This window comes from Amblyomma mixtum, chromosome 1 (genome assembly GCF_055824585.1).
Source record: "Amblyomma mixtum isolate Tamu chromosome 1, ASM5582458v1, whole genome shotgun sequence".
In the NCBI taxonomy this organism is placed as follows: domain Eukaryota; kingdom Metazoa; phylum Arthropoda; class Arachnida; order Ixodida; family Ixodidae; genus Amblyomma; species Amblyomma mixtum.
In genome coordinates this window covers 174,145,046-174,289,224 of record NC_143012.1, presented here as the reverse complement: position 1 = coordinate 174,289,224, position 144,179 = coordinate 174,145,046, and the positions used below count along the sequence as shown (strand labels likewise).

At 46.0% G+C, this 144,179-nt stretch overlaps 3 protein-coding genes, 1 long non-coding RNA gene and 4 pseudogenes across 4 annotated transcripts; 1 reads left to right on the top strand and 7 right to left on the bottom strand.

Annotated features, from left to right (window-relative positions):
* Positions 1 to 750: 750 nt before the first annotated feature.
* On the bottom strand, positions 751 to 12,492 carry LOC149369874 (uncharacterized; annotated as a pseudogene).
* A 15,998-nt stretch (positions 12,493 to 28,490) lies between these two features.
* Positions 28,491 to 29,493, bottom strand: LOC149369873 (uncharacterized). The gene is made up of 3 exons (XR_016290327.1): positions 29,370 to 29,493; positions 29,100 to 29,161; positions 28,491 to 28,543 (listed from the first exon to the last, which is right to left on the bottom strand). It is a non-coding gene; the product is annotated as an uncharacterized LOC149369873 (long non-coding RNA).
* Positions 29,494 to 37,937: 8,444 nt separating this feature from the next.
* LOC149369872 (uncharacterized) lies at positions 37,938 to 38,739 on the bottom strand (annotated as a pseudogene).
* Positions 38,740 to 50,028: 11,289 nt separating this feature from the next.
* On the bottom strand, positions 50,029 to 52,596 carry LOC149369871 (uncharacterized). Its single transcript, XM_089559513.1, has 4 exons — positions 52,090 to 52,596; positions 51,424 to 51,626; positions 51,297 to 51,325; positions 50,029 to 50,726 (listed from the first exon to the last, which is right to left on the bottom strand). The coding sequence occupies exons 1-4, from the start codon at positions 52,585 to 52,587 to the stop codon at positions 50,632 to 50,634; spliced, it is 825 nt and encodes a 274-aa protein (XP_089415639.1). The 5' UTR covers positions 52,588 to 52,596; the 3' UTR covers positions 50,029 to 50,631.
* An 11,105-nt stretch (positions 52,597 to 63,701) lies between these two features.
* LOC149369869 (uncharacterized) lies at positions 63,702 to 93,298 on the top strand (annotated as a pseudogene).
* LOC149369870 (BEN domain-containing protein 5-like) lies at positions 68,680 to 79,056 on the bottom strand. Its single transcript, XM_089567440.1, has 3 exons — positions 77,514 to 79,056; positions 69,627 to 69,724; positions 68,680 to 68,907 (listed from the first exon to the last, which is right to left on the bottom strand). Exons 1-3 carry the CDS (start codon positions 77,557 to 77,559, stop codon positions 68,680 to 68,682), a joined length of 372 nt encoding a protein of 123 aa, XP_089423566.1. The 5' UTR covers positions 77,560 to 79,056.
* Positions 93,299 to 121,940: 28,642 nt separating the features above from the next.
* LOC149369868 (uncharacterized) lies at positions 121,941 to 124,134 on the bottom strand (annotated as a pseudogene).
* Positions 124,135 to 130,100: 5,966 nt separating this feature from the next.
* Positions 130,101 to 131,406, bottom strand: LOC149369867 (uncharacterized). The gene is made up of 3 exons (XM_089576668.1): positions 131,316 to 131,406; positions 130,498 to 130,593; positions 130,101 to 130,241 (listed from the first exon to the last, which is right to left on the bottom strand). Exons 1-3 carry the CDS (start codon positions 131,394 to 131,396, stop codon positions 130,101 to 130,103), a joined length of 318 nt encoding a protein of 105 aa, XP_089432794.1. The 5' UTR covers positions 131,397 to 131,406.
* Between the last annotated feature and the right edge of the window lie 12,773 nt (positions 131,407 to 144,179).

Genomic DNA, 144,179 nt, shown 5'->3' with positions numbered 1-144,179 from the left:
TGTACGAATTAAAAACTTTTAATGGGCGTCCAAAATGCTGTTACACAGTCCACTTTTTCTTGGCATGTGGGCTAAGTTACGACATCCTGTTCTCGGCATGCAGAATATCACTTTCTCCCTCTCATCATTTCTTCGAAGACTTTCTTGCACTTAAGTCCTCCCAACTTGCGTAAGGCCATTTCTTAAGCGGTTTCCTCTTCGCTGACAGCATCCTCTGCTGTGCACATCCACTGCATATGTGCGGGCAAGTCTTCTGGCTAATCTGCCAGTATGTCTCCCGAGTCAATGCACAAGTTATGTAGGATGCAGCATACTGTAATAAATTTGTTCAGCCAACTGACAGTGCGAAGCTCCATATAAAATAATTGCCGGAATCGTTTTTTGAGAATTTTGAAAGAACCCCGGTTGCTGAAAATTTGGTGTTAAAATCCCTGTGCTGCTTCGAAAGTCCCCCATAATCCCGGAATGGTGTCAGCAAGTACTTATTTACCGGGTATGCTGCGTCCGCCAAAACATGATACTTGCCCGCTTGACATACTGCCGGCAGCTTTCTGAGGAGCGAAGATTTTCTGAAAACCCTTGAGCCATGTATCTTGCTCGAACAGCCTACACAAGTGTCAACAGACAGACACTTGTTGTCACAGACAGCCTGCAACGTCAGTGATAAGTGGTGGTGCCTGATGCAATAGGTTGATGCTACCTTGTTACTGGGGCACTGAATTTCGACGCACGACCCATCCAGACAGCCAACTACGCCTGGAACTCCAGAAACCTGTGCAAAAAGAAAAATGACAAAAGTTTCAACTGAAACCAAACGCACACAAATGCAAAAAGGGTTGCATGGCTAGTCATGTAGCGCCTTTTATACAATAGCACACAGGAAATACCATACCAAACAAATAACAGCTACAGAGAACAACGCAGCTGCTATCCGTGATTATGCCCCCATTCCCACTTTCTGTATCCTATAAACAGCCCTTGCCCCATTTTGTAATAATGAATTAATCCAGTTCATGCAGTATGTATAAATGACCTGCAAATAAATGACAAAGGAAGGGAAATGAGGGGCTCGTTTAATTAATCTTTTGTAAAGAAAATTAATTATATAGCAGCTCAATTACACACACACCACACACACACACAGGGCGTCCCAGCCAACTTGGACCAAGGTTTATAAAAAAATTAAGCGTTCTTCAGAACTGATAGTGCGTGGATGTTAGGGTTTATCTAAAGTTACAGTACCATTTTTTCGCTCCTCCTATTTGAATATTTAGTTGAGATATATAAATTAACTTTTTAAATATAGCTTGAAATGTTCAGGCGCCAATAGGAAAGTTGTGGAGCTCCGCAAATATTGTCCAAACCAGGAACTTCCAACCAGGTATACTTAGCGTGGCCGTTTTTATTCGGGAAAAACGAAAGCCCGCAAAGTTTAAAATATACCACATGACATCGCGCTCCATGCGCCCGAATGCGCTGCTGATCATTTCCTTCTGCCACAAGACCTTGCCGCTTCAGATGAAATGTTCACTCAGCTTGTCTCTTGTTGCATAGGCTAGCCTGAATGGAGAACACATGGAACATTGAAGCAAAAGCATTCTCTTCAGCACATCAAACCAGACAGCTTTAACTAGCAATCACAAGCACATTGGAATGAGTAATGAAAAGTTAAGTGTAATACCTAGCTGGGTGATATAACCCACGGCAGGAAGAGGTGCAAGCGCTCCGTTTACATCCACCTCCTGCCTCACGCTCCTTCAACCAGCCGTCCTTGCCAGTCCTCATGATCAATGGTGCCTGGTGGGCAATAGGCAGTGCGGGAGGCGGGTGTCTGCGTCATTAGAAAGTTTTGTAGCACCACACAAGCTGCTATCATGCGGTTGATGTTTCCCTCCTTGGCTTTAAAAGGTCGACGTAGGATACGCCACTTTCGGGCAAGAATGCCAAATGCATTTTCAATAATTCGTCGGGCCCTGTTCAATCTATAATTAAAAATCCTTTTCACTTGCTGTCTTGCAAATTGGCTTGGTGTCTGGTCTGTCTGGCGTGCTTGCCCTTCACTTGTACCTGCAAAGAGGGAGGCAGATCTACAGAATAACAAGTGCAGCTTCAGTTCATAGAAAATAAAAAATAACAGCGAGTTCACTTAAATCTAAAAGGTCATAACTTATAGTGCACTCAGTGTTTAACCATGACAGTGTGCATCAGTATTTTTGTTTTGTTCTTAGGCAAATGGCATCATGCATAGCGATTTTGGCCAGTTGAGGTAAAATCTCTTTGAAGCCTTCAATACCGTTCCTCATTTCTCATGCATTATGCTGGCTGATGGTTGTAGTCGTGAAGAGCTGATCATATTAAGAAGCCATAAAGGCTCTGTGAAATCATTGCCTGACAATTTCACCCAAAGGTGCTGCGACAGCTTCATTGCCATATAATTGTTTCTGTTGGTGTAGTGGACTGGCGTCGCCGCCGACCTTTTGCATGCTATTGTTCTGCGCCATGTTGCTGGTCTGGAGATACTGGATGAGGACAGGCAGCGGGTTGAACTGCGCACTGCTTGCGAGGAGTCGTCAGGGATGCCTTGCTGGCCTTCACCACTTTCTTAAAGAAGGGGCTTCGGCTGAAGTTGCCTCCATTGGCCTCACTGCTGTTGAGGTCCACTTCTACGAACAGGAACCTAAATGTACAAAAGTACAAAAGCATTAGATTGTTCCTAAGTTCTGGCTAAGGGCAACATGCAGGAGACATGCCTATGACACATTATGTTTTTTATTTATTTGTTTTTGTGATCTCATTTTTTCACCGTACTGGCAGGAAGGCTTCAGGGAGACGCTCTGCCTCCCTACCTCCACCTGCGGAAACAGGAGGAGGATGCCCTCGAGGCCTTCCTCCTCAAAATCATGAAACGAGCGCTGGACCTCCCGGTCTCTACCTCTACCAGCTGCCTTTTGGCATTGGGGATGGTGAACACTTTTAGGGAGCTTCGGGAGGCCCACCTCAACAACCAATACACTCGTCTCACAGACAGGGTCGGGTCGCCGCCTTTTAGCCCGACTTCACATCTAGCACCCTCAATTCACAGAGGAGAGATGCCACCTTCCCGTACACTGGAGACACGCCCTCCACGTGCGGCCTCTCCCCACCAATATGTCCAAAGAGGATCGTAATGGCAGGCGCCTGGCGCGGGCAGAAGCCTTGGACCGCCATTTTCGGAGCAAACTAGGAGTCTTCTACGTGGACGTGTCCGGCCCGGACCCCAGGGGTTGGTACACGGCCGCGGTCGTCCACGAGGTCCTTACTTTCAAGGCCGAGTCAGTAATTCACGCAAAAGAGTTGCCATCGCTTTGGCAGCCTCTCACACCTCCTCCAAATACATTATCACCGACTCGCGAGGGGCTTGTCGAAACGTCACGCAAGGGTGGGTTACTCCCCTAGCTTATTGCATTTACCAAAATTGTAGCCGAGACTCGGATCCCACGCACCGATCTCTCATTTGGGCTCCAGGTCACCAAGGCGTCCATGGAAATGAGGCAGCCGACGCCGCCGCACGCGCGCTTTCTCTCCTGGCATTTCCCACGGGACCCGACGCCGACCAGGACTTTGATTTCAATCCGATTTACACTTTTAAGGAAATATGCGATTATTACAAATCCACGCACCAAACTCTTCCCACCTCGTGCAAAGGGCTGTGGAAGGTCAACGAGCGGGTACTGCTGCGTTTGCTCACCAACACGATGTTGTGCCCGGCAGTTCTACAGCATTTCGATCCTCAATTCGACGGGCAGTGCTCTCACTGTGGGGAGGTGTCTGACACCTACCACATGGTGTGGGCCTGCCAGCAGAACCTATCCCTACCCCCTATCCCGAACCCCACACGAGAGGACTGGGAGGCAACCCTGTCCGGTTGCTGCACCCTCGAGGCCCAAAGGGCCTTAACGCAGCGCGCCCGGGCTGCGGCAAACACCAATGGAGTGCCTGACTAGGCATCACACCTAGTGGTTGTAAGGGCGTGACCCTTCAGGTCACGACCCCCAACACCTCTCCCTATGATTAAATAAATGTTTTCACCACCACCACCCACCGCTTTTTTTATCAATGGCGGAAGAAAGGACATTTTATAACAACCCTTGGATAAACCGGTAATTTCATCTGGTCCCTTGAAATTCGAAGTAATGAGAATTTGCTACTCATCACGTTACGTTTCATTGCTGTGTCATATGAATTCACTGATTTCATTTTGTTACTCATTTTATGTGATCACATCACCTGTTTATATACTGTGAAGAGATGTGAGCTGAAGAAGGGGGTTTTCATTTAAAAAAAACCAGTTGTTGCTTCTGACTATTTCAGCGTGTTTCATTCCTCCTTTTTCGATATAAAAAAATCGGAGCTGGAAATGATTGGGAAATTATTGAAAAAATTCCTTTCATGCTGTCTACTCGAGAAATATTCGTTGCTGTGCTCAGCAATTTATTTTGTATGGTGCTGAGTCATCATAGTGTTTTATATTTTGGTTGCGAATGCCGTACACTATTTCGGAAAAACTGGGCAGTGCTTAGTGCAGGCAATTAGTGCTTTGCTTTTGTCACGACAGTGGAAATCGAGCGGAGATATTATAGATGCTCGAATGAGACTGGATAATGTTGTTACACGCACATGACAATGCCCTACGTGGGCGTCGACGCAGGTTACATCAACATCAGTCAGTGCATTGCTTCCACAGGACCAGTAATAGCTGAAAGCCCCAGTCAGTATAGTGTTGGTTGAAAAGACCGCCCACTATTTTGAAAAACCTCCGGGCAGTGTTTATTTCTCTTTTTTGAAATGTTTTTTAGTCATATTCGAAATTTAAATATTCACAGACCCCCTAATAATTGGGCATCTGGGTGAATGGGAACGGCGCTCTATTGGCAGCTGCGTCGATAGCAACCACCTCCTCTGAGACGGCCTCACTCCCCATCCTTCAAAACATATATTATATAAATTTATTATATATCTGAAGATCTGAAGATTATATATCTTCTCTTTGCCAAGATAGCTTTCAAATGGGAAAGCACTGAAGGTATCCAGAGGCCCATGGTCCTTCAAGACATTGGACCTCCTTGTCTTTGATGAATGACAACAGGGGCCAGGTCATTATCTGCAAGGTAGCAGCAGTCTCCTACTTTCACATTCCTCTCTATTTGCTGCGTGCAATGATGTGGCAGCAGACTTTTCTCAGAGATTCTTCGACTCGGCTGCACCAGAGGCTTGCTGGGTGTTGCTCGTTGGAGTTTCTTCACTTTCCCAAGATAGCTTTCAAATGGGACAGCACTGAAGGTATCTAGAGGCTCATGATCCTTCAGACATTGGACCTCCTTGTCTTTGATGTATGACAACAGGGGCCAGGTCATTATCTGCAAGGTAGCAGTCTCCTACTTTCACATTCCTCTCTATTTGCTGCGTGCAATGATGTGGCAGCAGACTTTTCTCAGAGATTCTTCATCTCAGCTGCACCAGAGGCTTGCTGGGTGTTGCTCGTAGGAGCGTCTTCACTTTCCCAAGATAGCTTTCAAATGGGACAGCACTGAAGGTATCTAGAGGCTCATGATCCTTCAGACATTGGACCTCCTTGTCTTTGATGAATGACAACAGGGGCCAGGTCATTATCTGCAAGGTAGCAGTCTCCTACTTTCACATTCCTCTCTATTTGCTGCCTGCAATGATGTGGCAGCAGCCTTTTCTCCGACATTCTTCGACTCAGCTGCACCAGATGCTTGCTGGGTGTTGCTCGTAGGAGCTTCTTCACTTTCCCAAGATAGCTTTCAAGTGGGAAAGCACTGAAGGTATCTAGAGGCTCATGATCCTTCAGACATTGGACCTCCTTGTCTTTGATGTATGACAACAGGGGCCAGGTCATTATCTGCAAAGGTAGCAGTCTCCTACTTTCACATTCCTCTCTATTTGCTGCCTGCAATGATGTGGCAGCAGCCTTTTCTCCGACATTCTTCGACTCAGCTGCACCAGAGGCTTGCTGGGTGTTGCTCGTAGGAGCTTCTTCACTTTCCCAAGATAGCTTTCAAATGGGACAGCACTGAAGGTATCTAGAGGCTCATGATCCTTCAGACATTGGACCTCCTTGTCTTTGATGTATGACAACAGGGGCCAGGTCATTATCTGCAAGGTAGCAGTCTCCTACTTTCACATTCCTCTCTATTTGCTGCCTGCAATGATGTGGCAGCAGCCTTTTCTCCGACATTCTTCGACTCAGCTGCACCAGAGGCTTGCTGGGTGTTGCTTGTAGGAGCTTCTTCACTTTCCCAAGATAGCTTTCAAATGGGACAGCACTGAAGGTATCTAGAGGCTCATGATCCTTCAGACATTGGACCTCCTTGTCTTTGATGTATGACAACAGGGGCCAGGTCATTATCTGCAAGGTAGCAGTCTCCTACTTTCACATTCCTCTCTATTTGCTGCCTGCAATGATGTGGCAGCAGCCTTTTCTCCGACATTCTTCGACTCAGCTGCACCAGAGGCTTGCTGGGTGTTGCTCGTAGGAGCTTCTTCACTTTCCCAAGATAGCTTTCAAATGGGACAGCACTGAAGGTATCTAGAGGCTCATGATCCTTCAGACATTGGACCTCCTTGTCTTTGATGTATGACAACAGGGGCCAGGTCATTATCTGCAAGGTAGCAGTCTCCTACTTTCACATTCCTCTCTATTTGCTGCGTGCAATGATGTGGCAGCAGACTTTTCTCAGAGATTCTTCATCTCAGCTGCACCAGAGGCTTGCTGGGTGTTGCTCGTAGGAGCGTCTTCACTTTCCCAAGATAGCTTTCAAATGGGACAGCACTGAAGGTATCTAGAGGCTCATGATCCTTCAGACATTGGACCTCCTTGTCTTTGATGAATGACAACAGGGGCCAGGTCATTATCTGCAAGGTAGCAGTCTCCTACTTTCACATTCCTCTCTATTTGCTGCCTGCAATGATGTGGCAGCAGCCTTTTCTCCGACATTCTTCGACTCAGCTGCACCAGATGCTTGCTGGGTGTTGCTCGTAGGAGCTTCTTCACTTTCCCAAGATAGCTTTCAAGTGGGAAAGCACTGAAGGTATCCAGAGGCCCATGGTCCTTCAGACATTGGACCTCCTTGTCTTTGATGAATGACAGGGGCCAGGTCATTATCTGCAAGGTAGCAGTCTCCTACTTTCACATTCCTCTCTATTTGCTGCGTGCAATGATGTGGCAGCAGCCTTTTCTCCGACATTCTTCGACTCAGCTGCGCCAGAGGCTTGCTGGGTGTTGCTCGTAGGAGCTTCTTCACTTTCCCAAGATAGCTTTCAAGTGGGAAAGCACTGAAGGTATCTAGAGGCTCATGATCCTTCAGACATTGGACCTCCTTGTCTTTGATGTATGACAACAGGGGCCAGGTCATTATCTGCAAGGTAGCAGTCTCCTACTTCCACATTCCTCTCTATTTGCTGCGTGCAATGATGTGGCAGTAGACTTTTCTCAGAGATTCTTCGACTCAGCTGCACCAGAGGCTTGCTGGGTGTTGCTCGTAGGAGCTTCTTCACTTTCCCAAGATAGCTTTCAAGTGGGAAAGCACTGAAGGTATCCAGAGGCCCATGGTCCTTCAGACATTGGGCCTCCTTGTCTTTGATGAATGACAGGGGCCAGGTCATTATCTGCAAGGTAGCAGTCTCCTACTTTCACATTCCTCTCTATTTGCTGCCTGCAATGATGTGGCAGCAGCCTTTTCTCCGACATTCTTCGACTCAGCTGCACCAGAGGCTTGCTGGGTGTTGCTCGTAGGAGCTTCTTCACTTTCCCAAGATAGCTTTCAAATGGGAAAGCACTGAAGGTATCCAGAGGCCCATGGTCCTTCAGACATTGGACCTCCTTGTCTTTGATGAATGACAGGGGCCAGGTCATTATCTGCAAGGTAGCAGTCTCCTACTTTCACATTCCTCTCTATTTGCTGCGTGCAATGATGTGGCAGCAGACTTTTCTCAGAGATTCTTCATCTCAGCTGCACCAGAGGCTTGCTGGGTGTTGCTCGTAGGAGCGTCTTCACTTTCCCAAGATAGCTTTCAAATGGGACAGCACTGAAGGTATCTAGAGGCTCATGATCCTTCAGACATTGGACCTCCTTGTCTTTGATGTATGACAACAGGGGCCAGGTCATTATCTGCAAGGTAGCAGTCTCCTACTTCCACATTCCTCTCTATTTGCTGCGTGCAATGATGTGGCAGTAGACTTTTCTCAGAGATTCTTCGACTCAGCTGCGCCAGAGGCTTGCTGGGTGTTGCTCGTTGGAGTTTCTTCACTTTCCCAAGATAGCTTTCAAATGGGAAAGCGCTGAAGGTATCCAGAGGCTCATGGTCCAGACATTGCTATGGCAGATGAATGAGTGAATGTACATTATAGACAAGTTGCTTGGGTCCATACAGTTTGCCGAACTCTTGCACAAAATACATGAGCAAGTCCCGAGCAAACTCGTTCAGTGCTGCATAATGATCTGGAGACACAAGTGTGCGAACAGCCACGTGAAAAACTACGAAGTGCTCGTACTGCTCTTTTGTTATAATAGATTTCAGCGCGACTGGCCCCAGGTAAAGGAGAAATGACCGAAATTCTGTTGCCTTCCACCTGTCCAGTTCCTCAGTTCCCCTTGGCTTCCCCTGAAAGAAGCTGGGGAAGTCTGTGGCTGCTTCTCGTAGCCTGTTATTGAGCTCAGTCCTTTGAGCTCTGCCCAGCCTTGCTGTGTGTCCTTGGCAGGCCCAGTTTATGAGAAGGCGCCGCAGCACGCCCAGGCAGACAAGGTGCATGTATTCCATTGGGAATACATGTGAATGGCGAAATGCCAGTGTGGTGCCGCTCATCTGCCTGGAACGAAATGATTCGTTTGTGTGCTGCGGTGCCTGCAGCTCAGGAAACATGAGCCTGCCTTCAAGGTAGCACCCTTCTGATTGCAGCGTTCACATGCGTGATAGCCACTATGGCCAGGAATGGCTTTCACAAAGCTCCTATACAGGGGCATCACAGATTATTACTGCGGGGGTAGTATTTACATGAGTTTCTTTGATGGCTAGTCCATGAGAGGTCAGATGGTCGACTTCTTTGAGGAATGGAGTGAGGTAATCTTCAAGGCACGGCGGTTTCCCAGCACCACAGTATGCACGAACCATGAAAGGTGCAGATGCAGTGATGTTTATAACATAGTGCAAAATAGGCCACAGCACAGTCTGGATGCTTCTATGTAACGGCAGTCCATCAATGTTAACATGAAGCTGGACATTTTGTGGCACGGGTCCATGCCCAACTGCCTGTGCAATCCCGTCCGCAAGGCCAAAATGCACAAAAGTCCCATTGTGCTTCCAGGTTGGCTTTTTTTTCGGTTCCCATTAAGGTCCTTGCATCTTTCTGAAGACCTGCGATCCCACGCTGGTGGCAAAAATTAAGGACATCGTTAAGGCATGTGTGTGCCATATTATGCCTACTTGCAATGAGGGCCAATACTTGTGCTGGCGAATGCTCTGCTTCCACAGGCTCAATATTGCTGCCCATTGGGCTGACTGGGGATGTAGCATCAGCAGGCATTACCTCACTTCCTTCACTGTCACCTGACTCACTGTCACTAGAGTCACTGCACGGGCTGTCCTGTGCTGAATGGTCACCTTCATCGGGGCTGCCTTCTAAAAGAGATGTTCTCAAGCGTCCTCCTTGGGAGTCTAGTTCGTCGGCTCGTCTGCTGGCGCAAGCACCGTCGGCGCCGACTTGTACTTTCAGCCGCTTGCTTGTGACCCTGAGGGTGACGGGTCTGGAATGGTGCACAAGTCTTCCGATGGGGCTTTGCAACCTCGTCTCTTGAAATGGGAAGGCATCGGAGGGAGTGCAGGGGAAGGCTTGGCTGTGACTTCAGGGATGCGGAGTTCCTCCAAGATCTGTCGATACTGCTTCATGATACGGTACTTTTGCCACTTCGATGACGTCGCGAAGCTGAAAGAAGGCTGCGCAATTCGAAGCAGTCCCGAATGTCGGACAAACGACAACCGACCGCGAGCAGGGACAAATGACAAAAGAGGAAAAGCACCAAGAAACCGTTCTGATGCTTCGGAGCTTTAGCGGAAGGCATCGAGCGTAACACTAACCATTTAGGTAGATTCAATGTGCACGAATATGTATTGTCTTCACAAACCATGGCAACACATTTTTTCAGTGATGCAAGTGGCGATGTGCGGTATTCACCAGTGCTTTCAGCCTGCACGTATTGAGCACCACTCTTATTGCAGAATGCACTCAGCAGCTTCAATCCGTCGAGACTTGTACAAGTCAGCTGTGCACAGCACCAATGAACCAGTTCCCATCTTCCTATAATGTGCACCGTCACTTGTGAGTGCTGCTTTGCCATAAAAAATAACTCCACCAGCATTTTGCTTCATTACTTGATGCCACAAAATTGGAAGAACGAAAATTTTTCAATTTGTCTCTCTGGGTACCTTGTGCCCCTTATCATTCTTGCAAGCCTTCCATTCATTCAAATGGGGAACATTGAATACCCCCATAATGGACCCCACTCTTGAACCATGTTGACAATATGCAGAAGCAAATGAGAATTGTAAGTCATATTGCTGATTCCATACAGCTCCTCATACTCCTGCAGAAAACGAAACATATGACGCTTTAATTCTTTCATGCTTTCAAGTGTGACACATTCACCAAGCATGTAATGCATCATATCAACAAGCATCAGCCAGTGCCGAAAATTTCTGGATGGGATATAACTAGACAGCACCACCGGAGAATAAAAAAGCAGCCAGTTGCGCCAATCAGCTGATTTCTAATACTTTACGTCTTTCAGTGATCTTGGCAGTCTTGACAACTCCCAAACGGGAGACAAGCTCAAAAGAAGTCTATCTACTTCTTGGCAGCTGCGGAGACGAAAGCCTTTGTGTATACCTGATTTCAGCCAAATGAGTGTTGTGGCTTTTACCACACCAGAGCATACAGCATGCATGTAGTCAACTACAAAGCCAGAACAAAAGCTAAAATATGTAAGAAGTGTGAGGACACTTGTAGTTTTGACACCACAGCTTACTTTTTTCGCTTCGTTCTGGCTTTGCAGGCATGCTGAGCAAATGACTCATGTGTGCGCAGCTTGGGCACAGATAATGGGGCAGAATGAACTCGACAATGACCATTGCCTCGAGCAACCACCTCCCCTGGTTCTTCACACCAGCTGCACCCATGTTTTCCATTGAATTGGGTCATCCCCATTAGTTCACACCTGGCGACACTGTGAGTAGTGCACGGGCCAGGAAAGACTTTGGATATTTTTTCATATCCTTTTGAATTCTGCCACCTTATTCTAGCTGCGGAGAGTTCATTAATTTTTTTCACAAAAGGCAGTAGGAATGTGTTCATGACAGGCTTGCGTGGACCAAACCACAAACCTGCCAGTAGAAGTTTTTTAATCCTGTCTTTATATGGAATCTCGTTAATTTGGGCAAACGGGCCAATTCCCAAAGCCACTGCTCTCAAAAAGGGGCATGCCATCTGTATTAAATGTCAGGCTTACGTCATCCGGTCCAAGAGGAAATTTTCTGTAGCCAATGCTCTCAGTAATATCAGTGATGTCTAATGAAATTTCATTTTTTGTCCTTCTCAGCTGACTGGTTTTTAGCATGTCGCATGTTGCAGCCTCAAAGGCAGGAATGGTGTTATTCAAAAAATTTTAATGTTATTCAAAGCTCAAAAACTGAAACAGCCTCTCTTCACCTGTTATGCATGGTGGCCTACTCTGGTCTAGCGTATCAGTGGCCGTAGCCGCTGGTGCAGCGCCTGCTGCCTTTCTCTTCAACTTGCACGGAATGTGTTCCTGTTCTGCACTTTGCGCTGACACCACTGGAGTCTTTGAAATTTGGTAGTATGACAGAAATTGCGCACTTGTGGCTTCTTTTTTCACCTCATGAAGGAAAAAACTCAACAGAGGTCCCCATTGATTCATTAACCTTTCCAGGCACTTCCCAAGCGGCAGCCATCGGGTTGGTACATGCTTCAGAATTTTTTGGTACTCAACATTATGCATTTCTTGGAAATGCTTAAGGGCAGCTTTTCTTTTTGCACTTTTTTCCAAATAAAAAATATCTACGAGGACTTCGTCCACCTTCGCTGGGAGACAAGACGCTGCTTTTTTTGCTGCAATGTTGGTAAAATGGCATGGACAGCCAATTATGACAGCTTTGTCAGAGCCAAAAGCTTTGCAGTTAGACAATGGTATGTACAAGGAATTCAGAGTAGCTATCAGCAATCTGGCCATATTGCGCCCAGTTGACTGGCCCTCTAGCACCCAGTGCAAGAAGTTTGCTCTCGATCATGCCCAATTCTTCAACAAAATACATTAACCACGATAGGGTACGGCTGCGCTTGGCTATCATTACTGCCATCTACGGCAACTGAAAAAACTTTTTCAGGGCACTCACCATGCTCTCTTGTGCGTGGCACGCCATTTCACCGACAATTATTTGCTGTCGTCTTGGTTCTAGAACATGCGTAGTGCTTCCCAACGTTGGACTTCAGGAACATTTTGTGCAACAGAGGCCCCACGTGCTCAGAGGCGCTCAGCGGGATGTTATGCTCCAATAAGAAATCGGTAAACAAACACGCTGCACGGATGGCATCGCTGTCATCTTGTGCACTGAAGAAATCTTGGAGATGGTGTTGCTTGTCTAAAGGTTGCTTGAGTGCTTCGACAAAATCTGCAAGTTCCAGTGGTTCTTGCTAAGCTGGTCCCAACAATACATGACCCCAGCTCTTTGAACAGCACTTCAACAAACCTTGCTAGCAGAAGCACGAAGTTGGGAGTGCACAAAGTGCCATGAAATTGCGGCCGACCATGCTCACGTCGAGGACCTCATTTCAACAGCAACTAACATACACAAATATCTACACAGTAGCAAGATTTATTACAACGAAAAAAAGGTTTTCCTTGCTGCTAACCAATACGAAGTCACCGATATTGACTCTCTTTGTGACACTTACGGCCAAGTGAAATGTGCCTTGTGAATTACTTCTGCTTATATGCATTGCTTACAAGGTGAGTTATGATTGAGAAAGTTGGCTTAGAATTGAGGAAAGCATATCAGTTTGAGTAGTTTAAGAACACAAACAAGTAATGAAAACATGGGAAATGAGCTGCAACCAATCAATTTATTTCATGGCTGAAGCACTGTACACAGGAAGAAATGAATCATTATTAGTATGGCTTCAATGCAAAGCAATACTGCAATTAAATAAGAAATTCAAGACAAGCCAGTTATGAAAGTTGTTCATGTGCCATCATGTCTATGCTATTATAACCGGTACACTAATCTCTTAAAAGACGTTCATTCTCATAGGTAAATGAATGTGCCTTAAAAGGGGGGTATACTCCATTGCCATGCCATCTAGCATGACCTACTGACAGATTTCCCACAGAACACCACTGCAGTACACCAATTGTCTGGAATGTCTTTTCTGCCACCCATGCTTTCTAACACATAATGTGTGTGGATTCAGGCAAGACAGCTTGAGAGAAGTGGTACAAACAATTAAGGATTCAGGCCACCTTTTTGATGTTAACTGTGGAATATATTGTGGGCTTAGGGCACAACTGCTATTAGCTTCAGTGCATAGGGCACACTTTGTCGTGAAGTTTCCATTTTGCCTTAATAGTAGAATGAAACTTTGGTCACTGACCATGTCGAACACGTTGATTGACATTTCAGAACCCTAACAGGTTGCTCGTTCAAAATGAAGGACCAGTCATGAAAAAGCAGCATGGTGAAGGTTTCCCTTTGTTCTGATGACTGTCTTCAGCATCATCTATATTATAGAGGATTCCAGGTGCAGCCACACTTACAAATTTATTTCAATGGCAAAGATTTCCACATTCTCCCAAGCAATTTCACGCCCTGATTGTGCATGTTCTGCCACAGCAGCTGTTCGATTCCAGCCGACATCACTGCGATGCTCTTTCAGACGCCTGGGTATGTTTCTAGCTGTCTCCCCCGATGTAGACCGAATTAACCGTCGCAAGGTAAACGATTCCAGGGAACTTCGAACGAGGCAGAGCATCTTCAACATTTGCAAAATCCCCGCGCAATTCACTAGTTAGCACGTGGGCAATATTCACCTGGTGCGTTTTGAAAACTCCTGCCCTTCGTCTAGAATGTACACGGTCGTCCACTCTTAGTACGAACACGCTAGTGCATGGCCTCACTCTGGAGAGCCACTGCGCAGGACACGGCCGCGCATCGAAGCGAAGTGGTAGATGACGTGAAGCACCACGTCCAGGTCCAACTTCTCCTGCGCCACTTGGCTGCGATGAGCGGCCGTGCCGGACGCAGTGGCCCTCCAGAGTGGGGCCACGCACTCGCGTGTTAAGGGTGGACGACCTTGTACATACGGAACCACTGCTCGCTTCAAATGACGAATGCCTCGGGGACCGCAAAACCACCGTGCCTGGATCGTATTTATGACCCTGGCCCCACATTGCAATGAATTCACATTATAAACTTGCATATCCTCTGCGCAAATCAGGTTGAATGCTCGAAACGAATGGGCGCACATATTCATGTCGATTAATTATAACAAGATTTTCCGGAGAAAGCTGGAGCATCTTCGAAGGCACTGCACAAGCGCGAGCACCCAAACAACGCAAGCACACAAGAGTCCTTTCACAACGAATCAAGCGATCAAAACGCGTCACGCAAAAGCCAAGGTCACATATACACGGTGAGAATGATGCATAATGCCTGCATGACCACTGGAAACTTTACCACACCGCCTAAAATCGAAGCGCGACACCGAAATCACACGCCCAGGCGTTGACAGAGGCCCATCAAACAAGCCAACGATGCAAAAACGGCGGCCCAAATGCGTCCGACAACAATAAACGAAGCCAAGGCAATCCATGGGTGAAAATAACGCTTTGGGCTGGCTTTTCGTTATTTCCACCGGGTCGCAATAACGCTTTGGCTTGGATTTGCGTTATTCTCACCCGGTCGCAATAACGTCGGCCCGCGCAAAATGCAGCCGGCTGCATTCCGCGCCGGGCGCCGTCAGTCTTTCTAGGAGGTATTGCGTCAGAGCGCGCCGGTAGCCGCCGAACACGCTGGCGATCGGGCGCCGCTGTTTCGCGGACGTGACGTCGCCGTGCCGCGCGCGCTCGCGCTACGTCGGAGTATAACCGCACCGCGAGCACACTCCCACCGCGCCGGCGTGAGCGATGCGAACATTTTTCTTTATTTTTCTCTGATGCGTCCCCAGCTGCAAATGTTCAATGCTGATGATGACACCAGTAGCGACATCTTGTGGCGGCTTTCAGTACTAGGCGCTGCGCTCGTTCTTTTGCTATGCGCACACGGAGAAAAATGATGCCGTCGCGGTGTTTGCTATCACTCATTATGCTCCTGATGTAGAAAAAAACATCCGGTGCCCTTGTTAGCGATACTATTACTCGATTTTCTTGCGTATTTCCTCAATAAGTGATTTACAAGTTCCCATCAACAAGCAGTGTTCCTGAACCAGTTATACTTTATTTTGACAGCTGAAACATGGGAACCTCGACGTAACGAAATTCGCGATGTAACGAAATTTTCGGCTGCAAGTAGGACTTCGTTATATTGAGGTTCAACTGTTAGTGCTTTGCAAATGCTTATTTTGAAGTCAATGATGGGAATTCTCAAATGGAAATTGCAGTCAGCATCTATAAAGAATGAGAGCTGCAGAAACTGCGGCACCTTAACTGATTTTAGCCAGCATGTCTTCACAGAAAGGCTTTTATTTACAGCTTTCTGTAGGAAATTTATTGCTGCAAGATACTGCCAGTATTGTAATGGCAGTGAACCCAGCATAACAATGTTCGCCTCATAATCAACACTAAGCAATGCTTATTTCAGCCTAGTCATGTCAGTAAGGTGAGCTGTGTGTGCTGCTTAAGAATGTAATGGATGTGTGGCCAACCACTACCAAATGGAAACGTGAACTGTGGAGTTTTGCAAAAGGAACCTTTAGCTGCCTATTCTGTTCTTGCCCTGCCTAACAGTATGACTGCCACGCAGATCATCAGATGGAGCAAGGCGAAACCGCTGAAGCCGTCACCACCACAATGGCAGTGCACCGCAGCCGATAACACCACCAGCAGTCGGGTCACCAGCAGCCTTATCATCACCTAACACACCAGCTGCAACATTGGCTGCCGCACCAGCCACATCGTCGGGTGTCGCAGCCGAGGCTGCGACACCAGCCACAGCCCAGCCTCCCTCCAGAAAGGAAAAGGGGGGCAGGTGCTCTGCCGAAAGAGGTCAGCAGTGCAAACATGACCAGCTCAACCCTGCGGTGTAATGCTGGATCGTGTATAGACATGCTGTGCATTAAACATTAGCCTCCTGCAGAGCATGCAGGCTTGCTGGTGCGCCTACTTTGGCATGTTGCTTCCTACAAGTTGCAATTTTCTTGCAATTTAGTTCCTACCAGTCCCTACTGAGCTGACACAAACAGCTTCCGCATTTTTATTGTGCACAAAATAGTGATGCCACTGAAATGACATTAATACAATGCAAGCTGTTTCTTTTTTCTATGCATATGTCATTTCACAAGGGGCTCAAGCATTACAGTGAAAACCTTTTGGCACTGAAATTTTCAATAATGTCTACTGCTGGAGGCATGGAAAAAATACTGCCAAATGGAAAACCATGTTTCATACCCTATTATTTTCGCTTTTAAATGTTCTGCAGTGTTTCTTAGTTTCACATGGAGGCATGTGTGTGTTTGTGTAATGAGCTCTTGATTGCTACAAAAAATGTAGTTGATAAAGTTAAATACTGTGAACCTTAAGATCAAGTATGCAGACAGCTGTCTGCGTCTAGATTGTGTTGTAAATAATGACACTGATTTGAGAAGCGAACAAACGGTTCCGGAGACGTCATCTCCATGGCTCTGCCAAGGCAGACTCTTGGTGGCCCTGAAAAGGACCGTTCTTGTTGAGACGATTGTTAAGCACATCAAATTCCTGGTACACTGCAGGGTGTAAGCAGCCGCACCGGCAATGTGAACTCATCCATGCTTAAAGTAGTGCACAAGTGCCGTCTTAACTTCAGAGCCCGTGGTTGCTGGAGACCATCACTGTTGCTTTCCAGCTCTGTCAGCCACTCTTGCAGGACCGTATCTCCAAACTCCTCGCACACATTGTTCAAAATGCATCATGTACGAATAGCCAGGCGGGAATTTTCTATTGAACATTTCATTCGCTTCAAAATAAAGCGGAACCGGGCCTTCAGCCTGCCAAAGGCATTTTCAACCACTCTCCTGCCACGTGGTGGCTGAATGGCTTCATCAAGTTGGTGGAAAACGGGAATGCCTGATCACACAAAATGACCGGAGCCACTGCTGTGCCACCCATGATGGCACGTGGCTGACGAAACAGTGGTCCATTCACGGCTTGTTCCAGCTTGGAGCCACTGTAAACATGTGAATCATGGCAGTGGCCTGGCGATCCAACATTTATGTACAGGAACCTGTACCGGTGGTCCACAAGGGCAAGCAGGATGATGCTGTACCTGCAAATAAAATGTGCGGTTAACATGACTGACACATTGCAAGTAGTTAGATAGTGATTTGGGCATAACATTACAATGCATACAATATGCCTCTGCTTGCTCTCGGGAGAATCATCTGCATGCTATGAGGGGACACACTGCCTGACACTAGCAGTGAAAAGGCGTGTTTCGCTCGCAAAGTTAAATTGACACTCACGCCGGTAGGCACTTGCAATTGTGCCTGTTTCGTTTGTTATTTGGTCCCTTTGTGTTTTTTAGTAGCGCATAAGACTCCGATATGGTCAACCAACTCGTCCCTATGTTAGCATTGTTGCTTACCATCCTTTGTAGTTCCTGTAGTCCGTGGCGTTTTCCTTGGGAGGTGACACGGGAAAGTGGCAGCCGTCCAACGCTCCGACATCTTCACCCAGTCACCTTCCATAAGGTGAACAACGGCCTCGCAAAGCTCGCGGTAGGCCTGGTTCACTGTCAACCGTCCGACAGCGAACATCTCTGCGATGCTGCATTCTTCGCCTGTAGAGCACGGCCGGTACAGCCCGACTGACTCGATTGTCGACAGGGATAGCTTCCCTCATGTTGGTGTCTTGCCGCTCGAGCAGCGGTCGCAGTGTCGACAATGTATCGGAAGGTAGCAGGCGTCACACGAAACGAGGCACTTAAAGTACCTTTCGCCAAGCTGCGGCAGCGTCTCCTCAAACCACTTTGTGTTCAGGTCAAAACACCACCTTTCACGGTTCACGGTCCTGCCGCATGCGAATATGGACGCGTTCAGTGGACTGACTTACACCAGCTCCTCTTCAATCCGATCTGCCTCGGCTTTCGACGCCGTCAGCGTCAAGCTGAGTGATGGCAGCGAGAGAATCACCATAACCTACGTCTGTGCATCCTAAGTGTGTCCGTGCTTCGTCACCCATGGCAGTGAAAGGGCACCAATACGCAGGATTCGAGAGATTGGAACCTCCATAAGCGAGAACACGAAAAAACCCGACCTATGCACGAAGCAGTAGGAAGCAAACATACCACAGAAACGCCACTGATGTCAGTGTTTCCACAAAACTTCGACAGCAAATTGTTCAAACAAAAATGTCTTACAAGGAAACGTAATAAGCCTTTAATAATAGCTACAAGCTTTCTAAGACTCCAAAAAAAGTCCATTATTACATTATAATTTCGGTTTATAAAAACATTTTTCTTATTTGCGCAAAATCGAAAGTAGCGACTGTGGCGCCACACATCCTTGGCATAAGACGCGAGAACCATTCAATGGCCATTGAGATTTGCCGTGTAGCAGCACCACAACTCTCTCGAGTTCGATGGCGATCAAAAATTTTGAAGGCCCTCGACTCGATGGCCATGGAAACTGGCAGGGGTATTAGATAAAACCCGACCTTAGCACCACGCCTGAACTATATTTTTTAGACCCTTCACTGATCACGATGTCAATCGGTGTCAAGCGGTCATACGGCCACATAGCCTTGGAGCTGTGGCCAGACTAGAAAAAGGATTTGGCTAAACGTGGGAGCGTTTCCGGGAGATTTGTTTTGGTCGTACAATTGTACAAAAGCGTCAAGATTCGGGAGTCTCCCGGATAATTCGGGAAACCTGGCAGGTATGCTTCAAGGTAACTTCCCTCATTTTTTTGCTGTTCTTTGCGTGGCTGCCACTCTCTTCTGAGCCAGCTCGCTCTTTTTCTATTGCTTTTAGGGCGATCTCATGCGTCTTGGTGTGGGCGTTCCGATGACGAGCATACACGGCTTCCACATCATCGGCTTTCGCATAAACGGCGTTATAGTTAAATAAGAAGCAACGAAGCACACGCACGACCTCAAGATGATCTCAGGGGAAGATCGCTGTAAACCGGAACAGCCAACGAATGAAAGAATGCGCAGTCTTGTGTTCAAAGTATGTCATGCCTGTCGACGCTCGCCCGGAATCTTTCAAATCGATCAAGACTGCTCAACGCATCACAAGAAATATCGCTTCATACAGTGCACGGGTACACTGTATTTCGCAGCAGGGGTCGAGACTAAGTACTTCGGTTGAGGAGCTGAGCGCCTTAAACCAGCCAACCACCATGACGGGTCAGATACGAGTAAAAAGCGGTTTCTTTTTTCTTACTCAAAAGTATCCATGAATACATAGTGCGGCCATCCAGCTTCAACAATTAAAGCGCCATCACTACCATTAAAACGCGGGACCGTGAAGATGGTTTCAACGGTCTCAGCGCGAACCGCATGTACAGTCCTTGCCAAAAGTAACCAGGCTGCACAGTTTGCTTCTGAGTCTTATATTAAACCTATTATGGCAGTCCTTAAGCTCTAAATCTCTGTATGGTAAGGAGAACCCCTGTCCTCACTTTCAAAGAACTTGACAGGAGATTGAGCCAGGTACGAATTTTCGACAACTAGATGCGGATGCTTATGTGGAGGGCAGACCGGAAAAACCCCAGAACTGTTCACGGAAAACATTCCTGGGCCACTGCACGAAGCACAAAAAATTTTGCCTGCTCATGTCGTCAGGCGAATCGCGGGTACGGGCGCGTGGAAACAGCCAGCCTCCTTCCCGCATAGTCGCGTCACACACGACATGAGTAGGACGCGCGAAAAGCTCACAGTAGCTGCATTTACATGACGGGGTTGGGTTGACCCCAACGGCAGATAGCATGTAAACCGGATAGAGTAGAGTAAAATCTCCTAGGCCGATGTGGCTGGTTCGTTCTTGCGGAGACTGGTGCAATTGCCCAAAGGGTGGGCCCCATCTGAGACAGTGTTGACAGAATTTAGACAGCGACACTTGATCAAAAGACAAGAGGTTAGCTGAAGTTTATATACATACAATATTTACAGCAAGGTGGCATGAAACAAAACATGGAACCAGCTAGCTCGGCATACCTAGCCGAGATTTGGTATCAGCTCAAACCCTACCCAAGAACGACTTTTCGGGCTACAGTGCCCGGGTTCTAAAAACTCCGAGGCCAATCCTGGCAAAACAGCACAAACCAATCGCGGCGAATTCTTTACACCATTGGCTCCCCGTACTTGTAGCTTGCTCTCTAGCTTTGCGAATGTCTGTAACTCTCTCCCTAAAACATATACTGAAAAAGGAGCATCAAGAGTTACTAAAATCATACCACATTCACTGAAGAGAGCACAACTTGATTGGTACACGGGATACATGCCCCGCCCTCAACTTCTGCAGTGTTGACCAAACTTTCTCCCCTCTTGAAATCAAGTGAAGTCGTTCCCATGGCCTTGCCTGTTTCTGCAAGCACGTTCGGTCATCGTTTCCCAGTATTGGCAATTCACGGATTATCAGCTGCCGCTAAGCTGCCGGCGTTCCGTCCCGCGGTTGTCCGTGACATCCTTAAATTTTACATCTTCGAGACCCCTCGGCCGCCCGAAGTCTCACGATGTCCTTTTTTCGTGACCATGTCGCGCGACGCTTCAGACATCACTCTGACAGGCGGGCGCCTTGACTGTAGCCAGGTGCTGGCGACAACTTTACCGAGCGTAAAATAGCATGCAAAACAACACGTTACGACCATTCACGTACAGGACATTCAGAGAAACGCACACACAACAAAATAAAAACTGGTGTCGAAACAAGCACTGACCCAACTAGACGTGCAGCACGTCCATGCACACAGTTTCAGTCTCTCTCGCGACAAACGTCACTGATTATGTCCTGCACAGCACACTTCCTCCCCTCCCTGCATTCCAGGGCGACCATCGCTGTCTGTCTCCCAGTTCTCGTTAGGTAACCTTGTGACGTTCCCGCCTGTCGGGGGTCAGTCACAAAGCAACACAATATTTGTTGCTGTCTACGGGTTCTGCGGAAGCGAGGAGAATTGAGCCAACACACAACGCCTCCGAGTCAACCTTATTTATTCACACTCTGCCTGAAGGTGAAACTGGGGGTTCCGCTCACCGCTGTCTTGTATTAGGCGTCGGTGCAGTCTGGCCAACAGGTGCCTCGCTCTCGGCTGCTCTGGTGGGGTGGCGCTCAGCCTGGTGACAGTCCCACGTTTCGGCGTACTGGCCCGGCGAGCGCTGACGGGGGGCTTCAGTCTTGATACTGTCGGATCTTCCCAGGCGTCTCGACTAGCGGTACTATGACGGGCTGAGGCGTCACGCTTCTTGGGCGTCTCGGCTGGCGGTCAGTTTGCTGCGGATCCTCTCAGGTCCGGCCTCGCTGACTACAGACCAGCGCGATCTGCTTCTGTTCACCTCGCCCGACTCTGCCCGTTCTGTCCTTTGTCTCTCCTGTCTCTGACGCGCCTCTCTGAGGATTCTTTCTTTCCCTCAGTGTCCTCCTTGCCCAATGGTTTTTCGCCATCGCTGTTCATGCAGCCGACCAAGCCGCCGATTTTTCCTGGAAGCCGCGGCCGTTACGACACGAAGGCTGGCGGGGATATGTCGAAGGTGATCAGGTGTCCCTCGGAGGGCAACGGTTCCCCTAAACTGGCTTCTGGCTTCTGGCTTCTGGCGGCTAGTACCTCCTGGTACTAGCCGCCGGCCTCCCCCGCCACCTCACCCACTTTGTTGGGGCCGCCGTCAGTAAGGCCGTCTCATGCGCGCACACACAAACGCACGAACCCTGCACGGCCTGTCCTCTTTAGCCCTCTGGCTACTTTGCACGCCTTTTTGCCCGCCGGATGCCTTTGCAGACGGGGCAGGGCAATAATTTTGAAGCCAGACACAGTATCTCTGGTGCTAGTCGCTGGGCCATGGTGCTTTTGGGCCATGCCTAGGCTTCCCGTACACAGCCCTTCACAACCTGGACAGTGCGTCGGTGTTGCTCATGGCAACGCCGATGCTGTGGACCACCACGTTTATATCTTTGTAGGGCGAGTGCCCAGCGCGTCAACTTTGCACCCTGAGGGGTGGTCCGAGTAAGAAAGGAGAGGGGGTTGTGATCAGACACCGCCATGATCTGAGCACCGAACAGCCAAATATCAAACTTCCCCAGCCGCCAAATCACTGTGAATGCTTCGTTCTATGGTTGACCATCGCGCCTGGGTTGGAGAGAATCGACTTGCGAAGGCGATCGGTCGCTCGGAGCCATCATCCGCGCATTGAGCCATCCATGTACAGCCAAAATGGCCTGCTATAATCGGGCGTTCCGAGGGCAACGGCTTCACAGAGTGCCGTCTTGAGTCGTTGGAACGCGGTCTCAGCCCTAGTAGACCATGGGATGGTGTTAGGAATTTTTTTCCCTGTCAGTTCCGTCAGCGGCGCTGCGACGTGAGCGTAATTAGGCACGTAGCCCAGTAGTACCCGCACAACCCGAGTACACTGCGAAGCTCCCTTTTAGAGAAGCTACCAACTTCTCGGTTCCAGATCGAACCACGTGGCCCAAGTAACGGATGGACCCTCTCGCTACTTGGGACTTTTCCAGCTTGACTTTTAAGTTTGCTTTCTGCAGGGTTCCAAAGACTGCGCATAATTGGCGCACGTGGTCTTCTAGTGTTTCACTAAAAACCGCTGTCGTCTAGGTACGCGCACGCATAGGCGGAGTGCAGAAGCAGAAGCGCATTCATGACTTGCTGAAAATGTTTGAGCTGCATTTTTCAGCCCGAACGGCATGACTTTCCACGCAAACTGCGCCCGGTGACAGACGAAAGCAGTGAGTAGCTGTGCTGACCGAGCTAGTGGTACTTGCCAGTAGCCTTTGCGAAGATCAAGCAGAGTTATATAGTGCGCCCTTCCTACGCTCATGATAAGTTCTTGCTGTAGAGCCATCGAATAGGCATCAGCCACCATTTCTGCATCAAGTCTCCGAAAGTCCACGCACATTCGTACGGTCCCATCTTTCTTGGGGACACAAACGACGGGATGAGCGTGCGGGCTTCACAGGGAAAAATTAGGCCCAATTGGAGCAACTCATCCACCTGCTTGCCGACCTCTCCTTTCAAGCTAGCAGGTATGCGGTAGTGATTTCCCGCCCCGGGGTTAAAGCCCTGTTCTAGGGTGATCTTACACTCCCCTACGCCGGCTACCCCTGGTCTGTCACCGAACAACACTTCATATCCTGAAACGCTTTCCTGATTAGGGCACTTCCTTTTCTGTCTTTAAGTGAGCGGTCACCTCTTCGGGTAGGATCGCTGCCATAGTGCGCGCTGGCCTTGGTCTAGGTACGCATTCGACTTCTCTGAACGCGCGGTCCTCATCAAAGTTCACCCCGACCGTCATTACCCGCCTCTGGTAAGGTCTTACTGCCGTATTCCAGAACGCAACTTAAGCTCCGACTTAAGTGGCAGGATAGTATAAGTGGCGAAGAAAGTTTCGAAAACGGCACTTAAGTCCCACTTATGAAAGTAGCGCTTTTAGATGTAAGTAGGCACCATGGGAACGAGGCTATGCAAACATTTCGCAAAGCTAATAAATTTACGAACAAATAAAGAACAGAAGTGCCAAAAGAACACTGCTAATACATAGTACAAATGTCAAGAAAGATTTTAATTAAGTGCCACGTGCCAATTAATGTGCCTTTCCCTATGTCCAGCGTTTTACTCATCCCTCTTTTCTTTTTGCTCGTGACAATGTAACAGTGCATACAAATAGGAGAAAAATCTGATACAGTATGATACAGAAAACGATACAGTACAACACTACTTGCCGAATATACTAGTGCCACTGCGGGTGGCTGCTGGGCTCCTCCAGAGACAGGAACAGGCGGAGTATAATCACGAGTGGCATCGTGCTGTGGAGAGGGTGGGACGGAGTCCTTGAGCAGCCGGCCCAAGTTGTGCAGCGCCGCACACGCTGTGATCACAATAGGCACCGTGGCCGTCTTTATCTGTAGTGTCATGTCGAGGCATGGAAACCTTTGCTTCCATACTCCGAAGGCTCGCTCGATGGTGCAGCGTGTTCTTGCCTGTGACTTGTTGTACCTGTAGAAAATAAAAGTTTTTGTTTATTCTAATGCTGCCTTGTCCTTTGTTAAAGCTACAGCTTGAGCTTACTTCTACTGTGGACTCCTTGGTAGCGCGTCATCTTTCAAAGGAGTCATGAGATATGGTCTGCATGCATACCCCATGTCACCAAGCAGGACACCGGGGATGTCACCCTGTTCATACTGCACCCTGGCCCGGCTGTTGTCAAAAATGCGGCTGTCATGAGCCGAACCGGGCCAGCTGGCAACCAGGTCCAGAAACTGGAGCTTGGGACCTGTGATTGCCTGCAAAATAAATAAATTAGCACTAGTAAGATTGACTTGACCTGCACTACGGCCAGCACGTTATTCTGGCATATGGAAGTGAATAGTTTTCGACAGCTGAATAAAAAAATGCGGTGCTGAAAGTGTTGAGTAAACCTCTTGCAAATAACATCAACACTGCCTGTTTGAAGTAATTGAAGTAATGAAACATAAAAATGTTTCAGCAACAATGCACATTTGTCACATACTGTTACATTATATTTGTGTCTGTCATATTATTGCTGAAGGCATGTGGTACATATTCAAAACAACTCGCTACTGTTATAGGTTACCTCTGTATTGAAAACAATGAACACAAATGCTTATTTGTGATGGAATAGGACCAGGTAATTATTGTCAAAGCTTACTATGCTGAAAAGTAAAAATTATGTTCGCATGTCCTAGGGCCTGTGCTTTACTGTAAATCGGAAAAACAACGCAGATTTGAACATTTTTCACGCAATTGTTCATTAGTAGCAACATATATTCTTTTTTATGCTACTATTGTTGTGGTTAGCAGGAGCAACCTAACTATGAGGAAATGACGAATTTACCATATCAGCACGAACATAACGCGTGGGAGCGAGAAAATTAAAACAAAATTATGGTTGTAACGTAGCCTCGATCGAACTGCTCAGGTCAAGCGTATAGCCGAGGGTGCGAGCGCCGCGTACATACTTTGCGCCAAGGTAATTGAAAAGCTGGCTTCTCCTAGGTTCTCGCAAGCATGGTGGCGAAGGGTGGTTGATATGCCGTGATGAGCTCGGGTAAAAAAATTGCAGTATTTTAATACCTTGGAATCGAAAATAGCGCGAAGGGCATTCCGAAGCATTAAATGGTGCCTCCAGCGGAATACTGAAGATTCTTTGTTTTCATTTCGCCAAGTATGAAATTTTTCGTCGCACGACTTACCTGCACATTGATGGAGAAGTATCCTTTCCTGTTGCGGAAGACTTCTGCATCATTTCCTCCCGGGCTCTTTATCGGGATGTGGGTGCAGTCGATGCAGCCGGTCATGCCAGGGAACTTCGCCACCCCATAGAACTCTTCCATAACTGCCGGGGCTTCGGCGGCGCTCGGGAACTTCACCAGCTCCGCGAACAATGTCTGTGATATCATGCACGATATGCGCGCGATGATGCGAGACACTGTCGGTTGCGACACGTTCACAAGATCGCCGGTGACGATCTGGAAGGTCCCCACGCCGTAGAATCGCAAGGCGATGAGCAGCTGAAGCAGCGGCGGCACCGGGAGGCCGCGTTCGTCGGTGTTGGCGCGCAACGGAAGCCTCCCAAGCAGCTCCAGTACCGCTTGTTTTGAAAAGCGATACCTGCTCAAGAACTCGGCGTCGTTGTAAATCTCCATAGGGTTTTGCCGATCCCTGAGCACTGACCGCGGCGCGCGCAAGCACAGAAGCTGACGAAGTCGGAAAAACTGCAATAGGACTCGGCCATTTCGAAAGACTGAAAGAGTCACTTAAGTTAGCCGGGAACCTAACTTAAGTTCTGGGGTCGATAAGTGCGTCTTTCACTCTGACTATATATGTAATATATGTAATATATATATGTAATATATATATGTAATATATGTAATACGATAGTTCATCTCGATAAAAATTTATTTTATTTTAATGACACAAATGACACATTGTACAAAACAAATTCATGCCCAGGAAACGCAAAGTCATCTTCAAGACATCTAGTTCTTGGCTAGTTTAGCCAAGCAGGCTGGCTACAAGCCATCTTATTCAAGCCATTAGCTGCTATTAGCCGGCTTCAAGCTCGGCTTTTTTTGTGCTAACGCTCCCTCCAATATGGTCTTGAAGACGTCTCAGTAAGCTTCGGCCAAGAATATCAGTAGGTATTGCAGACCTGCACTCAAATGGCCTTATTCAATGCCTGCCTGATTCGTAGCGCTTACTGGAATATTATTTTGCAGGCCATCCATGCAGAAATACTGAACGATTAGGAATTCTGAGTTTCGGGTGGAATCAATATACTGGTTTTAACCATGCTGCAGAATCGTCTCATCAGTTGAGCATATGGTGAATGTCACGCTTAAAAGCATGTCAACCAATGTTAAGACCAGTAATATATTTATTGAAATTCACAAATACAAAAGGTGTAAATTTTTCACTTGGACTTTCAGTGAACATAGAAAAACAAAATGGTCAGGTAGTTCAAAATCCAAACCTATAGAACTGCTCAGACATTGCAAAAGTACAAATAATACAGCAGGTTTCAATATGTGACCAACAAATAGAGTTGAAAACAAACAAATGCACAACTAGTTAAAACAGCTACATTAAAAATAAACACACAGGCCTTACTGTCACTAGAAGACTTGTCACCAGAAATTTCCATAACCAGGATACAAAAAAAATGACCTGTTCACTCTTAACACACAAAAAAACCACTTCAATATGATATAGCATCAAAGCCATAAACAACGACAAACGATGGTACTGCCACCAGAACATTCAATGACTAGAAAGTGCAAAAATTTAGTTGCAAATTATATAGATGACCAAACACAAATACATACAACTGGTGTGGAATTGTTCACATAACTCAATGGCAACAAATAATGATCAAGTTCTCCTAAATTCAAAAATATAGAACTGCTCAGGCGTTGCAAAATTACAAATAAATACAGCAAGTTTCAATATGTGACCAGTACTTTCACCTAATGATGCAAAACAAATAGAGTTGAAAATGAACAAATATAGAACTAGTTAAAAACTGCTAAATTACAAATAAACACAGGCGTCACTGTCACAGGAACTTTCAGTGACTAGAAGACTTGTCGCCAGAAATTTCAATAACAAGGGTACACAAAATTTGAGCAGTTCAAACTTTACACATTAAAAACCACTTCAATATGACATAGCATCAAAACTACAAACAAAGACGAATGATGTTGCTGTCACCAAAACATTCAAAGACTAGAGTGCACAAAAATTTATCCTAAAATTACTAAAGATGGTCAAACATTAATACAACTGGTGTAAAATTGTCCACGGAACTTTCAATGGCTACAAGATAATAATGAAGTTCTCCAAAATTCAGAACTAGAAAACTGTTTATGAACTGCAAAATTACAAATCCAGCAGGTCTCATTATGTGACCAGTACTTTCACTAAAAAAATGCAAAACAAATCAAGTTGAGAATGAACACACAGAGAATTAGTTAGATTGCTAAATTACAAATAAACACAGGTGTAACTGTCATGGGAACGTTCAGCGACTAGAAGACTGTTGCCAGAAATGTCCATAACCAGGATACAAAAAATTTGAGCAGTTCAAACTTTACACATTAAAAACCACTTCAATATGGCATAGCATCAAAACTACAGACGAATGATGTTGCTGTCACCAAAACATTCAAAGACTAGAGTGCACAAATATTTATCTTAAAATTACTAAAGATGGTCAAACATTAATACAACTGGTGTAAAATTGTCCACGGAACTTTCAGTGGCTACAAGATAATGATGAAGTTCTCCAAAATTCACAAACAGAAAACTGCTTATGAACTGCAGAATTACAAATAAATATACACATCTAAAAGTCACCAAAACATTCAGTCAATAGATGATACAAAACAAACTGAATTAAAATTTAAATGCAAAGTTATAAAATTGTCACTGCAACTTTGAGAGACCCGCTGAATGAGTAGAATGGAGGACACACGAGTCGAGCACACCATCGTTGGATATCGCCAGATTTTTGTGGGCTGTGCAGCTGGCTCAGAAGCTGTTACTCTGAAATACATATTAAAAAATTATGGCTGTGTCTAGCATGAAATAACAAAATAAAAAAGCCTACGCCCCTTTTAAATGAAATGCAATGCTTAACTTTTTTGAGCCATTAACTTGATTCATTACTGACTGAAAAAACTATGGAGATGAAAATGCTGAACAGACACTAGATGTGTAAGATATAAAGTTTGCAATTAAGCTTATTCATCAAAACGCACTCAAGTGTTACTAAGGTCTTCCTGCACCAGTAAATATTACTAACCAATGCTGTCAAGGTGCTCCCGCAACAGCGAGAAACAGCACTCTGGAGCCACAAAGAGAAGTTTACAGTGAGCTCCATGGTACCAGTGGCCATAAAAAAAATATTAGTTTTACTATTTATTCGGCTTAATCACAATCATTGTCAAGTAGACATCACTGCAAAACTGTGCTCACGTCCACTGAATTATCGCTTCAACGCCATAAGCCAGATTTTATTTGTGCTAATATGAAACTTTTGGCCGACAGTACCACATTCATTATACATGCAGTTGACAGCTTCGTAGCAGGAAGCACTCACCTGATTGCCCTCCCAATGTTACTGGTTCTTCCAGCTGGACACTTGTTGCATCACAATGCTGCCTGAACAAAAATGCACCAATTGAAAACTTGTTTTTAGTTCTACCCAAACCAGTGATGTAGAGAGCCATATTCATGTAAAGTAACCAACAATTTTCAAAATCTCGCTTACACCATTGGTTCATACAAAGGCACACACACACACAAATGTGATTATCATAACTGTATGTTACACTGCATCCTTAAACAGAATTATGAATGGACAAATTACCTTCTAGAAGCTGCCATCACCCTCAGTGTGCAGTTCTTCAGCCACCCTGCTGCTGCTTGCTGTATCGTATGGGAATCGGCGGAGACATAGCGTCTGTCCATTCGTATCGATTCTGGAAATAAACACTTTACTGGAAGAAAACTGTGCGGGCACGGTTGAACAGGTTATATGAAAAGCCTTAGTGGCTCATGCTACGATATGAACTCCAGTGTGACTAAATAGTAACACTGTTTTGGCAATAAGAATATAACAATCACTCATTTTATGTTAATTTTTCAAATTCAAGGTAATTGTGCAGGCCTTACTGGCATACTAATAGGAAGGAACTAGTATTCATGCACCATTTGTAAAAGCCTACCAAATACACACCTTCAATCACGCCAAAGACAAGCAGGTCCTTCAAGCTTCTTTTGCCCCGCTGTCCAAAAACGCTGAACATCCTCCCCACTTCGTCGGTGAAAACTGTGCGCAAGATGTTTGCAGTCAGCGTTCTTATGTTCTTTCCACCTATTAGTGAAAGCCTCCGTGCCTGCAACAAATATATTGAATGATATTCCACAGAGTAAAACAAAAAAAAAAACACTATTAATATATAGTTTGAGAGCATATCTTTCCATATAAATGAGTGAACCAGTTTAAATTTATATTTGAAAATTGAAAAAGCATATCTCAGATGATGGCAGCTTTCCACTGCATCTGTTATTGGTTCTGTTAACATCCCCTTAAATTATATACAGCATTTTATGGCCATGACCTAACCCCATAAAAATATTTTTCCTTCTGTAAATTTCACAAAATAACTTTCATCAACTATGATATACAGTACTGCCAGCAGCCATGTATAAGTGTAAGGATTTTTCAAAGAAAAAAAAAAGTCACTGTTGCTACCATTCTTGCAGCAGTGCAGCTGTCAATCAGTGTGAGCTCTGATGAGCCTCAGAGGGTGACGAATTGGTTCTTGCACTGCACTGCTTGGTCCAGTGGTGCCACCAACATACCACTTCATACCACTTCAGCCCTTTGTTGTCCTTTGCTTTTCAAAGTTTTCCTTCTCATGAACACTTTCCAGCCGTGGCATGCATGCCAAGGATACTGAGCTTTGTTAGTTCAATCCAGATTGCGAGAACTGGCTTAATATGAATTGTGAAACTCTGCGTTTCTCACTATGAAGTTATAAATCCAGCCCTTACATGACACATTGGGTAATGCATTACAATAGCAAATGTATTTTGTGCATTCCAAAAGCTCTCACTCAGTCAGCCATAGAAAGTGTCACGTTCGCTTACCAAGCTGATTCTTGTTGCCTTGTCATTAGCAATCTGGGACTCCAGATCATTTACATCATCTTCGTTTTTTAGAGGCAACTCTAAACGAAGGCCTTCACTGTTGTCATCTTTTGTGTTTGTAAGCAATTTGAGGATCTTTTCGTTGAATCCGCCCATCATAAGAATTTAGTGAGCATGTGAATGTAAGGTAACCCTGACTAGAGAGCATGAGCTGTACCTACCTTTAGAACAACTTTCACTGCTTGGCCTTTCAGCCATGGTTTCTTCAAAGCCTGAAGCATAGTGGGCACGTGTTTTTGGGCTGGGGGTACTTTTCTTTGCAAACACCATGGGACCATGCACAGGGGCACATCTTTTGGGGCTGCAAACCATGACAATGTGCAAAAATCAGGAAATCAGCAATCCAGTTCTGCTAGTTAGCAATAAATACAAAAAATTGCAAAAATGCATTTTCTTTCAAATGACCAGAGCATCAAAACTTAAGCAATGTGATCATCATAAAGAGATTCACCTTGGCGGCTTGCAAGGCATTCCTTCAAGCTCACTTTCATCTTCTTCACTGCTTGACAAAACTCTGAGAACTTTTCGTCGCTTGCCACGTCCTCTGTCTGAAAGGTGAGAACTATTTGCTTAGGCAGCCATGAGGTGCACGAGAAGGGGTTTGAATATTAAATTAACAATGCTTAAAAGATGCTGCCACTAAGATTTACACCAACCATCAATACCTAATAACAAACAATAACCCACAGCATGGGAGTAAACATTCCAGCCTTTCTTGAAAACTACAACTGACAAATTATAGGTGTAACCCTTAAAAACAAAGATAAAACAAGATATTTCTAGCATTACCATCTTGTAAAGTATTCCATTTCTTTCAAGCAAGCATTATACAGTTCTTTAGAGGCACAAACACTTACATTCTCTCAACGCTTTGAAGACCTAAAATACCATCTGGTGTTATTGTTACCATAATCTGTGCTTAAACACACATTAATATAAAAGACAAAATGTCTGATGCAGTGCTTAAAGAACACACTGCATATAATTTTTTAATCCTACCTTCATCTGCAGATGTTTGAATATCATCAGTGGCTTCAGCCCGAGCCAGGAGTGCACGCGCAGTCTTGTATGAAGCTAGAATACAGACAAAAACATTGCTTGCTTAATTAGCCGGCATTACACAAAGTACAAAGTTCTGCTCTAACTTAAACTATGGTGCTGTTTCATTGAATCAGCCTCTGCAAGGTGCTGTCATTGCCCATCAATAGTTGTTTCTAATGCCTTAACTGATACTTATGGTAATTATGGCTTAGACCAACCCCATTACAGTTCAGAGTCAATGCCACTAAGCCACAGCAGCAGTCCTGTTAGGAAGCTGTTGGATGCAGTTGCAAACTAATAAGTGAAGGTCGACCATCTTGTTTCAATGGCCATTTTAATCTGGGAGACCAATCCAAAAATTTCATCAAGACAGTGTTACGTGAACTCTGGCCTCTTTTCAATCATTTTCCCTTAGAATAACATCACTTGTGTTGCAGTCACATCAACAACAGTGGGAATGCAAATGAGCAGGTTAGAAAAAAAATGGGACGCAAGCAACTTACACTCTAGACGAAGGACAATAATCTTGTGGCGAGAATATGATGCATCCGGAGTCTGCATGCGCTCAGCAGCTTTGCTTATGGTTTTGGAGTTTGCATGGCTAGGCCACAAGCAGTCCTCTCCATCAACCCAGTTTGTGGGTACAACAGCAACTGTGTCATCACTGGCAAATCGCACCACTGCATACATCTGTTGATGAAAGTCGTTAGTGCCACCCACAGGCTTTCACTTAGGATCATGCTTTTGGGAGCATTAACATCAAAGTATAGTTTCTGAACATGCATTAAAAAACATTTCACTTTGTTTTACAATATGTACAGAACATAAGGGTTCACTCTTCAAATACACGAGGTCCATCCAGAGCACACAGAGTATTGGGTGAAGCTAAAACATGGCACCTTGTAAACTTAAACTGAAATCTAAACATATTGTATTGCACAGATTATGAAAAATTAATAGTATCTATTGTAAAAAATCAAACAAGTTGTCCAACACACGTTGCAACAGTGATATCTCATAATGGTACTACAGTCCAAAAGCTAAAAATGGGTTTCTGAATGAAGAAGTGGTAGCACAACATAAGTATTAGGCCCGCTCTGATGGGGAAAAAGGACACATTTGCACTTTACGTCAGTTAGGTGCCACGCCATAACATGAGATAGGTTCTGAACGACAAGGATGCCCAGTTCAGAAGAAATAATAGGCCTTGAAAACATAGGATCTGAGGACTGAAACTTTTGGCCTATTACAACTTCTTGACCATCACTGTCAAATGCAAAGTTAGAGGCAAGTACTACACTGCTGTCCGAAAGCATACAACAATTGTCACCAAAGCTGCCTTTTAGAGTGAACGTTTCAAATACTGCAGCACGATGTTGAGGACCTTTGAATGTTGGCAGCAGTGGGCCATCAGCATGTGGTTCCTTTAAGACCACACCAGAAAAGGACGCAGTTCCTGTTGCTGCAAAGAGTTCACCATTGCTCATATTTTCGTGAATTCGATTAGCAACTTCCTCAAGGGGTTTTTTTCCACTTCGGACTAGCCTTTTCAAACTATGAAGAAAACTTTCTCCAGCAAAAGCACTGTATGTGTCTAGGCAACCATGCAACAGGACATCATCTGCCAGATGAATCAGCCCATGAACGTTATAGCTCATGTGACGGTGGCCATACAATCTGTGCACATAATTTACAAAGTAGCACAATAAGTCTTTTGCAAATCTGTTCAGGGAGATGCGTAAAGAAGGGCTTGCCAATATTCGTACAGCAACATGGAGAACAATAAAATGCTCATAACTCTTACGAGGTAAAACAAGCTTCAGAACAATGGGGCCTGCATAGAGAAGAAAAGTACGCAACTCAGTTGCTTTCCAGCGATCAAGGTGTTTTAAAGACCGCAGTGGGCGAGCAAACTCCAGGCACCAGCAACTTTTCAGAGCCAGCAAGGACTCTGAAAGCTGTGCAACAGCAGAAGCTGACAGGCGATGGGGCAGCTCACCTCTTACCCACAACAACAGCAACTTTTTGGTGACTCCTATGCATACCAGGTGCATATAGTCCAAAGGAAAAGTTGAGATTAATCCAATGGGAAGCTTCTCAAGGACAGTGCTGCCAACATGGTGCTCTTTCTGAGTTTTGCGAGCAAAGTCGTCATCTGTGCGAAGGGGTGCATTTGTGCTAGCAAAAACAACCCTCTGATCTACAAATTCTCCTTTTTCAGTGCACTTAGTGCAGCTGAAATAACCAGAGTGAGTCTTCACACCTAGCACAAAGGCTCGCGCAGGGGCATCGCATACAAAAGCTCTAATTTCTATCGTGAATTTTCTTCCCTTTACACAAAGTCCATTCTGATACAGACTGCACATTTCATCAACAAATGGAGTCAGAAAGGTGTCTGCTGACTCTGGCTTTGACTCACCGTGGTAGCAGCCAACAACAAATACGTTGTTGTTTGAAACTCCCTCTGCACGACATAAGATAGGCCAGAACTGACTCGTAGAGCTTTTTGTTAAAGGAATTCCATCAATGAAAAATGTAAGCTTGAGACATGATGGTGCCGCTGAAATGTCCACAAGTGCCTTAAGCAGAGTCGTCAGACTGGTTTCTACTCCTATATGTACATAACTCCCTGGTGACACAGAAATAATATTATGTTTCCTGGGTGTTCCGAGCAACGCCCTGGCATCCAAAGGCAAACTAGCAAAGCATGGACAACAGTCGTGCGTTTTCAGTTTCTTTAAGAGGTCACTGACAGCCTTGTGTCCCACCCCATTTCGTACTGCCCACCTTGACAAAAAGTCCTTCATGCTTTCGTGACCTTTCTCATCTGAGCAGACAACACCAGAACTGCCAGGACAATCTTCACTGTGAACAATGTCAGGCACGGCAGGCACTTCTGTTTCGCATATCTCCAGACAATCGGAACTGGAACTGTCTCCTCGTTCTTGATTAACTGTGGATGGGTCACTTGACACAGAAAACACATTCGCACTGATAGCTTGGGACTGTGAACATCTCGGCACCGACCCTTGCTGGGAAAGGTTCGCCGAAACCGACTCCTCGAACGACGGTTCGGCCATCGAACGTAGGCGCCGACGCTTCTGCCAGCGAGACAGTTCATCGAAGCCTTTAGTGCGCCTCGAAGACATAAGAAAAAGTTGAAAACTCTACCTTTTGCACTCACAGTCTTGACGTGCCACCGCGAACAAAAGCACAGCGAACCTTCCAACGGAGCCAACGGCCATGCTTCGCTCGCTTCTCGACAGATTTTGGCGGGAAGCATGGGGTCGCTCGCAGCGCCGCCAGCGCCGGCTCTACATATGTTTTCAATGCCATCCGTTTATTAAAACGCACATGCTCAAAATTTTGTGTAGCAAAATTTTTACTTCTAAAAATATAATAACAAGATTTACTTATTATCTTTATGCAGCTATATACTTCAAGAGCAATAAACGTAGGTATGATGGCGCTCCTGCAATTTTTGAAAAGATGGCGGGAAAACGTGTGACTCTCGCACTACGCAAAGTACGCATAGAAAGCATCAGCGTTTCTATATAAGCGCAAGCCGCACGTCACAATTGCCTTCATTTACCCTTCCCTGCAAGATTTCTTAAGCGCCACGTACATTCGTGATCCACGTTTCTTTTTTTTTTTAGTATTGCTTGACGCTTGCAGCACACCACATTAGTAAAGTAAGGATGTCCATATTTCACGCTTAATGTCTGGAAGAAAATTTTTTAGAATATTATGTGTCATGCAGTCATATAATATACATTGTCTAAGATACGTCCTTAATCAAACGTCTACAAGGCATCAAACTTGAGATGGCCTCTAGACGTCTATTCTGTGGCTGGAAGAAGCCATAGTCGAGTTGAGATGGGTCAAGATGAGTCAAGCTGTCTAGTAGCCGACATTGGTTTCCTGGGTGGGCTCAAAGTAATAGTTTAAAACTTGGCCTTAATAAAATCAAAGCTGTCCTATTTCACTCCTGTCACAGGCATACTGAGTTACTATCCCAACGTGATACATGAGATGAAGTGGAAGAAATGGGTCGACACACAGCCCTCCTGCGGCCATACAAAATGGTTGTGCTATGTCCTTTGTTCTGAGTGGTGGAGACCGGCATGTTAATACAGGCTTTGCCTTCGCGTCCACTGCAGCCTTGCAAGAAATGAGCAACACCAATTCCGGCTTAATCTACTGCACACAGTATAATGGAGCCTGTTCACATCCCTTTTTTTTCCTTTAGAATATTATTAGTAGACAGGAAATGAATTCAGGGCCATATTATTCTCACGATGATGACATTCTGATGATGCTGCTACAATTGCTAGTTGCAGTAGTTGAAACAATTATGCAAGCTTCTGGAGTCGCATCCACACAGTCTGCTGACATCATGGGAAGGAAAAATTCTAGCTGTGGACAGCGGTCTCCCAACACCAGGTGTCCAAGCTGTCGGCGATCTTCAGGAGTCAGCTCCGGGCTATTCGGGAAAAAGCCATCGGAGGCTTTCTGCATAGCAGCCTGGTGCTTGCAAAAAGCACCTTGGTTGCCTATCCAGCAGATGCCAATGTCGGCGTCCACTTCGTAGGAGCCTGTGCTGGAAGAACAAGGCATACTATACAAAGTGCCATCTCATCGACTTGGCAAAATCACTGGGCAGCTTCTGCAGCAGGTGCTGGAATACAACACGGTGAGAGAGGCATCTCGATTGTGAGCATGCCTTAGCAGCCGTGCCTCAAAGTAGCTCTCCCATGTTGTGATGGTGAAGTCCACTAGGGCTAATGCATTGTATGCCTTTGTGCTGTGTGCTTGCTTTTCGTCACAGTTGCTATGATTACATGAAATTTTGTGAAAGTTGGTTTCTTTTTCGCGAAAAAGTCTGTTGCTTCGTTCTGCCCTTTTTTGAGAGAGCAATCAAGTTTTGAAAGGGGGGGAGCCATAAAAAATTTAGTCTCTTCGGTCATGGCGCCAGCCACCCACCATGGAGTCCAACAAGGGGACGCGACAGGAACTTGAAAGCAAGTCTTGCCCTCGCCAGCTCTACACCTTCACTATAACCAAATATAACGCAACTCAGGGTAACGCAAAGAGGAAAAAAACGAAGAAGAGAGGAGGATACAGGAAAGTTGTAAGAAAGTGAAAGATAGAGGGGAGGACAGGAAAAGGCGACTGCCGATTTCCTCCGGTTCGGTCAGGCCGGAGGTGTCGTCTGCAGGAAGCTGGGGCCAAAGTGGTGTGTTGCCTCCGCCGAGGGGCCTTAAGGGTCCAAACGCTCGGCATCGGCTCAACCACCAGGATCCCCTTTTCCCCGGACACGGTGATGCCACGCACGGCTAAGCGCGGATGCTCGGGTGGTGACGCATTGCTCACCATCATCCCCCTGCGGGGATGTCCCTGCAGATGTTCGGGATACCTTGTGGTGTCGCCACTCACCGTCTGCATGCTGCAGACGCGCCCCTGCGGAGACAGGGCCATATTATTCTCACGATCATGACATTCTGATGGTCATAAACCTAAAAAAATTGATATGCTGCTACAATTGCTCATTACAGTAGTTGAGAGGATTAATACTGAACTGTACCTGAGGCTTCTCATTCCACTCTGGAAGTGGCCCTGGTGGAGATTTCGGCAGCTGGCACACATCTTCCATTGCCGTATTGCTGCATGTGGACGTGCAAGCTTCTGGAATCGCATCCACACAGTCTGCTGACATCATGGGAAGGAAAAATTCTAGCTGCGGGCAGCGGTCTCCCAACGCCAGGTGTCCAAGCTGTCGGCGATCTTCAGGAGTCAGCTTTGGGCTATTTGGGAAAAGTAGTAGTAGTTGTGGTTTTTATTTTGCATTGAATATGGTAGGTAAAAGAATTTTTGCTATCCCGGCATCTGCTATCGCCGCTAGAAGCACCTGAGCTGGGGCAGCGGAAATAAAGGATAGCAGGCAGTGAGTAGAAGTGAAAAGAAAGAGGTGAGGGGATAGTAGAAAGGACAGGGGAAGGGGTACACTGAGAATAAATCTATTTACATATAAACATGATAAATATATACAGGTCACACGCACGTGAAGGTCTGGTAGAAAAACACATGCGCACGACGCAACACACAAAACAGCTGGAGTGGGGGCGTCCAGCTGTTCATCGTCCAAGGTAGCACACGCGGAGTGTTCGGTCACTGCACGTAACTACCTGGCAGAAAACAGGTAGGACGTCAAGCCCATCTGTTCGAGGAATGCACAGAGGCTCACGGGTGCGCGCACTGCCCTGTGGCCACAATAGTGTAGTAAGAGCGTCTCGAAGAATGCCCAGCGCCCTGTAGGCCGCAAGCATGTCGCGACGCGGTGCCATGAAGGAGATGGGAAAAAGCCATCGAAGGCTTTCTGCATAGCAGCCTGGTGCTTGCAAAAAGCACCTTGGCTGCCTATCCAGCAGCTGCCAATGTCGGCGTCCACTTCGTAGGAGCTTGTGCCGGAAGAACAAGGCACACTATAAGAAAGTGCCATCTCATCGACTTGGCAAAATCACTGGGCAGCTTCTGCAGCAGGTGCTGGAATGCAACACGGTGAGAGGCATCTCAATTGTGAGCATGCCTTAGCAACCATGCCTCAAAGTAGCTCTCCCATGTTGTGGTGGTGAAGTCCACTAGGGCTACTGCATTGTATGCCTTTGTGCGGCACAGAACACAATGTCTTTCAGAATGCGGATGGACGCCTCGGAATAGTTGTTTGTATTGTGCCCCCTAGTCATTGTGCCTGCACGGTGAAGGAGCACCCATTCTTGCTCATTATTAAGAAAGGTATTGACCTTCTTCACAAAAGCTTCATGCTTCAAAAAGCGGAGTTCTTCCTTGGCTTTCTGGAGCTGCTCTACTGTTTTTGCATACAGAATCTGAAACCGGAACACAAAGTATATGATGAACTCACTTGTGAATAAAAGGTCTTTACCCCAAACAGGGCTAGACTGATCAGACGAGCAATTTCCTGTCATAGGAACACACTTAATGCTTAAAGGCTCAATGGGTGTGGGCAAGAAAAAAGGAAAATAATAGTGCCCAGTCTACACTGCCTAAGCCACAGTGTGTTCTTGAGCTGTATCCGACTAGTTTGTTACAAAAGCCCAGTGTGGCAAGCACCCCTCAAGGAAGTCCTTAATGGCAATGACTGATTGTTACATCACTCAATTTACAGAGAGGCGGTGAGAGGCAACACTGCATTTTTTTACAGGAGCATTTTCTTTCCTTACAGGTTCTTCCTCACATAATTCTCATCTGTTCTCTTAAGTTTGCTGCATTACTAGCTGGGCCTTTTCAGTTCGTCATTATGAAGCTTTCCAGAAGGTTTAAATGGGCAGAGAATGCAACAGAAATGGTGTTGCTTTGAGTGTTATTATGGTCTAGATTTTATAAAATAATGAAAGATATTCATTGTTTTAGTCATCTGTATTTTGCGTTGTAGTCTCTATCAACTTCAATTTGTGCACAAAAGCTTTTCACGTCCTACTCGTCCTTGTTCTGTCCACGCGCTATTTTTGTTGACACATATTACCACCTTAATAACTCTGATATGGTTTTAACAAACTTTTTTTTACCGTGGGCTAAGGCAGTGGCTCCACATGTCCCTGCATTGCCTGCGTGGAGCTGCAATGGCAGATATCAAGGATAAACATGCAGCAGCATGATAACAGACTGTGCAAAGGCACCATGAATATTTTCCCTAAATCCTAGCTGTGTTCCTGATTGTGAGGGTTTATGCTAAATGTTCTTTGTTTTCACTAATGGCAACAGTTTAAACAAGACCGCTTTAAAAAGACTGCTTTCAAAGCTCTGCTCCCGCTGAACTTTTGGGCCTAAGTTGGCCAGCTGCTCAATCTTCAGTTCTTTTATCATGTTTATTTCCATGTTGCCTTGGCCCATACCATGCGGTATAGGCCATAGTACCTAAAAAGCCTCCTTTTTGTCACTAACCTTTCACCACCATCATCAACAGCATGGAAAGAGCTGAAAAGAAATTAACGTACATATTTTACACCGGGATAAACAGAATGAGCTTTTCAAATAACCAAGTGTAGTTGGTTGTGAAATTTGTTTGCGCAAAATTATGTTTTTTGGTAGGACTCTGGGAAAACAAACTATGTAGTTCAACTTTTTATGATCCACTCTCATGAAAGCAAATACAGCTGCTTGTTTACACGCAGCACTGAGCACTGCACTGAGGCACAGATAAGAAGAGGGTGACTTGACATTGACTGCCTTAGCAAAAGAAATCCTAGCGTTCAGCTTAAAGTTGCTAGCCGTATAGATATGCAACAAGAATACTGCTAGAGGCACTAAGCATATATAGTTTGATAACACTAAACTAGCCTTTCTGCTGTCCTGCTTAGACTACCTCAGCAATCACTTTTATGCTATGGGGCGCCGGCTTTTGTTCAATGGAGTGCTGTTCAACTACCATATTTTTGGACTTGTAAGTCACATTATGCTTGCTCTGGCTCTGTTCTCCTTTTCACATGTATTTCTACATCAGGTGTTGCAAAAGTTTTTATTATACAAGCAAATTAAACTCGCAGTGCAAGCTGCGGTGAAGCCTCCATCAGCTGCATCATTGATTCGAAATGCGGCCTCTTACTGTAGGTATATCAGCCGCCCCAGCTCCACTCTTCTGTTTTTCTTTTATTTCTTGTCTTTTCCTTATGTATATATGTTTCAAATTCTTGAATTTTGTCTCTGCCAGGGTGCCTAGAAGATAAAAACGTTCTCATGAATATATATATATGGTAAATAAAATAATCATTCAGGAAAGGCTGTGCATTCAGCTTGGAGGCGTAACTCTTGGATGCGTAACGCCCAGCGGGCCAACCGACCGCAGGGGTCGCGTAGATTGACAAGCCAGCACAGAGAATGATGTTCTGTGACGACTGTAAAAGCACGTCCATAAGGGTACGAATGAAACCATTGCACACCGAAAACAACTGCGAGGCACTCTTGCTCTGTTACAGTGTAATTGCGTTCCGACTTGCTGAGGGTGCGACTTGCATAAGCGACATGTTGATTGTCCTGATGGCGTTGGATAAGCACAGCACCCACGCCGATGCCGCTGGCATCAATGTGGAGTTCAGTGGGTGCTGTCGGGCAGAAATGACGCAATATTGGCCGCGAGGTGAGGAGAAACTTGATTTGCCGAAACGCGGAGTCGCATTCGGGAGTCCAGTGGAAAGGAGCGTTTTTCTGCAGGAGACTTGTAAGCGGGTAGGCTAAATCAGAAAACTTGGGAACGAAACGCCGAAAATATGAGCAAACTCCTAAAAAACTTCTAAGCTCTTTCACTGATTTGGGCTCTTTGACATTGCTTACAGCTTCAACCTTCTGCGGGTCGGGCCTTACGCCACCCTTGTCAACGAGATGACCAAGCACAGTAATTTGGCATTCACTGAAGCGACACTTCTTGGAATTCAGCATGAGGCCCGCTGTCTCTATGCAGTCTAGGACAATGGCGGCTAAGCGGCTATTATGTTCGGCGAAGGTCCTTCCAAAAATAACATTCTCCAGATAACACATGCAAACTTGCCACTTCAGGCCACGTAAAAGCGTATCCATAAATCGTTCAAAAGTGGCAGGAGCGATGCAAAGGCCGAATGGCATAACATTAAATTACATTAAATTCATACAACCCATCAGGTGTCACAAATGCCGTCTTCTCTTTGTCTTGCGGGTGCATCGGGATCTGCCAGTATCCGGACCGTAGATCCACCGAGGAAAAGAAGGAGGCTGAGTGGAGGCAGTCAATGGCATCATCAATGCACGGGAGCGGGTAAACATCCTTCTTTGTGACAGTGTTAAGCCGGTGGTAGTCGACACAAAATCGCCAAGTGCCATCTTTATTTTTGACGAGGATCACCGGAGCAGGCCACGGGCTTGAAGATTCCTGAATGATGTCGCGGTGCAACATGTCACGGACTTGTTCATCGATTATCTGACGTTCGGAAGGCGAGACGCAGTATGGCTTCTGTCGAATCTTGTGTGCAGATCCAGTATTGATCATGTGATCATGGAAGCTGGAATCGGCGGTGGTTGGTCGCGACCGAAGTCAAACACGTCCGCATGCTTCATAAGAATGGCCACTAGTACCTGGCGGTCGCTAGTGGGTAGTGGTGGTGGTGGTGGTGAAAAACTTTAATCAAGAGAGCTTGAGGGTTAAAAAAAAATAAATAACCCTGCTGCATGGTCGGTATCCTTAGTCCGGGACACCGCATGACGAGGCCCCGTCTCGCGCCCGCTTGACCAGAGCCCTTTGGGACTCCAGTGTGGAGCAGTTGAGGAGGGCAGTCTCCCATGCCTCTCGGGTGGGGGTGGGGGAGGGGGGAAGGTGAGGATTCTGAGTACATGCCCACACCATGTGAAAGATATCGCAGATCTCTCCACAGTGCGGGCAGCGCCCATCTGTGTTCGGATCGAAGTGTTTTGCTATTGCAGGACAGAGAAGGGTTCCTGTCTGCAGGCGCCGCAGAGTTCGCTCCTCCGCCTTACTCAGCCCCTTGGCAGGTGCCGGGTAGAGACGGTGGCTGTCGCAATAATAAATTAGGATTCCCATGGCTGTCAGTGTCAGTGACCAGTTGTCAGTGATCGCGGCAACTGGTACAGAAAAACTTTCTTTTCAAAGCCAGCAAGTTTTTAACGACATGGCAATACTGCAGGTTCGTTGGAATAACTGACAGTCCAAAGAGTGGCATGGCCCTTGGTCACATGCGGGGTACTAGCAGACTTTTCTTTGCACAGTTAAGGGAACAAGGTTACACCACAGCATCGAAGGCATCAGAAATCGTGCTCGAGGACACAAAGGAACGAATATGGCAGATTGCTGGAACGACGGTATCTGTAGAGACAGAAAACACTTGGGCAACCACTGGCGAGTCTTATATGAGAGCTGACCGAAGGCCAGGACTTAATGATATGCCACCACTGCGGAAGTTGAGAGTAGCACCGCAATGGTGAATACCGAGGATGATGTCGTGTAGAACGAGGGAGCACCGTGAATTCAGTTTGGAACATACAGCATATAACGGAATAAACAGCGCGATCCCAAGTGAAGATTATTTTACGACTTAAACGGTTCTTGAAAGTTGAACTCATCACTGACACTGTGGCACCAGTGTCCACTAAGGCCATGGGCAGAGGAATTGGCACTATCGATGATCCGGAGACCGCACCTCCATCGGCAGCACACACTAGTTTCCCGGTGGCGGTGGGGAACGACGTTGGGGAGAAGGCGAGTGGCTCCCTGACGTCATTTGTCAAATCGTGCGTGACGAACTCTCCCGGCATCAAGATCATGGGCGCCGCAGTGAACTCCCGTATGAGAGCTGTTCTCTGCAGGCGGCTCCCGCCTACCGCTCCTCCCCTTGGAGTTTGTCCAGTCAGGCCCCTACCAGTGCTACTCGCATTGATTACAGCGACGCTCCCCGGATCACCCGCCCCAGCCCCAGTGTTAGCGGCAGGATACTGGACTTCCTCTTTTTCTTCCAGCGTGCGCACATCTTTGTTCCCCAGGGCCCATGCGTAGCACGTGACAATATGCTATTTATTTCCAGGAGGTGCGTCGAAAGTGCATTTGGTGTGATGGCCTCACGTTTCCGCATTTTTCGGCGTGTCATCAACCTTAAGCTGGAAAATGCGGATTTTGTGGTGTTGGCAACATGTGCATTGCACAACTTCCTCACCGAGGACGGCTACTGCATTGATGACCACGAGGACCACTTCGGTAACAAAACCGAAGGACAATGGCGCTCTCTACCCTGGCAGCTGATGGAGGCTCAGCGATGCTGGGCCTGCAGCCTCCTGCTGGCCATAATTTCTCTAGGGCAGCAGCTGAAGTGCGAGACATTTTTTGTTCTTATTTTTGCACGCATCTGCCGGGTTGCGGCCATAAATAAGATCTTTTTAACAATAAAATTTCGATGGAGGTGAAATTCTAGAGGCCCATCCACTGTGCAATGTCATTGCATGTTAAGAGAACCCCCAGGTGGTCTAAATTTCCAGAGCCCTCAGTGTCCCTCAGCCTGAGTTGCTTTGGGACGTTAAACCCCCGTAAACCTTTTAAACAAAGATCTCTCTCTCGGGTTTTATACGGGTGAGGTACTGGTGGATGGCCGGCATCGTACCAGTCAAAAGGGGACAACCTAACTCTAACTATCGACCAATTTCTATCGCCTCTTCCTGTTACAAGTTACTTCAACACATAGTTTCTATCTTCCTGAAAATGACATTTTGTCACCTGTGCAGCAAGGTTTTCAGAAAGGTTTATTGGGGGTTTAACGTCCCAAAGCAACTCAGGTGATCAGGGACGCCATATTGAAGGGCTCAGTAAATTTCGGCCTCCTGGGTTTTTTTTTATGTGCACTGACATCGCACAGTACATGGGCCTCTAGAACTTTGCCCCCATCGAAATTCGACCGCCACGGCTGAGATCGAACCTGCACCTTTCAGGTCAGCAGCCGAGCACCATAACCACTGAGCGAGTGGCAGTCTGTGTTCTAAAGTGTAGAGTTCATCACAGCAATCTCGTGTCTGTACAAGGGCAATAAGAAGCACTGGTGTACACACTTTCTCAACATGATCCTTTTATCAGGAGTAATGCCATGGCGCTTTCTTGAGCTTTCATTTTTTAAGCTCCACCATGCGCTTGCCCCCCGATGACCACTCCAATCATTCTGCAGCAGCCCCGGGTGCCGCCAACCTTCGACGCTTCGCCTGGCGCCGACCCCGAATTATGGCTGGAGCAGTTCGACCGTGTAGCTGCCTTTAACAACTGCGACGATGCCACGAAACTTAGGTACGTCTTCTTCGCCCTGGAGGGACCAGCAAGAGTGGTTTGAGAATGAGGAAGCCAGCCTTGCGAACTGGGAAACCTTCAAGGAGCGGCTTCTCAAGACTTTTACAAACGTCGTCAGAAAGGAGAGAGCCCTGCAGCTGCTACAGTCTCGCATTCAACGTTGTTAATATACTTTCTTGTCTTAATCTATCTTAGACGTCCTTGCTTCCTAAACTCCTTCGGCGCACCTGCGGTCTTTTTTTCCAATATACACTTTTGGTTTGGTTTGGTTTATGGGGTTTAACGTCCCAAAGCGACTAAGGCTATGAGAGACGCCGTAGTGGAGGGCTCCGGAAATTTCGACCACCTGGGGTTTTTTAACGTGCACTGACATCGTACAGTACACGGGCCTCGAATTTCTCCTCCAAAGAAATTCAACCGCCGCGGCCGGGATCGAACCCACGTCTTTCGGGCCAGCAGCCGAGCACCATAGCCACTGAGCCACCGCGGCGGCTATACACTTTTGCTTCAGTGTATTCTTTGTTCTCTTTGATGCAATGGCCACCGTTAAAGCGGAATCAGATCTTGTTAAACATGACACTGGGTGATTCAGCACCATAGTAGCTTCTTGCATTGATTGTGTAGGGTGCGACAAAAAAAAGAACAAGCTGCGGATAAAAGCTTATATTAACAGATGAACATCCTTATTCGGGGTATGTTGAGGAAGTGGTGTGAGGCAATTCGAGTTGAGGTCAGTTCTGATTTTTGTGAGATACTGGATGGATTAGGCCTCTGATTTTTCTGTCGGCCACTGCTCCACCGTAACGACAATTACTTGCCATGGCTTCTTTGCTCCATCTTTTCTTTGCACAACTGCAGCACAGTGAAATAAATGTGGTGCCATACATACCGCATCTCTTCACACTTATTTATTCTGATCGATCAAATGTTTAGGGGAATCCCCCAAGGTGGAGTAGATTTGTAGTAAGGGTGTAATTACTCATTGACATACACCCGAGCGCAGCCATACGGCTACAAAGGAAAGCTATACAGCTTTCCTTTGTAGCCGTATGGCTGCGTTCGGGTGGATGTCAATGAGTAATTACACCCTTATGACTTATTTATTCTGACGTTATCATCAGGTAGTAAAATAAGTAATAAATAATTAGTAATAAGGGTAATAAATAAATAAATAACGTAATAAGTAATCGTCAGGTGAGTGGGATATACTCCCTGTCTATACTGCCCTACAATGCCCTGGCTATACTGCCCTATACGCATAATGCTTGGCACAGTTGTCACATATGGTTTTAAGGACAGCAAGAAGTGTTCATCGGCATCTGTGGACCTGTGCGCCAGTAATGCATTTCGCACAGTCGCAAGCTGTGCATTTACAACATCGAGCTCTTCCCGAGCTTTCCTCCGCTTTTTGGGCTGCGGCGGGCCATTCCCTGCAGACTGGCTCGCCGTGCCTTCATCTTCATCCACAGACTGAGAGGTGCTGGGCTGCGGCAGTTCAGGGCACAAAAAAATGTCCTGGAAAGAAGCTGCTGGTGCTGACTCTGCTGCTGGAGACGCTGGTCGTGGATGGTCTTCGAGCGCTTCGTGCATGGCCACCACCTCCATGCTGCTGTGTCCTCTGCAGGATGGTCACATTATGTGTAATCACTAAGAGAATGTAGTGATAGATTTTCACAGCAGCACTGCGAATGCACCTGTGACTCTACTGATCACTATGTCGCAAACCCGGCATTCACGAAATCGCAGCTGCAATGAAACTGCACAAACTAAATAGACCTTATGCAAAAGCTGGCGCCCCCTTGCGCTGACCGCGCGTGTTTCCGCCATGTTGGGGGCTTCTGGATACCGCAGTGTATGGCAGTACGGTACAGCGACGCGCACGTTGGCATTTGTGGTCGTCGAAGATGCCCAAATATTGCTCCGTACCTTGCTGTACACAAAGAGGACTCAAGGATAGCCAAGGGAACAAGGTAAGAGTGCTAGCTTCGTGCACTTTTTCTTATTTCTCGCCTGGAGCGCGATGCGAGGCAGCGGGAAGCCTCTTGCGGGTGTCGAGTGCTTTTCGAGAGTTAATAACTAGATCGTAGACGATGTCACAGCACAAATAACATTTGCAGAACTAAAAAGGCTAATAAAGGGGCTGTTTGCTTATCTTGTATTTGCCGAGGAGTGCTCCTGTCTGCTAGCAGTTACGGCGCACAGCGTCGGTCAGCTAGTAGTGTCTCACGCGGGATTAGTTTTGCGTCTGCCGCTCGGCTCCATGTGCCTGTTTTTTTTTTTTATCCTGAACCTTCGGTTTGCTTTCATGCAAGTCTAATGCAATCTTAAATCTGCGAAGTGTCACAGGCGAACGGATCCGCAACGATAGTATTTTCCAAGGTGTGACCCACAGTGCAGCGTCGGCAGTCATGGTCGACCCATCACTCTATCGTGGGGCGCAGAAATGCGGGCAACACAGATGTTCAGGTCGTTTTTTTTTTAACGCGCCGAAGCTACACCTGGGCTATGAGGTGCGCAGAAGTGGAGGGCATCGGATTAATGTTAACTACCTAGGGATCTGTAACGTGCGCCGAAACCTCGGTACACTGGCGTTTTCGTTTTTCGCCTCCATCACAAAAACGGCCGCTGCAGTCGGGATCGAACCCACGTCCGGCTCAGCAGCACGCCTTAGCCACTGAACCACCAAAAAGTGTTGATCAGGTGGCTAGGCTATCACCAGGCATATTAGGCTTTATGTAAATTTGAAAACAGCTCATAACATCCCTAATGCTCAACTAATTGCTGTTCTGACTTATTTCAGATAACTAACCACAATGTATCATGGTACAAAAAGTTATCTTGCATTAAGCAGCAGTTTTCAGAAGACCACAACTACAAAATCTCTTCTTAGTTCCAATATAAACAAGCTGTTGAGCTAAGCATGCATTGAGCCAAATGCAGAAAAAATTATTTCCAGGTATGCAGCGTATTTTACTGTGCGTTTTTCTTTTGCAGGTGTCTTTCCACTGCATCCCAAATGAGCCGAAGATGAGCCGAAGGGGATCCCCCCTTCAACGTTGAGACTGCCCGCATCTGCTCGAAGCACTTCACGGAAAATGATTTCCTGAAGAACATAGCGAGTGGGCGCAGAATGCTAACCGACACGGCTATACCTTCAGTGTTCGCATTCAGCAAACCAAAGAAAACACGTAAGCCACCAAAAGCTCGCCCTTGTCCAGTTGTCCCGTCTGCTGCCTCTCAGGAGCCAACACAAGCATCCAATGTCATAGAAAGTGACAACAGCACTACTCAGATGTCTTTAGATGACAGTTCTGCTCTGGAAGAATGCCAGGAGCATTCTACACAGTTTCAAAAAGACCAAGAAATTCTTGAACTCCGCCGTGAGCTGCAGGAAGAACGAGACAAGAATGCAAGGCTTGAAACGCGAGTTTCTCTACTTCTGAGAAGGTGTGCGTACTTGGAAAATGCAACAGCAGAATTTTCCATAGAGAAATTCAAGGACAGTGACGAGGATGTGCAATTTTACACTGGGTTGCCTTGTTACGCAGACTTCAGAAAACTGCTAAATTATTTGAAGCCTGGCAGCACGTGTACAACAGACAACACCATGGCCTCGAGAAAAGAACAAGGCCGGCCTCCTGTTCTTAACTCAGAGAACCAGCTGTTTTTAGTTTTGGTGACTCTTCGGCTTGGGCTTTTCCAGAAAGACCTTGGCCATCGATTTAACATCCACCAGAGTACTGTGAGCAGAATTTTCAAAGAATGGATTAACTTGTTGTTTCACCGGCTCGGTGATGTGTCCTTGTGGGCTTCATGTGATGTGGTTAACAAGTTCATGCCAGAAGAATTCAAGGAGAAATACTCCAGTACTAGGGTGATCATTGATGCTACGGAGATCAAATGTGAGGTGCCCAGTTCCTTTGTGCTGCAGTCCAAAACCTACTCTAATTACAAGTCCGCAAATACATTCAAAGGCCTTGTTGGGGTGTCACCAGATGGAACGCTGACATTTGTGTCTGCGCTTTTCACAGGCTGCATCTCGGACAAAGAGCTCGTAAAAGTCAGCGGACTTCTTTTGCGCCCTTTTGACAAGGGGGATGTTATGGCCGATAAAGAGTTCACAATCAAGGATCTGCTGGAACCCATTGGCGTGCACCTTAATATGCCACCTTTTCTACGGAATGGCCAGTTTTCAAAGGAACAAGTTGAAGAGACAGAATCAATTGCAAGCCTCCGCATTCATGTGGAGCACCGAATTCAACGCATCAAGAGCTTTCACATATTTGATCGAAGAATCCCCATCACAATGGCCCCCCTAGCTAATCAGATATGGACAGTATGTGCTATTCTGACTAACTTTCAGACGCCACTCATGAAGGCCTCCTAATGCTCATGTAACAGTGTACTTCTATCAACCTGCCCCAGCAGGCCGCATGATCATTTTATGAAGTTTCACTTTTCATGCTTCTTGGCGTTTGAATGCCAAGAAGCTTGGGAGGGCATTTATTTCTTTGTGAGGTCATTGTAAACTGTGGAGCTCAGTCGTTCCAGCCTTTTCCTTTGGGTCTGCTTGGTCTATTAAGGTTTAAAGTCACAGCAAAGGCATAGGTGGTCAAAGGGAATTCATTATTTCCCACTATGCCACACCCATAGTGAAGTGTAGCTTTGGCATGCAAAACTGATTTTTTTTAAGCTATGCCCTAGTATTAATTTCAAGTGCAAAAACCTACAATCCCATGCAATGTACACATGAAAGACATCAATATGCTGGTTACTCAAACTGCCAGATAGCAAATATTTTTTTATTCACTACAATAACAGGTGAAATATTTTGTAACAATGTTTAGATTAAAGAATGCATGTGGCATGTTTTGCATACAAAGTCAAGGGAATAAAATATTTACTGCACTTTTGCTTGCCTGACCAATGAGACTAATGACTAAAAAGTTAATCAAATGTTGAAAATGACAGCATAATGGAATATTGTCTCCCTTCCCTTTATGGTGTATGAGCTCAAAAGACCTTTTTCCAAGTGCTAAAACAACACGGACCAAGAAAGAATGATTAGATTTACGTGCTGATGATGTTAGCTCATGTGTCTTCACATGTGCCTTGTTTTACGTGTATGCTTTGCGCACTCATCAGCAACAATTAAAATGCAGTGAAGAGAGCACAAGCTATACAATTGATTAAAAACAAGGTTTAGTTTGGTTTGGTGTATGCGGTTTAACGTCCCAAAGTGACTCAGGCTATGAGGGACGCCGTAGTGAAGGGCTTCGGAAATTTCGACCACCTGGGATTCTTTAAAGTGCACTGACATCGCACAGTACATGGGCCTGTGCGATGTCAGTGCACGTTAAGGAACCCCAGGTGGTCGAAATTTCCGCAGCCCTTCACTATGGCGTCCCTCATAGCCTGAGTCACTTTGGGACGTTAAACCCCATAAACCAAACCAAACCTTGTTTTTAATCGGTTTTATACCTTGTGCTCTCTTCACTGTATTTTATCTTCTTGTTGCTGATGATTGTGCAAAGCATACGCATATTCGTTGACGTAGGTTTCAATAAAGCCAGTTGTAAGTTGGCGCTCTGTGGTGTGTTTTCTACATCTTGTTCTTGTTTGTCGCACCGAAGCATTTCTTAAAATTATGGTACGTCTTGTGAGCTCTTCTGTAATGAAGCCATGTATGGATCAGCATGGTTAAAATAGAATATGTCCAGCTTGGACTTCATAGCAATCCAGGCAGCCTCAGAAAACACAACCTTGCAAACAACAATCCATTGCTCTGCATAAACAACAAAATGTGTCCACTTGAAGCCAGAACAAAACATCTGTCCCATGACCTGAGCATAATACTGACTAGACACTTTCAGCTCAGGAATGTTATCAGAAAGTTGTATACAAAAGTTCTCTGAGGCAAGCGCTGTGTCTAGCGAATCAGACCTCTTGCTCCAAGGGCACTTGACCTCTATAAGACCAAAAGGGGGATCTTCGTGCGGGTCATAGACAACACGGTCTCGCGTTGCACCCAGCCACGGGCAACCAGGACGCACCATCAGACCACAGGTGGAGACCACCACAGGGCGGCCAAGATGCTCCATAAGGTGGACGTAACGTTGAATGGCTCGCGGTTCATTTGTCGTGCCATGCCTGCACATTGCCATGACAAAGATTTGGAGTAATTACAGTGAATGTCAACGCGTAAACCCGGTAAACGCATTAAAGTGTGCAGATCCTTGTGCTTCACTGCAAAGCGTGAAGTAGCAATGCAGTAGCAATCGCAGTGCACTGTCAATGACGACTCGAAATAAATTATAAGCACTTCTGCCTTTATACATGCTAAGTAACAAAGTAACAGAATGGCTACAGAGAAACATGGTGAGGAGTAGGGGAAGACAGAAAACTTGGCGGAGGGATGAAAATCTAAGAAAATCTGAGGACAAAGAAAGGATTGGGTTGATGCAGAATACATGCTGGAAGCCTATTTGAGAGGCGTTCATCTTGCAGCAAAGATAAAACAGGTTGATGATGACGATGATATTCCTCCTACTTAATCTCTCACTGATGCTCCATTTATAAATGATTAAGAGTGTAGTGCAGAAAAGAACAGAGTGAACTTCACATAGAATACAAATGCAGTAAAAGCAAATGTTAAAAAGGAAAGTATTGCTTGAATGAACTGGAAGAGAAGATCCAGCAGAAGACCTAAATTTGCCTCACCTTGGGATGGGCACCAGAATGGTCTGCTGCTGTAAGGGAGGGAGAGATAGAAGTAGAAAGTGAGAGGTGAAGTTAATTACAGAAAAAATAACAAACTCTCCATTTGCGCGTTCCTAGTTTTTCTCACCTTACAATGGCATTTGAAAATGCTGTTGGCCGCATAATGTTTGCGATACCTCGCTCTGTCCATGGTTGTTTGCGGCACAGAACTGCATTGAAATTTGATGCCATGAGCCTGTTGGCCCATGCAGCTTTCCACGTCGGGCTCCTTGCCTGCTGCCACGTGTTGAGCTCCAGTATGCTAGCATCCTCCATTGACAGCACCAGACTCTGGGGTGGACAAGACAAAAAGATTGCACAGGCATGCCAGGTGACAGATCAGGTAGACATACTACACATTCTGTTCAGTCCAAGGGGGCAGCCAAATTTTTTACTTGGACAGAGCTACCCATAATTCAGTGCTGAGCTGGTTAAAACTGCTGTCGATGAATAAATAAAAATGCAGCAATATTTGTAAGGAAACATGTTCATTTGTTAAAACAGTAAACTACAGCTAGATTTTCTGGAAAGCAATTTCACTGCGGCACGAACAACCTATGCTTTAAGATTTTGCACACTGCGAGCTGTTTTATTTCGAATAAATTAAGCATAACTTCCTGTCTGTTGCTGTCGCTATTAGGGCAGGGCTGTGCTTTCTGTAGTTCTTAGTCAATGTAAAAAATCTGCTGACAACATTTGAAACATGGCTTAAGTAAGGGAAAATTATCATTGTTACCACAACGCAGCATTGTACCTGCAAAAGGTGACTGTTTTCCATTTCCTGGAGAGGACACCAGCTCTGCTCGTCAGGCAAATGTCTGTATGCTGGCACAGAACCTAGCTCTTCCTTTGTGTGTGTTTCGTGCCAAGGGACAAGGCACTCGAAGCCAGATGGAAGCAGGGGCATCTGTACAGCCTTTGCTGAGCCTTCATAAGAGAGTCCAGACTGTGTCTCAACAAGGCTTGCGGTTGCGGGTTCAGCTAGAATGGCTGCCCAGCAGCCATTAGCCTCATTCGTGCTCTCCGAGAGCGTCACCATTGCTTCCCTTTGTTGCTGCTCTGAAAGGGCCAGTGGCATAAACTCTTGTGAGGTGCACTGCAGCTGGGTGATTGGGCGTCCCTCCTCTACGCGGCGCCAGTTAATGTCCATGATGTTTTGTGGAGCCATTCTCTTTCTTTGTCGCCGCCACTGCTGGGGCAGCTCAGTAGGGGAGAGCTCTTCAGGCGCTTCTTTGTAGCCGAGGTTCTGCATGTCAATTAAAGTCGCCAGCACTGCCATCAGGTAACTGCAGTAGCCAGATGCTCCTGCCGGACAGCTGCAGCGCGCCTGGTTAACGTCGCAGTTTGTCCTAAAGGCAAGGTGCACGGTGTATGGGTCAGCATTTTTTTTCCGGCTTCTGTAGCACGAACAACGGACAGCGACTACAGGACCAGTGCCACTGTAAGAACCCCTGTCGAAACGTCTCGTCACGCAGAATCGTCGAGCGTTTACTGGATCAGCGATACGCGATCAAATTTTGAGTAAATTTTGCTAAAATGGGCAAAGAGACTCACAACATGATTAAGGAGGCCTACGGCGACGCTTCCATGGGTAGATCAGGTGTTTTTTGAGTGGAACAAGCTTTTCCGAGAAGGTAAGGAAAGAGTGGACGAAGACAACCACTCCATACGCCCTTCGACCAGCAAGACCAACGAAAATGTATAGCGAGTGAAACATTTACTGAACAGTGATTGTAGGATGAGTATCAGAATGATTGCTGATGACTTGAGTATTCCTCAAACCCAAGTTTTTGAGATCGTGACAGAAAACTTATCCATCAGGAAAGCGTGCGCGAAGTTGGTGCCGGGAGTGTTGTCAGAGGAGGAAAAGGCCAACCGGTAGGATCTTCATCATGTGAATGAGGACCCCGATTTTTTGCCCAGCACAAGGCGGCAACGCTGCCTCAGCCCCCCTAGGGCCTCGACTTGGCCCCGCGAGACTTTTTTCTATTCCCGAGAATAAAATCGACGCTCGAGGGGAAACATCACGGATCGGTAGAGGTGGTTCAACAGGCCGTGACGAGGGAGCTAAACAGCATTCCGGTCCAGGCGTTCCTGGAGGCGTACGAAAACTGTAAAACTTATTGGCAGCAGCGTGTAGGTGCGGAAGGGTGCTGCCTTGAAAAATTGTAATCGTTTGTACTATTCTCTTCAATAAATTTTGTTTAAAAAAATGAGTCCTACTACTTTCAGAACAGACCATGTATAATGCGCTGTGACAGCATTGTTATAAGCAGTCCACTTGTTTCCATATAGAACACATGGTGAAGCTGACAATGCTGCAGTTGTCCATTGTTATGTCCGATGTATTGTTCTACTGGCATCACTAAAAGTGGTTCAACTACCGCTTTCGAAAGATAGGTTCACTGCCACCTGAATTTAGCTAGTCATAGAGCCATAGTGTGTACGAGAATTGGTTACACGTTCGTTCAAAGCGTTGAGCGTCATAAAAGTTGATAATTTTATTCAGGCTAGTTTCATTATTTTAAGTCATGCCCCCACTAGCTAGTTGAAAATATATTTATTACTGTTATTACTGTTGAAAACGAAGCGGATTTGTGCAAGATAACGTGATGACTGCGAGTGTACGTTCATTTTGTGAATGGATGGAGATGCGCCGGGAATTTGTATCGGCTCAACCCTGCATAAGTTTTGATGTCATCCATGCAAATGTGAGAAGCCTTCGCAAACATTGGAACATGTTACAAATGTACCTTGAGAATTATTTAGCTGTTCTGGATGTCATAGCATTTACTGAGATCAATATCAGGGATTTTGAATCATCTCTTTACAATATACCGAACTATCAATCATGTGCATTGTGCAGGGAGGACAAACGTGGTGGTGGAGTGTTAGTTTTTGTTAAAAACTCTTGGTTTTGTGAACGCTTGAAAGTTGATTTCGATGAAGCAGAAGTTATAGCTCTTAATCTCACAAACGGTGATGAGGAATTGTTAGTTTGTGCTATCTACAGACCTCCTAACAAAAATATTATAGTTTTTTTAGAGGAGCTGGGTAGTTTCCTTAAAAGATATGGAGTAAACAAACGTGTGATTCTTACTGGAGATTTCAATATTGACATTTCAATAACTGATAAAGCAGGCGTAAGCGAATACCTAACGTTGTTGGCTAGTTTTGGTTTGGAAAATAAAATTCAAGGCTACACGCGAGAAGAATTCCTTGGCAACAGATTAACACAGACGTGCATTGACCATATCAGTACAACCGTGATGGAACAGGAGACGTGGGGCTGTATTATCAAAGAAAAAGTTGCTGATCATTATTTTGTTTCTCTTACGGTGCTAAAAGAGAGTAAAATAGAGGCACAGGAGCAACCTGCGGAAAGGCTTGTAATTAATAATGGTAAAGTAGATAAACTAATCAAGTCGTTCGACTGGAATTCGCTCTTACAGCACAATCACTTAGATGCTTACGAACTCCTTGTTGAACGTTTAAAATCAATTTACAACGCCTCAAAAACGAAGGTCCGGATGACACGTAGAAATAAGGCAAGTCCTTGGGTAAACAAAGAAATCATTGAATTATCCTATATTAAAAGTAAACTTTTAAGAAGGTGCAATGACCACCCACATGACATGGGACTAAGAGAAGAATTCAGGCAGCTGAGGAACAAAATCACAGCGAAAATACGACTGGCGAAAAAACTGTACCAACTAAATCAATTTTCGGCATGCAGCAAGGATGTAAAAAAAACTTGGAACTTAGTACAGAGCACTATAGGAAAACCACACAAGAAAAGCATTGATAACGTCTTAGAACAAGCATTTCCAGACGAAAACAGTGAAGACTTGGCTACCGAATTCAATAAGCGTTTTGTAGATTCTGTTTCCGCCTTGTGTAAACCGGGAACGTCGATAAGGAAAACTACTGCTGCTATTTCGAACATCCATTCAGCTTACATGCCTACTGTTACTGAGCTAGAACTACGGGATGTATTGAAAACAATGTCAATCACAAAATCGCCAGGGTATGATGGTGTTAGGATGAGGGATCTCATAGTGCATTTTGACAGATTTAAAACCATATTACTTTGTATTATTAATGGAACTTTCACAACCGGCCATATTCATAGGTACATGAAAATAAGTTTAATAAGACCTTTGCACAAAAAAGGCTCTAAAAGAGATTTTAATAATTACAGGCCAATTGCGATCTTGTCCGCCATCGCTTGTATCATGGAGAAAATTGTACATGCCTATATGACGTCCTTTTGTGATAAGTACCATCTATTAAATGCCGCCCAGTATGGGTTCCGCAAAGGTAAAAGTACCTTAAGCCTACTGGAAGATTTTCATGATTTAATATGTAAAGAAATAGATAAAAATAACATTGTCCTTACACTTTTTATTGATTTACAAAAAGCGTTTGATACTATTAATCACAATTTACTATTAGCTAAACTCGACCATTTTGGTTTCAGAGGTCCTTACATGTCGTTTTTTAAGAGCTATTTTGCTGATCGAGAACAATGTGTTCGAATAGGCGAATCGTTCAGCACAATGTTACATGTTCACACTGGTGTTCCTCAGGGCTCTGTGTTAGGACCCTTATTATTCAATATTTACGTCAATGACGTGACCAATCTTCCGTTAAGCTCTCAGATTTTTTTATATGCCGATGACACTGCTCTGGTGGTACCAAGTGAAACTTATGAAGAAGCATGCGGCAGGATGCAACAGGATGTTCATTTTTTGATAGAATGGCTCAACGCTAATCAGATTTATACTAATATCTCAAAAACCTGCCTTCTTTGTTTTCATAGTCCATACAAACAACTTCGTACATGCTCTAATATATATCTTCATGATAAGAATTGTACAAGCTGTTCATGCACGCCGTTGGAACTTAAATCTAGTTTCAAGTATCTTGGCATGACATTTGACGAAACTCTGTCATGGAACATTCATATTCAGGAGCTAGCCAAACGTTTGCGCTTGGTGTGTGTTTATATGTATGCCCTGCGATCTATTTGCGATGTGTCGGTTAGAAAAATGGTTTATAAAGGTTTAGGAGAATCCATATTGCGATATGGAATAACCATTTACGGAACTGCATCACTGTATAAACTAAACATACTAAGCCGCATACTGTACAGAATTGCATCTAATCTCGCCTACGGAACTAGCTGTCATGATAAAGCGGTAAAAGCTAGTATGGAACATTTTGAGATGCTACCTGTACACAAGCAATTTATCTTTGAAATATTGCGCAAAAATTTCTTCCACAGCGTCTTTAAAACCGACAACATTAAAGCACGGCCTCTCCGTCAGTCGGAAAAATACGTCATACCACGGATTTACACCAACTATGGGAAAAAAACCCGCAGTCATTATGTTCCTTATTACTTCAATAAGATACAAACAACCCCGAGCATTAATGGATTAAAACAACTTAATAAGTTTCTTCGATCGTGGTTGAATAGTAATACTGAGTGATAAATTTTTAATCTATTTTTTTTTTTTTCTTTCCATGTTCTCAGCGTTGTCATTTCGTGCATGAAAACGGTGGATGCTTTCTTGTATTCGATGTTTTTTGTTCATGTATTCGCCTTGCACCGCGGGAGCAGTATCTGAGTCTGTCTGGTTTCAGCTCTTTAGTGTTTTTATGTTTTATTGCATTGCGGAAGCAATTTCTGAGTCTGTCTTGTTCGAGCTCTTTTTTTTTTTTTTTGTGTGTGTGTGTGTTTTATTCACCGCTGATCATGTACTTCACACTCCGGCTGCCCAGCCACGCACACAAGCGATAACGCTTACGCGGGCTGGAGCATGTACTTGCGAATTGAAGTGAATAAAAGATATTATTATTATTATTATTATATAAGGAAGGTTGCTCGTGCAGCATTACTCATGTGTATGGAGTCGCAAATATTCCTGTAATATTCAAGGGTTTTGTTTTCAGGGTAGTGGATCTGGAGGCAAAATGAATCCTGCACATAATTGTCTACGAAGAAGCTAAGATAATACTAAGACTGCTGAGTGGTGCAGCATTATAGAGCAGTGAGCACCTTTTCTAAGAGGGCAAAACATCTTTGGTTTTTGCATGAACAAAAAAAAAGACTGAGGTCTGCACTTCATGCTCGAATAGTAAAGGTTTCATATCGAAAGTGATATATTCTGCTTTGGGTATAAGCATTTAAACAAGAGGTCACACATTTACGTTCTGTGAAAGAATTGACATTAAAGTGTGGTGTTTTGTTCGAAATAACCATGAATTTGTTTACTTTCAGCGGAAGCAGCTTGTCCACTTAGGCGGGAAAAGTTTAAACGAGGTGGCCGCCAGTATAATGAGCGCCATCATGGGCGTGGAGGTGCAGCGGCTATATAGCATGCACGGGAGAAAGGGGAAGAAGAGATTCATTGGATTGAGGATTTGCACGGTGGCAACAGGTGGCCGCGAATATGATGAGTGCTATCATGGGTGTTGAGGTGCAGCGGTTATATAGTATGCACGGGAGGAAGGGCAAGCAGCCATTTATTGGCTTGGGGATCTGCAGGGTGGCAACAGGTAAATTTTATTTTTAATTGCTCTAGTATTTGATCACAGAACTTGTTTTGCTACACTATTTACCTACCCTTGTTTGTTGGCACTCTGCCATCATTTTGCGCATCTGATGAATATGCTGTTACTGTAATTGTCTGATTAGTTTGGGTTGTGGTCTTAGATAAAGCTCAAGAAAGAGCAAGCCTGCACACCAGTGGGGTCTGCTTCTCTTGGTCTTGTTTTGTGTTGGCAGTTATCTAGCAGATGTAAACGGCCTGTACAACAGGTAAAGTAATTTTTCGACAATGTCATGACAGTAGCTAAGTGTTGGTGGAGAAGGCTAGCTTCATCGAGGGGTATTTATGCTGTACAATTTGACTGCAAGACCCAGTATGTGTGGTAGCATGTGTACTTCCCCTTTTCTGTTTGTCAGACAATGAACTTGATTTTCATGTGCTGTTGTACGGCATTTTTTTCCCTTCACTGCACACTTGCCTTGTGCAGATGCCATATGCGAGAAGCAGGGGGTCTACCTGAAAGTGGCTCAGGGATTCATTCAGAGGTGGCTGCCAGGAGCCTGCGATCGCGGAGGTGGCAGAAAAAGGCGATATGCTGAAGAATTTCAGCCGGCCAAACCACCCATCCTGGGGCTGAGTCAGCCCCCTACCTGGTGACCCCGCCCCCCATGGCCCTGACCCCCTGCACACACCCTCCCATCTGCTGTCCCTGCAACCTCCCATGCACCCTCCCCCGCCTCGGCCTATGCCACCTCTTAGCCTACGGAGACCTTCCCGCGTGACCTCCCTACTACAAGCCTCCCCCTGCCTTTCTGAGCGTCTCAAATAATAAAGTTTCTTTTATTTTTCGGTTCTTTTTTTGCCTTCTGCTGGCTGCTTATATTTCAAGAGTTACATATAGCAACTGCAGCTGTCGGAGGACAAGAAGAGTTAGTCTGCATTGCCGTCCACTCCACACGTCTCAAATGGTTGCGTGTAGTCTTCCACGTAATCTTCGCCGTCATGGCCACAAAACAAATTACAGAATATACAGCAAGAGGTGTATAAAACTAGGTGGGACCCCCAACCACATACAATTTCCCACTGGCCTTGCAGTTGATAAGCCACCTCTAAAAGTTAGATAAAGGGTGGAAAAGCGGGAACAAGTAGGAGCGAACCAGGAGCCATTATTCATACTGGCTGAAAATCAGCCTAGTCATGGCGCGAACGTCGGGCCATTATTGACCGACCGGCTGAATGTGGGCATACTATTGGTGTGTACGTCGGGACATTGTTGACAGACCGGCTGAATGTAGGCATACTACTGGCACGAATGTCGGGCCATAATTCAGAGACCGGCTGAATATGGGCATAGTCTTGGCATGAACGTTGGGCCTTTGTGGACAGACTGACTGAACGTAGGCCCAACCCAGGCGTGAATGGCGGGTCATTTCTGGTAGCTAGACTGGCTGAGTATAGGCCCATTCTTGGCATTAATGAAGAGCCATTGTTGGAAAAAGTCGGATTGCTCAAATGCGGATGTAGGACTAATATTCATGCCAATTTCCGCTACTCTTCTGCCACTGTCGGCCCAATCAATTTGTGCTGCTTGGGTCTTATGCATGTTTAATCTCCGGGCAAACAAAACGCTTTAAAAATGCCACGATCCACTGCGGGCGGGAGGAGTGTTTGGAAATTTATTGGAGACCACACCTCCCTCAATTGAAATAATTTTCTCTGTTCACTTCTTTCGAACACAACGGCGAGAGCACGTTTGGTACGCATTCACGAGAGAAAACAATGTGTCATGAAATTTCGGATGCAAACACGCAAGCGGCAGGCGATGATCGGTTCGGCGCTGAAGTGTGCCTTTTTTTTGCGTCGAGCAAGACGAATAGTGCGGAAATGAAATCTGACCAATAAAAAAAGTGTAGGACACGTAGCTGACTAAACACTACGTTACGAACAACATCTTGCTCAGTTTTCTGTTTATCTTCAACCTGACCCAAATAGTTTCCAAGCCTACTCGTGTGCAGGGCACTTCAAGTTCCATATTAGGTCTTATTTTCGTCAGTGACTACTTCTTAAAAGGAAGGATTAATGTCGATATACTTGAAGGTTTATCTGATCATGATATGGTTCTGTGCACGCTTCCAATTACAAATCAAATTCGCCAACCCAGCACTAGGAAGCGCGTGTACGCATTTAACAAAGCAGATAATGATGCCATTATGACTTACCTTGCCCACGAGTACTACGATTTCTATGAACTCTTTACAGAGGGCTTTGCTAGCATAGATGAAATCTGGTTGCAGTTCAAAGCCCATGTAATGCACTGTTTGAGGCAATTTGTACCGCAGGTAAAAAAGACTATAAATAAACACAATCCTTGGATTACACGTGAAGTGGTCCATTTAAAACGCAGAATTAAAAGGTTAAGGCAGTCTAATAAATTACGCCCAGTTCCAGACTACCACAACAGAGCGAATTCATTAAACAGACAAATAAAGGAACAAACAGCAGCAGCCAAACAACGCTTTTTCAGTACAACGCTGAGCAATTTTATCAAAAATTCGCCCCAGAAATTCTGGCGTTATATTAGCCACAAAGATAACCCCCGAGAACCGTTGTCACCGACGGAAGGAAGGAAGCAAGCTGAAGCGTTCAATGTCTTCTTCCATTCCGTATTTACTCCTGATAATGGCACGATGCAAGATTACAGGCCAGAAACTGCGCAGCAAAACGATGCATTAGGTGCACCAGTCATAACTGAAGCAGGAGTGTTCTCGCTGCTGTTAAATTTAGATGACAAAAAGTGCAGTGGCCCAGACGGTATCTCTAATTGCTTTCTTAAACGTTATGCGGAGCCTATAAGCAAATATTTGTCTAATTTACAATACATTCATCAGTGAACAATGGCTACCAGCGGATTGGAAAATTGCAAAAATAGTGCCTATCTTCAAGTCCGGAGATATTTCTTGCCAGTCAAATTATAGGCCCATTTCTCTGACGTGTACTTGCTGCAAAATTTTAGAACATCATTTTAAAATTTATTACGCAGTTGGTCGAAGAAAATAACATTCTCCACCCTCACCAGCATGGCTTCAGAAGAGGTCTGTCTACTGTCACCCAACTTGTTGAGATTCTACATGATTTCGCTAAAGCAATTAATGACCAAACACAAATAGACGTAATTTACCTGGACTTTTCAAAAGCCTTTGACCGTGTCTGCCATGCAAAATTGATTCTTAAACTCAAATATATTCTAGGGGATGGGCCAGTTGTGCAATGGATCCGCTGCTACTTATCTGACCGCCGCCAGTTTGTTCAGTTCGGCGCCCATACTTCCGGAACAATGCCAGTCCTCTCGGGTGTACCACAGGGCTCCGTTTTAGCGCCTATCCTGTTCCTCTTGTTTGTGAACGACATAGCTAGTCAGGTGGATTCCAAGATAAGACTATTCGCAGATGACTGCGTCCTGTATAGAGAAGTTCTGAACCGGCAAGACCAAATTGCTCTCAACAAGGATTTTGGTTTGATAGCCCAATGGTGCACGGACTGGCAAATGGCCATAAACCTTAGCAAAACAGTGTCAATGTCTATAACAAAAAAGAAATGTAAGGTTTGTTTTTCGTACGAATGTAACAGTACGATCCTCAAAACAGTCACTGAGTATAAGTACTTGGGCGTCGTGGTCTCATCAGATATGGGTTGGTCAGCTCATGTAGATTATGTGGCAAACAAAGCGATGCGGAAGTTAATGTATCTAAAACGGGCCCTGCGGTACTCTACGAGGGAAGCCAAACTTGGCTTATGTGATGTGTATTCGCCCGATCTTGGAATATGCGAACGTCGCATGGTTTCCGTTTGCCCAAAATCTAATATCTACGCTCGAAGCTGTCCAGCGGAATGCCGCACGTTTTATCTGCAACAGATACCAGCGCACCGACTCACCCACGCAGATGCTGACCGAGATTGGGCTTCATACACTAACCAGCCGTGCGCTGCTACAACGTCTGAAATTTTTGTACCTTATCTTGCATAACATAATTAAAGTAAATCCTGATACCTACATTTCTTTCAATACTTGCAGAGAAACCCGTCATAAGCATCAATTCACACTCCAAGAATATTTTTGTGCTAATAATACCTACAGTTTTTCGTTTTTAAATTTGTTGAACTTGCTAGCATTTCTGTACTGTCAATGTGCCTTCCTTTTACTTTTTATGTATAAATGTAAATCTGTGATAACGTCAGTGCATGAATGACGGTATCCTAAGTGTTTTTTTTATGTGCTTGCCTCTTTTTTGTTGCAGTGTCTTCGCATTATGAGCAAATGTATACGGGCACTTAATCCACTCCTGTAAAAATCCCTAAAAGGATTGACAGTATCTCCAAATAAATAAAAAATCATAGAATATCATACAATCTGTATGACATATCATACAATCTGTATGATATATCATACGAATTGTATGATATATCATACAGATTGTATGATATATCATACAGATTGTATGATATCTCATACAGATTGTATGATATTCTATGATGAATGATCTATGAGGTTATTGCAGCATAGAACTTTTTTTCAGCAGGGCAGGCTCTTAGGGCAAAATGACGAAGAGACGCCGGGGTAATGAAACATAGGGCATAATGGGGGTACAACAAATATGAAGTACTGAGAGGTATTTGGAAAGGAATAATGGTGTCGGGGCTTACTTTCGGCAATGCGGTTCTGTGCATAAGGGCAGAATTTCAGTCGACTTTAGACGTAAATCAGAGAGCTGTTGGAAGATTAGCACCAGGTGCCCACGGCAAAACCACAAACGAGGCAGTTCAAGGGTGTATGGGCTGGGCATCGTTCGAAGCACAGGAAGCTCAGAGTAAAATACTATATGAAGAGCGCCTGAGGAAATTGGACGATAACAGGTGGGCAGGTAAGGTATTTAAATACTAATACAGAAAGAGCGTTGACTCACAGTGGCGGAATAGAACTAGAAAATTAAACTGTAAGTATTCCCGACACGAGGACGGAGAAAGAAAGAGTATTCAACAACAGGTCAAAAGGACGTAAGTTAAAAATTGGATTAATTCCACGGAAAATGAGCATTGTGTAAAACTATATCGATACCGGAAAAGGCAGATTAGGAAAGTAATTTTCTGTAACTCTAGATGCAGTGCCCTCCTACTCCTTGAAGCTAGGTCAGGGTGTCTTAGAACGAGTAGCTACAAAAAAAAATTTAACGAAGATGATGACACAGGTGTAGTAGATCTGTAGAAACAATTGAACACCTCATACTCAAATGTGATGGTGTCCATCCGGATGTCGAAGAAAGTACAATCCCTCATCCTGAGGGCCTAGGGTTTAAAGATAACAATGGTCATGTAAATAAATCTGCGGTGGAAGTTAGCAAAAAGCGATTGGAGGATTGGTGGCTGATAAGCAGAGAGGTGACATAAGGTTGAAAGCGTAGGAAACAGTAGTGAAAGAAGATGGCGAATTTTAATGAGAATTTGAAACACAGTTGAGCAAAAAAAGCAAGAAAAAACTGAACACGGTGGCAATTACGCGGCGCTCATACCCATCCATCCATCCTAGGCACCCTGCGCTAGGGGCGCCCGCCGCGCCGCGCGTGCGTGGTACGCGGGCATTCGGTTAGTGAACCTCGGCACGCGAGTTTCGAGGCGGGTTTAGCTACGTCGTTCGTGCGTGGTGCGCTCGTCGGCGACAGCCAGCAGAAATTTCTATGCAGTTCTCGCTTGCTGCTTTCGTAGTTAGACATGCACGTCCAGCTTTGGCGGCCACGACAATGTCAGCCTAGCTAAAATGACTGAACAGACGCGCTTTCGGCGCGCCGATTTTGTCGTTCTGTATGTTGGCGGCAACGACCTCGACAAAGGAGGTGACCCGCTAGAAATCTCCAGCCACATCAAGGTACGCATTCTGTGCGAAATGCGCTAAAATTCTTCCACCAGTGCAAGCTGCTTTTGTCTTCGCATAAGACAAATAGATCACGAAGCTACTTTTTTAACGGCTGCAGGTATTGCCGCAAGTCTGCCAGGATGTGTATTGTCTTGAATGTACAGAGGCATTTGTAGTATGAGTGCCCCTCGCACTTAGCTTATCTCTGTGCAGAAGCAGGTACTGCCCAGAGACAACGGATATTGAGCCTTATGCGTCAGGTATAACTGCCGAACCTTGCTGGGTCCTCATTCTCGACCGCTGAGTCCTTGTGCTCACTGGTTTGTACAGGCAGACAACTTCTGTGATGTGAGGTAGAGGTGAAGCGGGCAGCAGTGAGTAGCAAGACGACCAACAGATCAGTCCTATTATCAGTCACGAGTCCTTCAACTCGTGAGAAGGTTGTTGAGAAAGTCTATAATGCTGTTGAATGTATATTTTATGTACACCTGGCCTACTTCAGACTGAACTGAGGGTTGACGCCTTGCATGAGCTTGCATTTCTTGCTTACACTCATCAACAACGTAATCTGTCCTTGTTTATTCACTCAGTGACATGTGGGCTTAAGTGTATTTTTAATATATGTTCAGTGTTTTCGATTGATGCTTCTCACTAGGCTTTCTGTACTTGCACGCACCGGGCACATGGCTCCACGATGAGGATTATAGCAAAGACATATAGGATCTCCGACACCATGGCTGGCCGTATAGTGAGGCAAACCTGCTTTGCCTTGCAACAAATACCCGAGCCCTTGTACCTCCCACACTCAACAGCTGCCGACTGGAGACGTATAGCTGCCGAGTGTGAAAGCCTTGGGAAGTTCCAAAACTATATTAGAGCAATTGATGGCAAACACGCTGACATAGAGGCTCCTGCTAACTCTAGAAGTATATTCCATAACTACAAGGGCACTTTCAGCACAGTCTTACTTGCTGTGTGTGAAGCCAAATGCCAGTTCACTTTAGTAGATATTGGAAAATGTTGGCGTGGAGAAACTGGCTTATTCAATGACTCCGAATTCGAGAAGTTAACAGCACGCCGCCTGTCTACATCAGAGCCAAGACTGCTCCCAGCCACTTCTGCAACACTTCCCTATGTCATGGTTGGAGACGAGGACTTCCGACAGGGAAAATCCCATGAGGCTTTTCCCGGAGGAAATCTAAATTCAGAAAGAAGGACACTTAACTACACGCTTTGTCGAGCAAGGCCAATTTAGACAACGCATTTGGTATTTTGGCTAACCGGTGGAGGATCCTTTGTCAAGACATCACGGCATCTACAATACGGTTGGATCCTATAGCTGTTTTACACAACTGCCCGAGGACACTGGACGACGAATAGGACACCATTTTTCGGCACTGCTCTCCAGCTGATGTTCATAGGGTAGCGGATGATGGGCAAGTAATTCATGGCTAGTGGAGAGCTGAAGCACACACAGGTCCCTTCTTTTCAGATCTCCGGCAGTGCAGCAGCAACAGCTACACGGTTTGGGCGAAAACAGTGCGAGAAGAGTGATCATGCATGTGTACCTTGGCCGGACAAATATTCGAATGTGGCCTTGTACGTCCTAAGTAGCCGGGTACATTTGCTTGGAACATGAACCCCCCAGTCAAAAATTCCTTCAGCCTATCGGTCTGAAGGCTGAAGGAACCCGTAATTTGGGCCTGTTGGTGATGGCCTGTCGGGCCTGTTGGTGATGGCCTGTCGGGCCTGTTGGTGATGGCCTGTCGGGCCTGTTGGTGATGGACCTGTCGGACCTGCTGGTGATGGGCCTGATGGTGATGGACCTGTCGGTGTCAGACCTGTTGGTTCTAATGGCGTCGGCCTGTTGGCACAGATCCTGCTTGCAGGTATCGGGATAGTGTTAGGCCTAATGAGGGACGCCAGTCCTAATGGCGCACCATAGATAAGTTTTTTCATCACTCAGAAATGTGTGCTGCACATTGCGCATAACATAGCTTCTTCGATTAGTGTATCGCAAGCTGTTGCAAAAAGGCAGCGCCTGCTACTAATAATATTTTCCAATTAAGCTGGCCAAAAGGGTCTGTAATGCCCTACGATATATATACTGACAACCAGATTTAGGGCAAACGAAAGCTTTATTATAAAATAGAAACCTGTAAAGAGGAAGATGATCAGCAGTCAGAGCAGCAGAACCGAGGCGAGGCGCGAGATGAGAAGACGACGATCGGCAGCTGAAGCAGCAGAGCCGACGCGCGGCGCGAGACGAGAGCGTGAACTGTTCCGGGACCGGACCTGTCCTTGCCCGCTCTAACCGGCCTTCACAACTGTCAATAAAGGCCGTTACATCTTGGTGGAGGTGCGGGGTAGCGGAGAGACGTCTTTTCGGGTGATTTTGTTGAGGCGCCAGTAGTCAACGCAAAAGCGGATAGAGCCGTCTTTCTTGGTGACAAGGACGACGGGGGAAGCCCAAGGACTGTGTGATGGTTGTATGACGCCACGCTGCAGCATATCATTGACCTGGGTGTCGATAACCTGGCGTTCGGTGGCCGAGACGCGATATGGGCGTTGGCGCAACGGCGAATGGGCGCCAGTGTCGATCCGATGGGTAACAGCTGAAGTGCGACCAAAACGGTGGTGAGAGAAGTCAAACGATGACCGAAACTTATCTAGCAGGGCCGCAAGCTGGGTCTTCTCCGGTGGCGAAAGATTTGTGTCGATTGAGCCCACAAAGACGGCCTCGGGAACGGGATCAGGACACGGTGAGGAGGAAGTAAGTGAAGACACTTGCAGGCGGCAGGAGTCATCCTCAGAAGGGTCCCAGGCGACGACGGAAGCGAAAGGCTGGACACATCCCAAGCATTCACCACGAAGAAGAGTGGAGGGGCACAGGAATGGATTCGTCAGGGGCAAGGCGCTGCAGCCGGCTGAGACGGCAAGCACGGCGAATGGCAGGGGTAGACAGTGGCGAGAAGCAGAGGAGTCGGACGGGATGAAGATGACAGGGCCGTTCGATCCAGAGTCGCAATGAACAGAGGCGAGCACAGCAGAGCACGGCGGGATCATGACGTCATCAGCCACAGTCAGCTTGGAGCACAAGTTAGTGGAAGCGTTCACAGAGTCGTCGCCGAAGGGAAGAAGGGCGACTTCGGAACGAGCGCAGTCGATGACAACGTCATGTTGGGAGAGAAAGTCCCAGCCTAAGATGACGTTGTGAGACGGCCATGGGAAGACGATGAATTCAACAATATACAGAACGTCCTGAATAGTAACTCGGGCTGTACATGCCCCCAAAGGCGCAATAAGTTGCGAATTAGCGGCGCGAAGCATAAAACCATATAGCGGAGTCATCACTTTTCGTAACTGGCGGCACAATTTCTCACTTAGTACAGATACAGCAGCACTGGTGTCAACAAGCACGAAAGCATCGGTGCCCTCCACAGAAACCGCGATCACATTTGTCGGCGAAAGTCGAGGTCTTGAGCTTGGTGACGAGCAAGCAGTTCTTGCCTCCGGAACTGCGGGCACTAGTTTTCCGAAGGGGAAGAGGGACGACGGCGCATCGGGGAAACCGAGCGACGACGCGGAGATGGAGCACGGCGGCGAATAGACGGCCTGAGATCGGAGGAAGCAGTGGTCTCAGAAGGCGAAGTGCGGTGAAAAGGCTGGGGAGGGGCGTAGGCGTAACCTCGAGGGTCAGTATTGGCAGCAGGGGACAACACTTGGCGGCGGCAGGGACGCATCACATGGCCAGGAATGCCGCAGACATAACAAATGGGTAGGTTGTCCGGTGTCCGCCATGGACGGAAACGTTGCGGTGGTGGCCAGGCAGGACGAAATGGTGTCGACTGCGGTGGATGCTGGTACGAAACGAACGTTTCTGGGCGGGGACGCCTGACGGCTTCGGCATAGGTAAGTGGCAAAATAAATTTATACATCATGACCTCCAATTTTTCGTTGCACGTCCCCCAGCTTCTGTGAGAGGTGCATGCGCACGGTTTTCAGTCTCTTCTCTGCAAGCTCCTTTGGTATGTCTCCCATGTAGATATGAAACAGAGCTGCACAATAGAACACAAAATAGGCCACATTTGAACACAACTAGATACATGATAAATGCAAAAGTGAGATTCAGAATTACCACTCTCATTGTAAAAACACAGAAACGAATGTTCGCCATTAAAGGGGCCATGAAGCCTACTTTCGTGCATACCCTTGTTGTAGCATTTAATTCCCAACACATTAAATTACAATACCCAAAACTTTCAGTTGATTCCGTGCGGCAGATATCTTTAAAACGATTTTCGTTTCCTTTGCGAACTGACTGCTTGTCTGGCAACCTCTGATTGCTGACGACACATGGGCCTACCCACTCCGCGTCTGCTGTGTGTTGTTGGATGCATTGAGATGCTTGCATGAAAACCAAAGACAGAGATTACTCGAAACAACGGGCAATGCTATTTATACATTCTGTGCAGATATGTCAATTGCACTATCTTTGTCGCAGCAAGATCGGAGAACGCGCACAATGACTTGCCACCAGTCGTTGAGAACGCTAATTTCACAACCAAATAGATAAATCAGGTTACTGGCAGAACGGATCTTAGCGAGAGCCACACAAACAGTGTGGAGATCTCTGAAAGTGCTGTGATAGAGCCTGCATGAAGAAACGTATGGGCATAACACACCTTGCAAAAACTAAACGTCACTTTTGCCCGACTTTGCAGTTTTGGATGCAATAAGGACATTGCAGTTGTTACAAACCTCGGATACAATGAACAGGATCTCCATGACTATCACGCTTTCTGTAAGTGAGCGCGACTGTATTTGGCTGAAGCAAAGTTTGATTGCCTAGGTGTTACTCAAAGCAAAGAAAAAAAAAGCACTAGCACCTTTCAGAGCAGACTTTTTCCGGTGTAAGTGCCGGTTTCGCCTCTGTTCTGCCAAGAGACCGGCACTTATTTGAAAGCACGCCAGTCACGCTGCGGCTCTTCAGCTCATCAGGTGTCCAATACACCTGAGTAGCACCGCGGCAGAACATTGAGTCTGTTGGTGCTCTCAGGAGCATCTGCCAGGCACCAGGCTCCATCCAGAGCCCACTGCCTGCATAGACCTGCAGCAAACGTGGAGAATTTCGCATTTGTACACATTAACAGCAATGAATCAAGGGATTTTAAATATTTCATAACTTAAAACAAACAGCTGAAAAACATAAAAATTATGTAGGCATGAATGCACTCTTTTACAGCGAGCAGTGTCCAAAATCAGTAGATTTTTTATTTCTAGCCTTATAATTCGAAAAAAAAGAAATTGCTTGCGTGCAACAGGAAATATATAGCACAATCTTCTGACAGTTCTAGCTTCTCTTCATTCCGAGTCAAATACCGCCAAAAGTTGAAATAATGTTCTCTGCCCCAATTCAAACAAACTTCAGAAATGAGAATAAATTTCACATACCAACAACTAGGCATACCTGACAGAACAAGGCAGCCTCCTCATGATCAAAAATTATTTGTGTACTAAGAATTTCCTCAGGACAAGAATAACTGCAGACCCATTATGGCATCGTCAGGTAATGAAGTACAAAAATGACAAATTAGAAATGCTGACCTGTGCCTTACATGATATTGTCTGAAACCACACATCTATGCTTTGCACACTACCCTTTTCGGCACACTTACTGGGACTAGTATAAGTTTCTACTGTAAGCTAGCATCATCCTCTAAACTGTACCCATTTCACTATGTACCAGCCCCAATTTAATTAAGAATCATTCACTCACTCTACTATGGTATTTGATACACTATATGACTTAAGAACATGCACAATCACCTTTCCATCATCCCTAGCAGAACCTATCACAGTGTCCTGCCCACCAGGCAGCTGGAGCTGGCAGTCCGCGGCGCTCTCCATCTCCTCGGCTGAGCATACTTTTTTGACAAGAAAAGGAAGTACACAAATATCAATGCACCTCAGCAGCACATATAAGCAAAAGCAAACTGAGTTCAGTTTGACATTGTGGGCTATCAAGTAAATGAAAAAATTAAGTATTTTGCTCTCAAGGTAACAGTGAAAGCTTTGCACAGTAGAACCTCGCTGCTGAGTTGATGGGTGCTGCATTTTCCTGGCTGCTACACATTGTAGTGGTCTAGATCTGGCATGATGATAATAGGGTTCCATGCATTATAAACCCTGCTGTTCGTTGCAATGTAACTTCGGCCACATTCCTACACAGTAATACTTGTGAAATAACACCCCATGCCAGCCTAAATGAGAAACGGTGGCAGTCATATGTTTACTTCTAAAGCGGCTTTACTTGGCCTGGCATGTCTAGCACAACTGTGTTAGGCAGACGGCATTCAGACAGGCTGTGCCATCATCATCCACAGTGGTTGCACTTTTTTGAAGCAGTAGCTTCACTGCTACAGGTGCACGGCTGAGATCGCCATGTACGCAACATGACCTTCAAGTCTGCCACAAATAAAATAAACAAACAAATAAACCTCACAATCAGTGGGATTCAAACTCAGGTCCATTGGGCGAGAGCCAGGTGCGCTAACCACTAAGCTTCAGACCCACGGTGTGACAATTCAATAAAACTGGAGATATACAGGGTGTCCCAGCTAAAAGTAACCAAGCTTGTTAAAAAGAGGATCATCCCTAGCCGAGTGTTGTTGATAGTCGCGTGTCCTAGTCTGCAGTATTTTTTTATTATGCAAACGTGATTAATTAGCAAAGACTAATTAGCTAACTTTTTAATTATTGCTTTCAGGAAGAAATTGTCAATGCAGGAGTTGTAGATCCCATAGAAAAATAATCGTTTGCCTTGTTTGCAGCTAAGTACCACTGATACAACTTCTTTTATCTGACTTAAAAGAAAGCCCGCGAAATACAAAAAGAACCACGTGATAGGGAAGCAGTTACAGCGCTCCCAAATGAGCGATCAAGCAACGACATCCGCTTATGTTTGCAACGCTGTCCCGTACAGCTTTTGGCGTCTTGAGGAGGTGGCGAGATATGCACCAGGAACTGCTTATGCGTCATGGAAAGTGAGCGGGTGCTGCTTTTCAAGGAAGTGAAGCGCGGCTCGCATGGAGCGCTTTTTCACGCGTAACCTCGCCTCGAGTGATAGGAATGTGGCCGTGCCGCTAACTTGCACCGTCACGCGCTGAAGAAACGGTCGCCCTAGCGCCGATGCGAGAGTTAATTACGTATATCTCGCAACCATCACAAAACGCCGAACCCCGTTCGGGACAACGTTGCAAAGATAAGCGAATGTCTTTGCTTCTTTGCTTGGCTGGTCGTCTGGGAGCGCTGAAACTGCTTCCCTATCACGTGGCTCTTTTTGTATTTCGCGGGCTTTCTTTTAAGTCAAATAAAAGAAGCTGTATCAGTGGTACTTGGCTGCAAACACGGCAAACGGTTATTTTTCAAAGGGATCTACAACTCCTGCATTGACACTTTCTTCCTGTAGGCAATAATTAAAAAGTTAGCTAATTAGTCTCTGCTAATTAATCATGTTTGCATAATAAAAAAAAATACTACAGACTAGGACATGCGACTGGCAACAACCCTCAGTTGGTCTCACTCGGCTAGGATCATCCTCTTTTTTACAAGCTTCGTTACTTTTAGCTGGGACACCCTGTATATGTGCTTCTTGTATACTAACTGCTAGGTTACACAGCCGCTCATGCAATATCATGGTAATTTGTGATTCGAGCGATTCGTGATTGATCAGTGACAGGCGATTTCGAGAGGAGTTTGAAGAGGAATAACAAGAGGAAGACGAAGAATACAAAGAGGAAGACTAGCGCTCCACACGCAGAAAATCTAACACCACGGGTATAGGAAAAAATCAGCTGTGGTTTAGCTTCGGTTAAACCTGGTGAGAAGCAGTAGTTTCACGTAGCTACGTGCGGCAAAGTCCAAAGAAACAACAATCTTTCAACAAGCCGAGAAACTAGAAACAAACAAAGCTTTGCAAAGCGCAGCCACATGAAGCTACCGCTTCTCGCCATGTTTAATCAGAGCTAAACCACAGCTAATTTTTTCTTCACCTATCCTTGTTTCTTTGTAATTGTGCTGCTAGTGTTAGTGTGGCTGGCGCGATTGATTTTGTCCTTCCGCACCTCATCACATCTTTTGTGACTTCTGGATGCACACAGCAATGGCAACAAAGAGGACGAGGGCTAGCCTCCGCTGGAACCAACCATTATGTTGGCTGTAGCGGCATTAGACATTCTCAGAAAGTATGTTTGCAATGATCGCAACAGCCACATAGCCCCGTAACTTCTGGAGAAATGAGTAGTCCTCACCGGACGTAAGAAAATGCAGCAGACAATGCTGCATGATTTTTTCAAGTGCCAGCACTGCAATAAATGTGTTTAGTTCTTCATTCCTGTCATTTTTAAATTTGTCCTACTTCCTGCCTCTAATGTTTCCTCGCTCTTGCATTTTTTTTTTTTGTAGCAAGAGCTATTGGTCGCAAAGTAGCATTTTCACTGCGGCGGTGGTCACACCGTGGTCACACCGCTTCTTGCGCCGCTGGCTAGCAACCGTTGCCAGATGGAGCCGCGCCATCTGGTGCAACTTCAGAGGAGGAGGAGAGCCAGAGATAGCAGTAGGCACAGCAAGAGACCTCCCAGGTCTACGTATGCATTCACTGGACACCCAGAAATCACGCACAAGGGACCGGGAACAGGACTACCCACGAGGCTGCTGGCGCGCAGCTAGAGGAAGACCGTCGGCATTGCCTTAACGTGAGCCGACCAACTCGGACCACCCTTATTGTTCTCCCATCCCGCTCATAATACCTGACTCTATCATCACACGCCTTTAACAAGAGCAGAGGGGTTTGTCGTGGGACTTTGTCCCAGACATTACTCCATCCATTCCTTCTGGACTTTCTCGCCCGGCCCAAGTTCTCGCTCACAAGGTGCGAGCCGGTGCAGCGTACACCCCGGACATCCCGAGTCGATGGCACCGAACCAGGATCGGCTGCCCCGATTGCCCTGCTGACTCTGTTGATTTGCACCACCTGATCTGGACCTGTCCTGGCACTGCGAGCCTCTGCGCCTGCTACACCTCTGCCTACCACATCCAGACATACGATGACTGGACGGCCCCCAGTACCGACGCCAAGCGCAAGCTCAGTGCCCTGCTAGACTTCATGTCAGAGACCGACACCCTCACCTTCACCTAACCAACCCACTTCCCCCTTGGGCCTCAGGTCATCCTTGTGATTAAAGATTTATGAATGAATGAGCAGCGGCCTGTATAAGAGGGCGGTTCGTTGAAGCTGTTGTGGCCAGAGATGGAGAGCGAGTCGGAGAGGCTGAAACAAACCAAGCTTAGCTGTTGGAACGAAACAAGGCAAAGGCGACAAGACCGAGGAAGAACGTGCAGAACGTCTGAATAAGCGACGCCGTGAAGATGCAGCTCGACGAGTTCGCCTAGCCTCTGAAGGTCCATTACCTCTCGCTACGTATGTCTGGCATAGCTGAGCTAAGCCACAGCCAATTTTTTTTAGTCCCGTGAGGAGTACATCAGCAGGGTTATGCTGTATTAAAACTTGTAGAAACATTAATACTATGAGAAACACATCTCAGTCAAGAGTTGATCGGCTGCTACACTAACAGTAGTAAAGCTTTTTGACGGGCTAGTTGGTACATATTCATATTTGAAAGGGTGTGCGCTAAAAAAGACGTACACAGGAAAAAGATAGAGACGACAGGAAAGAAGCGCAACTTCCAACTTTAATGACGACAAAAGAAGCCAGGCGCACATATATATCCGCTGATAAACAGATATGAGCTGCGTGATGGAGCGTGACCCCATCAACCAAACATAAGACAGCGCAAAAAATGCATATCTAAGTGACATTAAAAGAAACCCAAGAAAGTGAACATATCAAACACCTGCCGAGGTAAGGTAAAAAAGTGGGATTCGTATCGGCTGACAACAATGCATAACAACATGGGAAAACAGAGCTGTATGAAAGACGACACTGAAAAAGAGGATAACACCATAAAAAAGGCTAACAACATGATGAAATTTTTAACAAAGAACAAGTGAAAGATGGAGATAAAAACCGTGTAAAGGGTGGTAAATAAAGGCACATTGGAACATCTAAAAGGACAATAAAACATAGAGAGGCGAACGGGTTAATAGTCTAGATGTACCCATCCAGAAAGGCAAGTTCATTTCTAGACAGGTTAATGGAAGGCGTGCTAACGCACTTGTCTTTCCTGAGGTGAATAAAAAAGGCCTCGATTACTTCTCTTTCTGTCTTGTCCTGAGCCTTAGCTAGAAACTTGGTTTCATTAAACTTGGGGTAGCAGTTCTGGCAACTGCTGCAGTGTAACGGAAGGTTACCTCCAGACCTGTTCTTCATGGTGACGTTGTGCCTGCGGGCGCGCTCATTGAAACATTTCCCGGTTTGACCCACATACACTTTGCCGCACGTCAAGGGAATCTCGTACACAACATTGGCAGTGCATTGTGTGTACACGGTTTGATGCTTGATATTACAGGCCTTCTTAACACGCTTCCTGGTCAACATCGGACATAATTTCGCCAGTTTGCAAGTAGCCGAAAAAACTAGCCTAACCCCGTGACGAGACGCAACTTTCTTTAAATTGTGTGAAAGACCATGCAGGTAAGGTATAACCTGCACAGGTTTCCGTTCTGTTTGATGTTTAGCATGCTCCGAGGCGGTCAAAGGAGCTGAGACCGGATGCCTCGAAATATTCTTTTCAGGTAAAACGCATAAGCCTGCTTGTCCACTACGTGCCATTGTGTCTGAAAGGGATACGTGGCAAAAAGTTGTGGGTGACTTCCTTCGGTGCCAACTGGACAGAATAGCTGGCGCTTACCCTTACCGCGTTCGAAGCTCAAAGGAAGTGGTGCAGGTACTGGAGGGAGGCAAGGTATCGGCCACAACTGGTTTTTCAATTGACGTTGAGGACTTATTTTACTCTGTGCCTCACGACGGGTTGTTGGATGCTGTTCGTGAACATTTGGAAGAATTTGGCGAAGTCAGGTTTCAAAATTCTGCCGGTGTCACAACTGAAAAATTTCTGGACCTACTATTGTTTTATTTGGATTCCACTGTTATTTGCTTCCAGGATGAGTTTTACTTGCAAAAAGCCGGAATTTGTATAGGTTCCTCAGTCGCACCGGTCTTATGCGGAATTTTTCTGGCGTCATTTGACCGGCGCCTTGAAGCTAGCTTGAAGGACACAGGGATAACACGTATTTTCAGATACGTCGACGATTATCTTGTCCTTCTTAACGCACCTTCATACTGTGCTGCTGATACACTTGTAGTCCAAATTCTCACTACCTTCTGTTCTTCATCGAGGGGTCTAAAATTCACGCATGAAAGAGCAGATCATGATCGACTCCAGTTTCTTGACTTACAGCTTATTTTTACAAATGATCATGTGTGTTGGTCTTATCAGCCGCACTCAAAGAAGTCACTTTTGCCCTATGATAGTGCCCACTCCAAGCTGGTAAAGCTTGGCATAGTATCTCTTTGCATGAAATCTGCATTAGAAAAATCCTGCGGCCACAAGATAGGTGAAAGTTTCCAGTGCCGGATCGACCGAATTTCTGCTGCAGGTTACCCTGCAAATCTGGTCACGAACATGTCTGAAAACCTTTTGCAAAAAATTAAAAACTCGGAGCATGCTAAACATCAAACAGAACGGAAACCTGTGCAGGTTATACCTTAACTGCATGGTCTTTCACACAATTTAAAGAAAGTTGCGTCTCGTCACGGGGTTAGGCTGGTTTTTTCGGCTACTTGCAAACTGGCGAAATTATGTCCGATGGTGACCAGGAAGCGTGTTAAGAAGGCCTGTAATATCAAGCATCAAACCGTGTACACACAATGCACTGCTAATGTTGTGTACGAGATTCCCTTGACGTGCGGCAAAGTGTATGTGGGTCAAACCGGGAAATGTTTCAATGAGCGCACCCGCAGGCACAACGTCACCATGAAGAACAGGTCTGGAGGTAACCTTCCGTTACACTGCAGCAGTTGCCAGAACTGCTACCCCAAGTTTAATGAAACCAAGTTTCTAGCTAAGGCTCAGGACAAGACAGAAAGAGAAGTAATCGAGGCCTTTTTTATTCACCTCAGGAAAGACAAGTGCGTTAGCACGCCTTCCATTAACCTGTCTAGAAATGAACTTGCCTTTCTGGATGGGTACATCTAGACTATTAACCCGTTCGCCTCTCTATGTTTTAGTGTCCTTTTAGATGTTCCAATGTGCCTTTATTTACCACCCTTTACACGGTTTTTATCTCCATCTTTCACTTGTTCTTTGTTAAAAATTTCGTCATGTTGTTAGCCTTTTTTATGGTGTTATCCTCTTTTTCAGTGTCGTCTTTCATACAGCTCTGTTTTCCCATGTTGTTATGCATTGTTGTCAGCCGATACGAATCCCACTTTTTTACCTTACCTCGGCAGGTGTTTGATATGTTCACTTTCTTGGGTTTCTTTTAATGTCACTTAGATATGCATTTTTTGCGCTGTCTTATGTTTGGTTGATGGGGTCACGCTCCATCACGCAGCTCATATCTGTTTATCAGCGGATATATATGTGCGCCTGGCTTCTTTTGTTGTCATTAAAGTTGGAAGTTGCGCTTCTTTCCTGTCGTCTCTATCTTTTCCCTGTGTACGTCTTTTTTAGCGCACACCCTTTCAAACTACACTAACACTGATGGCTAAAAAGATAACTGGTGAAATAATGAGGGCTAAGTGACAAGTGACAACCGTGGCCGCAGTGGCTCAGTGGTTATAACGCTTGGCTGCTGACCCAAATGACGAGAGTTCGATCCAGCTGCGGCAATGGAATTTCGATGGAGGCGAAGTTCCAGGGGCCCGTGTGCTGTGCGATGTCAGTGCACGTTAAAGAACCTCAGCTGGTCGAAATTTCCGGAGCCCTCCACTACCACGTCTCTCATAGCCCGAGTCGCTTTGGGACGTTGAACCCCCATAAACGAGCCTTAAAGACACAGCAGAACACTGCGGAGCGAGAGCAGTTCAGAAAAATCGCATATCCTGCCAAAAATGAAAGGGACAGTACAGCAAGCCTCATAGGCAATGCAAAAAGAAAAAAAAAGACGTCAGGTTCAATTAACTGCGCATCTGCTGAAGGACAGCAGGAACACTGTGCCAGAAAACTTTTCAACCTGTACACGGTACAACGCCTAACAACTTTGAATGTACCAGACGACCAGAATAATGCTAATATATTTTGTTAATTCATAAGAAAGGGGATGTCAATCAATTAAAAAGCTTTTAATTATTAGATAACTATGGGAAAGAAACATGAAGCTTAATGAAAAGGCTTGAAATGCAACTGAAGGCAGGACGGCAAGCTATCGAAAGGTATAGATGTAATCACACAGTAGAGTAGGAGAGCGACACAAAGTAGAGATAAAAAGTACAGAAAGAAATGGGGCCTGGGAAGGGTATGTAACCAATTTCAAGAAAGGTCAATGTAGCACATACAGTCAAAGTTAGGGGCACAGCAGAGATGGTGGAAGGATGAGAGTAGAAGTTTCAGGGGATAAGGCGCCCTCAAGTGGCACAGGACAGGGTTAACAGGCGCTCATTGGACAAATCCTTTGTTTGCAGTGAACATTTTCTTAGGCCGATTTGATTATGAAAAATAAAAAATGGCATGCATCACAAGAAGGTTCGCTCACCAAACTCGTCTGGCCCACTGCCACTAGCCCCATTGATGGATGTCATTGCTGGGGCCAGTTCTGTGAATTAGGTATAGTTAGAGTTCATGTCCTTACACCAAAATGCACATCAAAGGTACCGTAAAAACCCGCGTATAATACGAGGTTTTTTCCCATAATTAGCGTCCTAAATTTCCGCCTCGTACTATTTGCGGATCCGAACAAAAATTTTCGAAGTTGCTCGATGTTTTGGTTTCGTTTTTGCGGCGTGGCTATGGCTTCGCTTCGCTATTGGCGCGTGGCTACGGCTTGGCTTCGTTACTCTCGACAAACGACGTCACGACGTCGTTTCTTTGTTGATCCGTTGGGTGCGCCGGGGGGTCACGGTGTGCCGTGCGCCTGTTGACAACACACGTGCTAGCATGTAAGGCACGCTTCGTGAAGTGGATATTGTTTTAGAGAGCACGATGTCACGGTCTCGAAAACAGTACTCGGCTACTTTCAAGCGATTTTGGCTGCGGAGAACATCGGCAACGGTGCGGCCGGGAGGCAGTTTGGTGTCGTCGAAGGAAGCATTCGTGGATGGCCACAACAGAAAGAAGCCCTTTTCGCGTGCAGCGGAATGCGACAAAGCTTTCGCGGCCGTTTGATGGTTGTGTAAACAAACCGTTCAAGGACGCAGTCAGGCGGTGCTACGCAGAGTGGATGCGCTCAGGTGAGCCTGCAGTGACGCCAACCGGGCGGCTGAAGCGGGCTTAAGAAGTGCGGCATCTCGAACGCCCTCGATGGCACGGAAGATGAGTACATTTGGGATGATTTGTCGGACAAAGAAATGTTCGAAGAAAGCGCTACTGAAGAACAAAGTAATTGAAGTGAAGTGCGGGATGCGATTTGAATAAATGTCTTCTATGAGCTTGTGTTACTCGTATTATACGCGGGTGAAACTTTTTTTCCCATTTCGCGTCTCTAAATCTTAGCCCCGTATTATATTCGGGTTCGTATTATACGCGGGTTTTTACGGTATATTCACACAACGGATGAGGTCGCAAAAAGATCTCTAGCATCACCTCAAGTAAAGGCAGTGTCCGCATGCTGAAAGCATTCACACATGAGATGAAAACAGCAGATCTTGTCCTAATAGAAAAAAAACGCCCTCCTCTTTCCATCTGCAGACACCAATTGGTTGGCGTCAATTCGTGACGTCAAGCCACATAATGCACAGTTCACCCTCAAGATTTGCAATTCAGTCCACCGTGCGAATTCACCTTAAGATGACTTCCAAGAGCACTTACTTTAAGCTCTAAGATATACATGCATGGTGACACCTACAACATGCAATTTGATGAAGTAGCTTAGCTAAGAAAAAAGGGATGAGCAGCACACATGTGAGCTACTCAGGAACAAGAACCAGAGCTAATGTTTTAAACAGTTACTAGGCACATTACCATAGCATGAAAATGCACACACACCTCTCAACTGGCATGTTAGAAATACAAAACACTTCAGTAAACTATCTACACAACAATAGCACACCTTGCAAACATACACCACCTGGACTTTGTGTTTCCGAAATATAAGACATTCATTTTGTGCACAAAATTGCAACAAATAAACAAAGTAGCAGTGCCACCTAATTGGCCATTTAGGAACAAGGAGCAGAGGTATTATGAACAGCAGAGTTAGTTGTTGGCCTGGTTAGCATCACTGATTTAAGTTCATAGTTTTCCAGCCCTACGGAACACACACACATACATGAGCCGCCACGGCAGTTCAGTGGTTATGGTGCTCGGCTGCTGGCCTGTTAAGACACGGGTTCTATCCTGGCCGCGGTGGTTGCATTTCGATGGAGGCAAAATGCTACAGGCCCGTAAATGCAAACTGCATGCAGGAGATCTAAAGAATGAGGACAGGTTCCAAACTTGTCAAGCACTGCAGTGATTGTACAGAGATTTTCAAGTGTGAAGATCCTTAGCAGAAGCAAGCCACTTGTGAAGGGACAGAGACGCATCATATTAAAAAAGCTGGTTCACAATGTGCGAGCAATACTTCAGTTGTATCATATAACACAGAAATGATGTTTCTTTCATAGTTTTGATGATAAAGGTGTGATAAGTTTGTTTTTTTCCTGCTCCGCTGGTCTGAAGGCATTTAAGCAGTGTCTGCGCCGTTAAATAACCAGTTGTCAGTGAGTGCTGTGTTTTATCCTTCTTCCCAACTTCAGTAAAACGGCAAGTTGAAGAAAACAGCGCAGCAACAGGCACAAGAAAGAAGATGGGACAGGTGCTGACTAGCAACTGAAGGTTTATTGAAAAGGAACACTTAAAATATACTCTCTTCACAACCAAGAGCGTGCATGAGCTGTGCGAACAACACTGATAAGCTATCAACTTCAGTCATGGTGGTCAAGATTCAACAGTTCACAGCCATGAACGGCCATCCGTCCTTGTTAATGATTGTGAACTATTGTATCCTGACCACCATGACTGAAGTTGACAGGTTATCAGTGTTGTTTGCGCAGCTCATGCACGCTCTTGGTTGCGAAGAGAGTATATTTTATGCATTCCTTTTCAATAAACCTTCAGTTACTAGTCAGCACCTGTCTCATCTTCTCTCTTGTCCCTGTTGCTGCGCTGTTTTCTTCAAGTATCCTTCTTCCCTTCTTTGGTCATGCACCGTTGCACTGGAAAACTACAAATTTAAAGTACTCTCAACATTTGCCTGAACAATTTAGCACGTCTAAAATATGCTTATCTTCTGGTAGCCTCCAGCTGCTCACAATGATGGTCTCTTCTAATTCATGATGTGACAAGCAAAGCTGCATCCCTGCAAAAAAAAGAAAGAACCAAAAATTTCCTAATATAAGCATCTTGGTGGGCACACGTCTAATAACAAATCTTTTACAATCCTCAATGAGCACAGACATTGGACAGCTCTGTACAAAGAACTTATGTCCAGTCACTTAGCTCAAACCAAAATAGTGAGAAAAAAATCCGCCCTTCCCTGGCAGCGCGAGCATATTTTAACAGCCTGAGCAACAAATTGTTCTGAAAGTGGCTAAAAATGCATTCATTACAAAAAAGACATCGACTATTCATGCCAACTAAAATTCCTCAAAAGCAAGCAAATAATATACAAACAAAAATTCCCATTCCCGCATCTCACAGCAATGGCCAGTGCTGCTGTCTGGCTTGAATCCTGCCTTACAAGCGGACCTACTGGTGTCAGCCATGGGGACGGCCATTCAATTGCTTAAAACCACAAGGGCGTTTGTAGATGAAGACGCGGCTGGAGGTGGTTGCACATCACTCCCTTTGTCTTCCCTCAATTGTGCCATGGCAGGTGGCCGACAAAGTAAACTGAGCGAAGAGGGCAGGCCCAGCCTATAGTCTTTTTCAGCCTCACTGCTGTGCACAATTTGAAAGGCATAGTTGCTAACGGCCGATTCTTCGTGGGCTACATAAGCTAGATCACAAACTGATGATGGGTGCAGGGGTCAAGTGGATGCAGCTAGCACAGGAAAGGGCTAATTTGGGGAATATGGGAGAGGCTGTCGCCCTGCTGCGAGTATAGTCCGGCTGATGATGATGAAGGATGATTGAATTCCAATGAATATTTCACTTTTCTTACCCTTGGTGCAAATCGCTGCACAGTCCCATAAATGTTGGTTATAAGAGTATACATCTGATTAAGAATGAGAGGGAAAATACTACACTACTGGCATGATGCAGCAGCGTCAGTGTTAAGTGAAAGAATAAATTCTGGTTCCTTGCTTACAATGTCGCTGGATCTATGCTATCTTCCAGTAGAATGCATGAGAACTGGTGTAATGCCCTCGCACAAAGTGCAGACGTTAAGGAACATGCACAACTTGTTCTTCCAGAGAACGAAAAATTCCAAAGTAGTGGTAATGACCATCGCTCATCACTGCTGGATCACTATGCCTCTGCGTCTTTAGTAATTTTTTAGAATCCGTGGGTAACTCTGGATGGTATGGCTTCAGCACTTTAAGCAGGGAATGCAGGTGAGAAGCAGGCAATTGGCTATTAATTGCCCACACGCGCAAGTCGTGCTCTAGACATTGAGTAGCGGAACCAGACTCAGGTGTCATCCTATCTTCATAACCCACCAACTCCTCATTGTCAGAAATTCGCGACAACTCTTACGTTGCACTTTCTATGTCAGGGATGCTGCTAGCGGTGCTAAAATCTGACAAGTGAGAACTGCGGCTTTCAACTGCGTCCTCGACCGGCGCTGATAAAGAGGATAAAATAACATTATGCGATGAAAAGGCATCTTGAAACTGTTCTGCTCCTGTTGCGCACAATCTGCTGCCATGACCATTATCAAGACTGACAACTGCCAAACAGGGTAGCATTTCGTGATGCGTACCCGCAAAAGCCGGCTCTCGCCATCGTGGGTACCCTTGACGAAAACAGTTTTCTAGTTCGTCGTGAACAGCCTCTGCTGTTCTTCGGCGTCGTTGCCGAAATGACACCTCGATTAGCGAACACTTCATTCTCTTCATGATACAACGAATGTAGCACTTTATCAAACTATCACGCAGGGCATGGGTAACATATATACACTACTGGCTTTGTGCCAACCAACACAGGTCACAGCACAACAATGCAAGTCTAGAAATCACTCACCATTGAGGTCATCCTCTGGGCAAGCCTTTGTTGTTTCAGCTGAATTCCAGTGAAACCACAACGAAACACAGCAGTGCGGGCACGACGACCGCCAAAAAACTGTACTAGAAGAACAAAAAACGTGAAAATCTTGCCATGACTGCCGCTGACACGCGAGTTCTCGGACCAGCGCACGCCGCAGGATTGGAATTTGTCTCTCGGCGCGGCCGCGAGTAGCCGCGGTTTGGATTTGGACCATTAGACTGCAGGGCGTCAGTGAAACCAGAACTAAATTTCTTCGGCAGTTTTAATTTTGTCTGCCTCTTTAATTAAAAACAAAGTAATTCCAGCTGTTTAAAAATATTTCAGATAGAAATATATCTTTCTACCTTAGTGTCACCATTTGCATACACACCACATGCAAACTTGCAATCGAAGTAAAAATTAATAAACAAATTAATACTCTCACGGTGAGGGGAAGTGATCTGGTACCGACTTTTCTATTTGGGCTTCAGAAATAGCCAGAGAGGGCAGATTAACCTATAGCATGAATGTTATAGCAATGCCATCGTATGTGGTTCAACATTTATTCATCATTTGACAATATTGCTGCAATGTGAAAAGACCACTTCAGAGCAACGTTATCAGCAAGTTGCTTGGTAACATTGCAGCAACATTATCTAATGTTGAAGAATGTTAGCGCAACATAGTACAACATTGGCAATGTTGTGGCAACGTTGCAGTTACATACTGTGCTACTAGGGATAGCAGCGAGGCTCTATGGTGAGGCAGCTATGGCATATAATGTTCACCAGCTGCTGCACCTTTCTAAGGCTACGCGCATGTTTGGCCCATTATGGGGTGCGTCCACGGTTCCTTTTGAAGATGGGATTGGCCGTGCACTGCGGCTTGTGTCAGCAGCCAAGCTGGTGCCTATGCAGGTCGCTGAACGGTGCATAATGCAGCAGTGCTATCGAAGCTCAGAAAGAAATTTGGAGCTCCCAGCTCATTTGGCTTTTGCCAAGAAAAATATTGGCGCTTAGCACACAAACAGCTACCAGACATGTGCTCTAGGTGTGCCACACCCTGTTCCTTCATTTCCCGAGCAGCTAAAAATGATTTTCAATTCACACTTTGGCTGCATTCCTCAGATGTCTAGGTACTTACGAGCACAAATTGGCAGCATTATTATACACAGTTCGGATTATTTGACTCCAAAAAAGACCAGCTCTTGTTATGTTAAAATGGTAGACGGCTCATATTGTTATGTACTTGGAACTTATGAGATTGCAGGCTGTATATATTTTCACTCCCAAAGGCTTCTTGTTTCACCACTTGTATTTGATGTCCTACATATCATGCAGTGTCAGCACCCACCGGCTGATCAGAATAATTGTTTGCACTCCCTTGATGATGTGTCTCTGCAATGTGTTTTCTTTAGTATTAATAATGTTTCATACTTGTGTGAAGTGCCCAACCAGAAGGAAAGAGATTGATCTGGTAGTGATGTATGATGTGCAGTTCATGAAGGTAGTTTCAGTGTATTTTTATTTTTGTATTCCTTTAAGGTAGCTCTTCAGTGTGTTTAACTTTTTTCAAACTTGTGGCCATGAAATTCATTGCAGTTAGCAGCAATTACACCAATCTTCAGATTGTGACGGGAGGTTGCTCCATATTGTCACATTGTCAAAAGTTCGTCGTCAGTTATAAATTCAGCACGGCCACAAGCGGCAGGCATTGTCTTCGACGACCGCCAAGCACGCTTGTTGCTACACCGCTGCCGAGTCGTTCAGTTCTTTGTGGGTGTGAAACAGCCCAACAGTGTTTCTTTGGAAGCCGTTTTGCTGTCTACCTGACTGCCAAACTGCAGCCATCACAACTACGTGACAATATTACACTAATCTCAAAGTTTCTTTTATTCTTGGAACATTTATGCTTCAAAGTATTTAGTGCAAATAATGCAAGAGAGAACACATTGCCATGTATGCTGACAAAGTCTGTTGATGGGATTTATAAGACATAAGTAGAGGCCGGATTTTTAGGCACCAAGAAGGCATGTTTTAGGCGCCAAAAATAGGTGGTTAAGATTTGATTTTAGGCACCTAAAAAGAAAAATAGGCACTATAAACTGCATCAAAATTGCACTTATCAGATCCGAACATCAGCACGCAATATCTGCCATAAAGTAAAAACAGCCGGAATGATTTGAGATCTTAACCATTGTGTGCGAACCTTAGAAGCACTCTTTTTAAAGCTGTCGTGAAGCTTTTCGTACAACACGCATGCTTCAGCAGAGCAAAAGAGATGGTTACAAAGCCTTTTAAAATGCGTTGGCATACCTGGAAACAAACAATTTGCTTGTCGTGCACAATAGTAAAACAAGAGGCCATGCATTTAGCAATTGACGCAAATGTGACTTTAAAGCATCCGACATGTGTTCAGAGTCATCCTCATAGGAATTAAACTTATCTATTGCAGGCATGCGCGGTGCTTTAACATTAATAAATGTGTCGCCATTTGTGTAAACTGCGTTTTATAGTTAGTGGCTCCAAGTGTCGGAAGTCACGCGGACTTAAAATGGTGCTTGCTACTAAAAGGGTCTGGAAACCACAAGAACGAGATGCTAAAAATGTAGCCGCTTAGTGCTGGTGATGCTTTATATGCCGAAAATAATTATATAGTTCAGCACGGGCCTACGTACATCCACTGGGGATTCATAATAAATAAACACCGTTCATATAGTAATCACTGCTAAAGTCATGAAAGCAGTAGCACACAAGCAACGTCTCCATGTTGGTGGGCTCAAAATTGTGCCTCTTGTCATTGAGAACAAGCTTGTAAGCTGAAAAGGAACGCTCCACACCAACAGATGTTACAGAAGTGTGCTTGTAGGAAACCATTTCGATTGAAGGGTTGAGATAATATGACATAGGAGTGACGCCAAAAGAGTGATATTCATACAAGCATCAAACATTGTTTGAGTGCATGAATGTGTTCCGTATGCACGCACGACTGGCACGGCTCTCAGCTGTCCAGTGCGGCCTACTCCAAGAAAACTGCCGCCAAAGGCTATTTGATTAGGATGACATGCAGATGAGGCACAAGGAATGATCATAAGGCAGATTACCAATATGGCAAATTTTATCCAGTTAAACTTTATCCAGCCAGCTTATGGAACAATTTGCAGTCAACTCGAACCCACTGGGAATTATGTGGACGAAACTTACGTACTTCATGTACTTTCCAAAATGTAGCACCATCTGGTCAACTACCATTTTAACGGCCAGAGTTTACAAGCTGTAACTACAAAACGGCAGAAACAGGAAAAAGGTTATTTCGATATTTTTGGCTGATGTGGTTGACATTGTCTACACAGTCGGCGTTGGAGTAGTGTTCACCACACCCAAGTGACGAAGTCATTTAATGTTGCCATGTGTGGGTTCAACTCAAAACCGAAATGGATTCGAAAACAAAGAGAATCTGAAAACAAAACCACAACGTATATCAGGGCCATTTTCTTCAAAATAGGGCATTTTTAGGCACCAACGTTGGAAATCGGCATTTATAGGCGCTGACGCCCAAAATAGGCATTTATGGCACCATCAAATGTGTATTAAACATGTCGTGAACGCCTAATTCATGCTCATATGTAAAAATGGTGCGCCTATGATGCCTTGAAAAAAATAGGCATTTGCCTAAAATCTGGTCTCTAGACATAAGGATATACCTGGCCTTGCAGCCTGATAGTATGATGCTTTGTCATCCTTGTTTTTTCATGTGTTTAAAATGTTTGCTGCTTTTAAGTGTAAAGAATAATGCACGTTCCTGTCCAACATTTATTACTCCCTCTGCTTTGTTGTTGTGGCCTAGTGTGTGTAATAAATCATGTTTGTAGATCACATCACATCACTTTATTTTCCTTAAAGACCCTTTTCCAGGGTGTTACATAAGGGGTGGGGTTTACGAAATGCAGGAATCAACAGTGCTTGAAAATGATGATGAACATGTTATGGCAGTAATATTATGGGGAAGGCCGTTCCAGTCAGCTGCTGCACGAGAAAAAAATGAGTTGGCAAAAACAGTGGTACGGCCACGTGGACGCAAAACTTGGAAGAGAATGATCGACCGATGCGGTGGGACCTACATTGTGGAAGTGCGCAAATGTATGGTTCTTGTTTTAGTGGTGAATAAAAGAACTTGTGAAACAGGACAAGACTGGCTATGCGACGGCGACTAGAAAGATTAGCTAGACCTGACTACGATTTGAGGGATGATATGCTGACATCGTACTAGTATGAGGAGTGCATGAATCTGATAGCCCTGTTTTGAAAAGATTCGATAGCGTGTGTTAAATATTCTTGATAAGGGCTCCAGATGGGTGATGCGTATTCAAGTTTAGTTCTAATGAATGAGATGTACGCTTGTAGTCTTACGTGTTGTGGGGCTTCCCGTAGGTGATGTTTTAAGAAACCTAGTGTTTTATTAGCAGATGATATCAGGTTAGTCACGTGCAAACGCCAAGATAAATCATTAGAAATGGTGACTCCTAAGTATTTATATGACTGGACGAGGTCAGCTGGGGAATTGCAGACTGTGTATTTGAAAACAAGAGGATTTCGACGGCGGGGAAAGGACATGCACTTGCATTTGTTAGAGTTGAGCATCATCACCAACTGGTAGCACCAGTCTTGCACATGGCGCAGGTCTGCCTGAAGGGATTCTTGGTCAGAATGGTTAGTCACTGAGCGATAAATGACGCAATCATCGGCGAATAAGCGGATGTGACAAGAGACATGCTGGGGTAAATCATTAATGTATATGAGGAATAACAAAGGACCGAGAACAGAACCCTGTGGGACGCCAGAGGTTACTGGAAGCGGGTTGGAAAGTTGGTTATTAATGACGACGGACTGAGAGTGATGCGTGAGGAAAGCTTTAATCCATGCAATTATGTTCGGATGTATACTTCAATTGGGAGAGTTTAAGAAGCAAGCGTTGATGAGGTACTTTGTCGAATGCCTTAGCGAAATCTAAGAAAATGGAGTCAGTTTGCAGGTTAGTATCAAGGTTGGCGTGAATATCATGTAGAAAAATGGCTAGTTGAGTTTCGCAGGAGAACCCCTTGCGAAATCCATGCTGTGATGGATGGAAGAAATTATTTGAATCCAAAGATTGCATGATTTGAGAGTAAATGACATGTTCCATGATTTTGCACGGTACACTTGTTAATGAAATGGGGCGATAAGTAAGAGGTGAATCAGTACTACCTGATTTGTGGACGGGAACGACCTTCCCCACTTCCCAGTCGTCTGGAATGGTACCTTCGGAGAGTGATTGCGAGAACAATCCTCAAAACCTCAAAGCCTCAAAACTGGCTGCACTTATTTTTGATGCAGCGTTACATGTTCCATGGGTGTGTTCCGGGAACCAAAATTCTGTTACTGCTGTCAATTAAGTTGCCGTATACCCTAGTGATACGAAGAATTTTTACGCAAATGCCTTTCAAAGAAGGTCCTCCAGCCAGTGGAGCTGGCCAATTGGTGTGATGTGATGGTTAATCCCCATTCACTTAGTGTGACATACAGGGGGCTGGGAATTAACTGCATAGAGATCATGAATCCAGCGTCAAGGAATATGTTCACTTGACATCGCGGTGCTAGGTGGGCGAGTTTAATGTTTTCAACGATACACATCGCCAGAGAGAGAGAGACTCTTTAATGAAATACAGAGAATTTAGCCGGTGTTTCAATATCGCTGGCATGCTACTCTGCGTAGGGAGGGGAGTTTGGGAGATAAAGACTGAAGGAGAGCCGCACATGAGTTGTGCGGCTTCTCATGACAACACAGATGCCTCGAGGGGACTTCAGTGTACTCACTGCGCTTGGCTTCAACAGTCAATGCAAGTGCAGGGCGCTTTCCTGCTTGGTGAAAATTATTTAAACAGAAACGTCGCGCCATGGAAAAAAAAAAATATTTGCGCTGTCGTTCAGCGCGAGCAATTCGCTGCACGTCTTTGCCGCGCTTATAGCGCTGTGCGCTGCATTCAGTCACCTTAATCCCCGACTGAAAGGTGCGCTGGCGTATGAATTCCTCGTGACTACGAAAATCGGTGCGGGCGCGCGCTCCCGCGTAGAATATGGGCACTGGTTTCGTTGCCCGATCGAGGAAGCTCTGGACGATCGAGCATGCATGCAGCGTCTCCACCTTGCTGAAAGGATGATCGAGGATCGAGGGAAGGCTATGCGTAGTAGAAAAAGTTAATTCCGACTGGCGCAGTTCCTGGCCGGTGTATGCCGCACACAAACATGCGTACGTGTACTGGCTATCAGATAGGCAGATCTGCCCTGATAGCGGGCGGGTTCACTGCACGCGGTGCGCAGCATATGCATAGCGGAAAGGTCGAACATAATCAGTTTTGAGTATGAAGTATGATCGACGTACGTACCGATACCACATTTGCTCTACTTTTTGCGCGCAACGCGCACAAACGCGTTAAGCTAGAATTAATTGTGCAGCACCTTTTAAAAATTCATTCGCCTCAATTGATGGTTCTCCCTAGATTAAAATTAACTGCGCAGCTAACACACATTTTTTTTCACCTGGCCGTAGTTTATGCCGTGCGCCTGGAATCGTCTGCGCCGAGGACGAGTGAAGAAAAGTCAGCAAAGCCGAATAGCGGCCGGCCGTCTTTGCATGCTTCGCACGAAACGCAGAAGTACTTCAGTTATGCGAACCGCTTGGTTGGTACGCATCAGTTGTCAAGTTCACTACGAGACAACGTTTACCGTCCAATATTGATATATGATATGTGTGCAGTTTTGCCGAAAATGAGCCAGGATCGAGTGAAGCCGGCCGGATGATCCTTGAAAGCTAAGCATATGATCGAGAACGCGAGCTCTACAGCGATTCATGGACTCCGTGCAAAGAATTTTCAGGCACTATCGGAAGGGCGCGCAGCTCACATATACTTAATGCGTGCTTGCAAGAATCATGCAATTTGCACGAATATTGTATGTGTTTGAGCATACGTACGTGTGTTTCAGATATGTCCCCGCTAATTTCGTAAGCTGCTTTCTGGCCAAATAAATCTCCACCGGTGAGCGGTTGTGCTGGTACAAGGTGTGTGCTACACAAACCGATTAAAACGTACAATTAAGCTTCTTGCCAGTATTATAACTTTCCCGAAGCGATTCGCAGCTATGCCGGTGACGGTCGAAGCTTACGTCGCCCGCAGACAGAGCAGCTGCATGCAGATTTCTGCAGGACCGTCAGAGTCACTCCGGTAAACAGAGCTGCTAATGGAGATGCCTTCAGCACAGTCAGAGCTCGTGCCGGTACAAACAGACGTGCTGACGGAGATCCCTTCAGCACCATCAGAGACGCGCCGGTGCAAACAGAGCTCCTGACGGAGATGCCTTCAGCACCATCAGAGTCACGCCGGTACAAACAGAGCGGCTGACGGAGATGCCTTCAAACCGTCAGAGCCGCGCCGGTGCAAACAGAGCTGCTAATGGAGATGCCTTCAGCCCCGTCAGAGTCGCGCCATTGCAAACAGAGCATCCATGCAGATTCCTTCAGGACCATCAGGTGCATGTAGAGGTGACAGTCAAGAATCCTGTTGGCTCCCTGAAGGAACTTTGAAGGATTTTTTGACCGGGCCTGTGTCGCCTTCGTCATGTTCCGGCCTGTGCCTGGCTCAAGGGACCCTTTCAGAGCCGCTTAGATGGCCCAGGTTCAGTTCGCCCACATTTGGTGCCCTGGCCTGGCTGCAGAGCTCTCATCGCGTGTAGATGTGTATGTCAGTCTGTCGTGTGAACGTTGCTTGTAGGTTTTCATGTCTTGCGTGTGCCCTGCCTGATGACATTTCATTTGTTTCATCCCTTTGTCTGTCTGTGCCTCTGTTTCTTTTCAGGCTTGTGGCAAAGGTTGCTGTGAAGCTGTATGCAGGTGTTGCAGCCCACAATGCGGTCGTGTGCATATCCTTTTCCGGGAATGTTGCTAATGTATATGCCACTCCTCTTGATCTCTGGGCTGTGCCGAATATCACCTTGGCCAGCACATTGTTTATGTGCCATAATTATGTTTGTACCTTGGTCAGCTCCATTGTTTATGTGCCCTAATTATGTGTTTGTGTGCTTCACGTTTCCACCTTCCTATCCTTTCAACGGCTGGGAAACCAGACCATGCAGTGGTACTCTCGGCAGAACCTGCCTGCTAGAGAGCGCGGTCCCCAGGTGGCGGATAGGGGGCCTGCTGTAGTGCAGTGGAGTGACAAGCACAGTCTACAGAACTGGTGCTTGCACCTCATGGACCAATAAGCAGATGCAGTTTCGCTTAGGAGCACCACGGACAACGAACTTGTGGAGTCCTTTCTTCTTAAAAACTGAATAAACATGCAGTCTGAAACAACTATTGTTCATGTCGCAGACTGATTATTCTTTATGCATGCAGCTTCGTGCCGTGGTGTGCTTTACTGACATCCGTGCAGTGTCATATACGCATATAAGCTCTGGAACACTTTGCACACCGAAGGTTTCTTATAATGGGCATGTACAGCAAAAACCAATTCAAGAGAACCTCATAAATGCAGGGCAACAAGTTGAACTCTCCTGTGAGTGTATACTTAAGGTAACTTGCGTTCCAATGTGCTGTGCTGTGGACGGGACACGTTCGTCTGGGCCTGAGCAGCACATTAACCGTTCCGTCATTTTGGCAGTGCTAGCTGGCCACCTTCTGACACAACTGCTCGAGGTAATACTAGACAGTTCCTTTCGAGGTGTACATAGAAACGCTGCTATGACCTTGCACCATGTACTTTTTCAAATAATGCCATGTTGCATGTACCGCTCAATATCCCATGGATGCTGAGATGGATGCGCGCTATGTCAAGACCACATGCTAGGGGTATTTAAAACCAAGAATATCAAACTTCCAAACAGGGATGCTGTGACGGTCGTACAATGAAAAAGGATAACAAATAACCGACAAAACTGCTCATGAAGTCTGCATTTATTGGGAGAAGCCCAGAGAACAACTAATACGGTCTAACATGCCATGGTGGAGGAACATGTATACCAGCAAAGAGCCTCAAGACGGTTATTGATGAAATAACTGAGGGGACTAATGGGAAGCACTGTTCGAAACTGTTTACTGCGTTCACATCGACTCCGTGATTTATGAATAATTTCGCAGTGGTAATTTGGCATCCCTTATATTACGATCATGACACCTGAGAAAGTCACTGCGAAGACCATCACCTCGAAATTCCCAAGCATTCCAACACTACAGTAGTAATCGGCTACTCCCAAAGTAAGCATATCCATATAACTTTCATCCTAGGCGGAACGGTACTCCCGCCTTTATTTCTCAAAATGGAGCCACTGTCGAAGCCGCAGTGCACATTGTGAACTTCGTCCCTCACTTTCGACAACAGTAGTTCTGCATGTCGGCCCCAACGACATTTCAAAGCAGCCAGCAAAAACGACATTCCAGTGGTAAAGGCAGCTGATCAGCACAACCAAAAAGAAGCGGCTGAACGTGAGCAAAATTTACGCAACTTTGGTGTTGCCTCGAGCTCCAAATCGCCGCACGAGAGGTCGTAACCGGCGTTTCGTGGAGCGGTGCAACCGGGAGGCTTGCAGGCTTAACGACCTTCTGCGCAAGAACTGCTGCCGCACGAGGGGAGTTTTCTACATTGACCATGGGCTCGAACGGATACCGACAGGATGGGTTCTTACTACGGACGGCCTTCATCCGAGTTTTGAGGTCATCGCGCGAATTTCGAACCATCTGCAGAACATCATATATGGGACTCGGCACGGAACCAGGCACGGTGGCTGGGCCACGCTTCGTGCGACATCGAGCACGCAAAGATGTCCCAGACCGGCCTGGACACCCTCCTCTAGATCTGCGGATCCCTGGACTCGCAGCCCCCTTGGACCTGCGACCTCCTGGACACTCGGCGCCTCCCACGGTCCTGCACAGCTATATGGAGGTGCTAGAAGACTGACTTCTCCCAGCCCGATGCTTGCACACACCCCCAGTACATCGTGGCTCCTCCCCCACTCGCTGTCTGGCGCTTGCACAAACTCCTAGAGCGCCTAAGCTCCTTCCCCCAGCCCGGTGCTTCCACACACCCCCTGTGCGCCGAGGCTCCCCCCCCCCCCCCCCAGCTGTTGTTGCGGCGGCGGCAGTGCGGCTACAAGACCCTCCCTCGGAAGGCCGAGGACGTCACCCGAACACCTTCCCTCTCCCCTGATCCCCAAAAGTGATCCTGGCCAACATACGTCGGGATCAGTATCCTCTCCCCTGAATATTCCATAGTAGCCACCTCCATTCGTTTCGTGAACCTAGCCGCGCGGGTTTCGAGACGTGATCAGCAATGGCGTTCGTGCGTGGTGCGCTCGTCGGCGACAGCCAGCTGAAATCTCTCTGCAGTTCTTGCTTGCGGCTTTCGCCGTTAGTGAGAACATGCACGTTGAGCTTTGGCGGCCATGACGCTGTCAGCCTAGCTGGAATGATTGAACAGACGGGCTTTTGTCGTTCTGTATCTATTTTGTCGTTTTGTATGTTGGCGGCAACGACCTCGACAGCGGAGATAACCCGCGAGAAATCACCAGCTTCATAAAGGTGCACATTTTATGTAAAACACACATAATCATCTCAAATTTCGCTTCATGAAGTGCTGTACCGCTTATCCACTTGCCTTGTACATTACGGGACCTCGTTCTGCTGCTGCAGGAGCACGTGGCTAGTGCCGTGCTGGTATTTAAAGTTCTGCCGCGTCACTACGAGGCTGCTGACTACAGGAGACTGCGCTTTGAGGACCGCCGGCGTCGCCAGTTGAACCGCCGTCCGACAGCCACGCTGGCGCGCTTGCCGGCGTGCGCATACTCAACTCCGAGGTGAGGGTTGAACTACATTGTCGCAAGTTTTCTCGTGCATTGAGGATTCACCAAACTGCGGCGCTTCGAACGTAACGGAGCTTGTAACGTAACTTGTATCGTCGCGATACTCGTCAAAATCTACGGACCAGGCATCGCTTCGGCTTCAAGGGCAAGAGCAGGAGAGGTGTACGTCGTGCACCGGTGTCGTTAGTGTGGAGCAAAATGGTACAAGATGGACCAGTGCTGGGCCTACTGCGCGCCGCGCCACCACTCCGCTGTAGGTCGACGTTGAAGTGCTCCTTCAAACGGCTTTGTTAAGGGCGACCTGATTGCTTCCTGGCAGATCGCGGGCATGCAGTCTCGCGCTCGGCCTCGTCGCCGGGTTAATCGAGTGCAGTGCGGCTTTAGAGATGTTCTGAATTCCGCTTGGCCTAGCTACAGCATTCACCCAGTGCAGTGTGCCTGTTTCTTTAGCGGCTTATCGCGCTTGAACTAAATAGGCCTTAAGACCCACGCTGGGCCTCGATGCAGGGGTTAACAGAGTGCAGCGCTTAGCTGTGTTTCGTCGCGTTCTAACCTGTGTACAGTTCACCTTTGTTCTTTTCAGTCGCTTCTTGAATCAGTCTGAAGAGCCGGGGTTGGCGGACGATTGTTCGCCGTGAATGTAACCACGAGGCGATCGCACTGCATACAGCACGACTATGTTCCCTTGTGTTTTTGAATAAAAAACATCAGATGTCGACCGTCATGGTCGCGTCCGATGACTGCTTCGGCTGCTCGAGCAAAACCATGAGGACTGCACATGCCGTGTCGTCATTGCCAAGTGAATAGGCACAATACGGCTGTCGTCCTTACTAAAGGCCCTTCTCGGGGCCACCTCAGTGTTTCCTGGCAGACCACGCGCTTTCTGCCCCGTGCACATGTTCCCCTCGTTTCCAATCATTCGTAAGTTGCATATCAATGAATGAATCAATCTATGCACTTTATTCAACAGAAAAATCTGGATGGTCACCCTGGACAAAAAGCTTTGCACACAGCTTGACAAGGCCCAAGGGATCATTACATGACAGTAGTGAACGTAAGAAAAACAAGTTGCTACTTTAACAGAGCATGAAATGTACAGCAAGTAACATAAGAGATACACATTAAACTCGCATTACGGTAAAGAAAAAGAGAAAGTAAACAACACTTTCACAGCAGATGTACAGTATCTGTTTACACTATAATACAAACCAAAATTAAGACATTCCGCACTGTGGCACGGAATATAAGAACAACAAATAATTTAAAATAGAAAATGCAATTAACAATAGTACCGATAGATTAGCTGTTTACATTTACATATGCATAGAATGAGTCCTCAGCTCCTTGGGGCTAAAATCGGCTGTGTGCTTATATTAGCATAGGTGCTTCAAATCCTGCAGAAGGCTTGAATTTGGAACTGGTAATATGAAAGATGAATTAGAAAATAGATTAGAGAATAGATCGTGCACAGTACTTAAGAAAGCAAACAATACCGCCTACAATGAGAAACACAACGGAAGAACGACGCACGACAAGCGCTACCCTGTGCTCTACGGTACGAAACCTTGTTACAGTGAAAAATGAACCTTCACGTCAGTGCCATACGAGTCTTTAGACTGCCTCCAAACCGTTATTCACAGAAAGGAGAAAATATTAGTGAATGAATCTTTTGTGCGCGAAGCTTACATGTCATGCTTTATTTATTAATGTTACTCATCAGGATCAGTAGCATTACAGAGGGGTAGTGGTAAAGAAACAAAAACTGAGAGAAAGATACAGTTGCCCAGGCAGCACAACAACATTGGCCGAAGGTCGGTCAACTGTTGGCAAAAATTGGCACGAACATCGGTCCTACACTGGCATTTGGGCCGAGCGCTACCACTTTACACATTGGACCTACTTTCATGCCAGTTTTGGGCCAATGTGCGGACGATCAAGCGGCCAACGCAGTACCGATGTTCGTTCTGCAGCATGGGCCAGCAAAGGTCTCATACTGGTAGCCAACTTTCAAACATTGGTAGCCAGCTTTCGAATAATGGCTTCCAGCTTTCGAATAATGGCATCCAGCTTTCGAACGCTGGCACATGCAATTAACCCACTCGCCAATGACCGGCACTGTGGATGGATGTACATACCATTCTACCTAGCAAATATTCATAATAGAGGGTGCGAAAGAATTCCAGAAAAAAGACCCGTTTATTGCTTTGAGTTACAAGAATCACGCTTTTAGCCCGCACAGGATGGTTTGCGCTACCACCAGCCACCCTGGGGAGTAAAGAAAGGGGGCCCAAGAGCATGGTGGCAGAGGCTGTGGGAAAACAATTTATTTTCAAGTTTTTTGCGTGCCGATCAGGTTGGGCAAAGCATCTGGGCAAGCTGCTGCGGCACGGCTAAGGCATCCATAAAATGCTCAACGGAGCTGTCCTCCAGTGAACTGATCAGTCATATCCGAAGTAATCGTTGCACTCTACTTGCAAGAGGGCTGCTGGACTGCATTCAAACAAATTCCTCGTCCAGCTCTTGCACGATGGCCTCACGAAGCGCCAAGCCTGCAACGATCGAGATGCATGATGTCATGGTAAGTTGAATTATGGCCATCACAGAACAAAAACAAAAATGATTAAATAACACCGAATTTTGTGAAACACAGTCATCGTGAAGACACTAGCAACATATTTTACAGGATAATTTTAAATTTATTCTTAAGAACCAGCACCACATTAGTTGCACAAAGTGGAATTTAATTTACTAAACTTCTCTTATACCAAATGGTTTAATTTAGTCCAATGCGTCGTGTCGCACTCCCAGTAAATATATTCAATGCGAGATAAGCAAATTAATGTGATATTGAAAACAGGTTAATGTATTATTTTGTTTTAATATCATAACACGTATCTCTAAATTGCGAGCTAATTTTTTATTCAAGTAAATATGCACAGGTTGTAGCGTCTCTTCCACATGGACGTCAAAACAACATTTTTGATTAGTTTTTTTTGATAGGGTTAAAAATACGGCTTGCGATTTTTTGCGAAATACGCTGAACGCAAGGAACTCAGGGCACCTTTGTTTTACCTTAGTCGCTTCGCATGCATGCTATAATTGGATTCAAAACTGCGACTTGCAAACCACACAAAAATACTAGTCTGATAGTCCAGAGTAATGCCCTTTTTCATTGCGAGAGAACTTGGGCAAAAGCTTTAACCAGAAATTGCGGATTTTCTATTGAGTCTGCAAGTGTAGAAGGAAAAAAGAAACAGTACGGAAGTATTACACATATTCTTACCAACTGGTCTGCAGTGGAAAATTAATTAAGCGGTTCTGATTTCCGTCGTGCATAAGCGGTAAAGGACATATTCCCGAATGCATCCTATCTCAGGTCATGTGAGTTCAAACCCGCTGTTAGCCAAAGTAGTGAATCTTCAGTGAGTTCATCTCACCAAAGACGAAAAATTAAATTCTCACCATTCGGCCACAATTCCCCTGCGCACGACGTCAAGCAAGCCATTTCGCAATGAGAGAGGGTACACAGAGGTCGTCCTCGTGCTTTTTACTTTTAGGTGATCGAGCACTGGTTGACATCTCTTGTATTTTTAGGTTTCTCAAGGAAGCCAGCGCTTTAAACAAACTCTAAGTATAAAAAGCTTCACCTTTAACAAAAACTCTAACCTTGTGTTTGGCGCATCATAGCCTCAGTTGCTTTTGCGCCATTAAAATCAATATAACTAACTAACTAACTTTTTGGCTCGCTCTGTTTTCCTGCCGAAAAAATAAAGGCGCATGTAGTCAAAGCAACGTTTACTACAAAAACCACTTTAACTTCCAGACGTACGAGGGGGTACCCAAAAGAAACCGGACTAATTTTTTGGTGGGCAGCGCTTTCGTAGTACCGTGTTTTGCCTCTAGGAGCGCAGAGAGTGAACATTCGAGAGTCAGCCAGCCGAGTGGTACCGCTGAAGGTCAGACGTAGTAGTGTCGTCTGCGTTCACAGTGATAACTGTTTTCTGTGTGCGTCGTTTTTTCAATGGCTGGTTTTTGTGAACAGCGTGCGGCGGTGAAATTCTGCTTTCTGCTCGGAAAAAATGGTACAGAAACTTTTGAAATGTTAAAAACAGCGTACAAGGATGATTCTATGGGGAAAAGTCAAGTGTTTGAGTGGTTTTCCCGTTTCAAAAATGGTGAAATGTCAATTGATGATCAACCTCGTTCTGGTCGTCCTTCCACGGCCAGAACACAAGAAAATGTTGAAAAACTTCGTGCAATCATCAACGAAGATCGACGACGCACGATTGAAGAAATTGTGGAGCTGTCGGGAGTGACTTGGAGTTCAGTGCAGCGAATTTTGACAGAAGATTTGGGAATGAAAAAGGTGGCTGCCAAATTCGTGCCACGACTGCTGACTCCTGAACACAAGGTCGTGTGGAAGCATGTTGTGCTTTGAAAGAAGAGTCCCGAAATGATCCAAACTTTTTTCAAAAATTATCACAGGTGACGAAACTTGGTGCTTTGCTTACGATCCTGAATCAAAGCAACAATCAAGCCAGTGGAAAACTCCCAGTTCGCCTCGCCCCAAGAAAGCTCGTCAGGTGAAATCAAACCTCAAAACAATGCTCATTTGTTTTTTCGACGTGAGAGGAGTCGTGCATTCAGAGTTTGTTCCGCAGGGTCAGACAGTTAACCAGGCGTTCTACTTGGAAGTTGTGAAAAGATTGCGCAACAGTGTGCGGCGGAAGCGGCCTGATTTGTGGCAGTCGGGTGACTGGTTTCTCCACCATGACAATGCTCCTGCTCACTCAGCCTTGTCTGTACGACAATATTTGACCAAAAATGGTATGACCCCTGTTCCTCACCCCCCATACTCACCGGACCTTGCCCCCTGTGATATTTTTTGTTCCCCAGAATGAAAAAACACATGAAAGGAAAGCGTTTTGCTGATGTTGCAGAGGTAAAGAAAAAAACGACGGAGGCGCTGTCAAGCATCCCAAAAGATGAATTTAAAAAATGTTTTGAAAAGTGGAATGAAAGATTAGACAAGTGTATTAGTGCAAGTGGAGAGTACTTTGAGGGAGATTAAAGCCCTGTACTTAAAATGTGAATAAATCGGTTTAAAAAAAAAAGTCCGGTTTCTTTTGGGTACCCCCTCGTATATCAAGATAAAAGAGTTTTAGTACTTACAAATAAGATCTTGCAGGCGGTACGAACAGCGTCGGAGCTCTCCTAATATATGAGCGTGGCTTTTCGCGTGCACAGACTATGAACGGTGCTAGCTCGAGTGTGCATGAATTTTCGTCGTGTTGGTCGTGCACGTGATTGGGCTCCGCCGTGGAGTCAAGAATGCCTTATTGTGATGCGTCGCGCGGTTCTAAGACGAGCAGTGGAGACGATGGTGGGGGGTGGGGGGGGAGGGGTTGGCTGGAGGGGATAGAGTCATTTTCCTTTACACAGGTTTTGTGGTTCAGAGAAAAGTCCTCGAGCTGAAAGTGGAGACAGGGAGATCATGGAAGGGTGCACGAACTGCGAAGCGCGTAGCTGCGCGCGAGGGAAAATAGCTTTGAGGAAGTGACAACCAAAAAGAAAAAAAAAGCGCTTCGCGGGGTGGGGGATTAGCCCGCTACCTAAAAAAAGGGCGCGGCTGGAGAACAGGTGGAGAGATATGGGAAGACTTGAAAGAAAGAGGGAAAGGGGTCAAAATACGTGAAAAGGGTTTGGAATTTTTGGAGAACGAGTCGCATGGCCACAGGCAGTACGGAAAGCAATACCTACAAGGAAGAAGTGGATGGGAAACGCGGAAGCGTCAAAGTATTGCTACAAAGCTGCAGCAAAAGTCCGAAAATTTTGAAGTGAAGAACTTGAGCTTCAAGATGAATTTCGCCAAAACGACTTCAGACACTCGCGTATTTTGTGGGGCCGTATGATGTGGCTTCTGTTAGTTCAAGATAGCTTAAAATGTTACCACATAATAACAAAAATATAAAGCAAAAAAAATATCCAAGCAGAATGCGCGCTCTTTCATAGCTTCATGTACCGTACATACGCCAAACAAGCTAGGTTAACATGCGTCTACGCCAGTTGTCAGTCCATTTATTCAGTGGTCGTCGAAGAATCCTCAAGTTGTTTGTTGGTGTGGAAGTTTCGCACAAAAAAAGCAAAAACAAACAAAGGCATGTTGAATTGTGGTTCGCAACTACTTTCGATGGTTTTCATCTATAAAGGTCATGTTCGAAAGAAAAAAAAAACTTGCGAGTAAATATGCAAGGACGTGAGCAAGAGCTATATTGCCCCCAATGCAAATTACGCAACAGAAGAATAAAATGGTCAAAAACAACAATTTCCAACACTACGATTTGCAGAAAAGGAAGGAAATAGCAAATCAGAAAACACGGGAAAGGCGCGATCACAGGGCACGAGGTAGGGAAGCGTAGGAATCGCTTAGCACGTGTCCGCGTGCGTTTATGAAGCACCCGCCTAATATTTCACGAGCGCAACGCATAATTCGAAATTACGAGGCGACTGCTTCGTTTCTGGACGTTGCCAAAACTGAGCACAATTTCGGTTTGGCGAATGCACTTGCGCTAATCTATTACGTTTGTATCGCGATCGCCATGAAGCAGACAGCAGCTGCGCACTGCGGCAGTGAATTCCTAGAGCGAATAAAAAAAGTGATTTTTTTATTCCAAAAATTTAATCAAATCAAACTTATTTGATTTTTGTTGAAGGCGCCTGTTGACAATTTTTGTTGAAGGCGTCTCGGGTGTAATCAGAACGTTAATTCTGATCAACAGGACTTCGATCGCAATTCTCCTAAACGTATTATTGCTGCTCACTGCGCAACCAGAGTGCAGCTTTTCCAACGGAATCATGGGTAGCTTTGCTCACAAACTGCAAAAGTGTTCGGTTAAAATATAATAATAAATAAAACCAAATCTTTGAACTCGCATGTTTCAGCGCGTTGGAAAATTATGAACTGCCGATATGGTACTCGACAATAAAAATAATTTTGAACCCATTTTAATGGATGACACAATGATTACCAACGTTTGCCAGTATACTTTGAACACTGGATAAGCGGTGGCAATCCTAGGCCAATATAGCCAGCTCCCGGAAATGGCATAGCCAATTCTGGCAGAGTGGAACACTGGCTAACATGGCCCATGATAGCCAGGATTCGATGATGGCACAGCCAGCAATGGCAAACAGTGGGGCAATCCTGGCTAACCTGGCCCATGATAGCCAGGATCTAATTACGGCTCAGCCAATACTGGTAAAGCGACGGACAACCAGGGCCAATGTTGGATGTGCTAAGGAGTGGCACAACCAATATCGGATGCTCACTGGCAACTCTGGGCCTAGTTAGGGCGCAAGAAAATGTGGATGCTGTCCTTCACGGCCGTCAGGCCACGGTCAGCTTCTTCGCTTTCATGGATACCGCCGACCGGCCCAATGTGAAGATGTCACGGCGTGAAGTTCTTTGGCTCATGTACACCACAGCCAAAGGGATGAGCGACACGGTAGCTTCTGAATGGAGCCGGGGGCGGTGTAAGCCCGGTCCGGCAGTCTGTACGGATTGGACAAACTTCATTCGGGAAGTCGTGGCCAACCCAGGCAGCACAACAACATTGGCCGAACGTCGCGCAAGTGTTGGCAAAACTTGGCACGAACATCGGTCCTACACTGGCATTTGGGCCGAGCGCTACCACTTCACACATTGGCCTTACTTTCACGCCAGTTTTGGGCCAACGCTCGGCCGATCAAGCGGCCAACGCAGTCCCGATGTTCGTTCTGCAGCATGGACCAGCAAAGGTCTCATACTGGCATCCAACTTTCAAACATTGGTAGCCAACTTTCAAACAATGGTAGCCAGCTTTCGAATATTGGCATCCAGCTTTCGAATAATGGTTTCCAGCTTTCGAATAATGGTTTCCAGCTTTCGAATAATAGCATCCAGCTTTCGAACGCTGGCACATGCAATTAACCCACTCGCCAATGACCGGCACTGTGGATGGATGTACATACATACCATTCTACCTAGCAAATATTCATAAATGAGGTTGCGAAAGAATTCCAGAAAAAAGACCCGTTTATTGCTTTGAGTTACAAGAATCACGCTTCTAGCGCACACAGGATGGTTTGCGCTACCACCAGCCACCGTGGGGAGTAAAGAAAAGGGGCCCAAGAGCATGGTGGCAGAGGCTGTGGGAAAACAATTTATTTTCAAGTTTGGTGCGTGCCGATCAGGTTGGACAAAGCATCTCGGCAAGCTGCTGCGGCACGGCTAAGGCATCCATAAAGCGCTCAACGGAGCTGTCCTCCAGTGAACTGATCAGTCATATCCAAAGTAATCGTTGCACTCCACTTGCAAGGGGACTGCTGGACTGCATTCAAAGAAATTCCTCGTCCAGTTCTTGCACGATGGCCTCACGAAGCGCCAAGCCTGCAAAGAGATGCATGATGTCATGGTAAGTTGAATTATGGCCATCACAGAACAAAAACAAAAATGATTAAATAACACAGAATTTTGTGAAACACAGTCATCGTGAAGACACTAGCAACATATTTTACAGGATAATTTTTAATTTATTCTTAAGAATCAGCACCACATTAGTTGCACAAAGTGGAATTTAATTTATTAAACTTCCCTTATACCAAATTGTTTAATTTAGTTTAATGCGTCGTGTCGCACTCCCAGTAAATATATTCAATGCGAGATAAGCAAATTAATGTGATATTGAAAACAGATTAATGTATTATTTTGTTTTAATATAACTCGTATCTCTAAATTGCGAGGTAATTTTTTATTCCAGTAAACATGCACAGGTTGTAGCTTCTCTTCCACATGGACGTCAAAACAACATTTATGATTAGTTTTATTTAATGGGGTTAAAAATGCGGCTTGCGATTTTTGACGAAATACGCTGAACGCAAGGAACTCAGGGCACCTTTGTTTTACCTTAGTTGCTTCGCATGCATGCGATAGTTGGATTCGAAACTGCAACTTGAAAACCACACAAAAATACTAGTCTGATAGTCCAGAGTAATGCCCTTTTTCATTGCGAGAGAACTTGGGCAAAAGCTTTAACCAGTAATTGCGGATTTTCTATTGAGTCTGCAAGAGTAGACGGCAAAAAGAAACACTACGGAAGTATTACACATATCCTTACCAACTAGTCTGCAGTGGAAAATTAATTAAGCGGTTCTGATTTCCGTCGTGCATAAGCGGTAAAGGACATATTCCCGAATGCATCCTATCTCAATTAATATGAGTTCAAACCCGCTGTTAGCCAAAGTAGTGAATCTTTAGTGAGTTCATCTCACCAAAGACGAAAAATTAAATTCTCACCATTAGGCCACAATTCCACTGCGCACGACGTCAAGCAAGCCATTTCGCAATGAGAGTGGGTACACAGAAGTCGTCCTCGTGCTTTTTGGCTCGCTCTCTTCTCCTGCCTAAAAAATAAAGGCGCATGTAGTCAAAGCAACATTTACTACAAAAACCACTTTAACTTCCAGACGTATATCAAGGTAAAAGAGTTTTAGTACTTACAAAAGATCTTGCAGGTGGTACGAACAGCGTCGGAGCTCTCCTAATATATGAGTGTGGTTGTGCACGTGGTTGAGCTCCGCCGTGCAGTCAAGAATGTCTTATTCCAAGACGAGCAGTGGAGACGATGGTGTGTGTGTGTGTGTGTGGGGGGGGGGTTGGCTGGAGGGGAGAGAGTAATTTTCCTTTACACAGGTTTTGTGGTTCCGAGAAAAGTCCTCGAGCTGAAAGGTGGAGACAGGGAGGTGGAGGAACAGCGAAGCGCGTAGCTGCGTGCGAGGGAAAACAGGTTTGAGAAAGTGACAACCAAAAAGAAAAAATAGCGCTTCGCGGGGTGGGGGGTTAGCCCGCTCCCTGGAAAAGGGCACGGCCGGGAGAACAGGTGGGGAGATATTGGACTTGAAGACTTGAAAGAGAGAGGGAAAGAGGCCAAAACACGTGAAAAGGGTTTGGAATTTTTGGAGAATGAGTCACATGGCCACAGGCAGTACAGAAAGCAATATCTACAAGAGAGAAGTGGATGGGAAACACGGAAGCGTCAAAGTACTGCTACAAAGCTGCAGCAAAAGCCTGAAAATTTTGAAGTGAAAAACTTGGAGCTTCAAGATGCATTTCGCCAAAACGACTTGAGACACTCGCGTATTTTGTGGGGCCGTATGATGTGACTTCTGTTAGTTCAAGATAGCTTAAAATGTTACCACATAACAAAAATATAAAGCAAAAAAAAATATCCAAGCAGAATGCGCGCTCTTTCATAGTTTCATGTACCGTACATGCGCCAAACAAGCTAGGTTAACATGCGTCTAACGCCAGTTGTCAGTCGATTTATTCAGTGGTCGTCGAAGAATCCTCAAATTGTTTGTTGGGGTGGAAGTTTCGCGCAAAAAAAGCAAAAACAAACAAAGGCATGTTGAATTGTGGTTCGCAACTACTTTCGATGGTTTTCATCAATAATGGTGATGTTCGAAAGAAAAAAAAAACCTGCGAGTAAATATGCAAAGACGTGAGCAAGAGCTATATAGCCCCCAATGCAAATTACGCAACAGAAGAATAAAATGGTCAAAAACAACAATTTCCAACACAACGATTTGCAGAAAAGGAAGGAAATAGCAAATCAGAAAACACGGGAAAGGCGCGATCACAGGGCAAGACGTAGGGAAGCGTAGGAATCGCTTAGCACGTGTCCGCGTGCGTTTATGAAGCACCCGCCTAATATTTCACGAGCGCAACGCATAATTCGAAATTACGAGGCGACTGCTTCGTTTCTGGACGTTGCCAAAACTGAGCACAATTTCGGTTTAGCGAATGCACTTGCGCTAATCTATTACGTTTGTATCGCGATCTCCCTGAAGCAGACACCAGCTGCGTACTGCGGCAGTGAATTCCTAGAGCGAATAAAAAAAAAGTGATTTTTTTATTCCAAAAATTTAATCAAATGAAACTTATTTGATTTTTGTTGAAGGCACCTGTTGACAATTTTTGTTGAAGGCGTGTCGGGTGTAATCAGAACGTTAATTCTGATCAACAGGACTTCGATCGCAATTCTCCTAAACGTATTATTGCTGCTCACTGCGCAACCAGAGTGCAGCTTTTCCAACGGAATCATGGGTAGCTTTGCTCACAAACTGCAAAAGTGTTCGGTTAAAATATAATAATAAATAAAACCAAATCTTTGAACTCGCATGTTTTAGCGCGTTCGAAAATTATGAACTGCCGATATGGTACTCGACAATAAAAATAATTTTGAACCCATTTTAATGGATGACACAATGTTTACCAACGTTTGCCAGTATACTTTGAACACTGGATAAGCGGTGGCAATCCTAGGCCAATATAGCCAGCTCCCGGAAATGGCATAGCCAATTCTGGCAAAGAGTGGAACAACACTGGCTAACATGGCCCATGATAGCCAGGATTCGATGATGGCACAGCCAGCAATGGCAAACAGTGGGGCAATCCTGGCTAACCTGGTCCATGATAGCCAGGATCTAATTATGGCTCAGCCAATACTGGTAAAGCGTTGGACAACCAGGGCCATTGTTGGATGTGCTAAGAAGTGGCACAACTAATATCGGATGCTCACTGGCAACTCTGGGCCTAGTTAGGGCCACGCTTTGCCAGTGGATTTCCAATATTGGCCCGCTGCCGTGTGCTACCTGGGAAGGAGCTGCTATGCTAGAGAGGCCACGCGTGGGTGGCCCCGGAGAGGAATCTGAGGTCGACGAAATGCTAACCGGGGTCGTCTGATGGCAGCGGAAGGCGTCCCAGGCCGTTTCAACGGGAATTACGGCGGTTTGGAGGATCGATGATCCTGGGTCGTCGGCCTGTATTGGGTGTCAACAGGAGAGACCCGACTTTTTGAAGTCGTCAAGCAAGATGGCGACACCCTGAGGGCAATCATTACTGACAACGTCCTGCCGATGACCAAGGTAGTCACGGACGAGTGGCGGGGCTACAACTTGGAGTCTCTACACACCCTGGGCGGTGACATGGACCTCCAGCATGACACAGTGTGTCACAAAGACAGCTTAGTCGACCCGACCACCGTTGCGCACACTCAGAACATCGAGCAAGCGTGGCAGAAAGCCAAGCGCGTGCTGGTGCGCACCGGTGAATGAAGCGCGCCCTCCTTCAATCCCACCTGTATTGTGGGCGAGAATAAATGGCTGGACAAAGTGCAGGGACCCGTCCTTTCGACTGGTCGAGTCAGGTGCTCACCAGTACCCCGAAGTTTAGTCACAAGGAACACCACAAACGGCCTTATCAGGGCCACCCAATTGGATGTTTGGCAGAAATCGCATTTGCTTCCCAACGGACCGCTGATCCCTCTGTTCTCGCTGATCAATATCTCATTAAAGTTATGAAGTGCTTAGAATTAGGAGGATTATTTTAGTCTTGCCTCGTTAATGGGGACACTTAAGTATCCGAGCAACATAGCGGATAAAGGAAGTGTTCATAATAACGATTCGTGAAAAACATGTCCACAAAAGAAAAGTGAAGCTAGATTTTAGTGTCGCTTGTACGCATACTCAACAAGAACCTCAGAAGATTACTATCCTAGTTGCGGCTAGCTTTAAAGAATGCGTTGCAGTTTGAATGGCCAACTGGGATATCGCATGTGTGAAAACCTGTTATGGCATTACCACCTTTCTCCTACTATTACTGTTCAGAATGTGGCTTCCAACGCAGCAAGAGCTCCACAGCGCTTTGCCAGAAAAAAAGTATCTGGCCATTGCGAAGTAACTAGGCAATAATAGGATGCACGCACACGACGTAATTATTTCTGTAAAGCTGCTTTTGACGACGCCCGAATTTCGCACTTTTCTCAATTTTTTCGTTGTTACCAGTTATTCTGTTCAACACTGCCTATCCAAGAAAAAGTGTAAATGTTGCGTATGTGTCCCTAACACGCTTAGTTCAAGAATAGCACGCGTCTGCCTCGCAACGCAACGGCCGCGCAACGGCAGATTTCGCCTGTGGTACCGATGTGCGCGAGACATCGGTTATTAAAAAACGAATGTCAAAACCGCCACGCACGTGCTCTTTCGGTTGGCGAACAGGCGACGGCCACTCCAGCGTGCACTTTCCTTTTCATCCTTCCTTCAGTCGCAACTGTGGTATCTGTTGTTGGAACAAGCGTCGTCGCCTCGAGGGACGCGGTTCTGCGCCGCGCCTCTATCAATTTCTGCTATCTCCTCGTGGCAGCGATTGTAAACCAGCTCGGATGCGGTGTCATCGCTCTAAATTTTGCGTCATCCTGTCACGTCATCTCGCACGCCGGCGACCCGAGGTCGGTGGCAGCCTAGACGCTAGTCTTATTTTTAATGAATTTTCTCTAGCTTGTAATGTCGCATGACGTCAGAGAGTACCAACTTCCGGCGACATATATTGCGGACACTGCCGGCGTTAACATAGCCTTCTAATGCTTTTGCACTAATAATAATACTAACGCTTAATTAAGTACCAATAAATGGGTTGCTTCACTCACGTGAGGACCAGGCACGGTCAGGGAAGCAGGTGTACTCCTCGTGGTTCCAATCCCGGCCGCGGCGGTTGAATTTCTTTGGAGGAGAAATTCGAGGCCCGTGTACTGTGCGATGTCAGTGCACGTTAAAGAACCCCAGGTGGTCGAAATTTCCGGAGCCCTCCACTACGGCGTCTCTCATAGCCTCAGTCGCTTTGGGACGTTAAACCCCATAAACCAAACCATCCTCGTGGTTCCAAGGGAGGCGCTGGCCGAAAAACCTGTACATCACTTCGCGGCTATGGCAGCGGTCGCACGTGTTTCGCCGACGGAGTCCACTACAGACGTGAACCACCAGCGTGAACGCCGCAATGCGCACAGAGCATCTCAGCATTCGAAGAATCGTTGACATCGCCGCCTGCCGCCATCGCGAACACTGCTGCTGGCGTGCCTTGCGTGCTTGATAACAGTCTGAATTGTGTGCATGCCGCGCGGCTCCAGCGCTGACGAGCGTGCAGAGAGAGACTGAATAGAGAGAGGGCAAGTTAAGATCCTCGACAAGGAAAGGAGGAAACACGCGGCCCAATCGCCTACCCGCAGTAACCGGTTATCCACCACCCTTACCCTTTGCGCCCAAGCCCCCTTCGCATACACACGCACAAAGGACGGCCCATCACTCGAGGGTCCCTTCCTTTGAGGCATGCACGCAGATACACTGGACAGAAACGACGCGGCAGGAGACGAACTAGCGAGAGCCGGAGGGTGCTGGAGAAGACTGTACAAGTTCACTCACATTTTGTGCAAGGCAAAGAACGGACACACGGCCGCTCGATCACCCGTAGGAGCAGCATGGCGCTGGCTAACGGCACTTGATAGCCTGTACGTACTTCCCCAATGCACTGAAGTAGCTATGTCGGATAACAGACCTCTGTATTTAAGCTTCCCGAACATGGGCGATGCAAACGACAACATGAACAGGGAACTTGGTAGGAGGACAGCGCAAAAAACGACAACCACAGGGGAGGAGAAAACACAAAAGAACGCTCTTTTTTAGCGTTCTTTTGCGTCATGTCTTCCCTTGTGGTTGTCGTTTTTTGCGCTGTCTTCCTACCAAGTACGAATTACCATCTAGCCCAGCACCATGTTTTATTGAAGAACAGGGAACTCTCAAAGAATATATTAAAGGATGAATGTGTAATTAATTATTCCGAAGCAGTTGTTCTAAAAGAAATTTACCGCAATGATGAAGTTTAAAATACATGGGAAGGGATAAACAGCACACCCTGCAATCTCAGTGCACATTAAAGACCCCCAGGGGGTCGAAATTTCCGGAGCCTTTCACTTTGGTGTCCATCATAGCTTGAGTCGCTTCGGGATATTAAACCCCCCACAAAACAAAAACAGCCCAGCAGATGGCCTGGAAGATTTGCAAACTTTGGTTAATTGTAGTTTCCAACGATACAACTGTTCAGGTGATTATAATGTAACGGCATGAAATACCCAGAGTGGCCAAGTAGAAATATCTCGAAGTATGGGTAAACGAAGGAAGATATACACAGAAAAGCATATATGCGGGGTAAATAATTTATTATTGCATTATTTATATTGACCGGGTTCAGTTTCTGAGCGCAAGGGTATGCTACGAGGTCACTCTCAGGGAACCTTGGTCACATGGGCCCCAAAAGCTGTGACGCACGGATTACTGCGTCGTCTGCTCTCGTACACATTCTGTGCGTAGCAGCGCCTTTCGAAATCATGTGCCGGCAAGCTTAGTCGATACTGCGACACGCTGACAAACGCCAAGCGAGTGAGGGACGACACCGAGTCCTGATACCAAGTGGCTCGCTTCGGCCAATCGCAATCGACCTCCCGCTGATGCCACCACGGTTCCTGCGTTGTATTTCGCTTTGCTACGCCGACGCCCGGCGGACGTCTGTGTGGCCCGTAGCTGACAGCGCGTCACTCGGCCGATATCTGTCTCTGCACTTCGCTGCGCCCGCACAGCCGCGCTGCGAGACAGCTCAGGGTCCCGTGGCTGCTGATTACGATATCTGCTGCTTGTTGAGCCAACAGTCCATGCATTCGCTAAATGAATGCTTTCAGACAGTTGTGCAGGATTCAGCATTTACCGCACCAGTATGTGACTACCTCAGTAACGCGCCGATGACGAAGACTGCAACTAGGCGCTACTTGTGTTTGCATATACCTGCATCGGTATACAGACAGCAATTGCCCGTTAGTTCGGCATGATTTGCAAGCCCTGTTCTGCTTAGATTAAATAGTCTTCTCTTTTGCGTTGGTTGTGCGTTCACTTGTTCACGCAGTGCGATAACTCTGCAAGAATCGCTGAAGAATGCGACCGCCAGACTGGGGAACGCTTCATAGCCAGGCTGTTGACACCGCGTAAGACCGGCGTTTCTGGCACGTTGTAACTACGTCTTCCGATGTGACCTGTAGTTGATTTCAGTTGGTTTATCTAAGAGTATGTTCGGCGTCCATTTAGATCAATGAAATGGGGTTAATTTGTTGCCCTCAAGTGACGGCGGGTGCTTGACAACGTTTCGACAAGAGGACAATGGGAGGGTTCATCATTGGCGAGGTCTAAAAAGGCTGATCCCTCTGAGAAGGAAGGTCCCGTGTGTGCGAGGAGGGTATCAGGTGGGATTAGTTTTAAAATGGGGAGGGTGAATGATGGCTAGTAAAGCTGATTAGCTGGTTGACCTGTTAAACTGTTAAAAGAAAAAAGGCCAGCTCAGCAGAAAGGAATCCTGGGGTGTGGAGCGTGGCGAGATAGCTAGCATGGGCTTGAAAGGCTCTGTCCATCTGTGACATGTGACTTTGTATGACTGCTGCTTTAACCTGAAAAACTCAGATAAGGAATTAGTCAGCGTGGCTGAACGAAATACCGGGAAAAGTATTACGGAAAAGTAGAAGCGGGTTCGATCCCGGCCGCGGCGGCTACAATTTCTTTGGAGGAGAAATTCTAGAGGCCCGTGTACTGTGCGATGTCAGTGCACGTTAAAGGGCAACTCCGGCGATTTTTCGATGTGCATCGATTGAAATGAAATTTTAAGGCTGTATTCTTTATGATAGTCTGATGCCTCATGTAAAATTTCGCACCTGAAACCGGCGTAGTTTTTCCGCAAGCGAATTTTGAAGACAAGCGCTCCTCGACGCGAGCGGCACCCACTGATCGAGCAACTTCTACAGGCCACCCTGTTCTGTGACGTCACTGGCGGGGCGGCGTGTCAAGCTGGTTGGGCGCGCGCTGGCGCTGGCAGTGCAGGGGAAAACTGAAAATTGGTTTTGAAGAAAGTAAATGACGCAGCAATGGACACCCGAACCGCGACGTAAGGGAGGAGTGAAAGAAGAAAGGAAGAAAGAGGTCCGTAGTGGAGCTCTCCGGAATTATTTCAACCACCTGTGCAATTTCGCGCCATCTCAACGTGCTTGATGTGATGTGTACGCCAGAGAGATGGGTCACGGCAACTTTTGTTGTGCTGTGGGGTGCACAAATTCTTGATCTGTGACAACGGGCGTGATCTAGCGTAGGTTTCCTAGCGATAAGAATCTTCGCGATAAGTTGGTGAGAGCTGTCCGCCGTGTAAACTAGTCTCCGAGGAAGCATACCCGCTTGTGCTCGCGCCAGATTGCTATGAAGACAGCGTGTACTTCAAAGAGAGCTTTGGACTCGCTAAGGCTTCGTTCAACTGGCGCTTGAAGGCATATTCAGTGCCACCATTATTCTAGTACAACCGTCTATCGCAGCGGCCAGCTGAACGAAGCGCGGCCGTCAAGAAGCGGTATGTTGGATTGTAGAACTGTAGCTGGCGTGAACTCACTTCGAAAAGCTCGCCGTCGAGATAAAGCTTCGCAGAGAGGACTGTTGGTGATGCATGTCCCTGTAAGGACGTTGTGCACCGCGGCAACGTTCCGGCAGCAGATTCTTTCATCATGCTGGGTCGGCCGGCACTGGCCACACGAACAGCTGTCGGCGGGTGCATCTCATTAAATTTCGTTCTGGCGACTCTGTCACAAATGCATGCACGAGAAATGACTCAAGTAGTCACTTCTCCGAGTTCAGACCGTCTCCGTGCTGCAGGTGACGCGGCCTGTGTTGTGATTCGGCTGGCTCGCTCGGCGGTGGATCATACCTAAAAGGCGACTCGTCCAGTCCAAAATCGTCGAATGAGTCGTCTTATAAAGACTGGCTGGTCTCGGAAAAGCTATCCTCCGCGCTTTCAGTCATGTCGACAGCGCGGCTCAGGGTAGTTGTGATATCTTCGGGGGCTTCACAGCGCGGCGAACCCGCTCGTGACGTCACAGTCAATACCGCACGAAGGCACCTCCCCGGTTTCGGTTTTGCGGTTTCGGTTTCGAGTTTTGCGTTTTTTGCTGTTTAAAATTTTTTTTACGGTTGCTTTTGAAAACCTTGTATCGTACACATTACAGGAGGTTCCTAGGAACACAAAACAGCCATTAACTTAAAATGGCTGAAAAATCGCCGGAGTTGCCCTTTAAAGAACCCCAGGTGGTCGAAATTTCCGGAGCCCTTCACTACGTCGTCTCTCATAGCCTGAGTCGCTTTGGGACGTTAAACCCCATAAACCAAACCAACCTATTATAACAAAAAAGAGCAAACAGAGAAAGGAGTACGTACTTGCGCGAAAGACGGGACGAACAAAGAAACACAAACGACATGTACAAAGCGCATGTACATTGCGCTTTGTACATGTCGTATGTGTTTCTGTTTTCGTCCCGTCTTTCGCGCAAGTACGTACTCCTTTCAAGCTATGAACCAACTCGCCCAGATTAGAGTTTTACAGAGAAAGCGTGAAAAGAAAGGAAGGGGAGGGGATGGAAGGGAATGTGGGACAGAAGTGTTGCTTCGAAGTGATGGCAAGAGAAGCTGGGCACAAGATAACGATAAAATTAAAAAAGAAGAGATTAAAAAACTTAAAAATCGCCATTGAGGGTGTAAAGGACGGGTCGTGGCGGAAGGGTAGGGTAACAGAAACGGCTAAGCGGTGATATAAAGTGCTGGTAAATGCTGTGACCATGTGCAAGACCTATCTAAACAATTACGCCCGTGCGGGAATGTATTTGAGAGATTCTAAGTTTCCTCTAGGTATGTTAATCACTGCTGGTTGTAAGGTTTTAAGCTTGTGAATCAGAAATGCCTTTTTATTTTCTGTCAATGCTCACGAAATGCCTCGCCACTCACCGTTCCTGTTGTTTCAGGTGGGTTATTACGAGTGTGCTTGTTACCTCTGTCTTGTAGCAGTGTCGTGGTCACCCCATATACTGAAATGTTTCCGTACGGCGGCGGTGTACATTTGGCGCATTTTGGTCCCGGGTGGTGATTTTGAAACGAACCCAGGCCCTATGACGAAGGGCCAAGAGGAAAAGCTCGAACTGGTCTATGAAACTGTTCAAAGGCTCGAGACGAACCACACGAACATCCTCGAAAGTGTTAACAAGATTCTTACAATTCATATGAGCTTGTAAAATGAAATAAAGACTTTAACTGATCGTGTGCATGAACTTGAACTTAATATCGAGTTTAATCCAGTTCTTCAAAGTTACTTATAGTCTTTACCTACCCGTGGGCAGGAACTGGAACTTAAGAAACAGTCAGTGCCTACCACAGTATCTCCCACGAGTTGTACACACGATGCGTCCAACATTCAAGTAAAACTTCACGACCTGGAAAACCGTTCACGCCGGTCTAACATTCTTTTTTATGGTGTTCAGGACACTGATGAGTCTGAAACTTGGGAAGACTCTGAGCGTCTTGTGAATGAATTTCGTTCTAGCAAACTTGGTATCACTGTGCCTTCCTTAGCCCGTGCTCAACGCATAGGCCGTTTTTGTCAGGAAAAAAAAAGAGACCCTATATTGCAAAGCTGTTCAACGAACAAGAAGTCGAAACACTTATGAGTAGGGGCAATATACTCAAAAATTCCGATTTTAGCATTTCTTGAGATTACTCGAAAATGGTTCGTGAGAAACGCAGCCAACAGCTGAAGTATGCCAAATCAGTAAAAAAAGAAGGTAACAAGGTTCGTTTGGCTTTTGATAAACTGCCTATCAGTGGTGTCTCGTTATTCTGGGACGGTCAAACCAATAGCGCGGTGCGCGTGTCCCATGCCTGACGCATCCCTTCCAGTTCTCGTGAAGTCACTCGTGCGGCGAAACACACAGCTTTGCTCTAATTACGATGTCAGTTTCCTGTACACCAACATACGGAGTGTTCTTTCTAAAAACGTGGCTCTTTCTTATTTGATCGATTCATGCTGCTCCTCGGATGTCGCGCTTACCGAAACTTGGTTAAGTGACGTGGTCCTTGATGATGTCGTTTTCACCTGTGACACCGAATTCAATATATTTCGTTGTGACCGCACGGGCCGTAGAGGTGGCGGTGTACTTCTGGCCGTCACTAAAGTGATCACCTCTGTGCCTGTCGAGGTCACGTTGTACCTTGAATCGGTATGGGTTCGGTTAAGATGTGGTCCCACGGTTGTCATCATTGGCGTTATTTGCCGCCCTCCGGACATGAATTCTTCATTCTGAAGTCAGTTTTATAATTTACTAAGCGATCTTACGTGTCGTTTTTCGAATTCAAGCTTACTTTTACTTGGTGACTTTCCAGCTATTAACCGGTCGTCATTCACAGCTCCTGCCAATGATCCTGAAGCTGAGGCTTTCCTCCAATCCTGTCTCGATTTCTCTTTGCAACAACTTATTTCTGAACCGACGCGTCGTTCCGCCACTACAGCCAATATTCTCGATCTTATCGTGACAAATAATCCTTACCTTTGCTCCAACATTGCGCACTTAGAAGGCCTTTCCGATCATTCCATAATCACGGGAAACCTGATTTTGTGCCCCATAAAAATGGAACTCGTACTAAACAAATAAGGTGCTACAACCGAGCGAACTTCGGTAAAATAAACGCTGAGTTGTCAGTTTTTGCTGATCATTTTCTTCACGATTTTTCGCCACCCTCCGTGGAAATGAACTGGAACCTGTTCAGCGTGAAACTTGCTACAGATTCATACCCGTCATCAGTATCTCATGCACTAACACAGCTCCTTGGTTTAATAGGCATCTACGTCGCCTTAAGAATAAGAAAAAGCGCCTTTACAGACAGGCCGACAAGAACAGACACTCCGAATCTTGGCAATGGTACAAACTATGTGATAAGGAATATCAGTCTGAGTTGATATCTGCACGCAGGCACTTCTTGACACACGATCTAGCGGCAATGCTAACAAATAATACACGGAAGTTCTGGCAGAAAATAAACAACTCTAATCATCTCTTACCAACGCGGAAGGCAGCAGTGTTCCAGTGGCCGAATGCGCCGAACTTTTCAATAACGCATTCACATCCGTTTTTACCCGTGAAGATCTCCCTCTACACCCCATTTCTATCAGCACTTCTAATACCTTAATGTGCGAAATATGTATCACTGAGACCGGTATCTTATTCTTACTAGGGAAGCTTAAAACAACATCAGCGTCAGATCACCTTGGCTTTAATAACAAAATACTCAAAAATTCATCCGATGGTATTCATCGCATCTTGTCCGCTATTTTTTCGCAATCTATATCATCTGGCGGGATTCCGCTTGACTGGCGCATAGCTAAAGTTGTTCCAATTTTCAAGTCTGGCGATCGTTCCTCACCACTGAATTATCGACCCATTTCACTAACTAGCACTGTTTGCAAACTTCTTGAACACGTAATTCACTCGCAGGGAATTAACTGGGTTTATGGGTTTATGGGGTTTAACGTCCCAAAGCGACTAAGGCTATGAGAGACGCCGTAGTGGAGGGCTCCGGAAATTTCGACCACCTGGGGTTCTTTAACGTGCACTGACATCGCACAGTACACGGGCCTCTAGAATTTCTCCTCCAAAGAAATTCTAGCCGCCGCGGCCGGGATCGAACCCGCGTCTTTCGGGTCAGCAGCCGAGCACCATAACCGCTGAGCCACCGCGGCGGCGCAGGGAATTAACTGTCTTGAAGAACGTAATATTATCTTTAAATATCAACATGGGTTCCGTAAAGGCTACTAATGCGAAACGCAACTTGCCGGATTCAGTCAAGACATACATTCATCGCTTGATGCTGGCATTCAAGTCGACTCCATATTTCTTGATTTTTCTAAAGCTTTCGACAGGGTACCTCACAACCGGTTATTAATGAAACTAGCACTGATTAATATTCACTCTCTTGTCATTGCATGGTTAAAGATTTTCTCTTTTCCATGTCTCAATTTACTACTGTCAAAAACCAAAATTCGTCTTTCAGCCAAGTACACTCTGGCGTCCCAGAAGAAAGTGTGCTTGACCCCTTACTTTTCCTAATATTTATCAACGATTTACCGGATTCCATTTCTTCCTATATCAGACTTTTTGCTGATGATTGTGTAATTTAACGCACAATTTATTCTAACACCGATTGCCAATCCCTTCAATCTGACCTGGATTCAGTAACAGCATGGTGCTCAACCTGCACTCTAAGAAAAAAAAGGTGTGATCTTAGTCCTTTAAGGGGGTAAATCGGGTGACGCTGTGGCGAGCCCCTTTTGGTGTAAAGTTACACCTCCGTCGGAGGGCTAAGTGCGTACGGTGTAACGTTTAGGCTATAATCGGACTAATATTATTCCGTTTGGCCAAGTGTAAGTATAAGCCTTTGATGACTAACGTTACCCTTCCTCAGAAAGACTCTTAGGTCATGAAAATGCAAATATATGCTTGACTTTCTGGTGCATGTTTGCACCCACTCTGAATAAGCTTATGCTCTATCCCAGAGGGTAAACTTATCTTCGCAAGGCCTACAGTTAAGCCTGTCAAATGAGCTTACTAAAACGCTCCTAAAGTGCAACTTTGCACCTTATCATTCGGCGCAACACTGCTCTGCAAGAGCATATCACTTTGCTCTTTTTAGGTGCACCTTTACGCCGCGTTAGGAAGGGTAATGTTTAGCGGAAACTTACCCTCGCAAGGGCAAGGGCTTTAGTTAAACCTACCTAGTGAGTTTGTAGTAACCTCCTAAAGTGCAACATTGCACTGTATCAGTGGGCATAACTTTCCTATAAAAGAGGATATGATTTCGCTCTTTTAGGTGTACTTTTACGTCTCGTTAGGAAGGGTAATGTTAAGCGTAAACTTACCATCTCAATGGCTATAGTTAAACCTGTCTAATGAGCTTATTCCGACGCTCCTAAAGTGCAACTTTGCACTGTACCAGTGGGCATGGCATTGCTCTCTAAGTGTGCATGTTTTGATGCTTTAGGTACGCCTCCGTACGCCTCTCAGAAGGGCAACGTTACCCTCCAGAGGACTATACCAAACCTGTAGTACAGTGTATTGCTACATCTTCTTGAAAGTAAGGCACGTTCACAGTGACACCAGGCATCCATTGCTATTAAAGAAGGCCGTTTCTGGGCCAGTTAAGGAAACCGCTTCACTTTGTAGTTTTGCGGTAGTGGTGCATCTACTGCAGTGTATAACTTACATTGCAATTAAACGCAGCATTATCGTACACCTATAGAACGAAGCTGCTTGCTGAAAAGGCATGGTTGGTTTGGTTAGTTTATGGGGTTTAACGTCCCAAAGCGACTAAGGCTATGAGAGACGCCGTAGTGGAGGGCTCCGGAAATTTCGACCACCTGGGGTTCTTTAACGTGCACTGACATCGCACAGTACACGGGCCTCTAGAATTTCTCCTCCAAAGAAATTCTAGCCGCCGCGGCCGGGATCGAACCCGCGTCTTTTGGGTCAGCAGCCGAGCACCATAGCCACTGAGCCACCGCGGCGGCTGAAAAGGCATGATGACCTCCTCACTGGCCTGCAGTGTATGGACGTTTTTCTTCCCCACATTCCTTGTTATGTTCCGTTAGTGCGCTACGTTTGCGGCGTGCCGTGAAGCACATCAGAGTGCAGTTTTGGCACGCCAGTGATAGTACACAAATAAGCATAGAAGTGTGTATTTCTTAATGAATTGAAAATTGCAGCATAACTCAGCAGTCTTCTTTCAGCGTCATGATAGCATCTGTACTCCAAGCGAACCTGTGTGAGGAAAAAAAAAGATCGTTGAAACATGACAGCCAGTCCACCCATTTAACGCAGAATTGAAATATTGAGATCAGCATTCAAGCTGTTGCAATTTGGTCTGTATGATGTTTTCCAAGCGAGCATACTGTACAGGCCAAGAAATAATTAAAAGAACGAACGCACGCTCTGGACACCAAATCATTGTAGAACCGTTCCTGCTACTTGATTGAAGAGCATGCCACGCCAACTAGATCATCTAGTTTCTGGTATTATGGGGTTTAACGTCCCAAAGCGACTCAGGCTATGAGGGACGTCGTAGTGCAGGGCTCCGGAAATTTCGACCACCTGGGGTTCTTTAACGTGCACTGACATCGCACTGTGGACAGGTCTGGGTCGAACACGCGTTTTTCGGTTCAGAAGCCGAGCGCCACAACCACTGAGCCACCGTGGCTAGATCAAAATAGAAGGATTCTACATCTGGTGCCTAGTGCACATATCTCACGCGCAGCCGCCGCGGTGGCTCAGTGGTTATGGCGCTCGGCTGCTGACCCGAAAGACGCGGGTTCGATCCCGGCCGCGGCAGTCGCATTTTCGATGGAAGCGAAATGCTAGAGACCCGTGTAAGGTGCGACATCGGTGCACGTGAAAGAACACCAAGTGGTCGAAATCATCCGGAGCTCTCTCTCCACTACTATGGCGCTAAACACCATAAAACAAAACATATCTCACATACTGTGGAATTTGCGCGCAGCTCCCTCTTCGAAAATGCCCTGGTTTTTATGTACAGCGCTTTTCCGGCGCAGATTCAAAAGGACCAGATTTTGCAGCTGAAATCAGCAAGACATACGAAACGGATCCACAGTACATTTCCACCCCGTGGCTGTCGTGCATGCAGTGGTGCTTCCATCTAGTCGGAGTCATATTATGACCCTGGAACGTTTTTTACAAACAAAAATAAGCTGAAAGGTAGCGCAAAAAAGACGACCGCAGGAGGAAGACACGACAAACACAAACACTACTAACAACTGTCTTTATTTTTCGGAACAGTTAACAATATATAGGCGTACACCCTTACGAAAATGGACTTTGCATGTCTAGTGTCAAATTCATGCATTCCTTATGACACATTAGAAAGTCACCATTGAGGCAGTTATTCATGTGCTTGCGCAAGAGAAACACAGAAGAAAGTCAAATGATATCGTACATCAAATCTTCTCATGTTAGTAGACATGAGACACTCCAATGATGATTTTCATCAATTATTCGTTAGCAGTAAAATTAATATACAGAAAGGCTAATATCACTTCACATAGTGTTTACCCTGGCCTTGCTTGATTATCCATTGTTACGTCCTTGTTGTGCTCTTGCGCATTTCAGATGTATTTGGATATACATATTTTGAAACAAAGACAAACTGCACAGTGTTTGTTATTACTTTGCATACTTTGTTGGCGAGGTAAAGCAAAATAAGTCCCTAATTTTCTTTCATTTCCTCTCAGTAGCTTCTTTTTAACCATTATATTAACCAGCCCATTAACTCGCATATCCATTTCTGGGTGTATCCCATACGACACATGCAATTATCGAAACGCAGGAAAAACATCCAAATGTTCGTATTTTATTGAGGGACATTTCACTGCATCGAAAATATTTCTATCCTCCCAGATCACTATTAAAGCAGCATCTACCAAGATCTCCTTTTGTCACATTGTGAAGTTATGCTAGCTTCAGTCTCAGTTATACTATTTTTTACTTAATTCTTACACAATAGCTTGTCATTCGAAGAAGTAAATACACTGTAAGCATTTAAGTTTAAAACAATCACACTTGCAAAATGAACAAAAAATTTGCATTGACTGGAGTCATACCAGGGCCACTCATGAAGGCATCAATCTTAAAAACAATTTTTTGTGTTCATTTCTCATGCTTGGCTTGAATTTACTGCAACAGTGATTTTGCCCAATAAGCCATTTTTTTTTGTAGTGCCCATATATCTGTACATTCAGCTTTCTATACATGGATTGGATACTATTTAGTGCATGAGTACAGATGTACATACAGCCTTTGTCAAAAGTTTGGAGCCCAGGGGGTTTGCTTCTGTGCCACACTGTCTGGTTCGTAATGCATCTCCAGCGCTCCAAGTTTCCTGAAGGTGAGATGATTTCTGGTCCTGTCTTCTCCAATGGGTAGGGCTGCTACGAATGCTTCAGGAGTCCCACTGCGAGGCTTAGAAGCAAACCCCCTGGGCTCTAAACTTTTGACAAAGACTCTACATGCCGCGCCTGAAGAGGATGCACACACACACGCACTGTGCACAGTTAGCATTGGCAGACCCACCAAAGTGAAGAGTCCCTTCCAGACAATGGGACATTTAAACCCACGCAAACACTAATCTATTCCTTTTTATTCATTTCATACTTGATGTGGCAGTTATTAGCAATGTTGTAATCATGCGAATTTTGCACATGACGGAAGAACATACTTTTGGTTGCTGAAGCTTGCCATCCTTTGCGATCAGCACACCCTGTCCGTGCCCACACATTTGAAGCAAATTTTCAGCTGCTATCTAGCAAGACCATTATATCGTATGGTGTTTAAAGTTATAAAAGATATTGAACTGTTGGAACTATTATTCTGGATGAAATGCATGCATGCATAAGGTAATGTGATTTGAAGTTATGTAGCGGATAATTTTTATGATGAATATATAGCTAGCTGAAATGAACACAATGAAATAAGTTGCATACTCTTGTACAGAAAGAATTTATTAAAATGTGATCAAACACACAGAGCACGAATAAGCAACACTAAAAAAAGGTATACATGTTGTTCGCCAGTAAGCAGATGGGAAAGCAGGTAAAGTGACAAAGAAATATTTATCTTTTTATTATACATATATAGTTCGGGCCTTAAAAAACAATTGAATTTTTTGTCTACTGAGAGCATTACGGAATAATTGAATAGTTAGAACTGTGCAGCCAAATGAATGCCTTTTATGCAGCAGTAATTTTGAAGCAACTGAGGAGTGAACACAAAGACAACAGAAATTATATTAAAATTCTTTAAACCTACATAAGCTTTACATTATGCGCATGATTATACTTTCTTAATAAAATCGACCTTATTGTCTTAGGCCAAGAGGTAGCCCGAATCTGCACCACAGAAGTAATACAGGCAAAACGCATCAATAAAAATAACAAAATACAATTTCAACCAACAGGAAATTCACATGGAATAAGAAAGGCAAACAAAAAAAGAGAAAATAAAAGCGATATTCATCACTATATACTGGAGCCATAGGGGTGAGTGGGCAGATAATTCTTAAGGTGCCCGGTATCTATCAGACATACTTAAAGCAGTCTCTGTTGCAGTAGGGATTCACTGAACATGTTGAAATAAAGAGTGGTTTGGTTTATGGGGTTTAACGTCCCAAAGCGACTGAGGCTATGAGAGACGCCGAAGTGAAGGGCTCCGGAAATTTCGACCACCTGGGGTTCTTTAACGTGCACTGACATCGCACAGTACACGGGCCTCTAGAATTTCTCCTCCAAAGAAATTCCAGCCGCCGCGGCCGGGATCGAACCCGCGTCTTTTGGGACAGCAGCCGAGCACCATAGCCACTGAGCCACCGCGGCGGCGAAATAAAGAGTAAAAATTGACAGACTATTATTTACATATTTGAATGCAGCCTTTTTGATAAAGCCAACTGTCTGAGCATAAGGAAGTGCCTAAGATCTGGTCATAAATTTGAAAAATGCATTACCTAATTGCTGCCAAGGCAAAACATATACTGCACCATCATACCTCATCAATATTGCACAGTCTAACTAAATGAATGATTATGTACACATAAAAACAGCACGAAAAAGACAAATAACATTAACAATGAAAGACAAGGGACAACATATAACCACAAAGGCAGAACAAAAGCAGCATTATTTTTCGAACCACTGTAAAAATAAATGCTTTGTGCCATTACTGTTTTAATTACAAGAAATCTCATTGCCAAAACAGTAGTGCGAATAAAAGACGCTCTTGAGTGCATGCTGCTGGTGTCAAACATGTATGTACAATAATAAATCACAAAAAATTACCGACGATTACGTTACTTCCTAATGCGAAATTTGAGCGCAGCAAATAAGCTGTTTCACCTTTTCGATAGTGAGTCAACCCCAGCTGCGGAGTTGGTTTCAGGGACAACGCCGCCGATGCCGACACAAACAATATGATACCCTCGCTTCCGCAGCGCTAAGAACCAGGTCTAGCCGTGGGAAGGTGGTCACGTATTCGTCGACGTGCCGGGGCCTACGTGAAATAACCGGCGCGTCGGCAACTGAAGAGCACCCTATCCGCCACACAAGAACAGGGGGGGGGGGGGGACCCTTACCTCCTCTTTCTGCATGGCGGCGACGGTGTTCTATGCAGTCACGTTATCTTGACTCTCTAGTGGCGTCAGCGGCATCCAGCGGTATCAGTCGGTCGCTGCTAGCGCTGGGGGGATGAAAGGGGGGCGGAGCTGGTTACGAGGCCGACGACAACGCCGACGACGACGCGAAACCCAGGAACGGACGCCAAAGAGCTGCGCTCTAAAATGCCCTTCAAAAGATCAGGGCAGCACACCCTGTACCAATCTTCAACACTGGAGCCCACTTTGTATGTTGTGGAGCTCTGCATTTAGTCTTACTCATGGCATGCTGTTTTCTTCATTTGTCTGCGAGTGCACTCAAACACACAGCTGCATTGAAAGGCTGTCATGAGACACTATAAAACCAGACTCTGGCAAAAGCAAGAACATGTCACCACATGCATGAGCAGCCGCCGCGGTGGCTCAGTGGTTATGGCGCTTGGGTACTGACCCAAAAGACGTGGGTTCGATCCCAGCCGTGACAGTCGAATTTAGATACAGGCGAAATTCTAGAGGTCCATGTACTGTGCGATGTCAGAGCACGTTAAAGAACCCTAGGTGGTCGAAATTGCCAGAGACCTTCACTACAGTGTCCCTCATAGCCTGAGTCACTTTGGGACATTAAACCCCATAAACGATAAACCAAACAAGCCTGAGTAAAAGCATAAAATGAATTTGTAATGAACTCATTGATTATGGTCTCACAGTGGATTTTAACCAGAGGGAAGTATGGCAGGGGGTAACAGAGGGTCACGTGGGCAGATGAGGTTGGGACTCTTGCAGGTATAGAGGGGCAATAGCTAGTGCAAACAGGTCATAATGTATTGTTGGCATCACTTGAGCTCCATCTACAGCAGCTCAGGTCATGAGAACTATATATTATGGTAACTAGCCTCCTTCGCAATAACCAGATTTTTACCACTGCTGCAAGGCCATGCCATTTAGGTAGATTCAAGACACAGCTTATTATTCAATGTGCAAAAATAAAAAATGTCTTCACAAACTATGGCAACACATTTTTTCAATGATGAAAGTGGTGATGTTCTGTATTCACTAGTGCTTTCAGCCTGCACGAATTGAACACCGCTGTTATTGCAGAATGCACTCAGCAGCTTCCTGGCAACTCTGAATACTTCAATTTGCAGCGCAATCCTTCTTTGGCATTCATATTTCAGATGCCCCTCAGGGCAAATGGCAATAATATCAATGACACTACCAAAGACACCATCAATGTACACAAAGGAGTTAATCTGTCGCGACTTGTCCAAGTCAGCTGTGCACAGCACCAGTGAACCGGTTCCCATCTTCCTATAGTGGGCACCGTCACTTTTGAGTGCTGCTTTTCTATAGAAAATAACTCCACCAGTAGCTACAGAACGCCTTTTTAGGTTATATCCTTTCGTCAGCATTCTGAACAACTGGTCAGCACCAGCATTTTCCTTTGTTACTCGATGCCACAGAATTGGAAGAGCTTGCATTAAAGAAAATTTTTCAGTAATTTGTCTCTCAGGGTACCGTGTGCCCCCTTACCATTCTTGCAAGCCTTCCATTCATTGACTCAAATGGGAACATTGAAGAGCCCCATAATGGACCCCACTCCTGAACCGTGTCGACAATATGCAGAAGCAAATGAGAATTGTACGTCATATTGCTGATTCCATACAGCTCCTCATACTCCTGCAGAAAACGAAACATATGACGCTTTAATTCTTTCATGCTTTCAAGTGTGACACATTCACCAAGCATGTAATGCATCATATCAACAAGCATCAGCCAGTGCCGAAAATTTCTGGATGGGATATAACTAGACAGCACCACCGGAGAATAAAAAAGCAGCCAGTTGCGCCAATCAGCTGATTTCTAATACTTTACGTCTTTCAGTGATCTTGGCAGTCTTGACAACTCCCAAACGGGAGACAAGCTCAAAAGAAGTCTATCTACTTCTTGGCAGCTGCGGAGACGAAAGCCTTTGTGTATACCTGATTTCAGCCAAATGAGTGTTGTGGCTTTTACCACACCAGAGCATACAGCATGCATGTAGTCAACTACAAAGCCAGAACAAAAGCTAAAATATGTAAGAAGTGTGAGGACACTTGTAGTTTTGACACCACAGCTTACTTTTTTTCGCTTCGTTCTGGCTTTGCAGGCATGCTGAGCAAATGACTCATGTGTGCGCAGCTTGGGCACAGATAATGGGGCAGAATGAACTCGACAATGACCATTGCCTCGAGCAACCACCTCCCCTGGTTCTTCACACCAGCTGCACCCATGTTTTCCATTGAATTGGGTCATCCCCATTAGTTCACACCTGGCGACACTGTGAGTAGTGCACGGGCCAGGAAAGACTTTGGATATTTTTTCATATTCTTTTGAATTCTGCCATCTTACTCCGGTTGCGGAGAGTTCATTAATTTTTTTTACAAAAGGCAGGAGGAATGTGTTCATGACAGGCTTGCGTGGACCAAACCACAAACCTGTCAGCAGAAGTTTTTAAATCCTGTCTTTATATGGGATCTCATTAATTTGGGCAAACAGTGGCCAAATCCCAAAGCTACTGCTCTCAAAAAGGGGCACGCCATCTGTATTGAATGTCAGCCTTATGTCATCCAGTCCAAGAGGAAGTTTTCTGTAGCCAATGCTCTCAGTAATATCACTGACGTCTAAAGAAATTTCATGGTTTGCACTTTTCAGCTGACTGGTTTTCAGCACGTCGCGTATCTGTGACTCCAAGTCCATCATAAAAAAATACGAATATGACTTTATAAGTTCACCAACGTCGTGCTGCATGCCGCATTTTGTACACACCACCTGTGCCACTTGTGATTCTCCGATGTAGCTCAAACAGTTGTTTCAATAGAAATGCTTGTTCCTATTCTCACCGCTTCCACTAAAATGTTTGAAAAATTTATGCTTCGTTGTTGGCAAAAGTGTGCCTTCTGGGAGATGTGCCTCGAGCAAGCTTAGCAGGCTCTCAGTGGCTGCTTTTGATGAGTCATGGTGGAGGCTGTGCCCCATGAGTAGAAGGCTTTCAGCCACAGTTATTCTCGACCCTGGATACAGTGGCTGGTCCTGTGACAGAGGCACGAAACCAATATTGAAAACCGAGTTGTTGTGCTTAAAAAACATGCCAGGCATGGCTGTGCTTAATGATTTTGACTCATATATGACGGAACGTTTTATTTAAGTTGTGGGGATTAATATCCCAAAGCGCTATGAGGGACGCCGTAGTGGAGGACTTCGGGCTAATTTGTACCTCCTGAGTTTCTTTTAAGCGCTAACTGCATGTGGCGATAATTCACGGTGACGATCGAGCTATATGTGATGGCTTCCCGCGATGACAGGAAGGCCGTTGAACCAATGCGTCGCTCAGGGTTTGGGTTTGCAGAAAATTTCGCCTATCTCGCCTACGTGCTCGCGATACAAGACAATAGCAAAAGGCTTGCGGTTTGGCGACTTATGCTGTCGATGTCCGTACTCCAGCGCAGTTTCAGCGAAGGAGCTGTCGACGCTCGCTCTGTCACCGTCCATGCAACGAGACAGTGCTTAAAGACTGGTCGCTTCGTGCGGGTATTCATGGGGCAGGCGAAAGCTCTTGCCATCGAACTGTGTAGAGCGATTTCAAGGTTAACGCCGCGCGTGCATCAACCAAGAGCAGGAACAGCGCGATGACGCGGCACCATCTTCCGTGGCGAGGGAGGCATCAAGGTAACTTCCCTCACTTTTTTACCGTTCTTACCCCCCCCCAGTCAAAAATTCCTTCAGCCTATCGGTCTGAAGGCTGAAGGAACCCGTAATTTGGGCCTGTTGGTGATGGGCCTGATAGTGATGGGCCTGATAGTGATTGGCCTGATGGTGGTGGGCCTGATGGTGATGGGCCTGATGGTGATGGACCTGATGGTGATGGACCTGATGGTGATGGACCTGTCGGTGTCAGACCTGTTGGTTCTATTGGTGTCGGCCTGTTGGCACAGATCCTGCTTGCAGGTATCGGGATAGTGTTAGGCCTAATGAGGGACGCCAGTCCTAATGGCGCACCATAGATAAGTTTTTTCATCACTCAGAAATGTGTGCTGCACATTGCGCATGATAACATAGCTTCTTCGTTTAGTGCATCGCAAGAGAGAGAGAGAGAGAGGGAAAGGCAGGGATGTTAACCAGAAAAAATTCCGGTTGGCTACCCTGCACAGGGGAAGGGAATGAGGGGAATTAAAGAGGAAAGAGAGAAGTAAAGGGAAATAATCACAGTCTGTCGATTAAGGCAGTCGCTCTCAAAAAGCGAAAGAGTGCCTTGTAAGCCTTGATGGCAGTTGACTGTTGTGGCCACGGACCGAGGATCTTGGCCTCTGTGAAAGGGCGAGGGTCCAGGCGGTCCAGAGCACACCGCAGCTTATGTCTTTCGGCTACAAAGGCAGGGCACTCACACAAGATATGGGTGATTGTCTCATCACAGGCGCAGTTCACACAAGAAGGGCTGTCGGCCATCGCCATCCGGAAAGCATACTTATTCGTGAAGGCAACACCGAGCCATAGACGACACAGTAGTGTTGCTTCACGACGCGCTACATTACACGGAAGACGGAGGCGCAGTCCAGGGTCCAAAGTCCTGAGGCAACGGTTGCACAACTCACCAGAGTTCCACGCTGAAAGTGTGAGCTCCAGCCTCAAGGAACGAAGCCCACACGCTGCGTCAGCTCTCGTTACGGGGATATTAACGGGGATTCCGTCATCGTGGGCAGAACGGGCAGCTTCGTCAGCCTGGTGATTGCCATGAATGCCGCAGTGGCCCGGCATCCACTGGAAAATTATGTTGTGTCCTTTCAATGTGGCGTCATGGTAGAGCTTGCGGATTTCGGCAACGAGTTGTTCGTGTGACCCACGGCGTAGTGCAGTTTGCAGGCCTTGAAGGGCTGCTTTAGAGTCGGTGAACACTGTCCAGTCATGTGCAGATTCCTGACTAATGAACTGAACTGCAGCCCATAGGGCAGCTAGTTCTGCACCAGTTGAAGAGGTGAGATAGGTAGTCCTCAACTTCATTAAAATAGACCTGGTCGGTATCACCACAGACCCAGCAGAGCTTGTTGAAGTCACTGAGCCATCTGTGTAGACATGTATGCGGTGTGTATGGTTAAAATGCAAATGATGCAGTGTCAGTTGCTTGAGAGCAGGCAATGATAAATCAGATTTCTTATTAATTCCAGGAATAGATAGGTGCACCCGGGGTTCATGGAGACTCCATATGGGTGAGCATGATCTTGATGGGTGGGCGAACTGCGAAGGAAGATAGGCACGGTGAGCTTGAATTACTTTTGCAAATGCAGTATGTGGTCTGAGTACGGGAAGAGCTGCAAGATGATGACTCGGAACTCGCGTGAGGTGCCGAATGTGTGTTCTCATGGTTTCAACAGCAATGTATGAAGTAACAGGATGCTCCCCAGCGACAAGAATAGTGGCTGCCGTTGAGGCACATTTAGGTAGCCCAAGGCAGATTCGTAGAGCTTGCGCTTGAACACTTTGAAGTGTCTGAAGGTTTGTCTTTCTGATATTGTTTAAAATGGGAAAGCTATACCGCATGTATCCCAGGAACAGCGAACGGTACAGTTGAAGCATCGAGCGTACAGATGCACCCCAGGACTTTCCCCCGAGGAAGGAGAGAATATGAACAATCGCTGTCAGTTTCTTTCGCATGTCGTAAAGATGGGGACTCCACGAGAGGTTCCTATCAATAACAACGCCAAGGAAGCGATGGATTTTCTCATAGGGAATGGCGTTGCCATTAATATATATGGGGTAACTTGTCATTTTTTTTCGCGTGAACACCACGAGGGAACATTTCTCGGTTGAAATATTTAGGCCCTGCTGACGAAGGTATAACGTCAGTATCGTTGCCGCCTTTTGTAGTCTCGCACGAACTTGGGGACGGGTCACGCTTGATGCCCAAATACAGATATCATCGGCGTATATTGAGATCTGCACTGATTGTGGCAATGAGTCAACCAGGCCGACGAGAGCTATGTTGAAAAGAGTTGGGCTCAGCACTCCAGCCTGCGGGACTCCGCGCGAATTTAGATGCGAAGAGGTTGGTCCGTCTTCAGTCTGGACAAAACACGACCTTCCTGACAAATAGCTGCGTATCCAGCTGAACATGCGGCCTCCAATCTGAGCAGCTTCTAATGCGTCCAAAATGGCCTGACGCGTTACGTTGTCGTAGGCGCCATTGATGTCCAAGAATAGTGCCGCAGTCAATCTTTTCAAGTGTTTTTGGTGCTGGATGGACGATACAAGGTCAACCAAATTGTCAATGGAAGAGCGGCCACGTCGAAACCCAGACATAAATGCAGGGTAAATTTGGTATCGCTCCAGGTACCATTCCACGCGTGTTAACAACATTCTTTCCATGACTTTCCCGACACTGCTGGAGAGTGCAATTGGTCGGTATGCTAAAATGTCGAGTGGTGATTTTGCCGGTTTAAGGAGTGGTACGAGACGACTGGTCTTCCATGCATTAGGAACTATGCCCTCGCACCATGACTTGTTGTATGTGTCCAGAAGAACCCGTCGAGCCTCTTGGCCAAGGTTGGCGAGCGCGGAGTATGTCACACCATCGGGCCCCGGCGATGACGACCTTCTGCAACAAGCCAGCGCAGCGTCAAGTTCCTCCATGGAGAACAAGTTATCCATTCGTGAATCCCGCGAGGGTGGAACATCACTGCAGTGCAGCGTTGTGGATGGGTTCGGTTGGCCTGTTATCCTTGCGCAAAATTCTTCGGCTACCGCGACCTCGCTGCGTTTTTGGTGGAGCGCGAGGGATTTAAACGGGTGGCGCTGTTGAGGGGACGTACGAAGGCCACGGATCACATTCCAAACGCGTGACAAAGGCTTTCGTGGGTTAAGTGTCTCGCAAAATGTTCTCCAACGTTGTGTCTGCAGGGCTTGAATTCTGCGCTCGATTTTCTTCTGCAGGCGTCTTGCATCTCTGAGGTCTAAGCGCGACTTTGTGCGTCGGTATCTGCGCTCTGCCCTGCGCCGTAGCGCCCGCAGTCGTTGTAATTCAATATCAAAGTCGGTGTACTTTGCGACGGGGTTGTAGCAACACGTTGCGCTCTCCATGACCTCCTTAATTTTTTGTTCAAGACCTGTCGAGAATCCTTCCATGCATGCATCCTCCATACGCGCTTTAAAAACTGTCCAATCAATGCGCTGCATACGTGTGGCAGAGCGAGACGTGCAATGGCCGGTAAAAATCACGTAGGTTGGGATGTGGTCACTGCCATGGGTTTCTACATCAGAAAACCATTGGACGTTGTTGGTTAGGCATCGCGAAACGAAAGTCAAATCTAGGCAGCTGCTATAGGTCACCCCTCGAATATACGTCGGGGTTCCGTCATTTAGGCACTGGAGGCCGTGGTCAGAGGCGAAGGAGACGAGTTTCCTTCCACTAAGGTTCATCCTAACGCCTCCCCACATGGTGTGGTGAGCATTGAAGTCACCTATAATCACCCATGGACCGGAGGTGGCTTGCATCAAATCACTCAACCTTTTTTCGTCAAAGCGGCTTGACGGCGCCATGTACACAGCCAAAAGCGTAAACGTGAGGTCACGGCTCTTCACTGTGAGGCAAACATACTGGTTGTCATTGTGTGGGGGAACCGAATGATGCACATATGTAAGTTCACGTCGAATGTAGACGATGACTTTGCTGGTTCTGTTGCGCGTGGGGGAAGTAAAAGCTTCATAACCGGATAATCGCAAAATGTTGGGTAGATTCGATTCACAGATAACAAGAATGGGGAAGCGGTTTTCATAAACATAATTTCGAATATCTGAAATCCGGGACTGGAGCCCGCGAGCATTCCACTGAAAAATAAAAGCTTCCTTGACTTTCTTCGTAAAAGATTGTTCCGGGGGAGCCATGGTGCCTTCTAATGAAGAGCTGCAAGAACTGGCTGTAGCGCGTCCAGTACTTGCAGTGCGTTATGTGCTGCTGGCGTGCGCAAGCCGGACAGCAGAGCACGCATAACATTCATCAGTGACGTTAGCACTGCAATCACTTGTATATCTTGGCCGTGGTCGGAATCGTGCCTTTTGCCCGGATCAGTTGTAGGTGTTGCAGACATGGGGTGCGGCAACGTACCGGACGAAGTGTGTGCTCTAGGCTTTGGTAGTGGTGGCCACGTTGTGTCAGAGGCAGCAGGGCGTGTTTGACGAGTTGCCAGGCTTTCCTGATTTGTTGTCGGTGGAGGCGGACAAGCTGCACTGCCGCTTGGAGTCTTCTCTTCGAAGGTATTAGTTTCATTCAACGACCTTCGGCGGCGGCGCGAACGACGTCGTCGCACCTTTGCAGCGGCTTCTCTTTGGGTGGAATGATCACGCACCATGATCACGCCCTCTCTGTCTTTAGGCGAGGGCAGTCCTTCGAGGAAGAAGCGTGAGGGCCACGACAATTGGCGCGCTTCAAAGGCAGTCGCGCGGCAACTGTCGCCGCTGTGTGGCTCAGAGCATTTTGGGCACACAATGGTGTTTTGACAGACCCCGCTCACATGACCAATCTTCATACACTTCCGGCACTGTAGCGGCTTAGGTACGAATGCACGAACTGGGTGACGAAAGTGCCCCACCTTCACGTATGATGGAATGCAGTCACCCTTGAAAGACAGCTTGGTGCATGTAGACCTTCCAAGGCGCTTAACTTGCATTATAGAAATGCTGTTGGTTGCCGGCTTGATTAATATGGGCAAGTCGGCGTCAGGGATAGCGATGTCGACGTTGTAAATTACGCCAGCCGTGGTTCCGCTGTCTTGTAGAATAAGTGGGCGTACACTGATATTTCCCAGCTTGGTGATGGCGGCCAAACTGTCCAGCTCGCTTCGCTTCATGACATCAATGGCAATGATGTTCTTATGCGGGTTAACTCGAACGTCTTTAATCCCTCCTGGTACAAGGCTTTCAAGGAATACGGAGATGGCTTGCCTGTTCAGGAGATTCAAGTTTTCTGTTGGCTCCAATGGCACGAACAAGGCTGTATGGGCCTCGGCACTTCGCGCCGTGATGACCGTATCCGTACTTGAGGACGTCGTTGACGTCGACTCAGTTTGTCTCCGCAGTCACCGCTTGGCCTTCTTACTGACGACGGGTACAAACCCATCGTCGGTCGAGGAGTCATCACTTCGGGGAGTCGAGTAGTCATCACCGTACACAACGGTGTCCTGGCTGCTGGAGTCACTCGTGGCGTACAGGCGCTTCCTCTGGGCGGCCGTTGCCGACCCACCGGGATCCACAGAAGGCACAGCAGCCTCCACTGTTGCAAAAAGGCAGCGCCTGCTACTAATAATATTTTCCAATTAAGCTGGCCAAAAGGGTCTGTAATGCCCTACGATATATATACTGACAACCAGATTTAGGGCAAACCAAAGCTTTATTATAAAATAAAGAAACCTGTAAAGAGGAAGATGATCAGCAGTCAGAGCAGCAGAACCGAGGCGAGGCGCGAGACGAGAAGACCTGAGTAGCACCGCGGCAGAACATTGAGTCTGTTGGTGCTCTCAGGAGCATCTGCCAGGCACCAGGCTCCATCCAGAGCCCACTGCCTGCATAGACCTGCAGCAAACATGGAGAATTTCGCATTTGTACACATTAACAGCAATGAATCAAGGGATTTTAAATATTTCATAACTTAAAACAAACAGCCGACAAACATAAAAATTATGTAGGCATGAATGCACTCTTTTACAGCGAGCAGTGTCCAAAATCAGTAGATTTTCTATTTCTAGCCTTATAATTCGAAAAAAAAAAGAAATAGCTTGCGTGCAACATGAAATATATAGTACAATCTTCTGACAGTTCTAGCTTCTCTTCATTCCGAGTCAAATACCGCCAAAAGTTGAAATAATGTTCTCTGCCCTAATTCAAACAAACTTCTGAAATAAGAATAAATTTCACATACCAACAACCAGGCATACCTGACAGAACAAGGCAGCCTCCTCATGATCAAAAAATATTTGTGTACTAAGAATTTCCTCAGGACAAGAATAACTGCAGACCCATTATGGCATCGTCAGGTAATGACGCACAAAAATGACAAATTAGAAATGCTGACCTGTGCCTTACATGATATTGTCTGAAAACCACACATCTATGCTTTGCACACTACCCTTTTCAGCACACTTACTGGGACTAGTATAAGTTTCTACTGTAAGCTAGCATCATCCTCTAAACTGTACCCATTTCACTATGTACCAGCCCCAATTTAATTAAGAATCATTCACTCACTCTACTATGGTATTTGATACACTATATGACTTAAGAACATGCACAATCACCTTTCCATCATCCCTAGCAGAACCTATCACAGTGTCCTGCCCACCAGGCAGCTGGAGCTGGCAGTCCGCGGCGCTCTCCATCTCCTCGGCTGAGCATGCTTTTTTGACAAGACAAGGAAGTACACAAATATCAATGCACCTCAGCAGCACATATAAGCAAAAAGCAAACTGAGTTCAGTTTGACATTGTGGGCTACCAAGTAAATGAAAAAAATTTAGTATTTTGCTGTCAAGGTAACAGTGAAAGCTTTGCACAGTAGAACCTCGCTGCTGAGTTGATGGGTGCTCCATTTTCCTGGCTGCTACACATTGTAGTGGTCTAGATCTGGCATGATGATAATAGGGTTCCATGCATTATAAACCCTGCTGTTCGTTGCAATGTAACTTCGGCCACATTCCTACACAGTAATACTTGTGAAATAACACCCCATGCCAGCCTAAATGAGAAACAGTGGCGGTCATAAGTTTACTTCTAAAGCGGCTTTACTTGGCCTGGCATGTCTAGCACCACTGTGTTAGGCAGACGGCATTCAGACAGGCTGTGCCATCATCAACAGTGGTTGCACTTTTTTGAAGCAGTAGCTTCACTGCTACAGGTGCACGGCTGAGACCGCCATGCACGCAACATGACCTTCAAGTCTGCCACAAATAAAATGAACAAACAAATAAACCTCACAATCAGCGGGATTCAAACTCAGGTCCATTGGGCGAGAGCCAGGTGCACTAACCACTAAGCTTCAGACCCACGGCGTGACAATTCAATAAAACTGGAGATATACAGGGTGTCCCAGCTAAAAGTAACCAAGCTTGTTAAAAAGAGGATGATCCCTAGCCGAGTGAGACCAACTGAGGGTTGTTGATAGTCGCGTGTCCTAGTCTCCAGTATTTTTTTATTATGCAAACGTGATTAATTAGCAAAGACTAATTAGCTAACTTTTTAATCATTGCTTTCAGGAAGAAAGTGTCAATGCAGGAGTTGTAGATCCCATACAAAAATAATCGTTTGCGTTGTTTGCAGCTAAGTACCACTGATACAACTTTTTATCAGACTTAAAAGAAAGCCCGCGAAATACAAAAAGAACCACGTGATAGGGAAGCAGTTACAGCGCTCCCAAACGAGCGATCAAGCAACGACATCCGCTTATGTTTGCAACGCTGTCCCGAACGGCGTTTGGCGTCCTAAGGAGGCGGCGAGATATGCGCCAGGAACTGCTTATGCGTCATGGAAAGTGAGCAGGTGCTGCTTTTCAAGGAAGTGAAGCGCAGCTCGCGTGGAGTGCTTTTTCACACGTAACCTCGCCTCGAGTGATAGGAATGTGGCCGGGCCGCTAACTTGCACCGTCACGCGCTGAAGAAACGGTCGCCTTAGCGCCGCGATACGAGAGTTGCTGGCGTATATCTCGGAACGATCGCAAAACGCCGAACCCGTTCGGGACAACGTTGCAAAGATAAGCGAATGTCTTTGCTTGGCCGGTCGTCTGGGAGCGCTGAAACTGCTTCTCTATCACGTGGCTCTTTTTGTATTTCGCGGGCTTTCTTTTAAGTCAAATAAAAGAAGTTGTATCAGTGGTACTTGGCTGCAAACACGGCAAACGGTTATTTTTCTAAGGGATCCACAACTCCTGCATTGACACTTTCTTCCTGTAGGCAATAATTAAAAAGTTAGCTAATTAGTCTCTGCTAATTAATCATGTTTGCATAATAAAAAAAATACTACAGACTAGGACACGCGACTGGCAACAACCCTCAGTTGGTCTCACTCGGCTAGGGATCATCCTCTTTTTTACAAGCTTCGTTACTTTTAGCTGGGACACCCTGTATATGTGCTTCTTGTATACTAACTGCTAGGTTACACAGCCGCTCATGCAATATCATGGTAATTTGTGATTCGAGCGATTCACGATTGATCACTGACAGGCGATTTCGAGAGGAGTTAGAAGAGGAATAACAAGAGGAAGACGAAGAATACAAAGAGGAAGATTAGCGCTCCACACGCAGAAAATCTAACACCGCGGGTATAGGAAAAAATCAGCTGTGGTTTAGCTTTGGTTAAACCTGGTGAGAAGCAGTAGTTTCACGTAGCTACGTGCGGCAAAGTCCAAAGAAACAACAATCTTTAAAGAAGCCGAGAAACTAGAAACAAACAAAGCTTTGCAAAGCGCAGCCACATGAAGCTACCGCTTCTCGCCATGTTTAATCAGAGCTAAACCACAGCTAATTTTTTCTTCACCTATCCTTGTTTCTTTGTAATTGTGCTGCTAGTGTTAGTGTGGCTGGCGCGATAGATGTTGTCCTTCCGCACCTCATCACATCTTTTTGTGACTTCTGGATGCACACAGCAGTGGCAACAAAGAGGAAGAGGGCTAACCACCGCTGGAACCAACCATTATGTTGGCTGTAGCGGCATTATACCCCTGTCACACTAGCAAATTTAATGTCATTCGAATCGAATGACATTAGCACCTAATGCCATTAATCGACTGCTACACGGGAACATGTAATGTCATTAGGTTCGAATGACATTCGCCATCGAATGAGTTAGGGGAACTCGCATTCGATCTCGAACCGAATGCGTACTCTGGACACCAGATACGCAGCAGGAACAAGCGACGCGAAAAATAATATGCACACTGCCAAACCTAGAAAGTGCATTTATTTAGTTCTGCTAAAAAAATTAATGTTAGTGTGAATCTGTTCACACCAGAGGCTGTCGTGGTTAGCTTTTACTCCCGGTCTCAGCAGCCTACAGCAGCGGCCGAGCGTGAAGCAGCGTCTTTCCCGTGACCGTCGGTCATTTTGGGATGCGTGATTCTTGCTGGCTGGCGTGCCATGTTTGTTAAGGTCGAAGGTACTTAAAGACTTAACTGAGCAGTTCACCTTTTGGAAGTCATTTCCAAGCTCCGCGCGTGTCCGCGCCCCGCCAAGTCAGCCATTTTGTTTGTTTACATTTATCGGATTTGTGGTCGACTTTGTACTTGGCTTGGCTTTTGATGTCTAAAGTGGCGCAGAATGGCCGCAAATAATATTGTAAGCTTATAATGCTGCACACAAATGTTCTCACCCGCTTTTGAAACACTGCACAACAATTTCAAACATTTTTTATGCGCGCTGATGTCGTTCAGTTGGACTTTTTTTTTCACTGATCGTCGATGCCATCATTTTCGAATGACATTACTTTTTGCCGTGTAGCACCGAAAGAGACCGAATGACATTCGATGCATCGAATGCCATTAGGTTCGAATGACATTAAATTTGCTAGTGTGACAGGGGTATTAGACATTCTCAGAAAGTATGTTTGCAACGATCGCAACAGCCACATAGCCCCGTAAATTCTGGAGAAATGAGTAGTCCTCACCGGACGTAAGAAAATGCAGCAGACAATGCTGCATGATTTTTTCAAGTGCCAGCACTGCAATAAATGTGTTTAGTTCTTCATTCCTGTCATTTTTCAATTTGTCCTACTTCCTGCCTCTAATGTTTCCTCGCTCTTGCATTTTTTTTTGTAGCAAGAGCTATTGGTCGCAAAGTAGCATTTTCACTGCGGCGGTGGTCACGCCGTGGTCACACCGCTTCTTGCGCCGTTGCCTAGCAACTGTTGCCAGATGGAGTCACACCATCTGGTGCAACGTCAGAGGAGGAGGAGAGCCAGAGATAGCAGCAGGCACAGCAAGAGACCTCCCAAGTCTACGTACGCATTCACTGGACACCCAGACATCACGCACAAGGGACCGGGAACAGGACTGCCCACGAGGCTGCTGGCGCGCAGCTAGAGGAAGACCGTCGGCATTGCCTTAACGTGAGCCGACCAACTCGGACCACCCTTATTGTTCTCCCATCCCGCTCATAATACCTGACTCTATCATCACACGCCTTTAACAAGAGCAGAGGGGTTTGTCGTGGGACTTTGTTCCAGACATTACTCCATCCATTCCTTCTGGACTTTCTCGCCCGGCCCAAGTTCTCGCTCACAAGGTGCGAGCCGGTGCAGCGTACACCCCGGACATCCCGAGTCGATGGCACCGAACCAGGATCGGCTGCTCCAATTGCCCTGCTGACTCTGTTGATTTGCACCACCTGATCTGGACCTGTCCTGGCACTGCGAGCCTCTGCGCCTGCTACACCTCTGCCTACCACATCCAGACATACGAAGACTGGACGGCCCCCAGTACCGACGCCAAGCGCAAGCTCAGTGCCCTGCTAGACTTCATGTCAGAGACCGACACCCTCACCTTCACCTAACCAACCCACTTCCCCCTTAGGCCTCAGGTCATCCTTGTGATTAAAGATTTATGAATGAATGAGCAGCAGGCACACGTAGCGGCCTGTATAAGAGGGCGGTTGGTTGAAGCTGTTGTGGCCGGAGTTGGAGAGCGAGTCGGAGAGGCTGAAACAAACCAGGCTTAGCTGTTGGAACGAAACAAGGCGAAGGCGACGAGACCGAGGAAGAACACGCAAAACGTCTCAATAAGCGACGCCGTGAAGATGCAGCTCAACGAGTTCGCCTAGCCTCTGAAGGTCCATTACCTCTCGCTACGTATGTCTGGCATAGCTGAGCTAAGCCACAGCCAATTTTCTTTAGTCCCGTGAGGAGTACATCAACAGGGTTATGCTGTATTAAAACTTGTAGAAACATTAATATGAGAAACACATCTCAGTCAAGAGTTGATCGGCTGCTACACTAACACTGATGGCTAAAAAGATAACTGGTGAAATAATGAGGGCTAAGTGATAAGTGAGCACCGTGGCCGCAGTGGCTCAGTGGTTATGACGCTTGGCTGCTGACCCAAATGACGCGAGTTCGATCCAGCTGCGGCAGTGGAATTTCAATGGAGGCGAAGTTCCAGGGGCCCGTGTGCTGTGCGATGTCAGTGCACGTTAAAGAACCTCAGCTGGTCGAAATTTCCGGAGCCCTCCACTACCATGTCCCTCATAGCCCGAGTCGCTTTGGGACGTTGAACCCCCATAAACGAGCATTAAAGACACAGCAGAACACTGCGGAGCGAGAGCAGTTCAGAAAAATCGCATATCTTGCCAAAAATGAAAGGGGCAGTACAGCAAGCCTCATAGGCAATGCAAAAAGAAAAAAAAAAGACGTCAGGTTCAATTAACTGCGCATCTGCTGAAGGACAGCAGGAACACTGTGCCAGAAAACTTTTCAACCTGTACACGGTACAACGCCTAACAACTTTGAATGTACCAGACGACCAGAATAATGCTAATATATTTTGTTAATTCACAAGAAAGGGGATGTCAATCATTTAAAAAGCTTTTAATTATTAGATAACTATGGGAAAAACATGAAGCTTAATGAAAAGGCTTGAAATGCAACTGAAGGCAGGACGGCAAGCTATCGAAAGGTATAGATGTAATCACACAGTAGAGTAGGAGAGCGACACAAAGTAGAGATAAAAAGAGCAGAAAGAACTGGGGCCTGGAAAGGGTATCTAACCAATTTCAAGAAAAGGTAAATGTAGCACATACAGTCAAAGTTAGGGGCACAGCAGAGATGGTGGAAGGATGAGACTAGAAGTTTCAGGGGATCCTTAGGTGCCCTCAAGTGGCACAGGACAAGGTTAACAGGCGCTCATTGGACAAATCCTTTGTTTGCAGTGAACATTTTCTTAGGCCGATTTGATTATGAAAAATAAAAAATGGCATGCATCACAAGAAGGTTCACTCACCAAACTCGTCTGGCCCACTGCCACTCGCCCCATCGATGGATGTCATTGTTAGTTAGTTATATTGATTTTAATGGCGCAAAAGCAACTGAGGCTATGATGCGCCAAACACAAGGTTAGAGTTTTTGTTAAAGGTGAAGCTTTTTATACTTAGAGTTTGTTTAAAACGCTGGCTTCCTTGAGAAACCTAAAAATACAAGAGATGTCAACCAGTGCTCGATCACCTAAAAGTAACATGGGGTGTAAAGGGATGCTTTCCCTGTAAAATGTTGTAAAATATTTCTTTCTTAGTTCTTCTAGTTTGATACATGAAATTAAAATGTGGTTCACCGTGAGTTCAGCACCACACATGTGACAGAGAGGTTTGTTCTGTTTGGTTAGTAGAAAGCTGTGCGTGAGGTGGGTGTGTCCAATGCGGAATCGACATAAAATGACTTCGGTAAAACGTTCTTGATGCCTACATGATTGCCATTCCCCTAAAATTGGCTTCACAGAATGTAGTTTGTTGTTTACGTGCTCTTGCCATGCAGCCTGCCATTTATTTCTGAGTTTACTGTAGATAAACTTTAAGCAATCCCTGTGCGGTATGCTCACTTGTTTTATTTGACCATTCCGGGCTTGTGCAGCGCATACATCTGCTTTCTCATTGCCCACAATTCCAACATGGCTAGGAACCCAGCAGAATTTAATGTTCTGCTTTTGTTTTGTGATTTTAACTATGTTATGTATGATGTTTCCTATTATGGGTTCAGCAGCATTTCTGGAGTGCAGTGCTTTAAGCATACTCAGGGAGTCGGTGTAAATGATGCTATTTTTGATATTCTCTCTTACTATTTTATCTACAGCTACAAAGATGGCATAACACTCAGCAGTAAAAACCGATACTGCACTTCAAACGTGACTTTCTGTTTTTGAGCCATCGGTATAAAATTCAATGTAGGTGTCATATTTTTCTTGTAGTGCAAAGAATTCCTGTAATATGTACTCATTTGGCGTTTGCTTTTTATCTAAATGTGTCATTGTGAAGTCACATACTGAAAGCAGGCTGTACCATGGTGGCAAATATTCATTCCTTTGTGCAATATTCGGTAAGCAGTCTAGTACTGTTAGCTCTTCACATTTGTCTTCAAAGCGCATTAGTAATGGTCTGATAGAATGTGGTTTGTTGATGAATAATCTTTTAGATGGGCACTTGGTGACAACTGGATGGCAGAGATGTTTCGGAAGAGAACGGATTTTTAAGACGTATGTGCATGTAAGTGCGATTCTTCGGTCCTCAAGAGCGGGCTCATTAGTTTCAACGTATAGGCTGGCTACTGGTGATGTTCTGTATGCTCCAGATGATAGGCGCAGACCAAGATTATGAATGGGGTCTAATCTTTTTAAGTAGGATGCTCTTGCCGAACCATATACTATGCACCGTAGTCCAGCTTGGAGCGCACCAGAGAGCGATATATTTGTAAAAGGCTTGCTCTATCGGACCCCCACCGTTTCCGTGAGAGCACTTTTAAGATATTGAGGACTTGAGAAGCTTTCTTTTTAAGGTTGTTAATGTGTGGTAGAAATGTGAGTTTCTTGTCAAAGTTAGGCCTAAAAATTTGTGTTCTTGTTTAATTGGTAGCGCAGTGTGATTCAGGTATAGACTGGGATCGACCTGTAGGCCTCGTCGCAATGAGAAAAGTACAGCTACTGTTTTTTGAGGAGAAAATTTAAATCCATTTCTGTCTGCCCAAGAGCCTAGTTTATTTAGTGTGATTTGTATTTGTCTCTCACAGGTTGATATACTGGAGGACGTGCATGCTATTTGTAGGTCATCTACATAAACTGAATATATTATGGACTTGGGTATTACTGTAGCTAAGGAATTCATTTTGACTATGAAGAGTGTCGTGCTTAGAATGCACCCCTGGGGTACACCGTTCCCTTGGGTGAAAGTCATGGAGAGAGTTGCTCCTAGGCGGACTCGGAATGTGCGGTTAGCCAGGAAGTCGTTCAAGCAGTTCAACATCCTGCCGCGGATACCTAGCTCTGCTAGGTCACGGAGGATGCCGAACTTCCTCGTCATATCGTAGGCCTTCTCCAAGTCGAAGAAGACCCCAATACAGTGCTGCTTGTGGATGAACGCCTCCCGGTCGGTGTTTTCTAAGCGGGCAAGATGATCTGTGGTCGAGCATGTTTTCTTAAACCCACATTGGTGTGTATCTAATAGTTGCCGATATTCAAGTACGAAGGTCAGTCTAATGTTTATTACACTTTCGAAAGATTTAGCAATGCAGCTGGTGAAGGCTATTGGTCTGTAACTGCTAGGACTTGTTGCTGGTTTTCCGGGTTTGAGAAAAGGTATTATGACTGCTTTTTTCCACTCGTCAGGTATATTTCCAGTTATCCAGATTTTATTAAAGAATTTTAACAGTGCCTCTACAGCAGCCTCGGAGAGATGGGCAAGCATAGCATAATGCACGTTGTCTGGTCCTGGTGCTGTCTTTTTTCCAGAGGATAATACCTTATTTAATTCTTGCAATGTGAGAGGCTGGTTGTAATCTTCATGTATACCTGCTCCGGATGGGAATTTTTGTTTTTCAGCTATTGCTTTGTGTTTCTGAAATGTGTTTGTGTAATTGGATGAGCTTGAGATCTCAGCAAAATGCTCGCCCAATATGTTGGCCTGTTCTTCTAAAGATGTTTGTGTGCCGGGTGCTGTCAAGAGAGGAAGTGTGAAAGGGGTATGGTAGCCAGTAAATTTACGAACTTTTTCCCACATTTTCTTTGATGTTGTTCAGCTGTTTATTGAGGAGACATATTTCTGCCAAGAGGTTTTTTCTGCATTTCTTCGCACATACCGCGCTCTGGAATTGCCTTCTTAAAGGTATGTTCTCTGCAGTGGGATATCGACGCAGAGCGCTCCAGGCTTTGTTTTGTTGTTTTTTTGCTAATGTGCATTCTTTTGTCCACCACACTTTGTGTTTCTTTTGTGCAATTCCTGTTGCTTGTGGTATAGCGAGTGTTGCGGCCGATATTATGCATTCAGTAAACTTCTCATTAATTTCATCTGCGCTAAGGTCGTCACATAATTCCTTTTCCAGAGTGGCAGTTTTTGTAAAAAGTGACCAGTCGGCGAGCTGAATTTTCCAGCGCCGTGGCCTTGTGGGGATGATCGGAGTGGGTGATGAGAGCCTGATGACGGTAGGTAAGTGATCGCTGCCCATGGGGTCATTTAAAACATCCCATTTAAAATCGTTAAAAGTAATGCTGATGCGAAAGCTAAATCAAGAGAGCTCATTTTTGTTGAGCTTGGACAGCAATATGTGGCTTTTCCCGTATTTAAAAAACAGATAATATTCGAAAGTATAAAATCTTCGATTGTTTGGCCTCTAGAGTCACAGCGTTCGCTTCCCCAAAACGGAGAGTGAGCGTTAAAATCGCCAACTACCAGAAATGGCTCCGGCAGTTCATCGATCAGGCCTTCTACATCTTGGCATGTTAATGTGATGTGTGGGGGAAGATATACAGAACATATTGTTATGGTTTTGTGGCTGATGACGCTAACCGCAACCGCCTCAAGTTTTGTTTTCAGTTTAATTTCTTGAGCCGGGACGCCACTTTGGATGATGATTGCGACGCCTCCCGAGAGTCTATTTGCATGTTCGCGATCACGCCTCAAAGTTGTATAATGTTTTAAGAAATTTGAATGTTGTGGACCAAGATTGGTCTCCTGGAGACATAGAGCTAGAGGCATCACTGACCCTAGAATATGAGTTATATCACTGTAGTTCCTCAACATTCCTCTACAGTTCCATTGAACAACAAATGTCATGTTTGTTTTTTTGGGTGGGAATGGAACGGAAGAAATTTACTGTTCTGGGCCCGTTACCGGGGTTCTATCTTTTCTTCGCTCGTGTGAGCCGGTCCGCCGCTGCAAAGTGGGCGGAGTGGTAGTTGTATCCATCACCTCACCAGAGGTGCTGGAGGACCGCGAAGCCGCGGATGTGTTGGTGTCGGGCCTCCCCCGACGGGGGGAAGTCCTGCGGGATGCTGACCCATGGGCCGGCGCTCCCTGGCTTGGAGTTGGCAGAGCAGCCTTGGCTGTCTCTGCCTGGGGCGTTGATGGCACTGCCACAGGCGCGGTGGGAGTGGCCGCGGCAGATGCCGGAGTGCTGCGTGGTGCACCGCCCCTGCGCGCCACGTCAGCATAGTTTGGTTTGGCTGTGAAAGAGAATGTATTTGTCAGTGCAAAACGCCTTCTGGCTTCTTTGAATGAAATGTTTTCTTTGGTCTTAATGGTGATGATTTCTTTCTCATTTTTCCAGGACGGACATGCCCTGGAGTACGCAGCGTGGTCGCCTTCGCAGTTAGCGCAGCGCAGAGCTGCGTCACATTCCTCAGAATGGTGGTCTTTTGATGCACATTTCGAGCAAGTTTTGCGGCCGCGGCAACTCTGTGAGCCGTGGCCAGACCTCTGACAGTTAAAGCATCTTCGGGAGTTAGGGATATAGTGTCTAACATTTACTTTGAGGTATCCAACGTCGATGGTTTCTGGCAATGTGCATGTGTTGAAAGTCAGGACCAGGTGTTTGGTATCTATATCTTTGTTGTCCTTGCGGGTTTTGATTCGGTACACATCAATGACGTTTTGATCGGAAAGGCCTTCCAGCATTTCTTTCTCTGTGAGATGTAGAAAATCATTATCTGAGATGACTCCACGGACAGTGTTGAGGGATCGGTGTGCAGTGATGGAGACAGGTGTGTCCCCAATATACACTATGTTACAGAGTTTGGTGGTTTGGACATTTTCTCGGAGTTCCAGCAATAAATAGCCACTGGTCATTTTCGATACTTTGTAGCCGGGGCCCAAAGCTTCTGTTAAGCATTTCGATACCATAAAGGGGGATAGAATTCTGGCCTGTTTATCTTGAACTTCACTGTGGACGACATGGAATTTCGCAAATGTTGGTTTCTTTTTAGAAAAAAAGTTCTCTGCCTCGTTCCGCACTCTTTTAAGAGAGCGATCAGGTTTGGAAAGGGGGGGAGCCATAAAAAAATTTAGTTTTTCGGTCATGGTGCCAGCCACCCACCATGGAGTCCAACAAGGGGACGCGACAGGAACTTGAAAGAAAGTCCTGCCCACGCCAGCTGTACACCTTAACTATAACCTAATATGACTCAACTCAGGGTAGTTGGTCACACACGGTTAACCCTCGCCGCCAGGAAAAAGAGGAAAAAAACGAAGAAGAGAGGAGGATACAGGAAAGTTGTAAGAAAGGGAATAGGAATGTGAAAGATAGAGGGGAGGACAGGAAAAGGTGACTGCCGATTTCCTCCGGTTGGGTCAGGCCGGAGGTGCCGTCTGCAGGAAGCTGGGGCCAAAGTGGTGTGTTGCCTCCGCCGAGGGGCCTTAAGGGTCCAAACGCTCGGCATCGGCTCAGCCACCAGGATCCCCTTTTCCCCGGACACGGCGATGCCACGCACGGCTAAGCGCGGATGCTCGGGTCCGTGGTTACGCATTGTTCACCATCATCCCCCTGCGGGGATCTCCCTGCGGATGCTCGGGTTAACCCCGTGGTGTCGCCACTCACCAACGTCCGCATGCTGCAGACGCCTCCCTGCGGGGATGATTGTCGACAAGTGCATGTGTTTGGATCAGTTCTAAATAGCAAAGCAAATGCAACATAGCAAGAAGTGCCTGCCATGCTGATGGCAGGAAGCATGAAAAAAAAAGACAAGGTGGTAGAGTAACCACCACAGCTAACACTTTTTTGTCACTTGCTTTAGTAATTAGGTTGAGGTGTTCAGCTGAGCCTGTCACTCGCTTTAGTAATTAGGTTGAGGTGTTCAGCTGAGCTTTTAAGCTAGAGGTCCATTAAAGGACATGCCAAGTTTGGTTGCATTTTTGTTCTTTGCAGTGATGCCAAGACAGTTGTACGTGGATCACCACATGGTGTTCACGTGCGACCTCTCATATTTTGTAATCAAGTTTCTTCTCACTTGTATCTACAGCGGAGTGTTGGCTTTGATGTCAAATTTCTGTATAGGTCGTGAAGCTTGAGAAAAGCTGATACATTCACTGCTTCTTCACCTGTGTTCAGTCTTGAGGCAGGCTGGCAGCACTGTAGTGAATTAAAACGACAAAGCAGCAGTTGTATAACAGTTTTTGTCATGCTTCACGTGACCTATATGGACCTTTGACGTCATAGCGATTGCTTGGCTGTTGAAACTGAAACAAATGAGAGATGCAATTCGATTATAAATTGAACTGTCGTAGACTACTGCCACATGGTAATCGATGATTAAGGCGAACCCTGGTCTTGAAAAGAAAATTTTATTAATCCAGTCATAGCTATGAAATTTTCAGGGCATATGTATAGCTGTGTGCTGATTCTAGATATGTCATTTAATTTCATGTAAAACAATTCCTTGAGCACTTATGCGCTTTTTATGGAAGTATTTTGCGAACAGTTTTCTAGAAAATTTCTGCAGGAAACTCTGAAATGTATGCCATTGTGTTCTCTTGATGCCAAGGAATGCAATACGGGTAACATTCCGCACTTCTTGAAGGCCTTGTTGGCCACGGCAAATAGGATCGTGTACTGTGCATCCTTCACCCCTAGCAAAGTCTTGCACATGCACGCGTCATCCTGTTGCTTGATGTGGGTGTCGACAGCGTGTGATTGTGTGATTGCTAGCACAGACCGATGAAAGGAATGTGTGTCTATTGCAATTGTGCTTTTCTTTTTATGCAGGAGGACATAGGGGGCGGTGTCCTCGTCGAAAAGACTGTCATCAGCAGGCTGGCAGCTCATTGCCAAGGGCTGCCAATGAAATTCGCGAGAGGCCTTCTTCGGCATGTGTTCACCGAAGAGGAACTTCGGGGCAAGTCACTGTATGTAAGAGACACTAATGCTTATAAAGAGGGTCCGTCCAGGGATGGGCTAGATCCAGTGCGGCTGAATGCCGTGCTAGGTATGCACTGTTTTGTTTTCGAATAGTTTAGTTAAAAGTACTGTATGCATCTGTGAGACTGTGGTAGGAAGGGCATTCTGAAAAATTTTAGCATGAATTCATAGTCGCATGTTACTTAAATGGGAATTCAAGTTGATATAGCAGTATTGCTATTGATTTAGAAAACGAGTTTTAAGCTACCTTTTTTTCGTTTTGAGAGATGAAAGGGACAGCTACTGCTTTGCGTTTAG

Bases quoted from the DNA above. Each gene is read 5' to 3' on its own strand.
- LOC149369871 (XM_089559513.1), bottom strand. From the start codon at position 52,587: ATGCAGAACCTCGGCTACAAAGAAGCGCCTGAAGAGCTCTCCCCTACT. The intron at 51,627-52,089 runs GTACAATGCTGC...TGTCCACCCCAG, and splicing joins AAAACAGTCACCTTTTGCAG to AGTCTGGTGCTGTCAATGGA. The intron at 51,326-51,423 runs GTGAGAAAAACT...CCTCCCTTACAG, and splicing joins TTTTCAAATGCCATTGTAAG to CAGCAGACCATTCTGGTGCC.
- LOC149369870 (XM_089567440.1), bottom strand. From the start codon at position 77,559: ATGACATCCATCAATGGGGCTAGTGGCAGTGGGCCAGACGAGTTTG. The intron at 69,725-77,513 runs GTGAGCGAACCT...TTGTCAAAAAAG, and splicing joins CAGTGGGCCAGACGAGTTTG to TATGCTCAGCCGAGGAGATG. The intron at 68,908-69,626 runs GTGATTGTGCAT...CGTTTGCTGCAG, and splicing joins CTGCTAGGGATGATGGAAAG to GTCTATGCAGGCAGTGGGCT.
- LOC149369867 (XM_089576668.1), bottom strand. From the start codon at position 131,396: ATGGAGAGCGCCGCGGACTGCCAGCTCCAGCTGCCTGGTGGGCAGGAC. The intron at 130,594-131,315 runs GTGATTGTGCAT...TGTTTGCTGCAG, and splicing joins CTGCTAGGGATGATGGAAAG to GTCTATGCAGGCAGTGGGCT. The intron at 130,242-130,497 runs GTCTTCTCGTCT...ACGGCCGCCCAG, and splicing joins TCTGCCGCGGTGCTACTCAG to AGGAAGCGCCTGTACGCCAC.